General features: G+C 38.9%; 4 protein-coding genes, 1 long non-coding RNA gene, 55 other non-coding genes and 1 pseudogene across 61 annotated transcripts; 23 read left to right on the top strand and 38 right to left on the bottom strand.

Moving 5' to 3' along the window:
* Positions 1-282: 282 nt before the first annotated feature.
* LOC124207652 lies at positions 283-2,639 on the bottom strand (annotated as a pseudogene).
* Positions 2,640-3,618: 979 nt separating this feature from the next.
* On the top strand, positions 3,619-5,076 carry LOC124207595. 2 transcript variants are annotated; one of them, XM_046605141.1, is made up of 4 exons: positions 3,619-3,833; positions 3,903-4,207; positions 4,285-4,539; positions 4,603-5,076. In XM_046605141.1, the coding sequence occupies exons 2-4, from the start codon at positions 4,049-4,051 to the stop codon at positions 4,987-4,989; spliced, it is 801 nt and encodes a 266-aa protein (XP_046461097.1). In that variant the 5' UTR covers positions 3,619-3,833; positions 3,903-4,048; the 3' UTR covers positions 4,990-5,076. The 2 variants fall into 2 exon arrangements, with proteins under 2 accessions (XP_046461097.1, XP_046461096.1); XM_046605140.1 differs by having other exon boundaries at positions 3,668-3,833; positions 3,886-4,207; positions 4,603-5,064.
* Positions 5,077-6,165: 1,089 nt separating this feature from the next.
* LOC124207594 lies at positions 6,166-9,899 on the bottom strand. Its single transcript, XM_046605138.1, has 6 exons — positions 9,716-9,899; positions 9,442-9,575; positions 8,956-9,359; positions 7,308-8,878; positions 6,473-7,235; positions 6,166-6,397 (listed from the first exon to the last, which is right to left on the bottom strand). The coding sequence occupies exons 2-6, from the start codon at positions 9,568-9,570 to the stop codon at positions 6,229-6,231; spliced, it is 3,036 nt and encodes a 1,011-aa protein (XP_046461094.1). The 5' UTR covers positions 9,571-9,575; positions 9,716-9,899; the 3' UTR covers positions 6,166-6,228.
* A 3,422-nt stretch (positions 9,900-13,321) lies between these two features.
* Positions 13,322-32,627, top strand: LOC124207091. The gene is made up of 31 exons (XM_046604382.1): positions 13,322-13,841; positions 14,946-15,159; positions 15,535-15,605; positions 16,152-17,048; positions 17,166-17,457; positions 19,623-19,723; positions 20,547-20,747; positions 20,908-21,109; positions 21,414-21,572; positions 21,655-21,716; positions 21,809-21,924; positions 22,075-22,216; positions 22,341-22,457; positions 22,751-23,024; positions 23,142-23,356; positions 23,439-23,687; positions 23,791-24,195; positions 24,367-24,507; positions 24,582-24,803; positions 25,494-25,798; positions 26,311-26,539; positions 26,744-27,036; positions 27,196-27,759; positions 28,112-29,063; positions 29,187-29,785; positions 29,870-30,089; positions 30,147-30,341; positions 30,417-30,655; positions 30,736-30,768; positions 30,841-30,935; positions 31,016-32,627. Exons 1-31 carry the CDS (start codon positions 13,322-13,324, stop codon positions 31,263-31,265), a joined length of 8,574 nt encoding a protein of 2,857 aa, XP_046460338.1. The 3' UTR covers positions 31,266-32,627.
* Positions 32,628-68,010: 35,383 nt separating this feature from the next.
* On the top strand, positions 68,011-68,083 carry Trnav-uac. The gene has a single exon. It is a non-coding gene; the product is annotated as a tRNA-Val (tRNA).
* A 1,616-nt stretch (positions 68,084-69,699) lies between these two features.
* On the top strand, positions 69,700-69,772 carry Trnav-uac. Its single transcript has one exon. It is a non-coding gene; the product is annotated as a tRNA-Val (tRNA).
* Positions 69,773-71,383: 1,611 nt separating this feature from the next.
* Trnav-uac lies at positions 71,384-71,456 on the top strand. Its single transcript has one exon. It is a non-coding gene; the product is annotated as a tRNA-Val (tRNA).
* An 804-nt stretch (positions 71,457-72,260) lies between these two features.
* On the bottom strand, positions 72,261-72,332 carry Trnac-gca. The gene has a single exon. It is a non-coding gene; the product is annotated as a tRNA-Cys (tRNA).
* A 729-nt stretch (positions 72,333-73,061) lies between these two features.
* Positions 73,062-73,134, top strand: Trnav-uac. Its single transcript has one exon. It is a non-coding gene; the product is annotated as a tRNA-Val (tRNA).
* Positions 73,135-73,938: 804 nt separating this feature from the next.
* On the bottom strand, positions 73,939-74,010 carry Trnac-gca. The gene has a single exon. It is a non-coding gene; the product is annotated as a tRNA-Cys (tRNA).
* Positions 74,011-74,739: 729 nt separating this feature from the next.
* Trnav-uac lies at positions 74,740-74,812 on the top strand. The gene has a single exon. It is a non-coding gene; the product is annotated as a tRNA-Val (tRNA).
* Positions 74,813-76,358: 1,546 nt separating this feature from the next.
* On the bottom strand, positions 76,359-80,459 carry LOC124207651 (uncharacterized protein K02A2.6-like). The gene has a single exon (XM_046605222.1). It carries the CDS (start codon positions 80,457-80,459, stop codon positions 76,359-76,361), a length of 4,101 nt encoding a protein of 1,366 aa, XP_046461178.1.
* Positions 80,460-83,328: 2,869 nt separating this feature from the next.
* On the bottom strand, positions 83,329-83,400 carry Trnaa-ugc. The gene has a single exon. It is a non-coding gene; the product is annotated as a tRNA-Ala (tRNA).
* Positions 83,401-83,465: 65 nt separating this feature from the next.
* On the bottom strand, positions 83,466-83,537 carry Trnaa-cgc. The gene has a single exon. It is a non-coding gene; the product is annotated as a tRNA-Ala (tRNA).
* A 6,691-nt stretch (positions 83,538-90,228) lies between these two features.
* Positions 90,229-91,090, bottom strand: LOC124207097. Its single transcript, XR_006879749.1, has 3 exons — positions 90,816-91,090; positions 90,550-90,704; positions 90,229-90,461 (listed from the first exon to the last, which is right to left on the bottom strand). It is a non-coding gene; the product is annotated as an uncharacterized LOC124207097 (long non-coding RNA).
* Positions 91,091-97,460: 6,370 nt separating this feature from the next.
* Positions 97,461-97,532, bottom strand: Trnac-gca. Its single transcript has one exon. It is a non-coding gene; the product is annotated as a tRNA-Cys (tRNA).
* Positions 97,533-97,927: 395 nt separating this feature from the next.
* On the bottom strand, positions 97,928-97,999 carry Trnac-gca. The gene has a single exon. It is a non-coding gene; the product is annotated as a tRNA-Cys (tRNA).
* A 1,313-nt stretch (positions 98,000-99,312) lies between these two features.
* Positions 99,313-99,384, bottom strand: Trnac-gca. Its single transcript has one exon. It is a non-coding gene; the product is annotated as a tRNA-Cys (tRNA).
* Positions 99,385-99,779: 395 nt separating this feature from the next.
* Trnac-gca lies at positions 99,780-99,851 on the bottom strand. Its single transcript has one exon. It is a non-coding gene; the product is annotated as a tRNA-Cys (tRNA).
* Positions 99,852-100,114: 263 nt separating this feature from the next.
* Trnav-uac lies at positions 100,115-100,187 on the top strand. Its single transcript has one exon. It is a non-coding gene; the product is annotated as a tRNA-Val (tRNA).
* Positions 100,188-100,995: 808 nt separating this feature from the next.
* On the bottom strand, positions 100,996-101,067 carry Trnac-gca. Its single transcript has one exon. It is a non-coding gene; the product is annotated as a tRNA-Cys (tRNA).
* Positions 101,068-101,788: 721 nt separating this feature from the next.
* On the top strand, positions 101,789-101,861 carry Trnaa-ugc. Its single transcript has one exon. It is a non-coding gene; the product is annotated as a tRNA-Ala (tRNA).
* Positions 101,862-102,669: 808 nt separating this feature from the next.
* Positions 102,670-102,741, bottom strand: Trnac-gca. Its single transcript has one exon. It is a non-coding gene; the product is annotated as a tRNA-Cys (tRNA).
* A 730-nt stretch (positions 102,742-103,471) lies between these two features.
* On the top strand, positions 103,472-103,544 carry Trnav-uac. Its single transcript has one exon. It is a non-coding gene; the product is annotated as a tRNA-Val (tRNA).
* An 807-nt stretch (positions 103,545-104,351) lies between these two features.
* On the bottom strand, positions 104,352-104,423 carry Trnac-gca. The gene has a single exon. It is a non-coding gene; the product is annotated as a tRNA-Cys (tRNA).
* Positions 104,424-104,818: 395 nt separating this feature from the next.
* On the bottom strand, positions 104,819-104,890 carry Trnac-gca. Its single transcript has one exon. It is a non-coding gene; the product is annotated as a tRNA-Cys (tRNA).
* A 263-nt stretch (positions 104,891-105,153) lies between these two features.
* Positions 105,154-105,226, top strand: Trnav-uac. Its single transcript has one exon. It is a non-coding gene; the product is annotated as a tRNA-Val (tRNA).
* Positions 105,227-106,034: 808 nt separating this feature from the next.
* Positions 106,035-106,106, bottom strand: Trnac-gca. The gene has a single exon. It is a non-coding gene; the product is annotated as a tRNA-Cys (tRNA).
* A 395-nt stretch (positions 106,107-106,501) lies between these two features.
* Trnac-gca lies at positions 106,502-106,573 on the bottom strand. Its single transcript has one exon. It is a non-coding gene; the product is annotated as a tRNA-Cys (tRNA).
* Positions 106,574-106,836: 263 nt separating this feature from the next.
* On the top strand, positions 106,837-106,909 carry Trnav-uac. Its single transcript has one exon. It is a non-coding gene; the product is annotated as a tRNA-Val (tRNA).
* An 808-nt stretch (positions 106,910-107,717) lies between these two features.
* Positions 107,718-107,789, bottom strand: Trnac-gca. Its single transcript has one exon. It is a non-coding gene; the product is annotated as a tRNA-Cys (tRNA).
* Positions 107,790-108,184: 395 nt separating this feature from the next.
* Positions 108,185-108,256, bottom strand: Trnac-gca. The gene has a single exon. It is a non-coding gene; the product is annotated as a tRNA-Cys (tRNA).
* Positions 108,257-108,519: 263 nt separating this feature from the next.
* Positions 108,520-108,592, top strand: Trnav-uac. Its single transcript has one exon. It is a non-coding gene; the product is annotated as a tRNA-Val (tRNA).
* Positions 108,593-109,400: 808 nt separating this feature from the next.
* Trnac-gca lies at positions 109,401-109,472 on the bottom strand. Its single transcript has one exon. It is a non-coding gene; the product is annotated as a tRNA-Cys (tRNA).
* A 730-nt stretch (positions 109,473-110,202) lies between these two features.
* Positions 110,203-110,275, top strand: Trnav-uac. The gene has a single exon. It is a non-coding gene; the product is annotated as a tRNA-Val (tRNA).
* A 1,215-nt stretch (positions 110,276-111,490) lies between these two features.
* Positions 111,491-111,562, bottom strand: Trnac-gca. Its single transcript has one exon. It is a non-coding gene; the product is annotated as a tRNA-Cys (tRNA).
* A 397-nt stretch (positions 111,563-111,959) lies between these two features.
* Trnac-gca lies at positions 111,960-112,031 on the bottom strand. Its single transcript has one exon. It is a non-coding gene; the product is annotated as a tRNA-Cys (tRNA).
* Positions 112,032-112,294: 263 nt separating this feature from the next.
* Positions 112,295-112,367, top strand: Trnav-uac. The gene has a single exon. It is a non-coding gene; the product is annotated as a tRNA-Val (tRNA).
* Positions 112,368-113,571: 1,204 nt separating this feature from the next.
* On the bottom strand, positions 113,572-113,643 carry Trnac-gca. The gene has a single exon. It is a non-coding gene; the product is annotated as a tRNA-Cys (tRNA).
* A 395-nt stretch (positions 113,644-114,038) lies between these two features.
* Trnac-gca lies at positions 114,039-114,110 on the bottom strand. Its single transcript has one exon. It is a non-coding gene; the product is annotated as a tRNA-Cys (tRNA).
* A 263-nt stretch (positions 114,111-114,373) lies between these two features.
* Trnav-uac lies at positions 114,374-114,446 on the top strand. Its single transcript has one exon. It is a non-coding gene; the product is annotated as a tRNA-Val (tRNA).
* Positions 114,447-115,254: 808 nt separating this feature from the next.
* On the bottom strand, positions 115,255-115,326 carry Trnac-gca. The gene has a single exon. It is a non-coding gene; the product is annotated as a tRNA-Cys (tRNA).
* Positions 115,327-115,720: 394 nt separating this feature from the next.
* On the bottom strand, positions 115,721-115,792 carry Trnac-gca. The gene has a single exon. It is a non-coding gene; the product is annotated as a tRNA-Cys (tRNA).
* A 263-nt stretch (positions 115,793-116,055) lies between these two features.
* Trnav-uac lies at positions 116,056-116,128 on the top strand. The gene has a single exon. It is a non-coding gene; the product is annotated as a tRNA-Val (tRNA).
* Positions 116,129-116,936: 808 nt separating this feature from the next.
* On the bottom strand, positions 116,937-117,008 carry Trnac-gca. The gene has a single exon. It is a non-coding gene; the product is annotated as a tRNA-Cys (tRNA).
* A 394-nt stretch (positions 117,009-117,402) lies between these two features.
* Trnac-gca lies at positions 117,403-117,474 on the bottom strand. Its single transcript has one exon. It is a non-coding gene; the product is annotated as a tRNA-Cys (tRNA).
* A 263-nt stretch (positions 117,475-117,737) lies between these two features.
* Trnav-uac lies at positions 117,738-117,810 on the top strand. Its single transcript has one exon. It is a non-coding gene; the product is annotated as a tRNA-Val (tRNA).
* Positions 117,811-123,645: 5,835 nt separating this feature from the next.
* Positions 123,646-123,717, bottom strand: Trnac-gca. The gene has a single exon. It is a non-coding gene; the product is annotated as a tRNA-Cys (tRNA).
* Positions 123,718-124,112: 395 nt separating this feature from the next.
* Trnac-gca lies at positions 124,113-124,184 on the bottom strand. The gene has a single exon. It is a non-coding gene; the product is annotated as a tRNA-Cys (tRNA).
* Positions 124,185-124,447: 263 nt separating this feature from the next.
* On the top strand, positions 124,448-124,520 carry Trnav-uac. Its single transcript has one exon. It is a non-coding gene; the product is annotated as a tRNA-Val (tRNA).
* An 808-nt stretch (positions 124,521-125,328) lies between these two features.
* Trnac-gca lies at positions 125,329-125,400 on the bottom strand. Its single transcript has one exon. It is a non-coding gene; the product is annotated as a tRNA-Cys (tRNA).
* A 397-nt stretch (positions 125,401-125,797) lies between these two features.
* Positions 125,798-125,869, bottom strand: Trnac-gca. The gene has a single exon. It is a non-coding gene; the product is annotated as a tRNA-Cys (tRNA).
* Positions 125,870-126,132: 263 nt separating this feature from the next.
* On the top strand, positions 126,133-126,205 carry Trnav-uac. The gene has a single exon. It is a non-coding gene; the product is annotated as a tRNA-Val (tRNA).
* An 808-nt stretch (positions 126,206-127,013) lies between these two features.
* Trnac-gca lies at positions 127,014-127,085 on the bottom strand. The gene has a single exon. It is a non-coding gene; the product is annotated as a tRNA-Cys (tRNA).
* Positions 127,086-127,480: 395 nt separating this feature from the next.
* On the bottom strand, positions 127,481-127,552 carry Trnac-gca. The gene has a single exon. It is a non-coding gene; the product is annotated as a tRNA-Cys (tRNA).
* Positions 127,553-127,815: 263 nt separating this feature from the next.
* Positions 127,816-127,888, top strand: Trnav-uac. Its single transcript has one exon. It is a non-coding gene; the product is annotated as a tRNA-Val (tRNA).
* An 808-nt stretch (positions 127,889-128,696) lies between these two features.
* Trnac-gca lies at positions 128,697-128,768 on the bottom strand. Its single transcript has one exon. It is a non-coding gene; the product is annotated as a tRNA-Cys (tRNA).
* A 397-nt stretch (positions 128,769-129,165) lies between these two features.
* Trnac-gca lies at positions 129,166-129,237 on the bottom strand. Its single transcript has one exon. It is a non-coding gene; the product is annotated as a tRNA-Cys (tRNA).
* A 263-nt stretch (positions 129,238-129,500) lies between these two features.
* Trnav-uac lies at positions 129,501-129,573 on the top strand. The gene has a single exon. It is a non-coding gene; the product is annotated as a tRNA-Val (tRNA).
* Positions 129,574-130,381: 808 nt separating this feature from the next.
* On the bottom strand, positions 130,382-130,453 carry Trnac-gca. Its single transcript has one exon. It is a non-coding gene; the product is annotated as a tRNA-Cys (tRNA).
* A 732-nt stretch (positions 130,454-131,185) lies between these two features.
* On the top strand, positions 131,186-131,258 carry Trnav-uac. The gene has a single exon. It is a non-coding gene; the product is annotated as a tRNA-Val (tRNA).
* Positions 131,259-140,736: the final 9,478 nt, after the last annotated feature.

The raw sequence follows: 140,736 nt of genomic DNA, 5'->3' as shown, positions 1-140,736 counted from the left end.
TCGAAGATCTGCAAGAATTCGATCCTTTGTGCGTGTTCGAGTTTCCCGATAATCCCGATAATGTTTCATAGTTTCAACGGGGTTTTGTTAATAACTTTAATAACTGACGTTTATTCGTTTGTGAATGGCATTATCATTTTTGTCTTTGTGTTCGGAGGATTTTGTGTTATGAATAAGTTTTACGTTTTTTTTTTGTAGCGCGGGAGGATGATGTTTTTTTTGGTATTTTTAAAGATTTTTTTTTCGAAATGTATCAAAGAACAAAGACAATAGGTGGTTCTCTCATTTTTTTTATTCGGAGAAAAATTAAAAACAAGTTTGACTTTTTGTTAACGCGCACAGTTAGTTCGATTACAGATGTCCCTGTAGGCCTACAGGTCGGGATAAGGGGGAAATGTTGATTGGCAATGCAATTTCACGTTTTGCTTGGTCCGTACTACATCCACATGCTGGAGGGAGGGGGAAATGCAATTCTAGTCAAGAGCTACTATATTATATCTAACCCTTTCTCACACCGCTCTTCCTGTTACTTTGTGTTCAGAGATGATTTCAAGAGGGGAGGGACAACTTCAAGAGTTTTTTTTTATTGCCACTAGGGAATTAAACATTTTAAGTGCAAAGTCTCGTTTAAATCCCCACCGCAGTATGTGTTTCGACTCCCGCCATAAGCGTGAAAAATATAATGAAAGACTTGACGGCCGTGGACAAATTATTCTTTTGAGTCGGGGATGGCTGTGTTAAAAGGGACTTGTGAAATGCTCCTCCTTGCACGGCAGATCAGAGATGTGGTGGTGATGATGGTTGGTGACGGTTGGTGACATGAAATATGTGTTGGATATTGTGCTCGCAAGCTGACCATCATATAGCTAGAGAAAAACAGCGTCAAGTCTCGTGGAAATACAACAACCCCACACTCCTACTCCATCCTAATCCGATCCATCTTGATCCGTGATAACCAAGAGACAACTTACTGGGGAGCGAGGAAAAAGAAAAACTTCACGATGACTTTTAAACAAAGTACATGACTTTCTTGGTATCCGCGTAAACAGTGATAGCACGAGCCATGGCGCCTGGCGTGCGATCTTCGCTGCTGCCACTTTGATGAGAACCAGTTCTCCACTGTTTCAATAGAAATAAAAATTTTAGTAATTTTACCAGGCGTTGATTTGACGTTCAAAAATGTACCTGATGATGTAACTCTTAATGCAATCCTATAGCGATCCTTCCCTACTGCAAATATTAGAAATCAATAAAAGATTGATAAAATCGCGTTGCAAAAGACCGTCATGGCAATATTACCTGTCGTGCTCCTTCTCCACTAAGTGGTATATAAGCCGGCGCCGGAATGGAGACGGAGCGAGTACAGCGCACATAAGTCGGACGTAAGTATGACAAAGCTGGTAAGTTAAGCACTGCAATTCGTCAGCGTCAAAGTGGTTGTCATCCCACAGAACGTGATAGTGGCTAGGACGGCTAGTGCCCCGGATAATAAAGAAAAACCCTTTAAAACCACTGAAACAATGTTTAGCAAATGAATTATCTCACCTGAATGCCTTGATGCGAGGATGCGCGAGCACAAGTAAAAGTCGAACTCGGTTGGGTGTGTAATGTCCGCGTCGAGAATTGATTGAATTGACTTCTCAGTGCTGGTACCGACGGGAATGTTTCCAGTTTTACCAGATTGCTCTTTCTTGTCAGCATAGAAGAGCCTGGTGTGATGGCGCTTCTGAACCACGATGAACGTGATACCTGCTATGTATACGTAGTCAAGTTCTAATTTAATGCATGCCTGCCTCGCGGATAGCGGGGCAAATCATGTTGCAAAACCTACAGGAAATAAATGTCATTTATTCGAACTTTCTTTTTTAGAAAGTCAACGTTAGTTGAGTAGAATGTTGCTTACGGTGCTAAACTGGCCTTCACTGGCGCCATCATCGCGATACATGATAATTCGGTTGTGTTTGAACCTTGTAGTCTTGTAGAACAAGATCAATAATTCCCTGGGTGTGTGGGGGGAAAGAAATGTTTCATCAGTCTCAAACACACACAAACTCAATGTGCGAATTATCAAAATGTTAAATGTCTTACCGAACCATAGCACTGAGCTCTTGAATAACTTATTGGCGGTGTTGTTGGACGCGAACAGTTGCAGCATATCCGGAAGGATGAGCATCCATCGAGCCCACAACAGCTGTGATCGACGGCTTCTTGTTGTCACCAGCTGGAGGATGAGTTATATCGGCCCAAAAGAAGATGACGAGCTCATTGAACACCTAAGAAAACAACACACATGAGCATTTACGTGGGAAAAGTAGTTGATTTACGTTTTACCTAGGACGAATGGTGAAACAAGGATACTGTTAACACCACCAAGTTTAACGTTGATCTTCAGACACAAATTGGACAGAGTTTGAGGCGATGTTATGTTGACATTCTTTGCTTGTACGCACTGTGTGGCCATGCCAAGTACAGTATCGCCAACACGTTTGACTTCGGCTATGGAGATAACAATATTAAAAACCTTAATTTTTGTCGATGAACGACAAGTAGATTGTGCCAATGATAATACCATAAACAGGAGTTACTGGAGACCTTGGAAGGTTGCTGAGTTGAGGTAGCGGAACATGATCTGGCTCCATTTGATCGGGGCCAGTGGCATATATTTGCAGAAACAAGGTTGGCCTAAACAACAGGGACAGGAGTCAAGTGATTCCTCGGTCGATTCCGATACATTTTCTAACTGCACTTATTTGATGAAGAAAAGAGAGGCGCTCTATGAGAAACAACAACGGCAACAAAATAATCGTCGTATATACGTCGGGGTATAGATAACTAACCCCGTAGACATGCTAGCCGTCACGGCCGCGGGAGCTTTTAACTCTCGATCTACGACAATTGAATACATCTTCATGTTGCACAGATGAGAAAGTTAAAGGGGGGAGAGAGAGAGACAGACGAATAGGAAGATGAATAGAGAGGATCGTGATTTGTGTTCTTATGGCCCTTCGTTCTTTGACTTTTGTTTGTCCTCCTTGGTCCGAGAAACAATAAAAAATCAAACAATAAAAAATTAGAGAAGGAAAACACATTTCGAACTCGCAGGGGTAATAAATGCTTAACACTCGTCTCGGAAAAAAATATAAAAAGGTTTGAATTTTTTTAATAGAATCATGACGAAAAATAAACAAAAATTGAATGATACCTGCTAGGTGGCCGTGGGCGCTTAGCTCGGCGAGCGCGTGCTGCCCACTGCGGTGGCCGTGAGGTCCCCGTTTGAGTCTACCCCGTCCTAGTGTCGTCCCTAAAATTTGGACGTTCTAGTGTCGCATTCTAGTGACGCTTTTGAAAAGTCCTTGTGGTAATCCGTCCCATGTCTACATGCCGTATATTATTCAAGTGATTTGTAAAATAAATAGCACTAGTCGAGTGCTATTATTTTAGGGGGTCATTTGGCGTTCCGTAGCTAGCAGTTCCTCATAGATCCTCAGTTCTCGGAAATATATAAACTATTTCTCGCAGTGAAACCATGATCTATAAATAAGAGGTCTACGAACTGTCGTCTGCTAGACCCGATTTCGACGTTTCGTCTGCTAATTCTTGAAAATAAAAAATTGGGGCATCCGCTTGGTGCGCTGGCTGTACCGGTCAGTCATAACTTTCTCTCGAAGTCAGTAGGAGAATAGTGTTCGTGTTTTTAATAAGAAAAAAATGTTTTTTCTCGTTGAAAATTAGTGACAGGGTAGCATAAAGTTAAGCTTCACAGGAAAAGTGTATAAGTTATTTGGTTATTTATGTAAAAATAGTTAGTTTTTCGTTTTGTGTCGACGATACTGGTAAGAAAAAGTTAGATTTCGTGTTTAAATCACCACATTGCGTTGTAAACAGTTTTTTATTGCTTCCAGGACAAGGAAAATGCCAAATCGTTGCTTTGTGCCCAATTGCAATGCCGGATATCCAGGATTTAAACCTTGTAGTAAGGTAGCTTTTTTCGCTCCACCCAAAGATGAAGCTCTCTTCAAAGAATGGGAGCTGAACATTCCTCGCAAAGATGCAAATCTTAAAGCTTCATCAAGAGTGTGCTCAGGTCACTTCGAAGAAGATGATATTATCAAAGGCCGGTTGCTTAAAGGGAATGATGGCCAAGACATTTTCTATGCATGGAACAATTGGAGTCTTAAAGAAGGAGCCATCCCAAGAATTTTCCCAGGTTATAATTTTTTTGTTTTTCTAATTTGTTAAAATTAGTATCCTCCTTTTACACCAACTTCTCTTTATATTACATAGGCTGCCCGAGTTCTGAACAAGCCTAAATCAGCCAAAAGAAAGCTACCAAAAGGAAAGCAGACCGCCAACAAGAGGAATCGAACGGAATGTGACCAACTGGTTGAGCTTCGAGAACATAAAGATGACTTTTCAGAAAACTGGGAAGGAGTACCTGTTGATGATTCTTCTCTGAACGACCCATGGCTGTCATTTAAACCAGAAGACTGCCCAGTACCTCCAGGTTGGTTTTGGATTCAATCAAGTGATGTTCCTGAGGTACTGTGTGTTGTTATTCCTTATTAGTTGTTTTATGGTTGTCTAATTAAATATTATCACCAGGAGATTAATTGTGAAAACTGCCTAAATTCCCTAACTGCAGAAAAAAGTGAACTTCCTAGTGAATTCTACGCTGCGTATATTACCAAACTAAGGAGCAAAGGATTTCTACGCTTCGCTTCACTCGGTTTTTACTACACCATTTCCAAGGTGGAGAGGATCCTTCAGAAGCACTTACAATCACATCAAGCCTACATTAGGGATTCCTTCCAGCTAGTCATTAGCGAAGTTGTTGGTGATGGCCTCAATCTTCCCCCCATATGCTGTGAAGCGCATCGACATGAACAACTATCATTTCTCGTTTACGAATATGTTGTATTGCGCTATCACATAAAAGCCAAGCGCTTCAAAAATGATGCCTTCCAACAATTAAAAAGTAACCAACAATGAACAAAAACACCGAAAAATGTCCAAAATGGTTTCGTAATGTATAAAGAATGAATGATAAAATACATGACATTGATACATTCCGATAAATATCAAGTAGTTTTATTTATAATGTTAAATATAAGCGAAAAACCTTGCTTTCCCCATATCTCCGTGGAAAGTTATGACTGACAGGTACAGCCAGCGCACCAAGCGGATGCCCCAATTTTATTTTCAAGATTTAGCAGACAAAACTGCTAGCAGACGACAGTTCGTAGACCTCTTATTTATAGATCATGGTGAAACTATTATGTATCGATAGCAATGCATAAGCAAATGCAAATTCAATCGATAACATTCGTTCTGCCGATCGAAACCACTAGATGGCGCCGTGCACTCCGTGCAGTGCTTTGGAATGATTCAATTGATTCCTAAAATAAATGCAATAAATGCTTCCTAAATAAAAGAAAACTCGAGAGCTATTAATTTAGCGTTCATTAGCATCATTTGGCGTTCCATACGCGCCAGGACATTGCAGAAGACGTAGTTCTGGCGCGCCAGTTTTGAAACCAGGTTGGCCGGATAAGGGGTTCATTGGTTGTCTCTACCTAACGCTCAATACTTAAACTTCTTTCACAAATTTGGCCGTTTTCCTAATAATTATGCATCTTTCATTCTTTCCAATGATTCTTTTATTTATTATCAGTTCTTTTGTGGTTTATCAGTCAAACTGAAGAGTTGTATCTGCGAAGCTGTGCGGACAAAAAAAAAACGGAACTTAGGCTATGGCCTATGGGCGTGGATTCAGCATGGATAATTTAATTACGGTATTTTTCGCTTAAGAGTATAAAATCCCAGAAAGTGGGAAAATCCTACCAAAGTGTTGGGCTCTGAATTTAATCTTTCTTGTAACCCTAGGCACGTTGCAAAACGAGCTTATTTATTTGACTAATTGATTACTAGATGACGCGGCTTGCACGGCGCCCGTCAAGTAAAAAAAAAATAATAATGTTGAGCTTCCTACTCCTATTTTTCGTCAACATCTCCTCATTTCTCGGGTTACAGCCCTAAACCCATAATCAATGGCAGTAAAAGAGATAAATTTTTAGGCTAGAAAGTAAATTAGCAACCAAATACTAAGGACAACTGAAAAACCAATTCTTATTTAATTAACCATCTTCTTTCATTTAAAAGTAGCAGTGACTGTAAATTGATATTTATTATTGAAAAATCATAGTTTAAATGTATCTGTAACAATTTATCTTACATAAGACGACATTTTTCATTATCCTCAATTTCGGAACTCTCGTTGACATCGCCGTTTAATGATGGAGAATCCACATAGAGTGGAGAAAGGAAAGTTGTTAGCCAAGGACTGTCTTCTCCCAAGTAAAGGTTGTGCTTTTGCCAAGTAATCGGTAAAATCTTCAACCTAAGTAACAATAAAAAACCGAGCGTAAATATTTCCGCTCGAGTAACGCATGAATAGTAAAATACAATATATTACGAATTGAGTCTTAAAACGTAGCGGAATAATTCTAAACTTCCGGCCGATTCAGCTTCAATCGTCATAGTTTCCTGGGGTTTCAGAACAGGAAAAACTTGAGAGAAATTATTTCCAACTTTGAGATTGCTTGCTTCCTGCAGAGTTTCAAATTTTTTGGCAAGCTTGGTGTCAAAAGCAGAAATCATCAAAATCGGGCTTCCCTGTGGAGAGGTGCGAATCGGTTTATGCACTCGGAGGTACCAATCAGGATTTTCTACAGACGATCCTTTTTGAAAAATGCGTACGAAATTTGTGCGAGTTGCTTTGCGACTGATGAAACGTTGAAAAATGCCTCTGATGATGCAACGAACTTGATTCAATGGGGTTTTCTTCATTAGCGAAGGCGTCTGAACCTCGGAGAACTGGAACTGACACATAAGATGAACCATCGACGAGTTCATGCAAGAAGAAGATAAAGAGGGAAGGGATATTCCGCTGTCATGCTCCAACGTAACTTCTTTTTCCTCCCAGAGCTTCAGTCGGTCAGCATTCCATTTCGTATGCTCCCCTTGATATTCATGCGGCCATGGCTCAAGCAGAGCTTTCTTCATAACCAAATTAATAAAATGGTCTTTGAGGTGGAGCTTAGCGCGGATATCATCGACAAGGATTGGGTGGGGAAAAGTCATACTCAGAGGCTCCAAGTTATTCGGTTGACTAAGTGAAACGGTGACGTCGTGTGCAGACTCGCATGGCTTTCTCTGATTCGTCGACACGATCAGACCTAACAATTCAAAATGAAAAATGTCAGAGCATATTATTTCTTGCAGTCTTGCTATATTTAAGATGAACTTACCGGAGACGTTATCGCTACATGAAATATCTATTCTCAGCAGGTACTGATCTTCAAACTCGATACAATTTTTGACGACCATCTGGGGTGGTTGCACCGTAATAGAAGAAGCCGGAATGGCAGGCTTTTTAGCGGCAAACGGATAAGGTTCAAGAAACGGTTCAGTTTGCATATACCCGAGAGCTTGGAATACGTAATTCGGAAACCCATCCGCGAGATCCAGAAGGAAAGCAAGGTGGCTTTTTTCGAGACCATGATCCGGAACTAATAAAAACGAAATTGATACTTTTCTCTTTTCCTCCGGATTCCTCTTCATTTCAAACTGAAAGTTATCGATTATATGGTTTCCAGGACCAGACAGATCAAAATTGTCTCTAAATGCCATGGATTCGTTGAACACTGAACAAGGAATCAAAATAAGACGAAGTACTGGAGTCCCTTTAAGAATACGGAAGCATTTGTCGGCATGGGCTGTCAGCTTCAGAACTGGTTGACCATTCTTCCAGGCTTTTGTTGTTCTCTTCGATAAATCAAAAAAGCTGAACATACAATTTGTATCCTTTCGGTCTTCTTTGAACCAAGTGTCCCCTCCAACACGCTGAATCATCGAGCTAACTATATAGTCATACGTTAGCGGAGTGTACAAGTTCATACCACACTCATCTCCAGGTTGAGGCCCAAACATGCGGCGAGGGAATAAAATATCAAAACATTTGTCTGCTATTCGATCCAAACAACGATCCAGCAACGGCGAAGGAGCCAATGATACGTTCCGAAAGGAAGGTGCTTTCTTCCATCTTAAGTTCAGCGGAAAGGTTCTCTGACGTCGCAAGTTGAGGAGTGCTGAAGCTCCTAGTTCGACGTGATTATCCATTCGCACTCCATAGATGGTTGGGATCATGTTCAATGGGACGCAAAGAGATTCTTCGACGTATTTCTCCACTGTATCTCCTACATCCTTCCATTTCATAGCTTGAGTGAACAAAGTAGATTGTTGGTTATCGGATAATCTTCCAGTTGCAGCGTTGATAACGTTAGCTAATCCAGTTTGGTCGGGAAGACTGCAACAATCAATGACGTCAAACTGATGTGTGGTGGCGTAGCAGAACTCAAAGAAATCCTCCAAGTAGACAGAGATTTGGACTTTATCAATGCGACTTCGATAAGAAGTAATAAATTTCTTGAGTATTTTCTGACAAGATCGAACTAGCAAGTTGTCGTTTGCTGAAGTATCCAACTCTTCTCTAGCTAGTGGAAGGTAACCATCAAAAGGGGTTATTAAAAAATGAACTTCCCAACGATGAGTTATCGGGTCGAGCATGGTTGGATTCACACAAACAACGCTAGTTTCGCTTTGAAGCCTACAGTTGCCAGTTGAGAAATAACGAAGAACTTCATCTCGATTTTTCTGCATTGCAGAATTCGGCAATTCTTCAATACCTACAAAATTTTCGTCGTAAAAATCATCAGCGATCTTGTCTACAGCTTCATTAAAGAGTTCGATACTGTTCATCCCCAGCAGGGCACGAAATCCGCCAACCCAACCGTCATACTCTTTCCAGACAAATGTGGACCTGTTAACAAGCAAATCACTTTCAAATCTTTAACATTTTAAATGATACTATCTAAAATAAAAATAAATTTTCCTTACCTTTCTTTCCGGATTTTTTGCATAAATGATGTCAATTTTGATTCATCTCCAGAACAAGTGGTTAACCAAGAACTCCACACTTGTTTCAAACCTTGCCGCTGGCTTGTATCAGGAACAGAAACATTTTCTGGAAATTTTCCATCCAAGATATCCTTCAAAACAACCAGGAATCTTTTGGTAGTGACCTCAGGCCATTCAGCATTATACCAGATATCCCAAAGAAAGCTTAAATCCTCCTCTTTCTCAGGATTAAAACACCGATCTGATAGGATTTTCAGAATGATGATGTTTCGAGCCAAGATTGATGGATTATTGTCATTGAGGTAGATGTGAAATTGTGATGCATTTCCATTGGTTGTTGCCTGAAGTGTGTTTCTCAAGTCGCCACATCTAAGAAGCAGGATCTAGTCAATTAAAAGTTTGTTAAAATAACAAAATAAGACACAAGGGGCACAAAACAGTACATCATTATATATAGTAAATTACCTTGATGCCATTGTCACAACCAATTCCACAGCTTAAATTTTCCAATATGTTACGAAACCGAGTAATTCCAAAAGGATAATACAACTGGTTGTTTTCAACTATAGATCGACGCACTGGGGTTTTAAGCATTTTTTCTGCAATAAAAAAATTAGGAACTCATACAAGGACTGTCAAATACACGTCATCATCACAGAATCATCAAGTCTTATCTAATTAAGTAACACAGAATATTTAAATTCAAACTCATGATAATGAACAAGAAAACATCTACTACCTGAGATAAATTAACGTGTGATTCAATGGTGAAACGAATGATACGATATTATAACTTTTATAAGCACAAAGGTAACCGTAAAGTGGGTGAACTGAAACCGTACACGGTACACCATAGCCGACGGACCTGCTATGTACTAATTGCTAATTCCTTCTCGGCCCACGCTTTCGTTTTGACAGCACTCTCTCTACCTCTTTTTCCCAAGGTCGAATGGAGATCAGCGCATTCTAGCGTGAGAGCGAAGAACAACTTAAAAAAAAACAAAAAAAAAACATGCCGGTTATTTTGAATTTTCCGCCGCACCTATGTATCAACTATCAAAATATAAAATAATAACTTTTTCTTGGTTTCTTTAGATTTATAACATGTATTAGCAACATTTTTTGCTTGAATTCCGTTTATCAGAATTCAGAAATTCTAACCGCTGGGCTTCATTATTTCACGACGAGCCTTTTTTCACGCAAAAATCAATAAAAAAGATGAAAAACAAAATTTCCGATTTTAAAAAATATAAAAAGCAAGGTAACAAAATCTCTTTCGTGGCAAAGGTATAAATATAGTTTGTTAATTGCCACAAAATACTCGAGTAATTCTTAAGGTGTTAGATTTCACCTGAAAACCGATCGGTATAGCTACATAGGTAGCGCATTCGCCAATCACGCAGTAGATATATATTTTGATATTTCCAAAACTAACATAGCTAGACGATTGTGATTTTCGTCAATCAACGTAGCGCTAAATTTCGATAATGTCCATGTCCATCTATTTGTTTTATTTTTAAACACCTAGCGACGATTTTCGAAAAATCAAAAACCACGGTTTTGGTCTCTTTGAGTCGCGGACGGCTTGTTAATAACATCATTGCAAGTTTGCAACTGAAAATATATTGTCGGATGAAACAACTAGCTTAAACTGATGTTTACAGAGACGCGCAGACATATGATAAGGAGAAACCGCGAGAACCTACGTAATAATATTCTCCCTCTTATTCTCCCCCTCATTCTCTCTCTCGTTCTCTCGAGTCTTTATCTTACAGCATTGATATTTACTTTCGTATAAACTATCCCCCTTTTCGCTATAAAATTATCAGCTGACTGAGCTATCACATCTTTTTGCCTGATCCAGTGACCGAAGTGAGTTCCGCGAATCTGATTTTGTTCATTTCAATCACTCAATCTGATCATTGTTCGTTCAATTAACAGGTTTGGCAAGTTCCGTACCGGTGCAGGGACTACAGGCAAGTCAAAATTTAATGAATTCAGCAAAAAAAAAAAAAAAAAAGCCAGCAAACCATGCAAACCATCTTTCCACGAAACATACCAAAAAGTCTCGGATGCCGACAACCGCCGACAACCTATGGCGTTTTTCCTCCAATGGATTAAAATGAATTCTATGTAAATTTTTTAAAAGTTTAAAACTGATTGGCGATGGTTGCCGAGATTGCCGGGATTAATTATCTAAAGATGAACTGATTCATAATTTCCGTCTTTTCTCACTTTCGTACGCAAGGGTTTTAAAATACGCATAGGCATTAACCAAATAGTCAAAGCCACAATTGCTCTTGCGTTGCGTTGCGTATACTCGCTCAGATAGGTCTTATTTTCAATATAAATTCAAATATCAATTATATGATGATGAATTTGGATAATGAAATTTTATGGGATTTAAGGATTTAAATCCACTTTTAAATGGGATAAGTAAATACAATGACACAGCCACATTAATAATCGATAATGATACGACGCTATCTTATCCCCCTATTTAAGTAAACTTCAATTAAACTGTACATGTACATCTACTTTGGATCGCCTAATAGTCATATTACATAGAAAAGAAAAAATACATAAGTAACAAAAATTAATAGGCCTATCATTATATCATATTAAGAATTTTGCCGCTGTTGGCCTATAACCTTCATTGTTAGCTGCAACTGAAATTGATTAAGACCTTGAAAATATTCGTTTTGCTTATTCCTTCAATAATCTTTTGAAGTCCGAATAATTTAATTCTAATGCAAAATGTAAAAGACGGTTTTTTTGTAAGACCATTTAGACGTTGGAAACTTGAAGCTTGAAGGTAGGCCTATTGATTTTTTAAAATAAAAAATTGCGTGAAAGACGCGTTGTACTATTACTATATAGTAGCTGGTAGCTAGTTTTCCGCAGTTTTGCAAAATGTCCTGAGTTCCCGGAAAAGCCTGTTATGTTGTTCTATAGATGGCAGGGTTGGAACATTTTCAACACAACTTATTATAGTTAAAGTCTCCAAGCTACTCTACGAGCTACGACATATAGGTAAGAAACTAAGAATAGAAATAAGTATTTCAAGCTTAAAATTCACGAAATTTGTTTGTACGAAATCGATAGATTCGTAAAGGAGAATATCTAATGCTACCTGTAAAATACGCATGCATATATTGATCTTCGTATCTTTTTCTTTAAAATACAGGTACACAGTTGCCAAGTTTTCCTTAAAAAGTGCGTTACAATCGATCTCCGTTAAGCAGATCTGCTCTGCCAGCAAGCAGCAGCAAGTCTGCATGACGCATGCACTACTGTAAATTGAATGATGTACTCGCCCAAGGGCATTTAGGGTTCTCCGTTTTATTTAAAATTGTTCTTCATAATGTACTGAAATCTAATTAATGGCTTATCGCTATTTTTAAATCAATTTGAAAAGCACAAGACCGATCGAAAAAAAACTGTAATAATATTGACTGTGTATTTTCAACCCAACAGAGTTATCACCGCACTATTAAAACATGTCAATGGTTTCCACTATTATCAAACGTGCATATCAGATCCGCAAAAAATTGTATTTCTTTTAGTGCGATAAACTGTTTTCGTTGTGATGCAAATTGTTATTCAATTTTCCTGTCATTTAACCCCATTTTTCTAGCCAGTGGGTTTCCAAGAAAGCTGTAGGGCAAGTTAGATGTCTAGTGAATATATAGTTTAGTGAAACAATCAAAATATAAAATTTGTTTCGACATTGAAAAATTTCAAACTCCTGGCTTTTTCACAAAAATCTAAAATCTATTTCAATGAACTTAAATTTTATAAGAGAGACAATATGTAGCTACGCGTCGAATGGCTGAAGGAAATCTAGTATAATTAAAAATCGAAAAAAATCCTCTTAAGGAATTTAAAAGAAATCAAAGTAGTCTATCGTTTACGAATAATTCATTTTTCGTCAGCCAACGTAGAAACGGTAGTTCTTCAAAAAATTGTAGGCCCAAAAGAACGAGTAAAAATTCATGCTTGATGATTAAGTCATCGCATTGTTGACAAATTACTGACGTAAATATTTTACTTTTTGTCTCCAAGACTGTTATTTCTGAGCTTTTTTTTTGTTGCCTCCCCCCAACAGGTCGAATTGAAGATAGTAGGCTACACAATAAATGAGGTGCGTATGCAGCGTTTTGTACTATATGGCAGTCTGATGGCAGTTGTAGTATAAACCTGCTCGTACCCTATCCCTCTACAGCAAGACTGCAAGCGCTGCGGAAAGGATCTATAAAATGTACGCTGCCATCGACCCATCTGATGAAAGTTGCCCGTAGCTTGCCCGTAGCGCGCAGACTGGGTGAGCGAAGAGTAAGTTTTCATGCAGTTCAGTATTCCGCCAATCTTGGTCTACTATGGACGTGTTGATCAGGCGCTCCCAGTCCATGCATATTTCGTTGTCATGATTCGGAATTATTTTTTTATTTGCAATCGTCCCAAAAAATTTGGCTTCGAAGCGACAATGAAGGACAGTCTACGGCGACAGGTTGAATGGCTCTTACTGTTATCACTGAGCACACTACTCGTAGCAGTAACGGCGTCTGCGGTTCTTGTGGATAATGCAACAGTGTCTTTGTTGGAACAGAAAATCCGAGTCGAAGAAGAATCGGCTTCAAATTCAAAACCAACTGAATACCAACCGAGTGGTCAATTTGAAAGCCTTGAAACCCCTACAGCTACAAACTTGTTCGATGATTTGTGTCGTCTCCATGGCAACTTGCTGGACTCTTCCGTTACTTCTGGCCAGAATCAAATGGATAGAAGCAGCAGACATGGCATCGATATTCTTCATGAAATATTTGATCCATCATTTGGTCTCGTCCCATATGTCTCCTACACAAGTAAGAACTAAGAACTTCTATTCAATCATGAATAAGCTAACCTTAAATAACCTCTTTGCAAGAATTGGGGGCGTAGTTGACAAAGATTGTGTTTATATAGTGTAATATTAATTCAATTTTCTTTTTATTGATCGGTCAAATTACGAACAAACAAAATCGCGTGTCTCTTTGAAGGAGGTCAACACACCATTCTCTTTATGGTCAGGTTAATTTTAAAAGAATTTCGTAACCATATAGTAGTGTGGTTCGTAACCATATGTACTACAGTAAAGGTACCTGTTGAACTGGGCCATAAATTATATTTTATTTACTGAAAGCGAACTCGGTTGCCATGACAGTGTTCTGAATAAGACATAGGCTGCGTATGTGGCATTTTTCTACATTGAATATGGGCACGCCAGGACACGTAACGTTGCCATCGAAAGGCTTGTTTTACAGCCACTGGACACGAGAAAAGATACGGAATATTGGTCAGTGGTCACGAAGAAAATCATCTGGTTTCAGTTACATGTCTTGTTATAGTAGTCAGATTAAATATTAATCTTAGAATTGATGTCTGCTTGCTTGTATACGCATATACCGGCATATACATTATTTGCGCACACGTAGTGTAAGAATGTACCTACAGGTTTTTGGAAGCAGTTAGAGAGACAGAAATATTATATAATTTATACGATCTAAATTACATAATACGTGCTCTACCGTATCCATTTTGTTGCGCATACTTCAACTTCATCCGATAGTAAGGACTCTATCTGCATTCAAGCATCAGCTATTGTGTTTCAGTGTCCTTTCAAGCAGCGTCCCATGAGTGAATGGGGCATTGGTTGTTGCGCATCCAATCACAATTAATGATTAACCTATAGAACTCCCCGCAATCAATAGTATAGCGCCAGCGTAAAGCACCATCACGATACTTGCCCCCACTCAGTATCGATTCAGATAAGCAGGCAACATGTGCATTTGTTTTAAATCATGCAAAATGATTTTCAATAGTATAGTGTATCTTGAAAATAGCATATAGGATTGGTAAAATATTCATTTTTTTTTTCAAAACTGACTGTTGAAAAATGAAATTAACTGGAATTTTATTTAAAATTTAAGTTCAAATATCCCATGAGGAGGAGGAAGGTAACTACGTGTATGCATTGCATTCAAACATTGGAAAGCTCAGCAGCAACTCTCTCCAAGAAAACCCTTTTTGCGATTCTTGGAATGAGAGTTCTCGATATCAACTACTCCAGCTGACTTCCATGTCTACCAACCTTTCTTGGAGCATCAAGTCAATTCCAGAAGTTAAAACACATCTAACACTTCGGTAATTTCAATGTTCATTCGTTCACAATATTTCACTTCATTTTCTATGAATTTCGATTAATATTTCACTATAATAATGAAAAAAAAAATTCTAACCTGCAATTAATGTTAAGACAGGATTGGAGGGTGTATTAACATAAGATAGTGTGAGATAGGATTGGCCACATGATTTCACGACTGTAACTTATACCATTAACTTTGTCTCAGATAGAAACTGAACCGGCGAATTAAAATAGATATTGGGATAAAAGATTGGGAAAAAATCCTTCGATTGTTGGTTTAAAAAAATCTTGTATGAGTACTAATAAACAAAATAAAATTATCAATAGCTAAAAGAGAAAACTTTAAAATTACTTATTTTTGTATACTGGATTAGACTTGTAGCATATTCAGCAGAAACTCGTCAAGTCATCAGTCTTGCAATGATTAACCACACCATTATTCCAGGTAAGCTCGTATTAAATTTTATACATTTCTTCTCCCTTGCCAATTTGTTATATTTAATATTTATCATGCCAAAAAACATTATTTGAGGTACCGCTTAGGGTAAGAATAGAAAATTAGGGACAGTACAGAGAACACTAAAAACGGTCACATTCTAATAACTATATAAGGATTTCACCGTTATTGCTCCAAGGTTGTACTGTTTGCTCACTCATTTCTCAACTCATTCAACATTGGTATTGGATAAATTTAGAAAAATGTGAAAAGCAAATAACAGCAACATAGAGTATGCTGAATTAGAAAATTAAAAAATGGGTAAAATTGAAGAATTCGAGCAAAAAATAAATAATAAGAGTTACGTAATAAAAAAGAGAATAAGATACGTAAGAAACAGAAAATTGATATAACAAGGCTGAGTTGTCTCTGTCTCATTGTTGCCCCTGTTGTGAAAAGGGTGAAAAGCATCATGGTTCGCGGGTTGATCTTAATCTTATACAGCAACATTGCTATTCCATGCACGTCAATTATGTCTCTATTGTCAACCGACAGGCTGCTACTTGAAGTTGCACTCTACCCGTGGCGTAGTGTCAAGTTCACACCTTCCACCTCAGTTCGAGCGCATTACTAGCAGTCAAGAGCACTTGATGTCGCCACCTTTGGGGTGTTCATTGCTGCTCAAAATTCCTAGTGGATCTAGCTTTGAATTCACCTTACGCAAACTCAAACTATTGCGGCCACACTCACGCGAATGTCACGAAGACAGCCAGCTGCAATTAGCGACGTCGACAACTTGGGATCCGCACAAGATGATGACTGACACGAAACATTTTAATAGCTTGCACAGCTCGACTTGGCCAAATTTGGCTGAGAATCATCATTGGCAGGTGGTGCGCACCTTCTGCGGCAAAATACAGGATTACTCCAAGAGCCTTCGGACTTGGCACACTTTCGAGCCTTGGGTGTTGATTCGTTATCGAAGTAGCCAACGCGCCCACCATCACATTCACTCCAGCAATGGCATTAGTAATAGTTTCGTTCTGTTCAAGTTTAATATTTTTGGACCTTGCTTGAACGTATTACTGACGGAGCGTTCTAAAACTATCGAGTTCTCCGAATCGGATTTGTCTGCGAGTGTTCCCGAGTGCACTTTCCGTGTCCACGTGCCATACGGCTATCGGATTCATCTATCAGCTCACTTGACTAGCGATAATGCAATAGTTCCGTATGAGAATGAGGCAGTAGATCACCCAGCAGTAGGGAGGGCTGATGAGTCGGATGAAAATTCTCTATTCACGACAAACGGCGATTGCCAAATGACTGTGCAAGCCGAAGATATAACAGGTCATCAAACCAAATGTTTAAATCACCGCAATCCGACTGCTTCGTTCTCTTCACTAGCCAATTTCTTAAAATTTCAAGCGAAAATGCTTCAAGTCACCAGTCAAGGTAGGCCTACTCAAATTTGTGAAAAGTCCCCTGTAAAAAACTTTCGTTACATGCTGAAAGACAAATTGCGTGGTATTTTTCGTATTTTTATATCGGGCATGTTGGAAATCAAAACAGGTGAAGAGGAGTTGAAGCAATTCAGCAACAATTCCTATGGAAAAGCAGCTGTTATACCGGGTTCATCTGTACGATTGAGCGTTCGCTACTTTTCTGAAGCTGATCCACGATTGACGAATGGATGCGGTGAAGGAGTGCTAGCTGACGAAACAACGTGCATCTGGTTACATCCTGAGCCTTTAACGTGGCATGAGGCTGAAGCCAAGTGCAGTCAGATGGCTCCAAACGGTCATCTAGTCGCCATCACTAGCCCTGAAATCCAGAAAGTGGTTGACGCTGTTATAACCAAAAGGTAATTAATAAATAATCCCGTAAACGCCCGTAAATAATAACTGTTTCAAGTTATGTTATAAATATTTAAAGCGGAAGGCATTATAGGACGTCTTAGTATCTCATTTTATATTAAAAGGGAAGGGCGGAAACGTTTGTATTTCATCTGACACAAAATAAATGACATGAAAAATGCCGTAAAAATGTTAACTGGCTATACTAGTATATCCAGCCAGATCTATTTTTCGTGTAAAAAAGAAAGAAAACTTATATTTCCCATGCACCGTTTCGAAAGCAAAAGGTAAAACAAACACAACAAAAATAGAATGGCGATTAATACCTATATATTCTACATAGTGTTGGAAAACTTCAGCACGAATAATGCCATAACGCATACATGTTTTGATGCTGTGCGCACAGGCATTGTTGGCGGGTTTTATTGAGCCGCTAGGGTGGGGTGCATGTAATATCAATATCTTGCGTTTTGTGGGAAAGAGCGCAGGTGGCAGGGAAAGCTTCATATATTATAGTTGAGGCTATATAAACATCCCAGTCTCAGATGTACGAATATATCCAGCATGCATCATTCAAAATTAACGACCAGCTTTTCCAAAATAATAACTATGTGGGACACTGAACATTCGGTGTATACCAATCAGCATAATTTAGCGGTTTATAATCATAAAGGTTTTTCAAATGGGTGTTTTTATACTCTTCACCTTTTGCGACAGCAAACACCTTTGTTTGAACATGAAATTGTTATTTGAATACGTTTGAATATTTGTATTGAGCCCTTGCCTACGTTTTATGCGACTGGGTAAATGGCGCGTTTCTCTGCGTTACTTTCCAAAGAATTTTTTTTTCATTACGGGTTTTAGCATATAGGTATAGGCTATGGGAAATTGTAAGAATTCTTTGGTCTTTCCTTGTACGAAAATCCAGAATTGATATCGGCATTTCAAACATCTTTATATCTAATGCGTGAATAATGCGTGTCAATAATAGGAGCGGGTGCGGTATACTCTGAATAGAAATATACAGGCATGGCGTAAGGCCAATAGTTGCTATAGGCTGTTGCTATCAAGTTGTTATTATAGCCGAGTCGAATTATTAGCTTACCACATTGAACCAAGGGTTGAGGAAAGAGTGAAGGCAAAGGAGGGCATGCAGACGTAAATTGAGGGCAAATACTCGGGCGAATAATGCCAGCAAATGAGAGGAAAATCCTAAATTGGGTTCTATATATGCATAAATCCCTACTTTTTGAAACAAATTTTTCGATGCCCACCATTTCTGTGATTCTTAGATCTTGTCTTGTTTCATCTTGACTATAAAGACGAGAACTTGACAGTTGACAGGGGACAAATAACAGAGAGGGAAATACTGTACAACTCCAACTGTAATGACGAAACGACATTCAGGGCATGTAAGAAAAGGGCTCTTATAGGCCTACTCTTATACTCGTTGCGTTGTTTATTACCGGCCATCTGTTTACGTATGCATTTTGCAACAAGTCTATAGTCTTCACTGCAAGAACGCTCTCAAGTCTCAACACACTTGTGCAGAGGTCTTGGCACCAGCCATTCGAACTTTGACCTTTCCGTGTGCTAGACAGTCTCCCGAGTTGGCAGCGCCAGCGCTCTAATCGATAACGGTTGCAAGGGAATGGAGAAGAGCGAAAGTATAGGCTATTTGAGGCAACAGTTCTCTCAAGCGAATAAGAAGTTGCATTCAAATGCAATCAGATCAAAAGACAGGACGATGCGCCGGGAGTAGGTGCAATAGGTACACGTAATGAGCTCCACCCTGATAATTGATAAATGTCCTTCTGGATGATATATCGAGTTCTTGATTAAACAAGCTCTTGTTCACAACGTCGACGGCTTATTCCTTAAACCACCCTAACAACTTAGTTTATCAAAGAGCTCGTTTGATCTGATATAGCCGCTTTTTACTTTTGATACGGGACCGCCTCCTTAATTATCGAATCTAAATTCCTAGCCTTTAAAACGATAACAATCATGTTATAGGCCTAGTTGGTTTTAGTAAATTTCATGACACTATAACATTAGCGACGAATCAGTTGTACCTCTCCTATTTTACGTTACAAACTTAAAAAAACAAACAAACACAGTAAATGACGAAATAATAACATTAAAAAAAAAACTTTTCTTGTCTTTGTTGCAGTGCGGATTACGAACCCGAAAAAAGTTATTGGATTGGTGGGTCAGACCAAAAACAGGAAACAATCTTCGAATGGAGCAGTGGTGCAACGTTCAGCTATTCAAGTAAGATTACCAATTATGTAAAAGAGACGCTCTCATTCGGAGGAATTCACGTTTTCACGAATTCACGAAATTTCCTTCTTCCCAATCTCATGACAAATCCCAATCCAAATCCCAATCTCAAATGACATTTTTACGCCGTTTTTCCCGCCGTTTTGAAAGCAAAACAAATTTCTCGTTTGCCAAACCCGATATTCTGCCAAAAATCGAAAGATATCCTGATATCGTGACTGCTAAAAATTTCGCAAATAAAATATTGCTCTTGTCAATCGGCTTCAAAAATCGCGCAAATTTGCTCATCATAGCTAAAGCTCCAATTTCGATGCTTTGAGTTTAAGCAGATTAGTACTGTCATTCAGTCTGGAATTTTTCCTTAATTCTTAAATGAGTCTTTACAAGAGATTCAGAATTATTATAAATACAAAATAATTATAAAATTTGCAGTGTTATAAGTAATTCTCCGTAATTCTCTTTAGATCAATTAGTCTAAAGACGAATTATTTGTATCTTCATTAAAAAACTCTAAACAATGCCAGATTTATTGCATCAGTAATTTATTTAACCTGATCCTTTATAAATAGGATGAGCGCTAAATGACAGAGGAGTGACACAATAATGCTATTGGTTTGATCGGCTCGCAGATGTTAACAAATAAAATATAGGTCTACCTCTTGATCACGCGAAAAATAAATCATTTTTTTTAATGTTTACAAAATAAAAGAAGGATTAACATTTTAGCTCGCATTTAAGTCATCAAAACATTGAAAATTTTAAAGCAATTTTAAGGTAGTAAAGTATTTATTTCCTCATCCTATTTTCAATTCAGAGTGGTTTTCCGGTTGGCCTGTATATCAACTGTACAACGCTCAGCCTAGTGACGACGGCATCTCCAACCAAGATTGCGTCGAAATTCGCCAAAGTTTTGGACAACCGAGTCAAAGCGAAGCCCTAGCAAGCGGCTTTTATTGGAACGACCGAGATTGTTATGTTGCCAACCCCTTTGTTTGCCAGAAATCAAGGAATGACGGTAAGAATTTTCCCTTTCTTAAAAGTTGTCATTTGTATTGCGTAGACTAGGATTTTAAATTGTTCATGTACCTTTTACATTTACATAATTAACATTTATACGGTAATAATTGTTTAAAAAATGTGTCAAAATTGAATTATTTTTTGATCTCGACGTTCAGTTGGAATAGGTGACTTTAAAGAAACCATGAACTGCAATCGCACTGAAGAGTTAAACCGGCTACGAACATCGACTGTAGTTCAAAGTCCTTTCTTTCCCCGGCCCTATCCAAATGGCATCACTTGCATCACGGATTTAAGTGCACCGCTTGGTTTCAAAATTTTGCTCAATTTTGAATTTTTCGATTTGGAAGAGGAAGAAGAGTAAGTAGCAACCATGTTGAGTGAAGCACGGATTATAAATAATTTAGATAAGATACACGCGTGTAATTTAATGAAAACATTATTTGTGTAAACAGTGGTGAAACATATAAAATGATTAAGAATCAGAAGGAACTTCAAAGTTTTATTGAGAAATATTTAAAAATCAATCAGCTAAATATATTCACAGGGGTTTTTGCTCGAGGAAAATTTTGAATCTCCAAGATTTAGCACCTTTTCTCAATTTTTTCTTTTATGATGTCTTGAATTTATCATGAGTTTCTATGTATTTGATTTTCTTTTATAGTTGCAACTACGACGTTCTTGATCTGCAGAACCTGGATGAAATATTGATTTTCGATGAACGTAGAGATTCCAGTGCAACTCCTTGGCGGCGCTGTGGAAATTGGAATTCGCGTTTAAAGCTCTTGCAATGGAGGAGTAACGAGAATCAAGCCCGAATCATGTACGTGGAAACTTTTTCGACTGTTAGACTCTTAGATGTCTAGCTGTATTTTTAATCCCTGCATCAATTTGCCAAATAAAAGGTTTACTTCGGATAGTTCTTATAATACCAACGGTTTTCAACTGAAAGCAAGCATAGAACGAGGTACGCACATGAACTATTTGATGTTGTTGTCATTTTAATGATTATTGATAGGATTGCAAATGTACTATAACATTTTTGGTATATAAACGTAGCTGACTTAAACTGCCCTGAAGCCGGTTCCATTTTTCATCATGGCCGTTGTTATTTGATTGCACCGTACCCGGAAATTGGCTGGTTTGAAGCGGATAGAATGTGTAAGAGTATGCAGGTAAATTCTATTTCAAAATCATTTTCCATCAATCAGTACGAGACAGTACCGTCACATGGACTATATCTTTTTGCATAAGCAAATTTATCCTAGTCACCATACATGTGCTAAACACATTTCGTTTTTTTTTCTCTGCTTATACTCTCATAGGCTGAACTAGTACTGTCGGACAGCAACAGTGAAGAGATACATTTTCTAATTGATCAAATAAATTCCAACGAACAGTTAAATAATACTGCTTTCTATTGGACCGGGCAAACTAACCGATTCCAACTGAGCATTCCGCAATCAGGTACGCGAAAAGAATATTTTATTATGGTTGACTGATTATTTATCGATCGTGATACATTTTAGCATTATTTGACAATATTCGGTAAACTTGATTTTGCTGGAGTTAACTTTACTTATTTCATTAGCTGATGCCATCCAGAAATGCCCAGCGATTCATGTTTCATCTTCAGTTTTAAACACATATACGAATCTGGAACCATGTGCCACTCCCGGAGGATATGTGTGCGAAAAAATCGTTAAAAGTAATCATTAAAATTTCTCGCGTGAATTGCATGCGTGTCGAAGAAAATCTGACATAATACTATAGACTAAAGACCGCATTTCCACTTGAGTATTTCGAATCAAATAAGATATTAAAAGCCGCGTACTTTTTATTTTAATTGCTTTTTTCTTTTTCTTTGATAAAACGAAAACTGTTTCAATCAAGGAAAATTAAATCAATGCAATGCTTTAATTGTTATGCTTCTGAAATGTTTCATTAATTTTTTTATTCCAAATGTTCACTTGACAAATTATTTTATCATACTACTGCTAGGCAACCGTGGAATAGCACGAAATTCGTCAATCGAGTCCCATGAAGGCGAGGTCAAATCGCCCAATTTCCCGGCGCCTTATGGCGAGGACAATCACTTTCGGTTGCACATCAAGGCACCAAATAGCTCGTCTAACTCCGAGCGACTTGTGGTGCGCTTCAAGCAGATTGATATTGAGTTCCAGGAGAACTGCCTTTACGACTACATCGGACTGCAAAGTAGAGAAAATGGCCCTATGCAGAAGATTTGCGGCCATCACACCACCAATCTAGAGAGGTAAAACGGAAGTTTGAAAGCGGAAATTAAAATTTAGTGAACAGTAATCACCTACTTTTCCCTCGTACTTTAATTGTTGTTAACAAAAACGAAATCTTTCATATTATTTCATAAAAGACTGGATTACATCTCGGAAACGGCCGAAATCTGGATAACATTCCACTCGGATTTTTCTGTCTCGGGAGATGGGTTCCATGCCGTATGGTCAACAATGTCGCTAGCTGGTTGCCCACAAAAGACTTTTACCGAACCACAAGGCGAACTTTTCAGTCCTCATTATCCCTACTTCTTATTACCAAATTTGAACTGTACTTATAATATCGTGGCCCCAGGTAAATTTCATTGGTATATTATGGCATATATTGGTGGATGGTGATACTGATATCCATAACGCTTATTGTTTTGGATTGTTAGAAAGAACAAGGGTGTGGATCAAATTTCACGTTTTCGACATCGACTTAAACAACGGACGCCAGCTCTCTCCCTGCCGTGATGAGTACGTTCGCTTGGATTGGGGTTCCTCTAAATTCATCGTCTTGTGTGGATCACATAACTTGTCGAGGGACTCTCTGCAATGGATCTCCGACGGCAACCAGCTCAATGTACACCTGATGTCTCGCAACGGAAAGCAGGGTCGCGGTTTCCACGCCTCATACAAATTCAGTAGGGCCATTTCAATATCAATCTTCCTCTAGAATACAAATTGGAAATAATTCCATAGCGCAGTGGCATCAACTGATAGAGAATGTGTGTTCTCTCTCTATAGTGCCCGTTCCAACTACTTTGATCGACACTTTGTTCCTGGACACCGACGAGGAGCTAGAATTGATTCCATTCAATTATCCTCAGCCGACTCCCAATCAACTGCTCCAGCGAATCACATTAGTGACTCATCATGGGTCCTACCTTCGCCATAAAGCTGCCAGTTGGCTGACGCTGTGTGATTATCTAGCCTTCCGTCCATCGGTGAAGGCCGTGGTTGTTCTGAGGGACGTTTATAACAATAACACGGAGATTAAACTGTGTTATAGAAACGAGACAGTGGTTGATGCAACGCAGGAGTTAGGACCAGCTTTCTATGAATCAATGTTTCATACCTTAACCATTGAATACAGCACACACGCCGATATCAACTGGCCGGGAGTTCTCGGCCACGTCAAAGTATTGCAAGGTAAATGTCATTATAAACTTGAATACTATGGTCGTACGTCGTAATTATAGCTCATTTCGCAACATTATTAAACATTTAAAATTATTGCAAGAAACTCAATAATATCCAGAAATATTTCTTTAAAATTATGTTTATAATCCGGCTAAATAGAGACATGTAATTATATGTTAGATCCCAACTACGCTGAGAAAGTTTCTGTTATGCCCGACGACTCACCAGTGGAGTCTTGTGACCACACCCCTTGCCAGAACGAAGGTGTTTGCACTGCCGTTGACAATCAATATTATTGTCAGTGCCATGGGAATTGGAGAGGTACTGTACTGCTGCTTCTTTCTGTTTACACAAGTTAACTTTTGGTCATAAAATCTCTCTTTATACACCGCTAGGGCTGTTCTGCTCATTGACTTTGTGTCAGCTACCCTCTTCGTGCATCCATGGCATCTGTTCCACTCTCAACGGAACCCAGCGGTGTAGCTGCGATCCGGGATTCACGGGTCATTTGTGCGAATCTCGATTAGCCCCTTGCGATTTGGATCCCTGTGGCGATCGTGGCAAATGCGTTCCCTCTGCTGATGGTTTCATCTGTCAGTGCCATCCGTGGTGGCAAGGTATTTGGTGCATTTTTAAGGATTGCTGTAGCCACTGTAGCTTTGTTTCGTTTCTCCCCCCCCCCTAGTCTCATATACTCTCATCAACATGTTTTACGTGTTATTCGTCTTTGTTCTTAGTACACGCGAGCGCGTGTCTTTGTCTTGCAAAAACTCTTTTTTTATTTTTTTGCTCGTTTCTTTGACGCATGACTGCTCACGACTGCAACGTCTCTCAAGTATACCTTATACATGCTTCGTGCTTCATAGCACTCTACTACACGTTATATGTGCTTCGTGCTTCATGGCACTCAACATTCGTGTAATGATCCTGTCCTTCATGTCATCGTAGGAGTATTAGGTTTCCGTCGCCTCTCAAGTCTCAACCCTAGTTTCTCTTTTCAGTTTGCGTTACCTGCAGCAGTCTTACTCTTTGTCTTGTTCATTGTGCAGCTGCTGTGCAAGAACTTGTTTTCTTTATGCCACTTCATACTGTTATCGTTGTCGACATTGGCCATGCTCACAACCTCACCAACAAATTGCACAATTTAATTTTTTTCCAGGTATTTCTTCAAGTTTCCCCCCTTCGTTTGTCGTTTGAATGAAGGAGGAATGAAGCTTGTAAAAGAAAATTCTAAAGAAATCAAACTTTAAATTGCTACAGCACCTCACTATAGCACCTTTATGCTATCTATTTATTGTATATTTTAGGTCCTCGATGCGAGACCCGCTGGCTGCACCTTCCATACAAGCCACTTTCGCAGCGAATGCTAGAAGAACCTTTTTGGTTGGGTCTTATGACCATTGCAATTGTGCTTATAGTTATTGCGTTTGTTTGGTGCGCCAAGAGACATTTCGCTGAAAAATTCGAACGCTTCGTCAGCGAAGAGTTGGAAAGAGGAAAGTTGGTCGAGCCAGCTATGTTGGATTGGAGTCGAGGAAGACACTTATGTCACCAAATAAGCATGGATACCACTGCCATTAGCAGACCAGTCAGCCCTCAGAACTGTCTCAATGTAAGTTTTCAAAATAATAGCAATTATTTTGCCAACATTGCTGACAAACCCTAGGAAATTAAAACACTGCGCAAAAATATTACGAGATCAAGCATAGGAGTAGGTGAAATAACTAAAAATTTCGAAAAGGGGTTAGGGATATAAAATGAGAGATATTCTTTTTTTCACTTCTTCAATCTATTCACGGTATTTTCTTCATGATTTTAGTGATAGCCAATTCTAATCCAACACATTACTTTTTAATAAAAAAAAAAAAATTATTTTAAATATGCGAATAACCGCACTAAAATTTTTACCAATCTAATCAGCGTTTCCGAATCAAACCGTTTGGAATTTATCATTCGTGAACTTATCTATTATAAAAGGGGTAACGAGTATTTCAATAAAATTCAATAAAATGCATCTAAATGCTTTGCACACATAGTATATAAATCCATAAAAAATATTTTATTGTATAACATCCGTGACAACATGATTATTTTGCATTTTCTTAACTTCCTAATTTGAACAAGGTCCCGGGCCCGGAAGCCACGTCGGCTCAACGCCATTTCTTGGGATGGCCAACTTTTCGAAAACCATCGTTGCTGAGTATAACCTCGCTTATCAGCCCCAGTCAGAGTCACACGAGTGTTGCTGGCCCTAGCAGTGTAGGCAGCTGTTCCAAAAGAAGTGGTGTTTGCAATCGAGGGCAGCGCAGTGGCAGAACTTTTAGTCTGGACGATCTCTTTCGCTTACCGAAACGTAAGAAAATCAGCAAATTATGTATGTGTTAGGATATGATAAATGTTTAATTTATAATACAACATTGTCCAATTTAAAGAAGAGATGTATAAAAATGGGCGAAAACAGTGAGGGAATCTCGTAATTCGTGGTGGTTGATTTCATTCGCATATTAAAAGAAAAATTGATGTTCTAAATGAACTGAAGATTTTGAATTGATTGCAGGATCTCCATCCCCAAATAAACGAGGATCTGACAATGATGTGGCCAGTCAGCGACGTGATATTGAACGCCAACAGATTTTGCAGAGGCTTATTGCTTCCCAAGTTCCTAGCAGTAAGAGTATCCCAGGGCATCCTACCTCAAGCCCAGGAGAAACGGTGATGATGACACAGTTTGGGTTGCAGACCCATTCAAGCTTATTGACTGCTATTCAAGACACTTCAGATGCAGGTGGGATGGACGCCAATGTGGTAGCCCAATTCCAACTTCAACTCGATCTCAAAGCCGAGAAAAAGGTTGGTGGGTAATTTTAGACGATGAAAATCAATTACAAGCTTATTATTATTATTTACCTATAAATGTGCTGAGATAAGCGATTAAAAGTGAAAAGCTGCAAATTTGCTATTGACTTCATCGAATTAAATATATCCCTTACTTTTCATTTTGATGACTAGGTTACATTTGCTCGAATGATGGAAATGGTCAAGGCAGATATCACCAGTTCAGAGACAGAAACAAGTGCCGGCGAAGAGCAAAGCAAGTGTATTGAACTTGTTGATGACCGAATGATGCCTGACTCCATCGGTGCTGCTAATAAACGGAAACAGCGGAACTGGAACTCGCGCCGCTTCTGGCGTTCCAACAACAGCAACTCAAGTACTCAAGGAAGCGCCAGTGATCAAGATATTCAAGATAATTTACCGATGACTGAACATGTACCACCAAACGACTCGGTAAGTCGGACTAACATCGGAAAAGGTCATCGTCACTTGCGGCTGCCAAGTCGGACTGCGGCGACTAGCGGCAAACATGCTTCAAGCACAGAATCACTTCTGAGCATCATTCGCAACTTTTCGACTGCTAATCACAAGACACCATCAACCCCATCCAGTCCACAGATATCGGATTATGAAATTTCGTCCTCCTTCCCTACACCACTTTCAACGCCAGGATCGCCTGCTGGAAGTTTTGAAGCCATTCCGACGACGTCCAATCCTACCGACAACACCTCTATTCAGGTGATTACATTTCATCATTTAACTTAATTTACGAGCATAAATAATGAACTTCCTAAGGTAAATACAACCGTGTGGAACCCAAATTTTTTAGTCAAAAGATTTATCCCATACCAATATTATTGCTCATTCTTAACGTCGTTGTTTATTTTTAATGTTTTCCATCACACGGCATATGAAACGCGAAAATCTAGCGAAATGCGGAAAGATGAATGTCGCTTTCACACCAATGCACCCTGAGAAAAATGCATTATAAATTATAATAAGATTGTTATTTGCTCTTGAACTACGTTAGATTGGAGATTTACAAAAATTGAAGGCGCTTCTAATTGTTATTTTTATTTGTTGTATATAGGTGGCCGTTATTGATCCATCAGTTATGGCACATCGAAGCAATCGGTTGACCACGACGAGTTTCTGTACACCTCATATTACGTTAGAGATTCCTACCGGCAACTATGGGCAATTTCTTTCTCCTATTCACGAAGTTCCAACACCGTTGCCAAGCCCGGCACATACGCCTATTCCAAGCATGAGAAAAGCCGATCGATGTGGATCTTCAGACTCATCCCTCTCATCCGGGAGCTCGACGCTTCTTGAGCGAAAAAGGCCACTGTTACAGCAGCAAAGATGGAATTACAATAGCTCGGATGAATATCACAAAGGCAGTTTATCAGCACCGTCAATAGTAGTTGAAAATGTCACCAGCCATTCGGAAAATTCGGAACGTCAGAGCATTTCAATAGTGGTACCTTCGACTATTCAAATACTCATAGAGTCCGATTCTGCACAACCCTCGCCCGTTTCATCTACGGCAAACTCACCATTGCCGTCCCCAGCTAAGATTAAACCCCCACCGCTCCATATTGTCAATTCCAACTTTACCCGATTCGAGACGTTTCAGTCTAGTACGGGGAGCAATGAATTAAAATCAACACCTCCGTTTACGGTGCCACAATTGTGTGTGTCAGAAGCTTTCCTTGAAACAACGGACTTTGAGAATTTGAGCACAGTGTCCAATCAAGCGGGAAAAAAATGTAGTAGTTCTCAATGTAGTAGGTCGTTATCCAAACTCGAATGGGGGCAGGTCAGTTTAGGCTCGCCGCCTCTTCGGAAGCATCTTCCTGGAGATGCCACAGTTAATGTTGACGACAATTTTATCAACAACACGATTACAAGTATGCGCCGTGTTTATAAGGACACCTTGGACAAATCAAGTTCTTTGGAACTCCCTCATCCACCTCCAATAATCACCATCACAACAAACTTCTCCGAAGTCGAATCAGATTCAGACGCCGGAATGTTAGGAAAGTATTGTTTAGTTAAAATTTGTATTTTGAAAACTGGGTTGGATGTTATGGCTATTTATTTATTTATTTTTTTGTTTTTGGTAATACTAACAACCCAATAATTGTCGCTGTTTTTTTTAGGTCGGGGTGGTTCCAGCAATCAAAAAATGTGTTACCTGAGTCCATTCGTTTGTTACGGCGCAAGTCGGTCAGATATAGCTACCTCCGAATCCAATCTCAGCTCATCGGGATACAGTTCAATGGCTAGTCCCGGCGTGAGTCCGGCTTGCTCATCAAAAACACTTTGTATTTGGATGGAAGAAGAAGATATGGCAACATTAAATCGGACACACATGAGAAGAAAAGATCGAAGAGTTTTGCATCGATCCCTTTTGTCGCCAAGTCTTGAGTCGAGTTCACCTCCTTTGGATTCTCCTCCCGACCGATCTTCTGATTTAAGTATTTTGCATCGCAGTAACGTGAACAGAATTATTCATCATCCTGATCCTGGGAACAATGATCAATCGACAAATTTAATTAGCAAGTCGGATGGTATTCAAACTACCATTGGGAATGAGTCTCACGATGAAGGAATCGACGAGTTTCATGTATGCTGCAGCGCGATCGATAGAATTGACCAGAACTGTCCGATCGATTCAAAATTGCTTAATCTAACTCGAGTCCATAAAAGCTCTAGTTTAGATTCCAAATTGATGGGACAACGCAGAAATAATTTAAAAGTAAGTTTACTTCAGTAAAGAAATTTCTTATTGGCACATATTTCGGAACAAATCACAATTATTTTGACCATATTACATATTCAGGGTGACAGTTTAGATACCAAACTTCCCTCCCTACCTCCTGGAGCAATACCTTCCTTCCTTCTACAATCTCTTCAATTGCCAGAACTAATATCCTCCCGGACTTGTGGAGGACATAGCGGTAATAGCGATGAAATCAAAATGAAAGCGAGTCCAGTGTCATCAAGAAGTGAATCACCGCTAAGCGACGTTAAAAGCGCTGGTCTTGGACGTTTTTCTACCAGTAATTTAAAATGAATGTTGGAGTAAAACCATTAGATTAAACTTGATTTTACCACAGAATTCTACGGTATGTCGAGGAACGACATACCTTACACAGATTCAGATGGTCTCTATGATTACCCAAGTTCAGAAACAATTTTGCCACCAACAGGCATACACCGTCGTCACATGAGACATAAATGCGACAGACGACGCGAAAAAAAAGCTAGTTTCAAGAGCACTCGCTGGATAGATACCCATCGCGACTTATTAGGTAATTTGCCGACAGTTATATTTCCAGTGTCGTTTTAATTTTATTTTTATGTAATCAAAACTTTTTTGAAAAAAGACGGTGGAACGATTAAAAGATCTTTCCTAGATCCATGTGACCGGGGAGTTGGGCGACTAGTCAGTGCAAAACGCAAGTCTCGCGTTCGTGCACAAAGCAACATCGATTTTTGCGCTTCTTCATCCTCGAACGAAAGTTTGAGCTCATTTGATAAAAGGTCAAGGCACAAAAAGAGCCCTCAGATAATAAACTTAAGACGCGGATCGTCGCCTATCTGTGACGTGATCTTAACCATTCAAGTATGAATTATACTTTTCTACCCAGTGTTAAATATAATAAAATATTAATATTAAATTACCTAAAAAAATATCTTTTGCAGGCCGCTTCGTCGTTAGATGAATTGCAAAGTGAGGTATTCTGAACAAAAAAAAAGTAATAGGCCTAGTTGTAAAAAAAGAATAACTTCTTTCATTTTTTATGGAAGGTGGGCGACGAGAAACATGAAAATGAATCTGGTTCGGGTGGTACTTCAATAGAATTAAGGGCGTTTAAATTACCGATTCGAACTCGCCAAAACAGGTACGTAACTAGTGGTACGAGTTAAAAATTAATTTGACCATCATTGAAATAATTCTAAATTTATTGATTCCGACTTGTAGTACTTTCCGGTTTCCAGAAAGAAGGAGGCAAGAGAGTATACCGAAACGCAGAGATATGCCATCTGTAGGCCTACTTCGAAATTTTAAAGGACTAAAAAGAACTTGTTTGACATCGGATGGTGGGATCAATTTAAAACAACTAAGTTCGACGACAGATTCGTCGTATACTGAATCTGATCTATGCGATAGCAATGAATCATTGGCCAATTTAGGAGAAATAGAAGACTCAGTAGACTCTCCGCTTGTATGACAGCAAAAATTTAAACAAATCTTACATTTCTTATCAAAAATGAAATTCTCCCACGTTTTTTTCATTCCATATCATCTCCACACTCCACTCCAGTGGGAAGTGACAAATTACTTCTTACTTTTTCAGCTATAGCCGCCTTGTTTCTATTTAGTATATTCTGTTTTTTTTTTTCCACAGTATTATTTCATTTTTATATATCTCAATAACAGACCTCGCTAGATTGGTAGAAGCTATTCCCTACACGAATACATGATATGCTACTAATAAGTTACAAAACCGTATTTCATCCGTATTTCTACTCCCCTGCCAGAAAATCCATTTCTCAATCAAAACGAAACAAAAATTTTACTGTGTTGAATTGAGGTATTATACTAATATACTACGCATAGAAATAGTTAATTTGATGTTTGAAAATGATCATAATTTAAATTAATTGTTTTTAATAAAAAATAATTTGTCGTGTGTTTTTTTCCCTTTATTTGTTAATTTCCAATATATGAAATTTTCAAATAAAAAAATAGTGATGATAAACGAATGTTGAAGCACTTCCCCTTGGTGATTTTATTAATTGACAGAAAAATATTGTCCTAATCCAAATCAATCATGCAGTAGGTAACTAGGTGTTAAAAATCTTACAGTAGCCTATTCCGACAGTAGCCTATATTTTACTGTTCATTCTCTTTTAGTTTTATTGCTAGAATTATTTTTTTGTCCACAAAGTGATTTTTAGTTAATTCACTTTTATCTCGTTCCCACAAACTTTCTGATATTTGCTAGCAGTGACGTTTTTAATATAAAAAAAACTAAAAAGGAATGATAAGCTACTGAGTAATGTGAAAACATAGCCTGTGTGAAACTATGCTTTCAGCTTTCCTACAAAGATAAAAGATACTTAACCATTTAAGATTTTTCAGTAATTAGGCTACAGATGTTTAAAAAACAACTCTAAATTTCTTTTCCAAATTTTCGCAAACGTGAAATAGATTACTGGGAACGAGACAGTGGAACTCCTGTGTTTGTTAATCTCCTGTCTATTTAGATCTCCTGGACAATATTTCTCCCAGAATTTTTTTTCGTATTTCCAGGACAATAGAACTCCATTAAAATTAAAATTACTCTTAATTCTAGACAATAGATTCCCCCGAAAAATATTATTTAAAAAATATTAGACAGTAGTTTATTCGCTAAAAATTAAATTATAAATTATATCAAATTAATTGACAATAGATCTCCTAGACAATAGATCTCCCAGACAATACATCTCCTAGAGAGCTAGACATTAAAAAGAGTTCACTTGATTGTCAAAATTGTGTAATGTTACGTAGGTACGTAATAAAAAAGAGTCAACAGCAATGTAAATGAAAAAATTTAAACAGAAACATCAAGGCAAAAAAAATATTTGCACAGCTTCAATAGGGGTCCGGCAAACTGGACAGAGGGATCGTAGTGGAAGACGATTTGTGCAGCTATCGCAAAAAGGATGGCTACAATTAAGAACTCGATTAATGGGATTTATTAAACAAACTTTGCATTAAAGCGCAACAGCATTTGCCACCGGTTCACCTCGATCTCTTCGTGGTGGCCGTCCAACTGGGCGACGAGGAGCATCAGCCTCCGGTTCACCTTGATCTCTTCGTGGTGGCCGTCCAACTGGGTGAGGAGGAGCATCAGCCTCCGGTTCACCTCGAACTCTTCGTGGTGGCCGTCCAACTGAGCGACGAGGAGCATCAGCCTCCGGTTCACCTCGATCTCTTCGTTGTGGCCGTCCAACTGGGTGACGAGGAGCATCAGCCTCCGGATCACCTCGAACTCTTCGTGGTGGCCGTCCAACTGGGCGACGAGGAGCATCAGCCTCCGGTTCACCTCGATCTCTTCGTGGTGGCCGTCCAATTGGGCGACGAGGAGCATCAGCCTCCGGTTCAACTCGATCTCTTCGTGGTGGCCGTCCAACTGGGCGACGAGGAGCATCAGCCTCCGGTTCAACTCGATCTCTTCGTGGTGGCCGTCCAACTGGGCGACGAGGAGCATCAGCTTCCGGTTCACCTTGATCTCTTTGGAGTTCTCCGGCTCTTGTTCGAACCTGTTGCCTTCCATCGCCCTGCAAACGGGCCAATCTACGTTGTAGACGAGGTGCAGGTGCTTCCAGTTCATTTTCTGGCAAACCCTATTTATAAAACTAATTTAAGAAAGGAATACGAAAAAAACAAAACTGTACCTCGTCGTAAGGTTCAAAAGATACAGAAGACATCATCAAAAATTCGTAAATGGTTTTGACTAAGATCTCTGGCTCTTCCCAAAATTTGCTCATCCCGTACGATGTATCGATTTGGCGTTGGGCGACGAATTTTCCCACCACGACTAGCGACCAGAAAATCCCGCCTTGCAGTTTCCTCACATTCCTGCAAATGGTCTATAAAGGATTTGATTAATCAGGTGGCCACACACAAAATAGAACTATTTGATCAATTACATATAAAAGCCCAGAAATTTTGTCTGTGTCCATGACAACGGGCATTAAATCACCTATTCCAGTTTTCTACCTCGTTGTTTGTACGAGACTTATCACCGTTAACGCTGAAACGTGCTGGAGTCTGACGAACAAGCCAGTATCCTGCCCAGTATACATACAGACGTTGAACAGCATCTTGTATTTCTTGGCTTTCTATTGCAAGTCGGCCGCATTTTCTTGCTGAATTGCCTGAAAAACAAAGCAATCAACAAAAGGAAAGTTAAAACTAGCATTAAAAAATTACAAAACTGCTTGTACCATAAACCCGGCATATATTTGTTCTGCGGGTAAGAGGCCTAAGAAATTATCAATTTTATGATGCGTTTCACAACTGGACTTGTTCTATATAATCTAGCCAAAACCTCGTCACAGGCTCTTCTATAGATTGCCTGAAATACAAACAATTTTGATAAGATACAAACAAGAGTCAAATTTTGAAATATTAAAACTGACCTGCCCGTAATGAAACCAACACCCTCTGGCCTGTGCACCAGGAAATGCATTGTGTAGCGCCCTTAGTATGCCTTCTTCAAAATCTGATATCAGACGTTCCGCACAGTTACCTTCTCTGTCTGGATCTATTTCCTGAAGAGTATCGAGGATTTTCTCCATCACAGCATTGTAAAGATCCAGAGACTTTTCACTCATTAAAATGAAGGCAACTAGAAAGGACTTTTTGAAAAATGTTTGAAATGAAAAAAAAAGTCTTAGAAGTAATAAAACTAAAATTGTAAACTTTTTATATGCTTTAAAGTGGAGAGTAAATAGCTGGTAAAACAAGTTAGGCACAGTCTTAAATGTTCCATCTGCTTGAATTTGCTTTGTTGTTCGCAGTTGAGTAAGTAGAGTAATAGATAGGAAGATGAATGCCGTACCGGTTGCTGTGGAGACGCGAGCCTTAAAAAAGTCGGATGACCCGTCTAATGTTTTTCTTTTAAAACAGTAAGCAAAGATGAGCATAAGATCACGAGAGAAACTAAAATAAAATGTCATATTCACGAATAATGAGGATGTTCACGAATCAATTCTTCGGCCTCGTCAAAACTGGTTGGATTAGGTGGCTTCCGTTCTTGCTGAGCTCTATACATACGCTTTTCTAGGGCAGCATTATATCCAATGGAAACATCTGGAAAGCTAAAAAATTTGATATTGTTATGTTAAATTGAAGTAATTAGTCACAAAACAGTCAACATACTCTCGCAATATACGCTCCCATCCCTTTGTTTTCTCTCGCGCCAACGAAAAAACAAAGGGATGGGAGCGGAAAAAGGGGAATTCTACATTTTCGTTTTTTACTTCAAATGAAACTGAGAAATATCAATAAAAAAAATTGAAAATCAGACCTGATATAAAGCTAATGCAGGCCGATTTTTTTTAAAAAAGTCGCGTTTCCCTAGCCCTAGCCGTCTAACTGCAAAAAAAGGCCAAAGTGGCCTAATTTGCATAAGGTCCTCTCGGCATTCCAAAGACTTTTAGAACCGGCTAAAAGTACTTCAGGAAATGTAAAAAAAATCTGAAAAAAATCAGAGGTGTTTTCACTACCTCTACCTATGCACATACCAAATTCGAAAATATTTGGTTAAAAACTGTAGTACTTAGAGGACTGCAAAAACAGCGTTTTTGCATAAGGTCCTCTCGGGCTTCCAAAGACTTTTGGTAGGTACTGTACCTTTAAAAATACCCCAAGGAAATGACTCTATGAATTAATTTTTCGTGTTTTTTTCAATGCGCGTTATCTAAATATTTTTAAAACTCATTCAAACTTTCAGGATATTTTATAAAGACAAAATCGCACCCCAATCTCAAAGAGCAACCCGATCAAAAAAAAATCGAAAAATGAAACAGACTAGGGACACTAGTCCTATCCCGCCGTGTTATAGCTTTTCGCCTCGTTTTTTTTTACCATTTTTTTTTAATGGGAGGCAATCGATAGACAATTAAAAACTGATTTTAAGTCTCCAAAGTGCCCTTTAAGTACAGTACCTACCAACGAAATTGGTACAGTGTACCAATTTCGGTCGCTTTTAACACGGCGTCTTATGGCGCTAGGCGGCTTTATTTTTTATTTTTTTACGAGTAACCTGAGCCCCGTTCAAATCCGGGGAACTTTGGCCTAGCGTAAAGTCGGACCCTTTTTCTATTCGCTTTTCTGTAGCACGATCAGCCCATAATAGATTTTATCGTAGGAAATCTGCCCTGTCAGTACCTTACTTGAAGATTGCGTCATCAGGGCGATGCTTTAGACATCTGGTGGTGATGCAAATCTAGTTGTTGCGTCATCAAAGATTGCGTTATCACGGCGATGCTATAGACATCTGGTGGCGATTTTTTTGGGCATGTTTGGGCAGCGACTCGACTGACCAATCAGAGCGTGTTCGCATTGTGACATGGATAAGCTCCTCCCCCTTGTGACATGAATAAGTTCCTCCCCCAAAGTGTTCGTGACATTATCCGTGACATGAATAAGCTCCTCCCCCAAATGTCCGTGACATGAATAAGCTCCTCCCCCAAAAATGTTCGTGACATGAATAAGCTCCTCCCACAAAAGCTTGCTCTTTTATTATACAGTCGCGGCTGAAAGTTTCTATACGTGTAGCACAAAAATACGCCTTTTTACTGTGTATTGGCGGATGGTGTTAGCCTATGGTAGAGGTTGAGCTACCTTATTTAAAAAAAAAAGAAAAAAGTGAGACAAATACAATTAATTATTTATTTTTAAAATCGCTGTATAGGTAGGATTGGTTAGATGGGACATAGGTTGGAAATTGTAGCTAATAGGATCTATTCTTTGTGTAGGTAAAATTTTTTTCAATCTTTATCAATTACTATATCTGCCAATATTTAGATAAACAATATTTGGCAACTATAAATGTTCTTATGAATCATTTTTCAATGTGGCGTCGTAGCTCTACGAATCAGTGCTTGCATGTAACACTTAACTAACACAAATAAACGAGCGCTAGCAGGAATAGAGAACGATGCTACAAAAGTTGGAGCTAACGCAATAGACATTAGATCGATACTTTTTTAACACTTTTCTTTATTCGCATCACTTCATTAAGTTTAATTCTTAAGAAAATAGTATGAGTAAGAATTATTAATGAATAACAAGAATAAGAATTTTAATTGGCGTTTATTTTTGTTAGAATGACTGGTTTTCTACAATATCAATACAGGTCAATGCCTGAAATCCCAAATAAATATTGGTATTTTAAGTCTTTTGAAAATACAGGTAACGATATACAGTGTTATAAAAAGAACAGGGCGTAGAAACAAAATTTATATTTATATTTATATATTTGTGAAAAGAGAGTAAAGAAAAAATTACGAGCGACAAAAAATTGTTCTTTCCAACTGTTATCAATTTTACGGCAAAATAATAACTGCCGCTGTCGCCACCAGAGGCACTGCAAGCTACGGGCTGTTGCTACCAGCTGCCAACTTTCACAGAATATGGTTTGGGATAAAATCTGATATGTTACCTCACCTCCTCGGCGGGAAGAAATTGAAAGAATCAATTAAAACATTAAATGGGAAAATTCGCTTTGTTCATGGAAGAATATCTTGCCTAACCCCCAAGGAAATGACTACAGTTTGCAGTGCCTCAAATATGAATAAATGAAAATCTTATTGAAAATTGAAATAATAATACATTTCCTTTCACTAAAATTTAAGTTTCAAACAATACTAGTATTCCTCTACCGAAATGTCTCTATTTCCTAGTCCGTCTAGTTCCCTCTAGATTTCTTGTATATTTACTTCTGGAAATGACACGAAAAAACAAAATATCAAGTTGAATACTAATTTTGTTACATAAATATAAAGAAAAGAAAATATAATTAAAAATTGAAATAATAAAAAGTTTTTCTCATTCCAAGATTGGAACCACTAACATAGATGTGATTGAATTGTTTTAAGTTTGCGAAATATTATTTAATTAACTTCATTTTTCAACAGAAAAATAACTTTTTAATTAAAACTAAGAAATACCAAAAACAATCCTCGGTCATGCAAGTTTATCACATCGGTACACTCTTGTATGCGGTTCCACTTGGGCCACGCACAACTTACTTGATCCACCCGAAGCGCTTACCATTACACCCTAGGAGTGTAATATGATTTGTATTAAATTTTATTTTATTTCATCTAAATTAATTTTGAAAAAAAAAATTTGTGTTGGAAAAAAAGAGTTATTGGAATCAAATAAGCATATAGCTTTTTATTATTTATTCTTATATATTGTTCTAAATATCTATGAACTATTTAGTTGGCCTAAGTTTCACATCAATCCTGGTTGGAGCTTCTCAGTTGACTCGACTACCAAATCTAGATCCCCAGTTCAACATGAAATGAGATCATGCAAAGTTATCACGTACTCAGGTAATGCAACTTAATATTACATCACTGTTCAAAATGTATTTTTTTTCGACATTATGTATATGTTTATAATAGAGATATGGTAACGAAAAACGATAGCATTTATCGTTTCAAAATTTTCTGATATAAGTATTGCTAAAACTGTAATAATAAATTACGTAATAAGACATTTACGAGAAAGATATATTTTATGGCCGAAAAATGATATAATGTATTACAAAATGTGATACTTTTTTATGTCGAAATCAATGTGCGTATTAAAAACAATTTATTATAGTCAAATTTGGTATTAAAATGTACTATTTTCAGATATTTAAAAATGAAATCATATTCGTTAATATGAAATCTTTACTATTGATTTAAAAAAAACAGATATTGATACTTTTATTTAATGAAATAAAACATTTATTAAGTACCATTTCACAACAATCAAATATTACTTTAACTGTGACATAAATTCATAACCGTATTATCTTATCGAGAATCTTGAGTAGTTTAATAACCTGCCCTATAGAGCTTCCCCCAAATCACCAGAACAATAGCATCACAACCAAATTTATATTATAAAATGTTAAAATAGCTTAATGGTAGAGTAGTGGCCTGGCATTCTACAGATCCAAGGGTCGACTCTCAACTTCATCTTTTCTACTTTCTGAAATGGAAAGAAAGGAATGAATGATAAAAGAGGGGACCAGACTTTTCTTTTCTCCCTTTTCTTTCCTCGGGCACGATTTCTTCGAAAATCCAAAAGCACAACGTTATCGGGCGAGCCAAATAAAAATCTCCTGTTCAAGGCACCCCTTCACACTGCAACGCGCCGCTAAGGGGTCGGCTTGACCCATTCCTTTGGATCTTAATAAGGTCTATACTCAATAGCCGGAAAATTCTGTAATAAATATGCGTTATATTAATTTTTTTTTCGTTATGGGTTACATGCATCTATATTAACGGTAAAAGGGGATTTAAAATGTTTGTAAGAGAGATAATTAAAATATCATTTTTCAATAATTATGTTATACTATTTTAGGCATAACTATCGTTTTTTGAAAACAGATATTTAAAATGTCTTTCTGGCGGAAATCGGTTATAGAGATAAAAAATATCGAAAACCGATATTCTTTTTTAACACCGATCATGTCTTCTTTTTCATAAATGTTTTGTCGTGCAGAGGACAAAGTTTTGGTGGTAGTAAGAAATGCCATGATGAAAACTCCCATCGTTGTTCAAAAGGCAGTAGCCAAAAAGTCAGATCCCAAATCATCTGCAACTCAGAAATATGGCACTGGCCAGAAATCTACCTCTCCACCACCGAATCTAACTTGCCAGCTGAAAACTCATCAACAGGTAGTACCAATATTTTTCTTATTATTTACAACATCACACTCTAACCTGCTACAGAGTTACTAGGAAGACCATGAACATCTTCGACAAAGATATGGAGGGTTTAAGTGGCCAGTTTATCACCGGGGGAGATGAAGACAACCCTGATGAATCAGCTGACAGCAGCCTTCATCATGAAGATGACCGGAAAGGAAATTCAACTTCAGAATCAGAGGACGAAGATGTAATTCCTACTACTCCACCTTTTCATCTAGCGAAGAGAAAACGTGCTAATCATAGAATGTAAAATCAGTGGGCAACACAACATCCAAGTTATTTTTGCTGGAAAAACATCTACTCCAAGTAGCACAGAGATATCCCTTGGAGATCCAGGAGATGGATTGACAGACGAACTTGACGTCCAGTTTTATGTCCCTTGAGCATCCAGCGATAATCCAAATGTCACTTCGTATGACATAAAAATGAGATATCCACGAGACATCTATTTGGATATCCAACTGGATGTAAACTTAGACGTCTGAAGACATATAATTTTTAATTTCAAAAATAGTCTGGGAGCTAGGCGACAAAAAATGACAATGAATTAGCAAAAGGTTTAAGGTTAAAATATGGTTTGGGGATATGACACACACGAAAAGCCACGTCTGTCGACTGGCGGCCGGAGCGTTCAAGCGTGACGCGATCTTAAAGTCGGCGGGAACGGTAAAAAATCAACTTTGTTTAGAAAATCTGAACTATATCTTAAAAAATAGAGGAATTTCAACTTTATTTAATTTCCGACAGACAGACGTCATAATCTGGGGCATTGGGACCATCAGACGACGGTGTGTCAGAAATTTCACGAAATTTCAGTCAATTGTGTAAAGTCAATAAGCGCAAAATTTTAAAATAGAGAAATTTTGGGAGGAAATACGAGTTTTTAACTAAGTAAATGTGAACAGAAAATGCAGAACACTATTTTTTAAAATAAAATTAGGCATTTATTTTGTTTAACCGACCACTTTTTTATTATTTGGTTTGTGTTATTGGCAGCTAAATTTTTGGCGGTTCAAATTTCTCCCCAATATTTCCCGCTTTTTTCTGCTCCTCTTTCGTGAGAGCATACCGAACGTCACAGGAAAACCTTGACTAACAGACGTTATAGTTTTTCCCCTGTCTTCTACCAAACTATACATATAAATGGCTTTGGTCTGCCTATATCTAGTATCTATCTCAGCCGACGCGGTTGCAGCGTGAGTTGCAGCGACGAAATGGGATAAGATAAATCCTACCGTTCTTTATCCCTTTGAAGTCTGCGCAGCACAACAGCAAACTGTCGACAATACGATCTATAACGACGGTATAAATGTATCTCCCCCGATTCTCATTTTCTCTGTCTTTAAGCGGGTCTATAGCACCTGCGTTCGAGCCTGAGCTCATCACGTTTATGAGAGTTCCCTCTCCTCCCATGGGTTGGCTATTGAAATACCTTGGCCGCTGGTCGGTTGGTCGCTAAGAGTTTTCTTCTTTAACCCCCCCAAAATGAAACGAAGAAATTCCTTTTTAAATGATGAACTCGGAATTTTGATATTTATTTTATGTAGGCTACTACTACTGCACGGAAAATTATTGTATGTAGCAATTTGTGTACGGCGTGAATTTTTTTTTAAGTTGGCTGATGGATAGGTGGAAATGAGCGGAGAGATGGATGTGCTCACTCTATCGCAACAACCTGTTGATGCGCTGGTCCCACGGTAACGAGCGCATCTGCCTTTTCTGTTTTCATTTGGTTCAATAAAAAATAAACTGGCGAGAAAGATTCGTGAATAAATAAGTAAAATAGGGCAGTTTGAATGCCGTCAGCTACTCAGCTTGACTTGATGTCGTATAGAAGAAAAACAAGAAATTTGATAACGCGATCCGTAGGTCGGTCCATAGGATGTTATTTTATGATGCAGTTTCTTATCCCTATTTCATCTTAGATTTACGTCCACAGGACATCCATGAATGGTCGTTCCAAGAGATATCTCAGAGCAACGTCTAGATTACGTCCATTGGGACCTAGACGGAAATCCTATAATGTTCAGATATCCAATGGACATCCAGTAGATGGGCTGGGCTACCAGGGATAATAGTAAATTACAATAACCGATGATTTTTTTAGAACAATACAAATCACAGCAAGGAAAATGAGCAGCAAGAAAAATTTGTCACACCAAAAAGAAACAAGAAGTCAGTGGCAAAGAATTATGACTCTCAGATTCTTACTTCTTTGGTCGTCAACATGTTTGACACTCCCCCTCCCCACAAAAAACACAAAAAAAGAAAACCAAAAGCATTTGCTGGTAAATACAACATGATTGTAAGAATTATGTATTTATTTATTTTTATTTTCCGTTTAAGGATGACCGAACGACGGGGCCAGTTTATGCTGAGTTGCATAGCCGTTGTGAATACAAGTATAAAATCGATGAGCTTCAAAATCAAATCTGGTTCCTCAACGAGCAAATTCGAGATTCTACCGTTGAGCTAGAAATTGAGTGATATTGCAATCGCATATTATTCGAAAAGATGCTACTATTCTTCTTTTACAAGAAGAAATAAACTTCCTGAAATAATTGAATCTCCAGGCCTCGGCCAAAAAGTAAGTTTTCTCTTTAAAATTCTTCACACTTTATTGTTATCTTGACTATTTCGATCCTATTAGGTCTTAATGAAGGGTTGGCTCTAGTACACACAACTTTTGAAACCTTTAAAATTAGTCAAGTAAATGATCAACAATCACGTGTTCAGTTAGAAAGAAGTGAAAGTGGTAGAAGAACTAACCTAGTGAAGCTTCGCAAAGATTAAGAGACAACGATGCATCAAAATCCGTTAGCAACCGCAATTTCATATGGGAAAGCTGGTTAAAAAAAGGTGAGTTTTTTTAGGATTGTTTGTTTTATAAAGGATAACTCTAGTTGTTACATATTATACACAGGGACATGAGAAAAATGATAAAATATTATCATTGAAGCGCTGTGGGATAGGAAATTCATGTCAAAACACAGCCTAACCGGAAAGAAGGCACCCACTGATAAGACAAATAATCCAGCAAAACCTGCCTTTCTCAAGGAAGATGTCCAAGCAATTAAGAGTAAATCGACCATAAGAACGAACAATTTACAAAATTTTAAGGTTTATTTTTTCATTTCAGGTTTCATTGTGGAATTTTGGGGAACAAAACACAAGTTTGGCAATTGATCAATCCATGGTTCATCCTTGTATCACATCCAAACTACTAAGTTAACAGCATACGGCTCACAAGTTATGAGAGAAGTTGATCGTTGAGGATGCCGATAATGAAGTACAATCAGAATAAATCTGCGAACATTTCTACAAGATCCGTTCAAGACGACGTTTTTCTGTATACCCACTTTTGAGTTAAACAGATTTCACATTCTTTCCTTCCTCCATTTTTTTCTTTTTCTTCTACTTTTTTTCCATTTTCAACTTCTTTTTTTTCATTATTATTAGAAAGTGTATTGCGTCATGAAATCACAAACAAAACGTACACAACAAGCCCCTGCATGGATCCTTCAATAAAAAGGAATAAGATTATCTTTCAAGTTATTCCCTGCTGGTGAGATTTTCTTAACAGGCCATTTTCCCCTGCCGTTTCTGTCAAGCTTTGTAACATGATGATGTTAAATGGAACGCGATAGACTTCAGAAGTGGCCAAAACTATAATTGAACTTTGAAATTGCTCGTAATCTTATTTTGTTTATTTTAAATGTAAAAATGTGTGTGGTTTCGTTTAATCGAAGTCTTTCTTGTAACATGGACAAAAATTATTAAACCAAGGGTTTAATATAAATAACAAGGTTTTGTGTGAAAATATATTTTTTTTATTCTTTATTTAATATGGTCATAAAACCAATGAGTTTCAAGCTACCTTTATTCTAGAATTTAAAGCTTATAAGTTTCATGCTACTTAATGCATTAAAAACCTAAGATTTTAAGCAATTATGTTAATAGCTATTTAACCTATAAAAAAGCTAAAACTATCATAAAATTTCCAATGTGGAATTAAAAATTTTTAACTGAAAATTCCTAGCTAAATACCCCTAACTTCGTAGCTATTTCTAGTACAGAACTGGCTTAAAGTTTCGTACGGAGATCTTCAACGTTTACTGGGATGGTAAACTATTTGTCAAAATTCTGCAAAAATCGGTCGTCAGTTACTAAGTCGTTAGGAGACTTACTAAAAAGTGGAGTGGGCCAGGGACAGCGGAAGTGCTCAAATTTTTCAGTCCGTCAAGGATCTAGTGGGATCGACACCAGTTCTACGATTATTTGACACCGCTATGCCAGTGACAGTTTCAAGTTGACGCATTCCCTTTTGGAGTAAGAGCAGTCTTACTTGAAGCAGGCCAACCTCTTGAAATTTGCGTCATGGGCATCAACGAAGACGCAGCGCCGATACGCTCTAATAGAAAAAGAGTTGCTAGCGGTGCAATTCGGGATACAACATTTTCAACATTACGTGTATGGGAACCAAGTGATTGTCAAGACAGATCACAAGCCTCTCGTTGGTCTTCTTTATAAGCCAATAGGCTTATGTACACTGAGAATTCAGCGCCTGCGTCTGCATTTTCAGACCTATAGTAATAAGCTCCAGTATAAGCACAGGAAATAACTGTACTTGGCTGATACGTTAAGCAGAGCCCCGGAGCCACGGGAGTATTCTACTGATTTTTCACCGCGTTATGAAGAAGAACAGGTCCACGTGGTTGTCAACTATGCACTTTCGGGGTCAACAGTTAAAGACAATTATGCTGCAGCAACGACGGAAGATTCAACTCTGCAATTGGTGATCGGTTTAACAGAGAATGGTTGGCCCGTACACAAACAAGACTGTCCTGTCCCTTCAAAACAATTTTTGCCGGAGAGAGCGGATCTATCAACTGCAGGCGGCCTTCTCCTTCGCTGCCAACAGGTGGCTGTCCGTTTTCCTTTATGCAAGACATGCTGCAACAGATTCATGACGGTTATTTTGGAAAAATAATGTGTTTAGAGAGAGCTAAATCGGTTATCTATTGGCCAGGGTACACCAAACAAATCATAAATTTAGTTGCCGGTTACACCATCTGTCAGAAATGACGTCATAACAATCCGGCCCAATCACTCTATCCAACAGAAATTCCGGAATACCCCTTCCAGCGTGTCGTCACCGATTTTGTTCAGCTCGCTGGGAAGGATTATTTGTTGGCGGTGGATTACTTCAGCAAGTGTCCCTGCGTGGTTGAAATTGTTGATTTAAGTCAAGGATATTCTTACACAGATCATCACTTAATCAATTGTATTCATGAACGTACCTTAATAGATTGAATAATGAATACAATACTTGATAGTATAAGTTGGGAGAGATGTTGACACGTAGGTGGCAGAAAGTCAAGAGAGCTAGCTTCACACTTGTCACGTCAGAAGAAGGAAGAAGAGGTTGGTGCAACACATAGGGCTAAACAGTAAGAAAGAGTTAAGGTGTTACTAAACAGTAATACTTGAGGTTTGCCCATTTCAACACTTGATCTTTGATCCCGATTTCTTCTCTTAGCCAATTGAAGCGGGCGGCTGCCAAAGGTTTGGTTGGAATGTCGGCCAGTTGATTATTGGTATCAAAATACAAGATATTGATTTCTCCTCCTTCCTGTTGATCCCGAATGTAATGGTATTTGACGTCAATGTGCTTGTTGCGTTGGTGTGAATCCGGATTACGCACGAGACGGTTAGCACTCTGGTTATCGTAGAGTAAAGGAATGGGATTCGTTTCTTGCAGTCCTAATTCAGTAAGTAGTCGTTTAACCAGACAGCTTCTCGTGTTGATTCGCAGGCCGCAATGTACTCGGATTCGGTTGTTGAGAGACTTGTGCATTTCTGCCGCTTGCAGCCCAGGGCGACGGGTCCTCCGTGGAGTATGAAATACATATCCAGTGGTTGAGCGTCGTGTTTCAACATCTCCAGCATAGTCCGCATCTGTAAAGCCTGTAAGTGTACTACTGGAGCCTCCACTGAAACATAGACCGTGATTGCGGGTTACTGATCAATACGATAGGATTCGTTTGACTCCTTCCCAGTGGAAAGGTCTAGGGTTGTGACTGAATCTAGCGACTTAATTGGTTGCGAAAGCAATGTCTGGTCGAGTCGTAGACGTCAGGTACAGGAAGCAACCGACGGCTTCTTAGTAGGGGGTAGTTTGCATTGACAGTTCTTCTTCTTCGTTGGTTGGCGCCATAGCTGGTGTCAATCTTCCGCTCGGATCAGATGGAATAGTTTTTGGATGGCATGACTCCATTTTAAATTTGTTCAGGATTTTAGTTATGAAATATGATTGGGTGATTAAGATTTTGCGGTGTTCTCGTCTTCTAGTGATTTCGATCCCCACGAATCGATCTGCGGCCATTGTTCGCATGTCAAAGTGGTTCTTCAGATGTTCAAGAATGGTGTTGACTGTAGTTGGGTGGTTGCTGCATACCAATCCATCGTAGCATACCTATCCAGTATAGATGGCAACATACGTAATCTCCTCTTGTTGACGGCGGAAGTAGACACATGGATCGGTTGTACTGCGGGTCAAACCGAACTTCACCAGAAATTTGTTGAATTCTTGATTCCACATGCGCGGAGCCTGTTTAAGTCCATAGATCGACTTCTTCAGCAGACACACATTTTATTTGTTTTCGGGGTCGATGAAACCGTCTGGCTGCTCTAGATAAAGTTCTTCTTCTAGATGTCCATATAAGAAGGCCGTTTTAATATCCAGTTGGATAAGTTCGAGATCCAGCGCCGCAGCCATAGAGAGTATGACACGGAGGCAGTCGTAGGTTACTACTGGGGCATAAGTTTCTCCATAGTCGATTCCTTTGCGTTGGGTGTAGCCCTTGGCCACTAGTCGCGCCTTAAATCTTGGGGGCGCACCATTGAGACCTGGTTTCACTTAAAAGATCCACTGGCTTTTGATGGTTTTTTGTCCAGCTGGGAGCGGCATTAGGATCCATGTTCCGTTTTTGATGAGTGAGAGATATTCCTCTTTTATCGCTGACTTCCAAAGCGTTGCCTCCTCACATGAAATTGCCTCTTGGTAATTAAGTGGTTCAAATTGGTTGCCTAGTAGAGAAACTACAGACACCAACATTGCCTGTGAAACCTTCTTTTTTTCGTTGTACATTGCAACTCTAGCTGATCTGCGGTGTGGTACGTCGTAGTTTAGTTGAGTTTCGTTTTCTTTTGTTTCAGTGCTGCTTTTGATGACAGCTGGTGTTGGCTCGGTCGGGATTCTGATCAACGGTGGATTGTTGTCAGGACTGCTATTATTGTAGGTAGACGGGACCTCTTGAATAATTTCTGTTGGCTGTTCAGATGGAAACTCGACGTCTGGGACGATTGGAGTGGCCTGATCAATAGGGCTCGAGGTGAAAACGTCTGCTGGGCCAGTCTGTTGGTTTTCCTTTGATTGTTCTGTGTCTTCAGGTATCCACATAGGTATAGGATGTGGTTGTTCGTCGAATAAGACGTCACGGCTTATCTTTATTTTTTGTGTTAACGGGTTCTATCCACGATAGGCCTTTGATGTGTCACAATATCCCATAAAGATGCATTGAAGACTTTTGGCGTCTAGCTTCTGGCGGCTTGCGTCCGGAATGTGAATGTACATTTTTGATCCAAATATTCTCAAATGTGAGATGTCGGGCTTTCTTCCGTACCATGTCTCGTAAGGTGTGACACTTCCCGTTCGTGAGAGAATACTATTTATTGTGTACACGGCACAGTTCACGGCTTCAGCCCACAGCTTAAGCGGAATGCCTTTAGAGTGGAGGAGGCTTCTTGGGGGTTCCATGATGGTTCTGTTACTTCGCTCCGCTACGCCGTTTTGCTCTGGAGAGTGGGGAGCACTGGTTTCATGCTTGATACCTTTGATGGCCAGCCAGTCTGCAAAGGTTTTTCCAATGAATTCTCCTCCGTAGTCGGAGCGCAAAACTCGAACCTTCCTCTTCGTCTCATTTTCCACTCTGGCTACAAACGCTTGAAAGAGTGATTCAACTTCAGATTTATTTTTCATGAAGTGGGCTACTGTCCATCCGCTGAAATCATCCTTAAAGAGGACAAAGTATCGGGCACCGGCGGTTGTGACTATTTGCATGGGGCCACATACGTCCGAGTGTATAAGCTCTCCTATTTCTTTTGCTCGTACGTCCTTCTGGGAAAGGGGACCTGTGCATTTTCCCGTAAACGCAGCCTGGGCATGGTACTGAGGGAACCTCTCTGTCTGCCTCTAGATTGAGTCCGCTTACTAGTTGTTTGGACGCCATTTGCAGGATTGTTTTGTAGTTCACATGGACAAGGCGTTGGTGCCATGTCGACAATGATGTTAGTCGTGGTGTAGCTAGAAGTGACTCCTATTGACTTGGTTTGACAGTAAGGTCCATATGATAAAGTCCTTTTCCGATTAGTCGTCCTTTAAGTATTGTCTTGTTGTCGTAGCTGAGTATAACTTCGTCTTCAACAAAGTATGCTTCTATTCCACTTGTGGTTGCAGCAGCAATCGAGTACAGGTTTGCTATAAGTGTGGGTACGTAGAGTACTGTTTTTATAACAGTGAGGTGTACTGTACCATCAATTAGGGCGAATATTTCTACGTTTCTTGTCCCTAGGACAGACAAGCTGGTGCCACCAATGCCTTTCACACTCCGCGTACCAGGTTGAATTGGAGTGAAGTTGAATGAAAAGCCTCCTCTCATACCTCCTCTCCTCGTGAAGCTCCTCTTGCTCCACGTCTACTGGAGCCATTTGAAGAGAAATGGTTTTGTTGAGGGAAATTCGACGAGAACAAAGCTTGGATCAGGATCACCGTTGTTGTACATCTTCGTCATGCACTCTTCTTTAAAGAGTCTGGATGTGAGAAGAGTGATGGTTTTGTCTGCTTCAGCCACGTTGTCCCAGGCCGATATGAAGTGTCGGTAGCTGGGAGGGAGAGTACACGTTATTTTTGTCATAACTTGAAGATCCGACACTGGTGGATCTAAGTCACTGAGTGTGTTGGCCATGAACTCAACAGCTGTGATATGACTCATTATATCATGGTCTGGGATAAAAGAATGTTCCCGTAATTATATAATGGAAGATGCAAGATTGTGATTTTGTGAATACCTGGTTTGTACTTATAGTCAAAGAACTGTTTCTGGAGAAGATGTTTGTTCTCAGCAGCGCACTGTAAATGTTGGGAAGTAAGTCTGGTCCACATTTCGAATGCTGTTTTGCAGTTCAGCAGTGTGCGTTGGGGCTGTTTTTCGATAGTGGCTATGGGAAAGTTTCGAGCCAGCACATCCTTTTTCTTCCAGATCGTTATGGCTTCAGTGTAGTTGACCAAACCGTCTTCGTTCACTGCCTAAGATTAGAGACATGAGTTATCAACTCGTAGACTATTTTGTAAATGTGTAATTGCCTTACCTCATTTGGTATAGTTTCGCTTCCATCCACTATTGGGATTAGGTTGTGTTGTTCAAGCATCAGCCAGCAACCAAGCTTCCAAAGTGGGAAATCGCTTCCGTCAAATTTCACGATATGATTGATATCTTTTGAGATAGAAATTTCCATCTTGACTTAAATAGTGGGTTCGTGGACTGGGCCCATAACCTGTTGATTTAAGTCAAGGATATTCTTACACAGATCAACACTTAATCAATTGTATTCATGAACGTACCTTAATAGATTGAATAATGAATACAATACTTGATAGTATAAGTTGGGAGAGACGTTGACACGTAGGTGGCAGAAAGTCAAGAGAGCTAGCTTCACACTTGTCACGTCAGAAGAAGGAAGAAGAGGTTGGTGCAACACATAGGGCTAAACAGTAAGAAAGAGTTAAGGTGTTACTAAACAGTAATACTTGAGGTTTGCCCATTTCAACAGAAATATCGTTCACCACCAGCACACCTCACCTCAAGCCCGCGTTTTATCCAGAGTTGTAGGGAATGGCTGAACGTGCTGTTCAGACTGTCTAAAGTGCGTTCGTCAAGTGCATTGAGGATGGTCGTTCACTTCAGGACACCTTGCGTACCATTCCATCCACTCCATTGGAAAATGGTCTCCCGTCCCCTTCAGTTCTTTTGCAGTCCCGGGACCTACATGGGAGCTTGCCGTTTGTCACCGAGTCCCTCAAGCATCAAAACGTCTGAAGCGGGGATGTTGCTCAGGTTTTAGAAAAATTGGCTAATCAACGCGTGCGAGTGAAATTCGGAAAAAAGGAGGCTTTTGGGTTACATCTTAATTGTTTGTCAACAACCGAACTCCTACGTAAAAGCTCTTGATGACGGAATAGAGTTCCGGAGAAATCGCCGGGTGATTAATTGCAGTCGAATGGCTTATCTCCGCAACCCCAGTAGCGAACCAGCTACAACGGTGAAATTCCCCATGTCGACAATGATTTCGAAGGATGTCGGCACCTCGTTCGTTTTCCCGGCCCTTTCTCTGGCCGGATCGTCCAATAGCATTCGTCTATCGTATGTTGTTTATTGTCCTCCCCATCCAGTGCACGGCTAGCAGAAAAACATTTTAGAAGTAATTTCCACAAGTAGTAGCACACCTGTGAGTCAGCATTCTGAGGTTCCCTCAGTTGGAGTGTCGGCAAGTTTGGTAACCACCCCTGGATGCAGCGTTCCTCGGGACCCTTCTGGTGATCATGGTGGAAGCGAGAATGTAGCTGAAAATCCTGCCGAACCGACAGCCGATCTCGATTCTCTGTTCTCAGAGGAGTAAAGACTTGAATTGCAAAGTAGCTGGCCACTCTGTTTTATTTTATTTTTTAATTTTTATTCACCACTAACCTGTTCTAGTTTTTCTCATATGTATTGTCGCGCTGATTGTTTGTTTTGTTTTGAATATAAAAAAGTGGCGCTTGTGTGATTCAAATGGCGGATGTAATGTCAGTTGTTTCCTTTCGGATTTCCAAGGGTAAATTTTTGGGTAACAGTGATTGCAAAGCATTCTGTTGGTTACTGAAATGTTGCGTAATTTAGTCGTCGTAGGTGACTACAGAATGACGAATTAGCTGAGGCATTAAAACTTAACTAAATAGATAATAGGTTCAATCCTGGTGAAGGGTGGAGATTTCTATTAGTGTATGTTCCCGCATTCCACTAATACGCATTAAAACAATATGCTACCCTAGGTATCGCAATGAGAAATGTTAGGAAAATTGTGAAATTAGATCATTATAGGATCTAGACGTAGCAGTTAATGGTGCCGAAGTAACAACTCACGGCCACTGGGCTTTCCCAACGAGGAAATATCATTATTGCCACTTTTGCTTCCTTATTGCAACCTGAAGAAGGAGCAGGAGAACGAGAAGACACAGGAACAGAAGAGTTATCCGAACCCGCCATCCTTTCCTCACTATGTAATCGATGCGGATTTATCGCTGTTCCCCAGGGACAGCCCAGAGAACATGTGGTAAAAATTGATTAATCGATTTGGTTTGTTGTTTTATTTCCAAGACAAAAATTGGCGGTGATGTTGAATGTGTGTGCATTTGTGCAGGATTTTTGGGAGGTAGATACAAATTTACTTAACTCACAAATACGGTTGTCCAGACGGAAATTCTGGGCATTAACGTGCCCTAACTTCCTCGTTCGGTTAGGGAGTTTCTCCAGCTGGCAAGCGGAAGAAAAGAATTTGATGAGTATTAACTACATCCACAGTGGGGCGCCTAAATGATAAGTGGTGTAAGTAGTACATTATTGTGTAATCTGTTCTCCATTTTTCTTTGTTACAGAGTGTCTTACAAATATGCTGAGAATTTGCGGGCTGTCTTAAAGAAACTAGTGCCCGAGTACTAATACAAGTTGTGTGGTAGTACTCGTACCCAAGTTGTAAGTAGTATTATTCCTCAATCCACTGCAACTGCAATCTGCCTAACAAGGTTCCTTGGTTCGTCTTAGGCACAAAGGGATAACTGTGCTACCCCAGTTGTTGCTCGCTCAGCAATCCCATTCAACACCTTGATACAGTTGGTTGGAGAATACGTATTACTTTCCTGTCGGCTTTTCACTTTTCGATGAACTCGGGCACAAACTAGTCGGTTCCGTCAATTTTTCCCGAAAGGAGTGGGAGTTTTACAAGGAAAGGACATCCAACTGCGGCTGCGACTTGAAAGGTACATTTCGTGCCATTGAAAGCAAACTGAATATGTCATGGCGTCGAAAGTATTTGGTGAAATTCCGCGTTATAGGCAAATAGTGATTAGCATCGCCAATTCTCCATCTGATATTGGACTTACTGATAGACAGGTAACACGTGAGAAAAACTAGGATGGTGACATCGCAGTAGTTTCCTTGTACGGTTTATTCAATTTAACTTTCCATATTTCGACAAAATGCAGTGTTTCAGTGAGATCCATGAACGATTGGTTGCTGGTAATGGTAATAGCTGTACAACTTTAGGCTTAACTGCCGGAAAAGTGGTTTTTATTCTACGTTGTTTACTTTGTTATGCTGCTGCGTTGCCAGATAAAACGGCATAAGAAAACAGATCCCAAAGAGCTCTATAGCAGGCTATGAAATATGCTACGGACTTGTTAGAATGGAAAAAAATGGAATGGGAAAAATTTTACCTGGCAATTCAACTCCTGATACCAGTCGTTGGCTTGAAGCGGGAACGAATACACAGTGTATCATTGAAAAGAATTGAGAATGCAAAAATTGTATAGGGCTCTTTCGGATCTGTTTTCTTTTGCCGTTTTATCTGGCAACGCAGCATGGCTGTGCTGCTTGGTAACGCGAGAACGGGGAGAAGAGGGATAATTGGACGAATGCGGACGAATGGGAGGGAGGAGGGCGTACGAAAAAAAGGGGACCCCCGTTTCCTCTTCTCCCCAATTCGTCTCATTCTCCCTTTTCTCCCCATTCTCGTGCTACCAAGAAGCACAACCATGCTGCATTGTCAGATAAAATGGCAAAAGAAAACAGATCCAAAAGAGCCCCATACAGTACCAACACTAAGTTTGGAAACACGACAAGTATTTCCGCGCTTTTAACATGGCGGCTTACGGGCCAAAGTGTTCCCCTTTTTTTGCACAACAACACACATTTGGAGGAAGTGTTCTGTTGTTACTGTTACTGTTACTGTTATACCTTGATTTGTCGTATGAAGTGTTTTTTAATGAGTGAAGTGTTATATTTTGATACTATTAACAAATCACATTTTCTCTCTTAAGGTACGTGGCACGTGGTGAATCTGTCTCTCTCATGCACGAACAGAAACAAGGACAGGTTTTTATCAACCTATATGCTAAAGAGAAAGTGAAAAGGATGTGATGTTTTTGTTTTATTTATAAAAAAGGCAGCCAAATTGAGCCAAAAATTACTTAAGTTCTCGTAAATAGCCAATTTTTTAACTTGATTTGACAAGCGTATGGGAACGTTAGCCTAAACAAGTAGTATTATTTTGTCAATTTTCCCTTTTATCAGCCTCGCCACCTCCTCCCTAGCATTCTTCTCACACTCATTGACGCAACCCCAATGAGGTTTCGAATGAATCAGCCTAAACAATTAAATTATGAAAATGAACATAGAAAAAGTACATTCGCGACGCCAATAAAATTGTAAATAATTGCATTATTCCCTACGGAAATATATTCAAGTTCACCCAGTGAAGAATTGCTGTTAGTAAGTGAGTAAGGCTGGAAGCCGTATCCCTGTACGAACTGGTAAATCTGCCGTTTCAGAGTCTGAAGCTTCCTGAAAGGACAAAATAAAATTGTTGAATGTGATATCAATATCACTTGTAGCTTTTATTTGGGCACTCTGCTTTTGTAATTATCTCACTTAGGTTTCCATTTACTGGGTATGCTCCCTAGTAAACTCTTCAAAATCAGCTTCAAGTTTCTTGGAAATTCTTTGACCATAAACGAGTCTGTACAAGAAAGAGAGAGATCTTATATGCATTATTTTTGCAAAAGCGTGTGTTTTTCGGTCCCTTTCGGCCTTTAGGGGTAGAACTTAATCCCTTTTCCTTTTCCGCTCTTCCTCTTTTACCCCCTAGGTGAACAAAGGGGGCATTCTTCATAGCCCTTAACTACTAATTCAGGAAAAAACAAACGTTTTTTTTGCGAAAATACTAAATATAAGATGAATTAAATCTAGTAGAGAAACAACACACTTCTCCTTAATTAAATAAACAATGGAAATTAATATATCTTCTGTTGACTTGTGATACCGCGTTTAAAGATTTTCATCAGCCTTAGGAGGTATTGAATTTTAAAGATAGGAGGGTATCAATTCTTTTAGCTTAATTGTTTAATCTTAAACTAAATGTTGAAAAATCAATTAAATTTGATTGCTTATGAAAAACAAAAACAATTTGATAATACAACCAAAAATAGCCCGTAAAAACTAAATAAGAATATTATATTTTAAATTCTGAGATAACTGAGTCAAGAACTAAAAAAAATAAAATGGAAAATCAGACGTGAAAAATTGTTTGTGGAAATAATGAGAAAAGAACATTTTATTTTGTCCTATTTAATAAAATAATTGACCTAAATGGTGGGAAAATTTTGCACAGCAGTATTTCATGACTTTATAATTACACTGTTGAAATTTCGCCAAGATCGGAGACAAAGCTGAGATAACGATTGATGGTTGAGTTCAGCTGGATTGACCTAGAGAAATTGCCGCAAAAAGAAATTAACATTGAAAACGATGAAGATTTTGAACGAAGCTAAAAAAACACATGTCAATGTAATCGTATAGTTACATTTTAAAAGAACAGTAGGGTCCTTTGAAGACTTCAACATGCAAACGAACTTCAGAATGTTTCCTCAATTTATTGATCCAAATAACCAGTATGTGGATGTATAGATTCTGATAATTATCAAAAACTCTCTCAGAGAAAATGTAAAAATCTGTAATTCAGAGTTTTTCATTTTCAATTGATTTTTTTACACTATTTTTTAAAGGTTTTCTGTCAAAATATCTACTTTTTAATAGTGTGAAGGCAACAGGGAAACAATAGCATTAGATTGAAATGCGAAACGCATTTCTAAAAATAATAAACTTACATAGTTTTTTCATAAAAATCTAAATGAACGAAGCGCCATAAGGCGACGTGTTAAAACCGGGCGAAGTTTGTACAATGTGCTAAATTTTAAAAAATCAATCTATTTTAATTGGGATTGTTATTGAAAATTATATGCTGGCTACGTTCACCAGCTAACAAGAAGTGTCATTTGTCGACATGACAAAATCATTTTGACGGGAGCATGGCTTTCAAATGGGATGTACCAACATCAGGCCGAAACAAAACGTGTCCCACCTTTTTTCTTCTGAAAGGAAATTTTCCTCAACTAAGAGGAAACATTCTGTAAATTTGAACCAATTGTCCCTAATTCATTAGCACAATAGATGCAGCCATGCCAAATCTTGAAACTTACTGAGGGTAATTAACAACAAACTAGTGGAGGGCCATGACATGGAATGCATGAAGATGGAAGGATTTGTAAGTGCTGGATATGGCTCAAGGAATGATGCACCGAATATCTTAAAAGGAGTACCGGAAGGGAGAACTGAAAAAAGGCTTCATTGCTGGTAAAATAAATTCTTATGTATGTGGATCGATGAAGAGACTCACTGGGAGGTGCCTAATATTATCTGCTAATATTAGAATCTAAGAGATCAATATATCGGGTGGAATACAAGCAACTTTATGAAGATGTAACAGAAGTCTTTCAAAATTTAAAGACCTTTATGCATTCTCAGAACGGATCCCACATCAAAACTACCGAATTGACAATATGGCACCGAGACATGCAGTGCCACTGTCACAGAGTGGTTTGATTGATTTTGATAAATTTAAATGACAATTTTTTTTATTATTTTTTTATCATTACTGTTGGGAAAACGTGGCTCAATTGCGCGACTATAGAAAAGGAAAGTGGATACTGCTAACACGCCGGTGGTGTTATCCAAGAAATTGATGCTAATAACGAGGGACATGGGATCTGGTGTCACGGGAAAGGTCATCTAGGACAAGTATCAAATGTGGACATTCAACATAGCGTGTGCGTTTCATGCAAAAATTTTCTCACACTATTCAAAACAATGCGAGAAATTGGCTTTATTCTTTCGCATTTAACACATTTAAATAAATTTTTTATTTTCCCACGTGAAGAGATAGAGAGGGCCAAAGATGAAAAAAAACGTCAAAATGATGAAAACGAATTTTAAGTTCCAAAGAGAACCAAAGCTTCTCGTCCCATGTTGTCAAAAAAAGGACGGCCACGACCACAATCCAGGGGTGTTGTTGGAAATGTGTCAGACAAATTCCACGATTAAACGAAAGAACCGATAGCAAATGAAACAGAGAACATAATTATTTGTCATTTAACCCTGGAAATTACTGGAAATTCAAGTAACCTACCTTTCCAATCCTTGCATTGTAATATAGTAATGTAATGAGTTCTAGCTTCTTCACCAAATATCAAGTGTGCTTTTATCACAGGAGCAGACATTAAATCAGCTAATAGCAGCCCTATTTCCAAATATCCTCTTAACCAACGAATTGATAGTTCGCTGCTGTTTATCTTCTTAAAAAAAATACAATATAGTGCATGAAACACTTGGACTATCTAATTTTTCGGATTTCGGTTGAGATTGGCGAAAACTAGACGTCATCAGCCAGAAGAGCACCACTAATGTTTGTGTAAACTAGGATCATAATGGATGTTGAGAGTATCACATTTTGAAGACGGAAGAAAGTTAATGGACGAGAATATCCGTCCGCTATAGAGTCGTCAAAACAAACCCTTCTATCTATCCTTGAACCATTTCCGGTCGGCTTCACCACGAGTCCCTAACAGCCGAGATTGACAGTTTTCCGTCATATTCTGATTGCGTTTCGATTTGTTGGCGAATAATAAGCCGCTTTTACAGAACCGCTAATTAGTTCTATAAAAAAAATTGTGTTGCGAGTCTTAAAAATGTAGCCGTTTTTGCATGTTACGTATCCATTGTTCTATTTCTGAGGCAGTAGAAGAGTCATACATATTCTTGCAAATTTGCTATTATTATTTACCTTCCGTACTTTGTCTGTCCTTCATTCCCTCCTGTTTCTCAATTTTTGGCTGATCCTTTTTTTCTCCATACATTTTTCCTTTTGAGAATTTCCTCCGTTTTTATTTACTTCAGCAAGATTTCTAACTGTAAATTAATTGTATTTGGTTACTCATATTGTAAATTTATTAATTGCTTTTCCTTTCTTTTTTTGGACACGTAGACCTTGCTCATGGACATCCCCTTTTACCTGATCACATCCTTTTCTGCATTTTCCTCATTGACACCTTTATTCAGATACTTATTTATACCTTTGACAGGATTAATATTCTGATACCATACCAAACATAGACAACATACTTAACTTCAACTCCCCCTATGTCTCACCATGTTGAATTGCATTCTTTGCCACTCAGACAAAAAGATCTTTCCTTCTGACTCCCCCTTTTCTTCATTACCATCATACTCATTGACACCTTTACCCAAATTTCACATAGGGGATCCTATTAAAAAACCAATGACAGTGGACTCGGACTCCTAAAGTCACAGAGTGTGAACAGATAAGATAAAAGTTGGCTGATTTAATTAGCTGAAAATCGTCTTCTTCATAAGCCATTAAAAAAACTAGGCTTTTTTGTTGCGCAAGAAATTAGGGAAAAAGGAAGTTTAGGTAGGAAAAAATAAAAATAAAGAAATTCAAAAACACTCCTTTTGTTACTGATGTTTATTTGAAGGAAACGTTAACTGTGTAAGTCATTGTAGAAGGTTCCGTGAAAGCACTTTATCTTCAGTTGCATCGTCAGATTCAAAATTTGATAAGCATTAGAATTTACGGGGGAATCAGTCCTTTCATATATCGGGCTACATCACTTAGATAATCTTAGCTGAAGACTTGTCATCGTCAAAATAGAAACCACAAAATCAATCTTATATATACAGGAAACATAAAAAATCATGTTATACCATTTTCGGATTTTTGGAAATGCAGATTTTTTTACTCTGACCCCCTTGGTTACTCACCCCTTCTATGCCCTTAACGGCATATTTAAAAGCGCGCTCTAGGAATAAAAGGAAGGAGTAACGAGAAAATGGTGGGGGGGAAATTTGAAAAACAACGGAAATGATAAATTTTTAAAATGTTACAGTTTTCTTTGAGAAAGAAAAACCTCGGCAAAATTTAAAAAAGTTATTTATTATATCAATTAAAGTCCCAAATGTAAAAGGTGTAGTAAGCAGTTAGTAATATTCACTTGATAGAAATAATATAAAAAAAAATTTTAGAACACAATTTTTTAGAACACCATAAAATTTATTTTCCCTTTTAGATAAAATATGTACAGATCAATCGATTCTTCATGCCGAGTGCAATCTTTTTGATAAAGAAGAAACAAGGGCAAATTTATTCTTATTTTATGGTATAGCTGAGATGAAGAAAGGGGAAATTGAAGTAAACGAAGAAGTGGAAGAACAACAGGTAGACGGGGAAATAGACTCGATTAATTTGTTTCATAAATTAATCTTGAACTACAGTATTTTCAAAAAAGTTCCACTTAAGTCCCCAGTTGTATCACAGATATGTTGTATAACAGGTGCAGAACCAGCACCTCTATATCCTTTGCCGAAGCTAAAACCACGATTAAAGATGTACTCACTTTCTAATCTTGTTATTTAGCCTATGTCTTAGTTAACTGATTTCTGTTTTTTCTTGAACCTATATTCTTCGTAGTGGTATTACAATAAAGGACATAAACAAATTTACTATAAGGATAAACAAACAGTGTTTGGAACGTCAACGGGTGACTTTCTGTAAAATTTGACGTTTGAAGGCAAACGTCACAAATTCAATTGACGTTCCAAAGTCCAAACACTGTAAACAAAGTACAATAAGAAATGTCACATTGAACTTCTGGCTATTACAAACAACTTATTACACAATACCAAGAGGCACATCAGAGTGAGTTGTTTTCCATCGTACTCATATATGTTTAGAACATTATAATTTTTGTTCGTTCTAGACAATATACACTACCCACCTAACACAATTAAACTCTGCTTGAAAAAGAAAAAAACAAAGGAAAAAGTGAAGAAAAGATCTTATTCAGGCCAAATTCCCTGCCACTAGAAAGGTAAAAAATTGGATAGTTCTTGGAAATACAAGCAGATCAAAACACAAGAAGATTTAGATAAAGCTATTCTTAGTGAGTTTTTTCATACAAGTCATAGTCATAGTCGATGGCTATCAGCAGTTTTTCTTTACATATTACACATACATTGACCGTGAGCATAGAGCACACAAAAGAAATTCTCGATGGCAGGCGCGATGCTTTTGCTAGAGTGTTCGGAACTAACATCAAAGAAAAAGCCAGTAATAAAGTTACTATCGAAGATATTGAATTGGGAATTCTGCATCAGCTGCTACACTATTTCTACACAGGACAAGTTACCGCCGCCAAAATGGGAGCTATTGGTGCGGACCTGTGTATTGCTGCTAAAAAATACCAGATAATGAAACTAAAAACCAAGTGCGAAAATTATTTTTTGCGACACATGTTCCCCCATAACTGTGTTGTCTTTGTTCTTCACTTATCTGGTCTGAAAAATCCGACTGAACTTACTGTGAAAGCCGTAAAGTTCTTCCATCGTATTATTCGTCGTACATATTTAAAAAACAACAAACAATTTTCAGCCATAATTTTTTTAAACATGTAAGGCTCGTGTTCTCATAAACTTTCTGTTGTGTTCAAACATTTCATTTTTAAGGATAAAATTTTAAATATTTAACATACGAAGCTATTTGTGTCCATGAGGCTATCCGTGTTCATTAGGAAATCAGAAATCAACCACAGTATTGGTCAAATGGCAAACCGTGTCATATGTGGCTATCCGTGAGTGGAGGGTTCGGGAATTAAACGTTGTAACATTTGCTCTGAGTTGTCAAGTAAACTTTAATAAAATATAACTGTAAATAGCCCAATCTGCTAAGTAGAAAGTGTAAGGGAGTTGACGGGTTCATTTTATTAATGAAAGAAGCGGCCAGGTGGAGTCTTCTTCGGTAGATACCAAATCACGTGAACTTGGCGTTCCAATACAAGCAAACAAAAATGGTTCTACTTCCTTTCTTGAAATTACGGATCGAAAATCTGATTGTCTTAATCAGTATCATGTATTTAAAAATAAAAATAAATCCCAATTATGTTGACAAATTGTCACGACACCAAACTACCACCTTACTATTGCACACTACATTACATTACATTACTACAAGTTATTACATTAATTTATGAAAAGAAGTGCTCAAAACTAACGCGTTTTGCCATATTCCTTTAAAGAATATATTCCCCCTAACTCTTGCAGAGCAGAACAAAGGCTACCATATGGAAACGTTAATGAAATTGCCGCTGACAAAAAGACACATTTTTTACCCCATGGGTAGGTAAAGAGTAGATTTTGTCTGCTCTTTCCAACCCCAGGCTTTCTCATATCGTTAGTCCGCTTCTGCAAGGCTAGGCCAATCTCTGTTTTCTCTGCCAGAATCACCCTGTTTAACAAATTTTTTCTGTTGCCTTCTTTGGAGCTGAATTCTTTTTTTCTTGAGGGAAAAATTCGAGAGTCTCAATGCTTTAAGCGATAATGACAATTTTTTGCATTTTTCTCATATCTCACATTTCTTCTAAGTTTTGCATCCACCGATTGCGAGACCTGGCTTCAAACGATGAAAGCAGAACTAATGATTTAATGAAGAATGAAGCTTTTGCGGATCTGCCTACACTATTTCGTAAGGTGGGGCTCTCCAAACTGTTGGGCAATTTCTTATCTACTGCTAAATTGGGTGCCGTACTTCGAAACCAAATTTGTTATTTAGTTTCTCTATTGATGTGACGGGGACATCTAGTTCTTCGTAGATACCTTGGTATAAAGCACCAAATCTACCTTGAGCAAAAATTTGTTTCTATTGATCTTTATTTTTGAAAACAAATAAAACGATGCATTTCGTTAAACTTAGTCGCGTATGCAGATTGTGTTTCTTACGCGGATGAGCATGGCGCCACAAAAGGCCCAAAACTATTTTGGCCATAATGCTTTTGTAAATATTTTTACATGCATTCAGCAGTAAGAGTTCATATTTTAATGATGACTTTGTTTGGGAACCTCTTGTTGTCCACCGATTTACTAAATTTCATTAACTTAATTTAGTTCTCACCGTCCAGTTTTTTTTATTAAACAAAGCACGGACAAATGATGAAATATATGCACGTGGAATTTTGAGGGAATCAGATCAAAACAATTCCATTATCAGAGCAATTATCGTTGACCATCTATGTACCAAAAAGAACGAAATTCGATCAACCGTCAGTTAGTAAAGTTTGTTTTGATTGACCATTCGTTATTAGTTTTGTCGATTATATGTCGGATCCTTTAGTTCGAAAAAATCTTCTCTATCAAAGGTACTTGTTGCTTGATAAGGCATGCGAAAATTTGCATTCTTATAAGTCGTCGAAAGTTCAACTCACCCAAATTGATTTCTCTTTCAGATTGGATTTTAATTAATTCTTCTTAGAGATTCGGAAAGATGACCAGAAGTCTCCAAAAGCCGGTTTCACAGTCGTCGCCATATTTCTAGTCACTCTCCTAGTGCCCCAGCTATATCCCCAGATGCCAACTCATCACCCACAACATCAGCTTACAAACATTAAGGTCAGAAAACGGAGGCCAGCCCTTTCTTAGTGGATTTTTTTCCCCTAGGCAGGGACGCAGAGTGCTCCCCCGACCTCAGATAAAAGAAAAAAATCTTGTTGTGTATTTTTCTTGATTGTGGTTTTATTAAAGATTTATTAATTTTTGTTATTTTTATCAAAACGATTACAGTTTTTCGCGAGACTTACATCAACCGCGTAGTTATCTATTAATCGTGATTCCAGGGATGCATAGAATGTTGCTTCTTGCTTGGCATGGGCTTCATTTGTTGGAGCACAAAAAAATGAAATGGACCCACACATAACCATTTTAATCAATAATAAATGACCACGGCTGTAAAATTACAATGAAGACCGAATTTCCCTCCATATTCAGTGATAATATCATCCCCCGAGTCTTTTTATTTTTAAAGTTTAAACTTGAAAATTTCATCGACCTGAAAACAAACAACGCATAAAACGAAACATTTTCTTGTAAAGAAACAAAAGATAAAAAAATAAAATTACGTCTTACTTTTATGTCTTTTGACCATAAAGCCACGGCACTAATTTCTCGGGAATTTTCCTTCAAGTGAAAAGCGGTCAAGCGTAAAACACGGGAGAAATAAGCCTGACAAGGGAAACAATGTTAAGAAGAAAAAAACAAACAAATTTCATTACAATACATTTAAACTTACCATGTTAAAGTCGGGTTAAAATCCATAATTTTTAAAGGGGGACCTTACTATTGATGCTTACACTTGAGAGCCGACCTCGCCGCTTCATGAGCGAAGACATTTCCAAAAACAATACAAAGAAAATCAAAAATTCTAAACTGAACCAATTTGCCCTACGCTTTCGAGTAAAATGACTGGTTCGTTCTTCCCAACGAACACAAACGTTTCCTTTAAACATTTTAACGACTCGTTGACTTGATACTTTCCCTTCAAGTAATTCAAAAGTTTTTTTAAATCACGGCGTCCACGGCGTTACTGCAATTCACGGAATAAATTTTCAACTGATCAGAAATTTCCCTTCGGCAAGCCGAATCACAGGCATTGCGAAAACCTCTTCAGTTGGGTTCTCTCGCACTAAAATTCAGTTTCACACAAAATTCAATCATATGCAATGATTGTGGAATTGTTCTTTTCTTTATTATTAATGCTAGCCCATAACCTAGATTTGGGAATTGACGGAAAAAGAACATCTTTGAAACGGTTTTGCAAAATCCTACTATATCACACCCTCACCACCGATTCTAAATATGTCACACAATGATGCGATTGCAGTTATAGTCAAAGCGTTGGGCGTCTATGGTTTTTTTCCTTTCTCTGTACTGTTTTGGCAGCGTATATGTGTAAACTGCACACTATAAGGTGAAAAAACTATTTTAATTTCCTTTTTACCTAATCTCATTTCACCTAGTTTGGTTTCAATTGTTAGCGCGGTCATGGACTCCACATACGAAGTCTTTTTTTCGGACGAGGTCCAACAGCCAGCAATAATCGACTTAGATGGAGGAGCGGGAAGTTTAATGAAGAAACCTTTTTTCACAAAAAAATGTGAATTTTATCAACTCTTTTTTATTTATCTGTGAACCTGCTTCCGATGTCTCGGACAGAAATGAAATAAACTGTAATTTAGGTTACTGGTGAAAAAAACATATATTTGTCTTTTTTATTGAAGATTTCAAGATCAGAATAAACCGTTACGCCATCTTTGACAAAATCAAACATCAAACCTCACCATCATATATAGATTCAACGGCTCTCCCACCTCCATTAATGTTACATCATCAAGAGAACACATCGGATAAGGGTAAATACGACATCCTTGGATTCCAAAATATGCCTGAACCAGAATTGAATCCGTCTGACTTGAACCGACCTAACTAAGAACACGACCATCCCTTCTACCATACCCTAAGTTAAAGCATGATGGAAGAGATGAATGATGGACCCATAAAATAGGGATGTGGCCTGTGAAACGCTCAGGTTAAGCGAAAATAGATGTCTAGACAACTACTGTCGATGGCTTGCGGCATCATGACCCAGAAATCTCTGCTCGATGAAGGCCGTTGGCGGATTTCTCCATCCATTTATGAGATTTGGCAAATTTACAGAATGTTGATGCATTTCCGTCATCTAATATTTTAATGTGCCTCTCCCACGACCTGTTATTTCCTTTGAGTATAGTTCTATTCTCGTTTATTTCCATTTTATATAGGTAGGATTTGTCGTTTTGATGGAGAGTCGAGCGCCAAGTTTGGAAGCTTTCTGTGTGTTCAGTTTTGGTTCTGCACTTTTTGGTTCACTATGGTTTTGTGACCTTTGAGGGGATTTTTAGTCTTTGGAGCATATGTATTAAGGCATTTGTTATTGGAGTCATCGTTGCGGAGTAAAAGCTGTAGTAGACAGTGTTATATTCAAATCTTTCCCCATTAGATGATTTGGCGTTGCAGGCCTGGAAAGGGGTGGCCCAGCAAAGACAGTCCTAGTCTCGCTTATGCTCCCGTGTAATTTAGATATCCCATCTCATCAGGCGCAATACAGTGGCGTTTCTTTACGCATGTATCGTAAGACAGACATAACAAGGCGTAGTTGCTATAGATCTTTCCACTCCACCGACAGCTGGACGCAGCCAGCTGCCGCTGAACGCTGCCGCTGAACTGCCGCGAACCGCTGAACGCCAGCAGCCGCTTCGTTAGGATAAGAAAAACTCAACGACGGTGCTTGACTTCCGCAGCTGTGGAGAGACCCTTGCAAAGAGATAAAGAAACGTTTGTTCGTTGCCGTCAAGGCAAATGTGCCAAGTATTGCAGCAGCATGTTACAAACACCTAATTGGAATCACCACAAAGACTTCTGAAAATGAAACAAGTCGCAAAAATTTCTATGATTAAGATTTAGCCGATTATCGTCGAATTTGTTTATCCAAAAATATCACCTCCCCCTTTAGCCCGAGTTTTTAAAATTCATTGTTCCCTTTCAAAGGCATTTCTAAATTCATTGACGTTTTTTTGCGTTAGAACTATTTTCTTAACTTAATTCAAATATAATAAATCTGTTAAAATATTATGGAAAATATTTCAAAGTCTAATGAAACTTGACAAAATGTCGTTAATTGTGTATCCCCCTCCTAAAAAAATTAATTAAAAATTAATTAAAAGAAGAAAATGCTGATAGCAAATCGATTCACGCAATTCGTACCCAAAGTTTTTCTTCTAATAGTTAGTTCAGAAGATTTTTCAATTATTCTGATTATTCAATTTTGCTTGTAGATGACTTCCAATATCACGGATCGACTCCGTTGGACATAATCAGCTAAGACTTTAAATTGATGACAAGACGGCTTTTTTAGATTTAGTTGATTAACAATCACAGGAGAAAATCAGTTTGTATAGCTTTTTGCTGTTCTTTCTGCCAGAAAACCTTTTTTTCTTCAACTGGCGCTGTGACTGTGGCATGGGAAGCCGCTTCTAACTCCTGGTTCAGAACACCGTTGGGCCTGCGTCCGTCAGTTGACGCATATTCTTCTTCCTCTGCATCTAGCTCCAACAGGAAAAGCTTGGCGACGGTAAGATGGTGCATTACCAGTACGTCGAACGATGACCAGTACGTGGAAATTAGTCCCGTTGTTACAATGCACGTACTTCGGAGTGTCCCGCGCAACCTTGAAATTTTCAAAAACGGAGATGAACGTGTCCGCGTCGATAGCGAAGGCCATTTCCGATTGGACGGTGCAGGTTAGTCATGTGAATAAACAGCCCACCGCTTCACCACTCGTAAGAAAATCTTAACTTGGGGGGCTGAAATGGGGCTGAAATGGTCGACTCCGGTACAAGCGAAGGCAGGCAAGAATAAACGGTTTGACGGTAAAGCCGCCATAAGCGGCGCTGTTGCCTTTGCTGCAAACCACCGGAAGAGCGTGCAATAGTCGACAACTTTGCGGATAAGACGGTGGAGCTTGGCTATCCAAAATTCACAGTGCACTTTGGACAGCGTTCTCTAAGGTGATCTTCAATTCAAAGCTTAAAATAGGCGCTGTGTTAGACCGATGAGCCGGTAGTCTCCCAGCGTGATCTCGTCCTGGTATGGTTCTTCCGTTTCCAAATCCTTGGTGATTGGCTCTTTCTAATATTGAACTTAGTCCCACAGGGAACGCCTGACAGGTGACTGCTTCTTTTTCCCATTCACAACGATTTCTTTCACGGAATTGGTCGGCCAGCGCAGGATGGGCGCTACTATTAATGACCTGCTCCACGGAATAAATTTGGCTAGTAGAGCATCGACACCAAAAATGGCCTCTCTTGTGGCCCAGGCGAAGACGGTAGAAATCTGCTTAATTTATAGATCCGGAGCCGAGTCCAGCGGAGACTGCAAGTCAGGAAAGACTGGCCATAAATTCGGAGCATCCAACAGGAAAGCCGATTCAGTGAAGAAACGATTGCTTGTAGTCAATTCCGCCGCTGGCACTCCCCGGCCAGATTATGCAGCGTTGGTACGTAGAACCAATGAATGGAGACGAACGCTTCTAGAATCTCGCCAACTATAATAGCCATATATGGCATAAAACAGAGACGCTCCTAGTTGAAAACGCGCAGATTGTTGGTAGATTCGGTGAAAATCACGACACGGTGAATATTGAGGCGCAACTCCTTGATGATGGTAGTGGCCTTCCGAACGGACATTACATATGCACACAGCTTCAACTACGGCATTGACACATACTTTATCGCTGCCACCTTCGTTTTCAACATAACGAGCGCCACTTCCTCCGATCCTGGCCACTCTAACCGTAGATAGCCCCAAATAAGCGTCCGAATACATCATAAACTTGGTGGCTCCTAAGTTACTGTACTGGGGCAAACAATAGCAGCTTGGAATCCTAAGGTCGTTGTAGGCTAAAATTATAGCTGTTTTACCTCGTTTTTTTACACTGAGTGAAAGCTCACATTTTTAAACCTAATATGTTGATAGATCTACTGGTCCCTTTGGTTTTTCTCGACAACCCATAATTGGAAACTTTGCGTCTACCACAGTCTTTACGATGTGGGGGTAAAAGCCATCACCTATATCTAAATTTCGCCGTATCATTTGCTGGTAGTCTCTGAATCAACTAAAGGCCAAAAAATTAATAAGCATTATTCAAATTAACATGTTAATTTGAATCATCTAAGAAATTAAAAATTTTAACACGTACGTCATAATGTTGTTGTTGTATATGTAATTCATTTATTAGCATTAGCATTTCAGCGGGCAAGTTTTGAAATTATCACATCTTAAAGACAATAGGATCACTTAATTAGAAAACGTAAATTTGTTTTAAATAAAATATAACTTATTTTCAAATAAATATTTAAAAAAACATTATCATACACAAGAAGATAACTGGCATACATTCCATCACCATTGTAGCTTGTTTTAATAACAAAAGATGTACCAAAATGTGCCGTCAGAAACACGAATGATTTATGTCGATCTGTAAGCAAGTATTTTTGTCTCTCCAGCAATAATTTTTGATCTAATGAACACAAAATATGTAGTAAAATGCCTACAAATTAAATCATGCATCCATACAACACACAGCAATAAATCCATACATCATACATAAAAAAACATCTAGTGAAATGTCAACCAACACACAAAAAAATTTAAATTCTCAAAATCAAGAATATTTACAGAAAAGGGAATGGTCCTAGCACTGAAATGGTGGTCGTATAAAATAACACACGACCGGGGTTTTAAATTGTTCGCTGAGATAATCGTTCCTGGCTGGTTCTTTCTATATTGGGCGCAAATCTGCTACAGATACAGTAGTAATTCTATGGTGTGATTATTGTTTTGTCACTATATATTTGATGTAAATCATTAAATAAATGATATAAAAGTTTCCATTCAATCAGGAAAGCGTGCAGAAAACCTCAAGTTATTTCATTTAATGAATATGATCATATGAATCATGATCATCCGTCTTACAAGGGGGCAACCAGGTTTGAACTGAGGACATTTCGATCTGCAGTCGAATGCTCTACCACTGAGCTATACCCCCATAAATGTCCACATGAGTTTACCTTCCACATTCTGGATTGTAACGTATTAATTTTGCGAAAAAACCCTTAGCTTTTAATTTGTGTTTCACGCAGGATGCGCAAACAAAGAATCATTTGGTTAATTATTTAGTTTCTATCGAACAGGAGGCCAGTCAGATATTTCAGTTATTGAAGTGAAGAAACTGTGTGTTATTAAATAATACTTCTTGAACAGCTTTAACGCAGATCAGTTTCCATAAATTGATGAGAATTTCTTTCAAACTTTCAAAAGTCAGGCTGATACGTAGAAATATTTCGAGTGAGCTTATTTTTAAATTCAATAAACACATCAATGAAACAATTTAACTGAATTAACCCAATAATATTTCGTTCCTTATATTAGGTTCATCTTAACAGGCGGCATCCGGGGTTGAACCTGGGACATTTCGATCTGCAGTCAAATGCTCTACCACTGAGCTATACCCCCCCATATATTTATATTTTACCCCGTTATCCTGTTAGCTCTCCATTTTTATTAAGAGTAACTGACTCTGAAAAATCGATTGATTTTTTTTTTTAAATTGGATTTCTTTTCTCTGATATTTCTCAAAGCGAAATGTCGATAATTGATGCCTATTTTTCATCAAGGGGCTTCATTTGGTCAGCTATATCCTGATTATATCGTTGGGGGACATAAACATGTTATGTTGATTTTGGCGAAATAAATTTTTTGCCATCTTAATTAAGTTAATGTTTCCATAGTGTAGTGGTTATCACGTCGGCTTTACACGCTGAAGGTTCTCAGTTCGATCCTGGTTGGAAACAGTTAAACAATTTTAATCCTTGTATGGAATTGCATTCCTTGTTTTACTTTTGCGATAATAGCCAATATCTGGACTGATGTACTGCTGTGTAAAATGTGTAATGGAAGAAGAGCAGTAGGAATCTTACACGCTAACTAGCTAGTCTGTATACTTAAAAGGGTGCCACTACCAAGTTGTATTTGTTTGGCCATCCGTCTGGTGTCATTTAAACGAAAAGCAGTCAAAACTTGCGCTTTTTTAACGCAACAATAACCGCTGTAGTTTTGACTTGATTACTGCAAAGTGGTAATGTTACATCACTAGAGATAAGTTTACAACTATGCAGTCTATCATCCTAGCACGCATTACATAAAAAGTAAACAAATAAAATATAGCAATATAACTTTTATTTATCTTAGCAGTAAAACCTCATAACCACCGATGTAGTTATCACCATAGTGCGAGCGATAATCCATGTGCATTTTACCATGACATATTAGATATTATTGCATTACAACGTTGATTTGTAGGAGCCTGGCTACCTCAGTCGAAACAGCATGAGACTCTTAAGTATTGATTGCAATTGTACACACGACCGGGGTTTTACATTTTTCACTGAGATAATCGTACCTGGCTGGTTCTTTCTATATTGTGCGCAAATCTGCTACAGATACAGTAGTAATTCTAAGGTGTGATTATTGTTTTGTCACTATATATTTGATGTAAATCATTAAATAAATGATATAAAAGTTTCCATTCAATCAGGAAAGCGTGCAGAAAACCTTAAGTTATTTCATTTGATCATCTCAATCATGATCATCCGTCTTACAAGGGGGCGTCTTACAAGGTTTGCATTTGGGACATTTCGATCTGCAGTCGATTGCTCTACCACTGAGCTATACACACATAAATGTCCACATGAGTTTACTTTCGACATTCTGGATTGTAACGTATTAATTTTGCGAAAAAAATCCTTAGCTTTTAATTTGTGTTTCACACAGGATGCGCAAACAAAGAATCATTTGGTTAATTATTGAGTTTCTATCGAACAGGAGGCCAGTCAGATATTTCAGTTATTGAAGTGAAGAAACTGTGTGTTATTAAATAATACTTCTTGAACAGCTTTAACGCAGATCAGTTTCGATAAGTTGATGAGAATTTCTTTCAAACTTTCAAAAGTCAGGCTGATACGTAGAAATATTTCGAGTGAGCTTTTTTTTAAATTCAATAAATACATCAATGAAACAATTTAACTGAATAAACCCAATAATATTTCGTTCATTATATTAGGTTCAACTTATCAGGGGGCATCCGGGGTTGAACCGGGGACATTTCGATCTGCAGTCGAATGCTCTACCACTGAGATATACCCCCCATATATTTATATTTTACCCCGTATTTGTATTAGCCCTCCATTTTTATTAAGAGTAACTGACTCTGAAAAATCGATTGATCTTTTTTAAAAATTGGATTTCTTTTCTCTGATATTTCTCAAAGCGAAATGTCGATAATTGATGCCTATTTTTCATCAAGTGGCTTCATTTGGTCAGCTATATCCTGATTATATCATTGGGGGACATAAAACATGTTATGTTGATTTTGGCGAAATAAATGTGTTGCCATCTTTAGAAAGTTAATGTTTCCATAGTGTAGTGGTTATCACGTCGGCTTTACATGCTGAAGATCCTCAGTTCGATCCTGGTTGGAAACATTTAAACAATTTTAATCCTTATATGGAATTGCATTCTTTGTTTCACTTTTGCTATAATAGCCAATATCTGGACTGATGTACTGCTATGTAAAATGTGTAATGGAAGACGAGCGGTAGGAATCTTACACGCTAACTAGCTAGTCTGTATACTTAAAAGGGTGCCACTACCAAGTTGTATTTGTTTGGCCATCCGTCTGGTGTCATTTAAACGAAAAGCAGTCAAAACTTGCGCTTTTTTAACGCAACAATAACCGCTGTAGCTTTGACTTGATTACTGCAAAGTGGTAATGTTACATCACTAGAGATAAGTTTACAACTATGCAGTCTATCATCCTAGCACCCATTACATAAAAAGTAAACAAATAAAATATAGCAATATAACTTATGTGTATCTTAGCAGTAAAACCTCATAACCACCGATGTAGTTATCACCATAGTGCGAGCGATAATCCATGTGCATTTTACCATGACATATTAGATATTATTGCATTACAACGTTGATTTGTATGAGCCTGGCTACCTCAGTCGAAACAGCATGAGACTCTTAAGTATTGATTGCAATTGTACACACGACCGGGGTTTTACATTTTTCGCTGAGATAATCGTACCTAGCTGGTTCTTTCTATATTATGCGCAAATCAGTTACAGATACAGTAGTAATTCTATGGTGTGATTATTGTTTTGTCACTATATATTTGATGTAAATCATTAAATAAATGATATCAAAGTTTCCGTTCAATCAGGAAAGCGTGCAGAAAGTCTCAAGTTATTTCATTTGATCATCTCAATCATGATCATCCGTCTTACAAGGGGGCACCAGGTTTGACCTGGGGACATTTCGATCTGCAGTCGAATGCTCTACCACTGAGCTATACCCCCATAAATGTCCACATGAGTTTACCTTCGACATTCTGGATTGTAACGTATTAATTTTGCGAAAAACCCTTAGCTTTTAATTTGTGTTTCACACAGGATGCGCAAACAAAGAATCATTTGGTTAATAATTGAGTTTCTATCGAGCAGGAGGCCAGTCAGATATTTCAGTTATTGAAGTGAAGAAACTGTGTGTTATTTTAAAATAATACTTCTTGAACAGCTTTAACGAAGATCAGTTTCCATAAGTTGATGAGGATTTCTTTTAAACTTTCAAAAGTCAGGCTGATACGTAGAAATATTTCGAGTGAGCTTATTTTTAAATTCAATAAACACATCCATGAAACAATTTAACTGAATAAACCCAATAATATTTCGTTCCTTATATTAGGTTCAACTTAACAGGGGGCATCCGGGGTTGAACCGGGGACAATTCGATCTGCAGTCGAATGCTCTACCACTGAGCTAAACCCCCCATATATGTTTATTTTACCCCGTATTTTTATTAGCCCTCCATTTTTATTAAGAGTAACTGACTCTGAAAAATCGATTGATCTTTTTTAAAAATTGGATTTCTTTTCTCTGATATTTCTCAAAGCGAAATGTCGATAATTGATGCCTATTTTTCATCAAGTGGCTTCATTTGGTCAGCTATATCCTGATAATATCGTTGGGGGACATAAACATGTTATGTTGATTTTGGCGAAATAAAGTTGTTGTCATCTTTATAAAGTTAATGTTTCCATAGTGTAGTGGTTATTACGTCGGCTTTACACGCTGAAGGTCCTCAGTTCGATCCTGGGTGGAAACAATTAAACAATTTTAGTCCTTGTATGGAATTGCATTCTTTGTTTTACTTTTGCGATAATAGCCAATATCTGGACTGATGTACTGCTATGTAAAATGTGTAACGGAAGAAGAGCGGTAGGAATCTTACACGCTAACTAGCTAGTCTGTATACTTAAAAGGGTGCCACTACCAAGTTGTATTTGTTTGGCCATCCGCCTGGTGTCATTTAAACGAAAAGCAGTCAAAACTTGCGCTTTTTTAACGCAACAATAACCGCTGTAGCTTTGACTTGATTACTGCAAAGTGGTAATGTTACATCACTAGAGATAAGTTTACAACTATGCAGTCTATCATCCTAGAACGCATTACATAAAATGTAAAACAATAAAATATAGCAATATAACTTATGTGTATCTTAGCAGTAAAACCTCATAACCACCGATGTAGTTATCACTATAGTGCGAGCGATAATCCATATGCATTTTACCATGACATGTTAGATATTATTGCATTACAACGTTGATTTGTATGAGCCTGGCTACCTCAGTCGAAACAGCATGAGACTCTTAAGTATTGATTGCAATTGTACACACGACCGGGGTTTTACATAATTTCGCTGAGATAATCGTACCTGGCTGGTTCTTTCTATATTGTGCGCAAATCTGCTACAGATACAGTAGTAATTCTAAGGTGTGATTATTGTTTTGTCACTTTATATTTGATGTAAATCATTAAATAAATGATATCAAAGTTTCCATTCAATTAGGAAAACGTGCAGAAAACGTTATTTCATTTGATTATCTCAATCATGATCATCCGTCTTTTAAGGGGGCACCCAGGTTTGAACTGGGGACATTTCGATCTGCAGTCGAATGCTCTACCACTGAGCTATACCCCCATAAATGTCCACATGAGTTTACCTTCGACATTCCGGATTGTAACGTATTAATTTTGCGAAAAACCCTTAGCTTTTAATTTGTGTTTCACACCGGATGCGCAAACAAAGAATCATTTGGTTAATTATTGAGTTTCTATCGAACAGGAGGCCAGTCAGATATTTCAGTTATTGAAATGAAGAAACTGTGTGTTATTAAATAATACTTCTTGAACAGCTTTAACGCAGATCAGTTTCCATAAGTTGATGAGAATTTCTTTCAAACTTTCAAAAGTCAGGCTGATACGTAGAAATATTTCGAGTGAGCTTATTTTTAAATTCAATAAATACATCAATGAAACAATTTAACTGAATAATCCCAATAATATTTCGTTCCTTATATTATATTCAACTTAACAGGGGGCATCCGGGGTTGAACCGGGGACATTTCGATCTGCAGTCGAATGCTCTAGCACTGAGCTATACCCCCCATATATTTACATTTTACCCCGTATTTGTATTAGCCCTCCATTTTTATTAAGAGTAACTGACTCTGAAAAATCGATTGATCTTTTTTAAAAATTGGATTTCTTTTCTCTGATATTTCTCAAAGCGAAATATCGATTATTGATGCCTATTTTTCATCAAGTGGCTTCATTTGGTCAGCTATATCCTGATAATATCGTTGGGGGACATAAACATGTTATGTTGATATTGGCGAAATAAATTTGTTGCCATCTTTATAAAGTTAATGTTTCCATAGTGTAGTGGTTATCACGTCGGCTTTACACGCTGAAGGTCCTCAGTTCGATCCTGGGTGGAAACAATTAAACAATTTTAGTCCTTGTATTGAATTGCATTCTTTGTTTTACTTTTGCGATAATAGCCAATATCTGGACTGATGTACTGCTATGTAAAATGTGTAACGGAAGAAGAGCGGTAGGAATCTAACACGCTAACTAGCTAGTCTGTATACTTAAAAGGGTGCCACTACCAAGTTGTATTTGTTTGGCCATCCGTCTGGTGTCATTTAAACGAAAAGCAGTCAAAACGTGCGCTTTTTTAACGCAACAATAACCGCTGTAGCTTTGACTTGATTACTGCAAAGTGGTAATGTTACATCACTAGAGATAAGTTTACAACTATGCAGTCTATCATCCTAGAACGCATTACATAAAATGTAAAACAATAAAATATAGCAATATAACTTATGTGTATCTTAGCAGTAAAACCTCATAACCACCGATGTAGTTATCACTATAGTGCGAGCGATAATCCATATGCATTTTACCATGACATGTTAGATATTATTGCATTACAACGTTGATTTGTATGAGCCTGGCTACCTCAGTCGAAACAGCATGAGACTCTTAAGTATTGATTGCAATTGTACACACGACCGGGGTTTTACATAATTTCGCTGAGATAATCGTACCTGGCTGGTTCTTTCTATATTGTGCGCAAATCTGCTACAGATACAGTAGTAATTCTAAGGTGTGATTATTGTTTTGTCACTTTATATTTGATGTAAATCATTAAATAAATGATATCAAAGTTTCCATTCAATTAGGAAAACGTGCAGAAAACGTTATTTCATTTGATTATCTCAATCATGATCATCCGTCTTTTAAGGGGGCACCCAGGTTTGAACTGGGGACATTTCGATCTGCAGTCGAATGCTCTACCACTGAGCTATACCCCCATAAATGTCCACATGAGTTTACCTTCGACATTCCGGATTGTAACGTATTAATTTTGCGAAAAACCCTTAGCTTTTAATTTGTGTTTCACACCGGATGCGCAAACAAAGAATCATTTGGTTAATTATTGAGTTTCTATCGAACAGGAGGCCAGTCAGATATTTCAGTTATTGAAATGAAGAAACTGTGTGTTATTAAATAATACTTCTTGAACAGCTTTAACGCAGATCAGTTTCCATAAGTTGATGAGAATTTCTTTCAAACTTTCAAAAGTCAGGCTGATACGTAGAAATATTTCGAGTGAGCTTATTTTTAAATTCAATAAATACATCAATGAAACAATTTAACTGAATAATCCCAATAATATTTCGTTCCTTATATTATATTCAACTTAACAGGGGGCATCCGGGGTTGAACCGGGGACATTTCGATCTGCAGTCGAATGCTCTAGCACTGAGCTATACCCCCCATATATTTACATTTTACCCCGTATTTGTATTAGCCCTCCATTTTTATTAAGAGTAACTGACTCTGAAAAATCGATTGATCTTTTTTAAAAATTGGATTTCTTTTCTCTGATATTTCTCAAAGCGAAATATCGATTATTGATGCCTATTTTTCATCAAGTGGCTTCATTTGGTCAGCTATATCCTGATAATATCGTTGGGGGACATAAACATGTTATGTTGATATTGGCGAAATAAATTTGTTGCCATCTTTATAAAGTTAATGTTTCCATAGTGTAGTGGTTATCACGTCGGCTTTACACGCTGAAGGTCCTCAGTTCGATCCTGGGTGGAAACAATTAAACAATTTTAGTCCTTGTATTGAATTGCATTCTTTGTTTTACTTTTGCGATAATAGCCAATATCTGGACTGATGTACTGCTATGTAAAATGTGTAACGGAAGAAGAGCGGTAGGAATCTAACACGCTAACTAGCTAGTCTGTATACTTAAAAGGGTGCCACTACCAAGTTGTATTTGTTTGGCCATCCGTCTGGTGTCATTTAAACGAAAAGCAGTCAAAACGTGCGCTTTTTTAACGCAACAATAACCGCTGTAGTTTTGACTTGATTACTGCAAAGTGGTAATGTTACATCACTAGAGATTAGTTTACAACTATGCAGTCTATCATCCTAGAACGCATTACATAAAATGTAAAACAATAAAATATAGCAATATAACTTATGTGTATCTTAGCAGTAAAACCTCATAACCACCGATGTAGTTATCATAGGAGGCCAGTGCGAGCGAAAATCCATGTGCATTTTACCATGACATGTTAGATATTATTGCATTACAACGTTGATTTGTATGAGCCTGGCTACCTCAGTCGAAACAGCATGAGACTCTTAAGTATTGATTGCAATTGTACACACGACCGGGGTTTTACATGTTTCGCTGAGATAATCGTACCTGGCTGGTTCTTTCTATATTGTGCGCAAATCTGCTACAGATACAGTAGTAATTCTATGGTGTGATTATTGTTTTGTCACTTTATATTTGATGTTAATCATTAAATAAATGATATAAAAGTTTCCATTCAATCAGGAAAGCGTGCAGAAATCTTCAAGTTATTTCATTTGATCATCTCAATCATGATCATCCGTCTTACAACGGGGCACCCAGGTTTGAACTGGGGACATTTTGATCTGCAGTCGAATGCTCTACCACTGAGCTATACCCCCATAAATGTCCACATGAGTTTACTCTCGACATTCTGGATTGTAACGTATTAATTTTGCGAAAAAACCCTTAGCTTTTAATTTGAATTTCACTCAGGATGCGCAAACAAAGAATCATTTCGTTAATTATTGAGTTTCTATCGAACAGGAGGTCAGTCAGATATTTCAGTTGTTGAAGTGAAGAAACTATGTGTTATTAAATAATACTTCTTGAACAGCTTTTAACGCAGATCAGTTTCCATAAGTTGATGAAAATTTCTTTCAAACTGGAATGAAGTGAAACGATGAGAGAATTGAGAGGAGAGAAACAGGATGTATTCGCTCGTCAACGTACTAGGTCCAACTGCCGTCTCTATGCTGCAAGGGGAGGGGAGCGACATTGCCAAGTCATTCCATGTCTTTTTCTCCAAGGGACAAATCACGAAACAGACAAACAAACAATGAAGTTACAAGAGATGATCAGGGGGGGGGGGAAACGAAAACCAAAAAGAAACATGTGATGACACAAAAGCAGAAGACGGCTGAAGGGGAAGTGATGGAAAGAGAAAGGAACAATAAGAAAATGAATGGACGAATAATGAGCCAAAGCAGGGGACTAATGAACACGAAATGAATGAATGAAATAATATTCCGTTAAGAACACTAGTTCACCAGCGTATGGGAATTACGGTTTCTTGGCCGCGAGACGCGTCGAGCGACGAGGACCGGCCGGTGATGTGTCAGCGGGAGCAGCGGGAACAGGAGGGGCTGCTGTCGTCGGAGAAGAAGATGAAACCGAAGGATGGACACTATTTTGCGCCGGAGACGGGCTATGAGGCACGGCCGTAGGGGAATGCAAACGAAGAAAACGTCGATTACGACGGAAAAGCCGACCAGCGGGGGTCTTTACCAAGTAGTCCCTGAATGCGCCAACTTCCACGATGACTCCCGGAGTTGTCCAGCGTTTGGAACGGTGATGCTGAATGACGACGTTATCACCGACGCGAAGGGCGGGAAGTGGGCGTGTGGTGCGGTTGTAATGGAATGTACGGAGTTCTTTGGCGCGGAGTGCGCGTTTTTCGAGAATTCCGGCAGCCTTCTGCCATTCAGGCGCAAACGAACGACGATGAGCCGGGATTAGGTCACGAGTGGGTCGGTTAAAGACCACCTGAGAAGGGGATGCGCCTCCAGCAATGGGAGCATTACGGAAGAGGAGGAGGCCCTTTCCAAACTTGTCCAGGTCAAAGGAACCTGAGGTCCAGGATCCAGCAATGAGTTTTTTCATTGATTTCACGGCAGCTTCCGCATAACCGTTAGACTTGGGATGATGAGGAGAAGACCGGCCGTGAGAGATGTCCCATTCTCGAAGGAAAGTTAGATACTCATCCGACTTGAACTGCGGGCCACCGTCTGACCAAAGCTTGATAGGAGCGCCTGCTCCACAAGTGAAGAAGGAGCGGAGGGCGTCGATGATTCGGCGTGTCGATGTGTTGGTGTCTGGAAAGGGGTACACCTGGGGCCAACCACTGAACTGGTCGGCAACAATCAAAAAATCGCGACCGCGAAAAGTGCCAAGGTCGGCAAAGATAAATTCGAACGGACGGGATGCCGGTTCGTGTGGAAGAAGGGGCTCCGACGGGTTGGAAGGGAGAAGCTCGGAGCATGTTGGGCAAGACTTGACGGCCATAACGATGTCATTGTCTATGGACGGCCAATACACCGATTGACGGGCGCGCTGACGAATCTTCGTTGCTCCCTGGTGCATCTGAAGGAGCCGCCGGAGAACTTCTTGACGTAAGGAAACCGGGATGACAACACGAGGGCCGACAAGGATGAGGTCCCCATCAATATAAAGTTGACTGCGGACCTGCCAGAACGGACGGAGATCTAAAGGAAGGTTGCATTTATCGTTAGGAAAACCTTGTAGAATGGTGTGACGGAGAGAAATCAGCACAGGATCGACGGCCGATGCAGCAGATACTGATGATAGCAAAATATCAGGATTGTTGGAGCTTGAACCTTCCATCACATCCATCAGGTGAACATGCTCGGAAGCAGAATGGGGGCCTTCTGCAATTTCATCGGTTGGAGAAGGCTGATCAACAGGAGAACGGGATAACGCGTCGGCCATTACGTTATTTCTTCCAGGAACCCACGACGCGACGAAAGAATATCGCTGCATGGAAAGGCGAAGGCGCAAAATCCGGGGATTGTCTAGCTTGTCTAGAAAGTAATCGTTTAGAATGGGGATCAAGGGGCGGTGATCCGTATAGAGATTAAACGATGGAAGTCCCTCAAGAAATTGCCGGCATTTCCGCATCGCCCATGCCGCAGCCAAACACTCCAGTTCAATCATGGCGTAGCGGGACTCGGCGTCCGACAGGAAGCGGGATCCAGCTTGGACGACATTCCAACTGCCATTGGTCTGCTGCTGACGGAGGATGAAGCCTAATCCGCGCAGACGAGAAGCATCAACATGGAGGGACGTCGGGTGAGCCGGGTTGTAAAACGCCAATTTGGAAACGGACGACGAAGATAAGGCGGCCCGGGCAGCCTGAAAGTCCGTTTCGTGTTGTTGAGTCCATTCCCATACAAAATCCTTTCGTAAGAGGGGAGCCAGGGGGCGAAGAAGGGTTGCCAATTCGTCTGAAAAGTTACCAACTTGTTGACAGAGGCCGTGAAAGGCCCGCATCTCTGAAACGCATGTTGGCTTCGGGAACTCACGAATGGCCTTGAGAAGATCCGGATTGGGCAGGAAACCACTCTCACTGACGACGTAGCCGCCAAACAACACGGAGGGTTGAGCAAAAACAATTTTTTTCACGTTGATGGCTATTTGATGTTCCGCCGCGAGATGAAATAAACGCCGTACGAGACTAACGTGTTCGTCCCAAGTGGCAGAAAAGACCAGAACGTCTTCGACTACACGCCGGCAGTTCGGGAAATCATCAAAAATGTCGGCAAGACGCCGACCGTAGTCGTCACCGGCGAGAGAAACACCAAAAGGCAGGCGAAGGTATTTGTAGCGGCCATACGGAGTTGAAATGGTCGTCATGAGGCTGGACTCGTCGTCAAGTTCCACTTGATGATAGCCTTTGAGAGCGTCGATGACAGTGAAGAATTTCATGCCCGGAGGGATCGTGCGGACCGCCTGAAAGGGTGTCGGGGCCTCGAAAACCGGACGGATGATGCATCGGTTGAGAGAAGTGAAATCACCGCAGATCCTGATTTCGCCGTCCGCTTTTGGAACAATCACTATGGGATGGACCCACGCCGTCGGTTCAGATACTTTGGCGATGACCTGCTGGTTCTCCAATGAATCTAACTCGCGTTTGACCTTCGGCATCAGCGGAACGGAAATAGGGCGTGAACCACGGATGGATGAGGGGACAGCATCGTCCTTGAGCTGGAAGTGGCAGGGTGCGCCGCGCATGGGTCGGCAAACACCGTCGAATATTGAAGGCACCTCCTTCATCAACTCACTCAATGTCGATTGGATATCTGGCAACTTTGGAACATCCGATGGGGAAGTGGTAATAGCCGCCAATACACAAGCGTGAGGGTATTGGGCGGGGAGCATTCCAAGTTTTTTCTGCGTCGCTTTCGAGATGACCGGTTGCTGTAGATCTTGAAGAACGTGGATTGAAGTGACGACCGGACCACCGGAACTGGCGGCCCAAACAAACGATGCCGGAAACTGGCCCAGTGACACTATTGGAGCTCCTGTAGCAGTGATTGCCTTGGGCCCATGAGAAGATAACGGGATGTCTTTGAACTGACACCGGTATAAACAAGCCGGAATGGCATCGATGGACGCTCCAGTATCCGGAAGCATCTGAATGAATGACTCTTCAACGCTGCAGGCAGGGGTGACACTGAGCCGGACCATGTCGTTGTGAAGGATGGACTGAATCAAAATACTGCCGGCCGTCTCGGGTTTCGGGGACGAATTACCTTGAGTGCACACGGACTGGAAATGACCCGACTTGTGGCACGTATGACATTCCTTCCCGAACGCAGGGCACTCCTCTTTAGCATGACGTGAAGCTGATCCGCAGTTCCAGCAACCATACGGATGACAACCGGGCGGATGCCAACGAACAGATGGTTTACCGCGGTACTGACTTTTCGGAGGCGGGGCCTGTTTGTCGTTGAGGCGCTTTCCTGTAGAAGACTTGATTTGATTCACCGGTGCTGTGGCGCCCTGCTTCATGTTGGACGACTGTTGACGCGTAGCCTCTGCCGTGCGGATAATGTTGATGGCTTTATCCAGTGTCAGCTTAGCGCCGAGCTCCAAAAGCTTGCGACGCACTTCGTCGTCAGAAACACCGAAAACGATTTGTCCCAACAGACGTGTGTTCTGGCAGGCAGCACAGCAATCCTTTTCGAACTCGCACTTGCGAGCAATATCTCGAAGGTCGCCGAGCCAATTTTCGACTGACTCGGAATCACGCTGAACACGAGACGCAAACTGCTGGCGCCAAACATGACAATTTCGGCCAGCGTTGCACCGCTCCTGCAGTTTCTTGATAATGACGTCAGCATCCACCAAGTCGGTTTCGGATAGACCCATTGTCAACACCGCCTTCAGTGTCGCATTCGAGAGACAGGACAGGAGAATGTTTGCAATGTATTCCTTGCGTTCACCCTGAGGCAGCGCCGTGTTGATGGTGGAGAGGGAGAGAAATATCTTCCACTGCTGATGCCATATCTCGAAGTTGTCTTTGAATTCTTCTAAGTCCAGATGGGGTGGCGTGCCATACGGTTTGAATGGTTTGGGAGGCATCGCGACACCACGGGAAATGAATCACCAACAAGATGGGGGGCAATGACAAACGAGGGAGACCGGATGAAAAAGAATGAACTAAGCGAATTGAATTGAATGAACAAAGTGAAGTGAATTGAATGAAGTATTTGAACGGGGCTGAATGAAAGAATTGAATGAAAATGAGTGGCTAGTACGGCGAGGGGTATATGACTGGTGGGCGAGAGAAAACAAAAAAAATGAAATATTGAAAAGTGAAAATGAAATGACGGAAGGGAAACGTTGAAAATGAAATCGACGGAAATGTAGGGTATCCGACTGATGGGCGAAAGAAAAAACAGAAAAAAAATGAAAGATGTGAATGTGAAAATGAAAGGACGAAAATGAAACAAATGTGCCGAACGTTGACGGTGAAAGAAAGAATGGCGGGCACGCAACATGTGGGCCCTCTTCAAGAATGAAATGGGGTGTGAATTTAACGGACAATCGATGCACGAAAACGCAAAAAAAAAAAAATGGGGGAAAATGACATCAATGAATTCGAACGAGGATGAAACTATGGCAAGGGATGCCGGCGATAAAGAACGATAGAAAATGGATCGGTGTAAGGGAGAAACACACTCAAAGCCAAAATGGCGGCCTCCACAAGACCACGCCGGGACAAAGCCAGGGGGAAAATTCACAAGAAACGAGTTGAAAATGTCCTCACAGTCACACACTACCGGAACTGAATGAGAGTCAGGGAATAAGTTCGGGAATTCACTAAGAATATATCAACTGCGCCATGGAATGAAGTGAAACGATGAGAGAATTGAGAGGAGAGAAACAGGATGTATTCGCTCGTCAACGTACTAGGTCCAACTGCCGTCTCTATGCTGCAAGGGGAGGGGAGCGACATTGCCAAGTCATTCCACAAACTTTCAAAAGTCAGGCTGATACATAGAAATATTTGGAGTGAGCTTATTTTTAAAAATTCAATAAATACATCAATGAAACAATTTAACTGACTAAACCCAATAATATTTCGTTAGGTTTTGGTTCAACTTAACAGGAGGCATCCGGGGTTGAACCGGGGACATTTCGATCTGCAGTCGAATGCTCTACCAATGAGCTATACCCCCCATATATTTATATTTTACCCCGTATTTCTATTATCCCTCCATTTTTATCCCTGAGGTATATTTATATACGAAGGTCCTTAACAATATAGGGTGTGGGGTATAGGAGGTAGGGTAGTAGTAGCTAGAAGTGAAATTCAGAGGGTTTAATGTCCATTTAGTTATCCTTTATACGTTTCTTCCCTGAATGACCAATCGTCACCAAATTTTGTACATAATTCTGTAAAAATTTTATACATGTCGTAACGGGGTTTTCATTTGTGTTTATTACTGTTTTAGAAATTTAATTTGCGTATTTGTTACCTAGCTGGTTGCCGAATCCTAGTTAGTAAATTCGCTTTTTTTGCGTAACCTTCCAACTGTAGTGCATGCTCAGCAGTGTAAACAAAAAGAAAACAAGTTTGGATCTTCCCTAGCAAGACGAGTTTTCTGCTATGGGAGTGGAGAGTATTAATTATTTGATTTGGTTTTTATATTCGATTTCGATTTAGTCTTTATTCTTCTTTTTACTTTGTATTTTCCCACTCTTATTTTTTTAACCCTTTTTGTTTTATTGTTACCTCTTTTTGTTTACTATTTTTTATCTTGATTTTAATAAATTTGGTTGTCCAAGTAAAATTTCTATGCCTCCTTTTTTAACAGTTAGTCATCAACCAAGAAGTTGAGGAACATTTTAAAAATGTTAGATTATATTCATTTTGCAGCTCTGGGTCAACTCTCCCTTCTTCTTCTGTCCTCTCCTCGGTCATCAAGATCTTCTTGCGGTCGTGAAGAGTTACCACCGATCTTCCACTTCCATTTACCTCCGAAAGCTTATTAAGACGAATTTTTCGAAAATTACAAGCTTTGTTTTCCTTTCCGACTTGATCGAGATTCGAACCGCGAACCATGCGAATGGCAGCCTGGGTTGATGACCATTAGACCATCATTTACCATCATTAGACCATCACCGTTATATTATTGCAAGGGAAAAAATGGGTATGATGGTAGCTCGCTATCTATTAGCCAAGACTCATGTAATGCAACATTTGACCGCATGATATAATTGTATTGTTACTATAGTAATAAGTGTTACTTTAACTTAATCATGAAGTGCGACGTGGGGTTGCGGGGCGAAGCCTCCGCCACACCTAAGTCGCACCACTCATAATATTGACAGATTATTAGTCAATTAGTTAATAAGAATTTAATCATTTAAGAGAATAAAGGGAAACAGAATTTTCCAAACATAATAGTATGTATACTATTTACTTTCTACTATTTAACCTTGATTTTCTGTCTCTTTAACGTTTAAAAAAATTCTCGAAGGACATTACCGAAGGAATCTTGTTTGAATTAGAATCTTAAATCTGGCGCCTTAACCACTCGGCAATCTTGACATTGTTAACGCAATGGCTACTTATATTGCAATGTGGCGTAAACTAGGTGTATTAAGAAGAGCACACAATTGTAACTATGACAGGGCAAAATATCAATAATTAGTGGCAATTGTATGCTTTTCTGTTCAATTTTCGAGGATCATGGCAGGTTAAATCGACAGTGCCACAACCGAATGGCCGTCAGAAAATACCGCTGGGACGACAAAAGCCGGTTTCTACCAGTAGAAGAAAAAGAAGGATAAGAAAGATTATGCCCTATCGTTTTGCAAGTACTTGTTTGATCACTGGGTATTTACACTTTTCACGAGATATTCGTAAGAATGTGGAATGTAGTTTCATTCTGTTGGCAGACCTAACAATGGTCTTTTTTTCAAAATGAAAGTGATTAATGTATGGAGTTGCGGAGGATTGAACTCCGGACTTTTCGCATGCAAAACAAACACTCTACCACTGAGTTACAACCCCTTAAATCTAAACTACCAGTTTGTTTGTGATACTTTCTTTTTACCACTCGATTATTTTCACTACCTTGGAGTTGCGGAGGATTGAACTCCGGTATTCTCACATGCGAAGCGAGCACTCTACCTCTGAGTCACAACCCCTTAACTTATGCTCGTTTGCTTTAAGTGACTGTTGTAACAGATGGTTACGGGGGGTTAAGACGATTAATTAGAGATGACGATTCGTTGGAAGGATGCTCTTTGTATTAGAGTACTAACAGTGACTGCACATACAATAATACTGGAGATACAAAGGTATACGAATGCGTGAAGATCTCCGATGGAGTTGCACTTATATACCTACGGTTATAACTGGGCAGCTTTCTAATATAAGCCTGAGGTCTTATAGCCTAGTCATGTGATGTTATTATAATGTCGTTAGGAATACATTAGCAATCAGTCCCAAGGCTGAACTCGTTCTTGATGCTAATCGCCTTATGGCGATTGCTCCCATTACACTCCTTCCCTTTTTAAAGAAGAATCGAATTTATATGAAAGGAAAGATTGATTACATTTTTTTTTTAATTTGCCCAAATTTTAATCTTAAACCCGAAGAATTGTAGTATTTTCAACTGTAAATATTCTAAGTATATGAAAGCGTTATTCGTAGGGTTGATCTTCTTGGTCCGTTTCGTGTTCGTTATCCATTTCTCGAACTTTCCTTTTCGTCCACGCAGCTTTAGGCTCAGGTTTTTATCTGCTGTCCATGGTAGTTTCTTCGTAGATGTAGAAAGTTTTTCCAATAGGTTATAATTTTGCATCAGCTAATGGTTGTTATTCTTCCGTTCGTTTGCGATTTACTTTGATTTAACCGTTCGGTAAATAATGTCAACATGTTTATTTTTTTTGTATCTTTCGTTTAGGTTTAATATAGCGTTCCTTTGTTTTGGAGAGATTATAAGTACACTGCAACTGTTCTTTTCGTCTTCTATATGGCATACCCGTGAGTCTAAAGAAACAACTATGTCGTTCTGCTCGAAGAATTAATTTTCAGCAAACGGTTGTAATAGTGTTTCATTCTTTCAAGATTCAAGTGTAATCACTGGTATTTCTTTCCGCGAACATAATTGTTTCGTCTCAAGGATGTGTAAAGACAATGTTTAGTTGGCATGCACCACAATCGTTACAAGAGTCCTTAAATTTGTAATCTCGAAGATTTTATGCTTCTGGAGTAGAAATAAAGGTTGAAATCTTGTACTGGAATGCGGAGCTTGGTAGTACGACGAAATCACGTAATTTTTTAGTTGATCACCCCATTAAATAGGATTGTTGTGCACATATGGTCGAAGCATTTAAATCCGGTAACTTTGTTTTGATCAGAATATCATATCATTATTCATTAAATCGTTTATCCGTATCTTGTAAACGATTAGTAGGCACCATGGTAGGCCAGAAGTATTTCTTTTGTAGTTCACCTGGACTACCGTCTTGCCTTCTGTCGGCAAAACCTCAATTCATTCCAAACATTGAATGTACTCGATTTTTGTAGTCATATTTTATTCACAAGCCGCCTTTCCGAATTGATCTTGCTTATGATACTTGAAACTTAACACAGCGCAGCAGGGTAGGTAGTTTAACACTATAACGAATGCCGGGATCCAGCAAAAGGCACACAATTTTGATGCAGCATTCTGGGCCGGGAGATACGTCATATGTTTTTCGAGGCATACCCAACCGAGTGGTCTCTGAAATTTAGACTTGACTCATTGCTGTTTCTTCAGTCCGTACTTTTCTTTACGTTTCTTGAGTCTTTTCCCGACTCCTTGTTTTCTCTGGAGTTCACAACTGACTCCTTGTTTTCTATGGAGTTCAAAACTTACTCCATGTTTTCTCTGGAGTTTAAAACTTAACTCATGTTTTCTCTGGAGTTCAAAACTTAACTCCTCGTGGATGCATCCGTGGTTTTCCTAAGGTAACGACAGTTAAATGCCGCTGTAGCACGTCTGCTCCTTAGTTCCCCGTATCCACGACACTTTGCTTTGGTTCTTGTGAGCTGGGTGAGTGCGTGGATTTATATGTTGGTGGATTGGTAAATAGCTTCTGTAGTTTGTTACGGACGTATTAGCTTCGACTCCTCCTTAGGATACGATATGTCCTAAAACGTTTTTGGTACTTCTTCTTTTTAGAAACGATACTTGTCGGCATTTTAATATTTACACATAGGCCTGTTGTAGAAGGGTAAAACGTTCTCCAGGTGAAAAATGTGAAATAGTTGTGCTGAGTTAAAACATTCTTAATTTGCTGCTGTTTTTTCTTGATGAAGTGCGGAATCGTCTGTCCTTATCGGTTTCGTTCATACAGGAAGACGTACGGAATGGTAAGTTAGAACGCAATACGTGACGTTTTCTTTGTTAGTTCAAACGAGATAGTCGATTGGGTCGGAAAAATAAGAGAATTCAATGACAGTAGTAAAGTAAAAAATTTTTGAATGGTAAAAATGATCGAATTACAAGGTTAGTTAAAGTTTTTGAGTGTTGAATCTACATTTGTGTACTACGAAGATGGAAAATTTTTAGAAATGTGATTTGATTTTTAAAAATATTGGTGGATCGAATGATTTGGTTTTCAATAACCAGTTTGAATGGTCTGGTGAATTTTCAGTACACATGAAAATTACTTCAAATTTACTTTTGGGGTTGAGTATTGATTTGAGGACTTAAAATGATGTTTTCGACATGTTGAATTTTGAATAATGAAGGTATGTTTTAAAATTTTACTGTTTTTGAGTGTATCGTAGATGGTAATGGTAGTGATGAGTGTGATATGATATGTGGAAAATCTTGAAGAGATTGTTGGATCGTATGGCAAGGTCGCCAATTGTAACAGATGGTTACGGGGGGTTAAGATGATTAATTAGAGATGACGATTCGTTGGTAGGATGCACTTTGTATTAGAGTACTAACAGTGACTGCACATACAATAATACTGGAGATACAAAGGTATACGAATGCGTGAAGATCTCTGATGGAGTTGCACTTATATACCTACGGTTATAACTGGGCAGCTTTCTAATATAAGCCTGAGGTCTTATAGCCTAGTCATGTGATGTTATTATAATGTCGTTAGGAATACATTAGCAATCAGTCCCAAGGATGAACTCGTTCTTGATGCTAATCGCCTTACGGCGATAGCTCCCATTACACTGTTAACGATTGCGACACGTACGTATTTTCAATGGAGAAGAAGATTTATAGTGAAAAAGAATAAAACTTGAAAGGAAGGTTTTGTCAAGAGTGGGGTCAGCACCCACGCCTTCTTCGAAGACTAGAATGCCAATTAACGGATATCACAAGATTACCTATTAATCTATTATTTGAATTAGAATCTTAAGTCTGGCGCCTTAACCACTCGGCAATCTTGACATTGTTAACGCAATGGCTACTTATATTGCAATGTGGCGTTAACTAGGTGTATTGAGAAGAGCACACAATTGTAACTATGACAGGGCAAAATATCAATAATTAATGGCAATTGTATGCTTTTCTGTTCAATTTTCGAGGATCATGGCAGGTTTAATCGACAGTGCCACAACCGAATGGCCGTCAGAAAATACCGCTGGGACGACAAAAGCCGGTTTCTACCAGTAGAAGAAAAAGAAGGATAAGAAAGATTATGCCCTATCGTTTTGCAAGTACTTGTTTGATCACTGGGTATTTACACTTTTCACGAGATATTCGTAAGAATGTGGAATGTAGTTTCATTCTGTTGGCAGACCTAACAATGGTCTTTTTTTCAAAATGAAAGTGATTAATGTATGGAGTTGCGGAGGATTGAACTCCGGACTTTTCGCATGCAAAACAAACACTCTACCACTGAGTTACAACCACTTAAATCTAGAATACCAGTATGCTTCTGATACTTGCTTTTTACCACTCGATTATTTTCACTACCTTGGAGTTGCGGAGGATTGAACTCCGGTCTTCTCACATGCGAAGCGAGCATTCTACCTCTGAGTCACATTCCCTTAACTTATGCTCGTTTGCTTTAAATGACTGTTAACGATTGCGACACGTACGCGTTTTCAACGGAGAAGAAGATTTAGAGTGAAAAAGAATAAAACTTGAAAGGAAGGTTTTGTCAAGAGTGGGGTTCGCACCCACGCCTTCTTCGAAGACTAGAATGCCAAGTAACGGATATCACAAGATTACCTATTAATCTATTATCCCTGAGGTATATTTTTCCCTGAGGTATATTTATACGAAGGTCCTTAACAATATAGGGTGTGGGGTATAGGAGGTAGGGTAGTAGTAGCTAGTAGTGAAATTCAGAGGGTTTAATGTCCATTTTGTAATCCTTTATACGTTTCTTCCCTGAATGACCAATCTTCACCAAATTTTGTACATAATTCTGACAAAATTTGATACATTGCGTAACGGGGTTTTCATTTGTTTTTATTACTGTTTTAGAAATTTAATTTGCGTATTTGTTACCTAGCTGGTTGCCGAATCCTAGTTAGTGAATTCGCTTTTTTGCGTAACCTTCCAACTGTCAGTGCATGCTCAGTGTAAACAAAAAGAAAAAAAAGTTTGGATTTTCCCTAGCAAGACAAGTTTTCTGCTATGGGAGTGGAGAGTATTAATTATTTGATTTGGTTTTTATGTTCGATTTCGATTTCGTCTTTATTCTTCTTTTTACTTTGTATTTTCCCACTCTTATTTTTTTAACCCTTTTTGTTTGATTATTACCTCTTTTTGTTTACTATTTTTTATCTTGATTTTAGCCAGTCCGGCCCAAGCCACGGCACCGTCAAGACGTACTTTCTCTCGCTCCAGATACAATAGTGCTTTCATCCAGCCGGCGCGAACCTAGAATCCCGCCCAACCTCCTGTAAAAAAAAAAAAAAAAAAAAAAAAAAAAAAAATCGAAAACTTAAAGTTAGAAATTGAACCCCTCCTCTCAAGTAACTGCGCTTAAGAAAGTGGTGTGTGCCGTATCCGACCCTATCTTCGGCATCGAAGTGTCAACCAAGTGGGAAATTCCCCCCATACCACCCTCTTTTTCATCTGAGTAACGTGGCCATCTGGCTCCAAACCACCAAGCTGCCGCGCCGTAGCAACAGTAAACCCAGCAGGGCCCGTCAAGCTGCCGGTCACAATCAACGCCGAGAGTCAGCAGGCGAGCAACGGGAGCGTGAACGGCAGGCAATAAGGGCGCTGTTGATTGAAGAAAGAAGAGAAGAGGAAAGAAGGCGACTGATTGAAGAACGAACGCGTGAGGCGCAGCGAATCTACCAAGAATTGAAAAAAATCGGCTAGCCACAGGGAAACAACAACTACACAGGGCGGAAAATCAAATCGAAGAGCAAGAAGAATTCATCCTGCAGCTTGCGATCGAACCATCCGAAGAATACGGTAATATCAATTAGTCCTAGGCTTCGGCTGGTTGGGCTGTTGATACCCGTCAGTTGGCAACTAGTCCTAGGCTTCGGCCGGTTGGGCTGTTGCTAAATTCACACCCCGAAGCACCCAGTCCTAGGTTTCGACCAGTTGGGCTGGTGCAAATCATAAAGAAAGCCGCGAATACATACCCCATCCAGAACTTAAATTCCCGTCCCCCCAGGTGACGCCCCCCCAAGTCCAAAATGGCGTCGACCAGCACCGAATCAACCATCGTACCAATATTCATCAAGAGAGAAGACGGAAAATCATTTAGGCAAATGAAATCGAAAGAAATCGCGGAAATAGTGAATGAATTGGAAGAAGAACTAGGACTCTTCGAAAAAGGAGGAGTCTCAATCGCCACAGGGGGTGACCTATTCATCAGACCAGCCACTAAAGATCAGCAATTAAAACTCCTAAAGATAAACTATGTGCACAAAGGAAAGATTATGGTCACCTGCAAACTTCCAAACGTAGCAAGCGGATCCAGGGTAACCATCCACCAGGTCCCACTAGGCGATACCGATGAAGAAACTTACCACGCGCTCCAAGACAGAGGCTACAAAATAGTGTCAGTGTATCGATTCAAATCCCAGATAGGCTTAGGTAAAGCACCTACTCCAACAGTGGCCCTCGAATTCGAAGAAAATGCACCAAGTGAAATAACCCTAAACGGAATGATGTTCAAGACAAGGCCATACATCCCTGGCCCACCAAGGTGCTCAAAAAAGTGTCAAAGACTGGGCCACACAAGCAACCACTGTAGGGAAGAGGAAAGATGCAACAACTGTGGCTCACACCACGAAGACATGACAAACTGCCAAGCCCCTGCTCGGTGCATCAACTGTGAGGGCAAACACCCAGCCAGCTCGCCGTCATGCCCAAAATTCCTAAGGATGAAGCAGGCAACCAGACCAACAACGACTGCACAAGGTAGATCACCCCTTGCCCACCCCAATAAACATCTTAGCTATAGCCAGGCATTGGGTGAGCCTTCGCCTCCCATCAATCACGAAACAGAAATCCTGAAAGGGAAAGTTGAGGCCTTACAAACAGACCTCGCCGGAATTAAAGCCGAACTTGCTAAGGTGAAAACTCTGGAAGCTAAAGTAGGAAAACTGGACACAACGGTAAACCATGTCCGGGACTCACTTGCCACGCTCGAAAAAGGCCAACAAACATCGAACTCCAAACTAGACAGGCTTGTCTCGCTACTGGCCAAGCTCCTTCCGGATACAGACACCGAGGACATGGACACAAGCCAACCAGAAGAGACAAGACCAGTAGCCACTGGCACAAGACCGGCCGTCACAAATAGCGCAAGAAGTGAACCTGCACCTGATCCAGCAACCAAAAAACTTAGAAGCGGCCCAAGCACCCTACAAACAACCAAAAAATGATGAACCTTAAACTAATTCAATACAACGCAAGAAGTCTCACAAAGTCTAATTTAATAGAATTCAAAGCACATTTGCACCTTCACAAACCCCACATAGTCACACTATGCGAAATGTTCTGGAGAGATTCATTCAGCGTAAAATTCAAACAATACTATGCAGTAAATAAAAATCGCGTAGGCCAGGTAGGAGGAGGCGTGGCAATATTAATTCACAAATCCCTCCAGTTCAAACAACTTCAGCTGCCAGACCTGCAAACAATCGAATCAATAGGGGTATCAATATCCACAGAAAACAACGGCAGAAATGAAATGTTAGACATCATATCAATCTACATACCAAATGGCCAGGCGTGCGACGAGGATGAATTGACCCAATTGCATAGATTGACCAGCAACAACACCATATTCTGCGGCGACTACAACGCAAGACATGGCCTATGGGACACAAGAAGCACCCATCCCAACCGCAGCGGAAGAATATTAGCCAACCTCCTAGAAAAAGAAAACAATATTATGTTAGCCACTCCACCCAACCTCGGCACAAGACAATGCCCCAGCACACTAAAATTCACCACAATAGACCTCGCAATAATGTCCCCTCACCTAGCCGCCACAGCAGAATTGAAACGAGGACCCTTTGTAGGCAGCGACCACCTCCCAATTCACATCCAATTAGTTACCAAACCAATGCAATCTTCAAATCGACCACCCAGCTGGAACTTCAGCGAAGCCAACTGGGAAAACTGGAACACGAGCATAAGGCAAACCATCGAATTGACGGATTTTCATAGAACAGGAGACCCCTCACGCAAGTATCAAATATTCATTAGTGCCCTCCACTCAGCAAACACAGCAAACAATATTAAAATGAAAAAAAAACATCCAATCAAATGAAAGCGGAACCACAAAGGGCGTGGTGGACCAAAGAATGCAAAAAGGCAGTAGCCCAATCAAGAAAAACAAGAAATGCATGCGATCCTGCAAGAGGGGGAGTCTCATGTGAATCAAAAAAAGCAGTATGGAGAGAAAAAGAAATTCAAAAAAAGAAAACCATCATCAAAGCAAAAGAAGAAACACTGAATAAACACATCAACAGCCTAAACCCCAAAAGCTCCCCAACAAAAACCTGGGCCTTCACAAAAGCCTGGACAAGAGGAACAACTCCTCCCGACCTCTTCTCTTCCCCCATAAAAGACCCCAAAACACGCCTTCTAACTACCGACTTTAAAGAAAAAGCCAGAATACTAGCATGCCAATATGACCACAGCGACGGAATCCTCCCCGATAACCCAAGATTCGAGCAGTACATCAGGAAGCAAGAATCAAAAACGGACTCAAACGGCCTAAACACACCAATCACAGAACGAGAGCTAAAGTACGGCATGGGAAACCTGAAAAGCAACGCAATGGGTCAAGACAAAGTGCATAATCTAATGCTTAAAAACCTATCAGAAGACAACAAGAAGTACCTACTAGACCTCCTGAATTGCATGCTCGAATCAGCCAATGTCCCAGAGGACTGGAAGAAAGCAACAATAATCCCGATTAGAAAACCCGAAAAACCAGCAGAAGAACCCGAATCTTATCGACCAATATCACTAACCTCCTGTCTAGGCAAAGTAATGGAGAGAATCATCAATAGAAGAATGGTGTGGCTACTGGAAAGCAAAGGCCTAAGGCTAAAAACACAGTCAGGATTCAGGAAAGGAAGAAGTACCATGGACAACATCATCGGGCTAGAGCACTATATCAGAAAAGGATTCAACAAAATAAACCCTATGAACACCTACGCAGTATTCCTAGACATCTCAAAGGCTTTTGACACTACCTGGATACAAGGCCTACTGTACAAACTAAGCGCAAAAGGAATAACTGGAAAAACACTAGCATGGTTAAAAAACTTCCTGACAAACAGAACATTCAATGTCCAGATAGGACAGACCGTCTCAGAGGACCGAGAGCTCAAAATCGGTGTCCCACAAGGATCCCCCCTTAGCCCGCTACTCTTCTCAGTCATGCTAGATGACCTGCCCATTATCAAGGAACCAGGAGAAACCCTGCTATTCGCCGACGACATAGAATGCCATATACTCGCTGAAAATGGACGAGACGCGGAAGTTAAACTAACCCGATACCTGGATGAAGTCACGGCATGGGCCATAAAATGGCGATTCAAGTTCTCCGCCCCCAAATCCAGTCTCATAAACTTCACAAGACAAAAAAAGAAGCAAATAAACTCCCTCCTATTCATAACCGGTTCAAAAATCCCGGAAGTGAAGGAAATAAAGCACCTGGGAGTGTACTTCGACCATGGACTACGCTGGACACGGCAAACGGAAGCCGTGATCCAAAAAACATCGAAATTCAAAAACCTCTTCAAGATACTAACTAACACAAAACACGGGCCGAGCATTGACTCACTAGTAATTATGTACAAAGCACTCGTACGGAGCAGAATAGACTACGGAATCATGGTTGCAGGAACATCAAGCCAAAACAGACAAAAGAAGATCGAAGCCATTCAAAATGGCATAATGAGAATCATCTTAGGGGCACCCCAATCAACGCCCATTAAAGAAATGCTTCTTGAACTAGACCTCCAACCAATAACCACGAGGAAAAGCTGGTTATCCGGACGATACCTCATTAGAGTCGACAAGCAACCCAACCACCCGATGCACCAACCATGCTACAACCTCAGAAGAAAGCCAGTAAATTGGAAGGAGCACAACACACCCGCCCTAAAGCTAGCAACAGCACACACTATCTTGGCCGACCTAAACCTGTATGAAGAAGCGAAGGCTCACGAATCCCGGCGCAACCAACCCCCACCATGGACCGAAATGCCAATCACCCTAGACTACCTGCAAATTGGAAAGAAAGAAGCTCTCGCTAACCAGACGAAAGCCAGGGCGCTCTTTCAAGAATATAAGGCCCAGACAGAAAACGGAACAGAAGCGTACACGGATGGATCACTGAATAAAGAAACAAAAAATACGACCTATGCAGTAGTACTCCCAACGTTAAACATCGAAGAAGCTGGTACACTCACTGAGGGTTCATGCATCCTTACGGCAGAAGCCTACGGAATCCACAGGGCAATGGAAATAGTGTACAATCTCCCTCAAGACATCCAGGAACTAATCGTCTATACTGACTCCAAGTCAGTAGCATCACCTGAAAATGAAAACACCACGTCATTCACGACATAATCCAAACGGCACTTAACCTCAAAAGTTCAGGCACCAAAACCAGGATCTGTTGGATCCCAAGCCATGTTGGCATCCCGGGGAATGAGAGAGCAGACACCATAGCTTCACAAGAAAGCTCATCCAACGAATCCACAAACAGATCAAATAACCCATTATCAATCTCCGAGCAAACAGCCATCTACAAGCACTACCTGAAAAGAACAAACATGGAAGAATTAAAAACGGGCCACGAGAAAGAAAATATCCACAGAAGAACACAAACCGGATCCCTCAAATGGCACCAGCACAAGTCTAGGAAGATAACACAAATACTCTTCAGGCTGAGAACCGGACACAACAGACTAAAGGCACAGATGGCCAGACTGATGCCACAAGAAAACCCAAACTGCCTTGAGTGCGAAGAGCCAGAAACAACTGAACATGCCCTCTTACACTGCACCGCCCTGGAAATGGAGAGATTAGAATTAACGCAATACTTCAGAGAAAAGAACCTCAATCTAAACTTACCGACGTGCTGCCCAGATAGCACAGTGCAGTCCCATATACGACCCAAACACGTCACTTTGAGACGTCTGAGATGTACTTGGCACATAGCAGATTCCCAAGTTTACATTCCTAGGACGTCTTTTACGTATGGCCAATGTCCGCTTCGCCGAGATCTCATAGCGGTCTTTATCCCGTCCCATTGGATGGACTTAAGACGTGCTTGGGACGGAAAAAGGATCTCAAGAAGTCATTAATAATAAATATTTTTCTGGACTCTGAATTTCGTTCCTTTTTTCTTTACTCTTCTTTCCTCATGAATGTTTGCTGTGCCGACATTTTTTCACGAACGCTGATCCGGATATCCGGACATCAAGTTTATTTGTCAGAGTATGCAAAGGGTTACCGGAACACACTACATAAATCGACTTCATATTAACAGCATAGTTGATGAAATAAGGAACCTGAACTGGGGATCGAACCCGGATCGTCGTGGTGGGAAGCCAATACTATGCAGATGAGCCACGAATTCATATCTACATTCTTTAAGATAAAGGTAATAGTGAGATTTTAGAATCAAACTTTGCCGCGAAAAAACAAAGACAGTTTCTCCGAAATTTTCTAAGTGTGGAGAAGGAGCCAAAAAATAAAAACGGGACGCATCAGAGACTTCTACGAGAGGGAGTAAAAAATGAAGCATCTGACAAGATGAAAATGAGTAACGTGTTCAAATAAGGGCTCGCAATTTGACATCTTAGAGATTCCCCTGTGCCCACCGCACCATCCGCACGGCTTTGGTCCCGCCTTGGGACAAGAATTCCTATCTGGGTGGGCCTCAACATCGAACTAGATCACCGCACCCAATTCGAGATTCAGCATCACTTGGTCAGATACATCAAAAACTCAAGACTCATAAACCGAATCTAAAGAAGGCAAATCATCATAAACAAACAAGTACACAACAATTATAATTTCAAAACATACCTGAAGGCACCCGCCAACGCAGAAAGCACACAAAAATTAGGAAAATCCAGCAAAGCAAGCTAACTAATGGCGTCTCCTCCTGACAACTCGCCAAAAAACCACAAGACAAAGGAAAAAGAACCGAGAAGAAGGTGGGGGCTAAAGGGCTACCCTTTGCCCAGCATCTGAAGACAAATCTGGCCACCAGATGTCCTCCTCGGAGCCCCATCAAACATCAAAAAAATAAAAATAAAATAAAATCTTGATTTTAATAAATTTGGTTGTCCAAGTAAAATTTCTATGCCTCCTTTTTTAACAGTTAGTCATCAACCAAGAAGTTGAGGAACATTTTAAAATGTTAGATTATATTCATTTTGAAGCTCTGGGATTGACAGATTATTAGTCAATTAGTTAATAAGAATCAAATCATTTAAGAGAATAAAGGGAAACATAATTTTCCAAACATAAAAGTATGTATACTATTTACTTTCTACTATTTAACCTTGATTTTCTGTCTCTTTAACGTTTAAAAAAATTCCCGAAGGACATTACCGAAGGAATCTTGTTAATCTATTATCCCTGAGGTATATTTATATACGAAGGTCCTTAACAATATAGGGTGTGGGGTATAGGGGGTAGTCTAGTAGTAGCTAGTAGTGAAATTCAGATGGTTTAATGTCCATTTAGTTATCCTTTATACGTTTCTTCCCTGAATGACCAATCGTCACCAAATTTTGTACATAATTCTTTAAAAATTTGATACATGTCGTAACGGGGTTTTCATTTGTGTTTATTACTGTTTTAGACATTTAATTTGCGTATTTGTTACCTTAGCTGGTTGCCGAATCCTAGTTAGTGAATTCGCTTTTTTTGCGTAACCTTCCAACTGTCAGTGCATGCTCAGCAGTGTAAACAAAAAGAAAAAAAAGTTTGGATCTTCCCTAGCAAGACGAGTTTTCTGCTATGGTAGTAGAGAGTATTAATTATTTGATTTGGTTTTTATGTTCGATTTCGATTTCGTCTTTATTCTTCTTTTTACTTTGTATTTTCCCACTCTTATTTTTTTAACCCTTTTTGTTTTATTATTACCTCTTTTTGTTTACTATTTTTTATCTTGATTTTAATAAATTTGGTTGTCCAAGTAAAATTTCTATGCCTCCTTTTTTAACAGTTAATCATCAACCAAGAAGTTGAGGAACATTAAAAAAAAATATTAGATTATATTCATTTTGAAGCTCTGGGTCATCTCTCCCTTCTTCTTCTGTCCTCTTCTCGGTCATCAAGATCTTCTTGCGGTCGTGAAGGGTTACCACCGATCTTCCACTTCCATTTACCTCCGAAAGCTTATTAAGATGAATTTTTCAAAAATTACAAACTTAGTTTTCCTTTCCGACTTGATCGAGATTCGAACCGCGAACCATGCGAATGGCAGCCTGGGCTGACGACCATTAGACCATCATTCATATATTGTTGGAAGGGAAAAAATGGGTATGATGGTAGCTCGCTATCTATTAGCCAAGACTCATGTAATGCAACATTTTACCGCATGATATAATTGTATTGTTACTATAGTAATAAGTGTTACTTTAACTTAATCTAAACATGAAGTGTGACGTGGGGTTGCAAGGCGAAGCCTCCGCCACATCTAAGTCGCACCACTTATAACATTGACAGATTATTAGTCAATTAGTTAATAAGAATTAAATCATTTAAGAAAATAAAGGGAAACAGAATTTTCGAAACATAATAGTATGTAAACTATTTACTTTCTACTATTGAAACAATTAAACAATTTTAATCCTTGTATGGAATTGCATTCCTTGTTTTACTTTTGCGATAATAGCCAATATCTGGACTGATGTACTGCTATGTAAAATGTGTAATGGAAGAAGAGCGGTAGGAATCTTACACGCTAACTAGCTAGTATGTATACTTAAAAGGGTGCCACTACCAAGTTGTATTTGTTTGGCAATCCGTCTGGTGTCATTTAAACGAAAAGCAGTCAGAATTTGCGCTTTTTTAACGCAACAATAACCGCTGTAGTTTTGACTTGATTACTGCAAAGTGGTAATGTTACATCACTAGAGATAAGTTTACAACTATGCAGTCTATCATCCTAGAACGCATTACATAAAAAGTAAAAAAATAAAATATAGCAATATAATTATGTGTATCTTAGCAGTAAAACCTCATAACCACCGATGTAGTTATCACCATAGTGCGAGCGATAATCCATGTGCATTTTACCATGACATGTTAGATATTATTGCATTACAACGTTGATTTGTAGAAGCCTGGCTACCTCAGTCGAAACAGCATGAGACTCTTAAGTATTGATTGCAATTGTACACACGACCGGGGTTTTACATTTTTCGCTGAGATAATCGTACCTGGCTTGTTCTTTCTATATTGTGCGCAAATCTGCTACAGATACAGTAGTAATTCTATGGTGTGATTATTGTTTTGTCACTATATATTTGATGTAAATCATTAAATAAATGATATAAAAGTTTCCATTCAATCAGGAAAGCGTGCAGAAAACCTTAAGTTGTTTCAATTGATCATCTCAATCATGATCATCCGTCTTTAAAGGGAGCACCCAGGTTTGAACTGGGGACATTTCGATCTGCAGTCGAATGCTCTACCACTGAGCTATACCCCCATAAATGTCCACATGAGTTTACCTTTGACATTCTGGATTGTAACGTATTAATTTTGCGAAAAACCCTTAGCTTTTAATTTGTGTTTCACACAGGATGCGCAAAAAAGAATCATTTGGTTAATTATTGAGTTTCTATCGAACAGGAGGCCAGTCAGATATTTCATTTATTGAAGAGAAGAAACTGTGTGTTATTATTAAATAATACTTCTTGAACAGCTTTAACGCAGATCAGTTTCCATAAGTTGATGAGAATTTCTTTCAAACTTTCAAAGTCAGGCTGATACGTAGAAATATTTCGAGTGAGCTAATTTTTAAATTCAATAAACACATCAATGAAACAATTTAACTGAATAAACCCAATAATATTTCGTTCCTTATATTAGGTTTAACTTAACAGGGGGCATCCGGGGTTGAACCGGGGACATTTCGATCTGCAGTCGAATGCTCTACCACTGAGCTATACCCCCCATATATATTTATATTTTACCCCGTATTTCTATTAGCCCTCCATTTTTATTAAGAGTAACTGACTCTGAAAAATCGATTGATCTTTTTTAAAAATTGGATTTCTTTTCTCTGATATTTCTCGAAGCGAAATGTCGATAATTGATGCCTATTTTTCATCAAGTGGCTTCATTTGGTCAGCTATATCCTGATTATATCGTTGGGGGACATAAACATGTTATGTTGATTTTGGCGAAATAAATTTGTTGCCATCTTTATATAGTTAATGTTTTCATAGTGTAGTGGTTATCACGTCGGCTTTACACGCTGAAGGTCCTTTAGTTTATTAGTGTCGTTTCTATACGCCCCTTAAGTAAAAAAGGAAGCAGAGCGCCAGTGGTGTATAGAAACGACACTAATTTTCCGGCCTACGCCAGCTGATAGAGGTTGTAAACCCTAAATGAACTCTTCTGTAGTCTCTTATTTTAGCAACTGGGGAAATTAATAAATCTGGGAAAATTCGAAAATAATTCATATCATCATGAAAAACTGACAGTAAATTTATGAAAGGGTATAGTATACACGGTTTGAAAATAAAAATTCCTTCTAGAAAATTAATTATATAAAAAGCAATATGAAAAGCCCATTTGCGCCATAAGACAACACGGCCGCCGTCGGAGTGATCCGATACTTTGTGCGCCACTTTTCTAGGCATAAAAAATAGGGGAAAAAATCTGAAAAAAATTCAGACAATAGAAAAGACGTAAAATGACATAAATCCCAAGTTTGGTGAATTTATGTCATTTTTTCGATTTTTGCCACCCGAAAAACCCAAATGAAAAATACACGCCGCCTTATGGAACGGCGCGGGGTGATCCCATACTTATGGAGGGGACTGTAGCAATATAACTTATGTGTATATTAGCAGTAAAACCTCATAACCACCGATGTAGTTATCACCATAGTGCGAGCGATAATCCATGTGCATTTTACCATGACATATTAGATACTATTGCATTACAACGTTGATTTGTATGAGTCTGGCTACCTCAGTCGAAACAGCATGAGACTCTTAAGTATTGATTGCAATTGTACACACGACCGGGGTTTTACATTTTTCGCTGAGATAATCGTACCTGGCTGGTTTTTTCTATATTGTGCGCAAATCTGCTACAGATACAGTAGTAATTCTATGGTGTGATTATTGTTTTGTCACTATATATTTGATGTAAATCATTAAATAAATGATATAAAAGTTTCCATTCAATCAGGAAAGCGTGCAGAAATCTTCAAGTTATTTCATTTGATCATCTAAATCATGATCATCCGTCTTACAAGGGGGCACCCAGGTTTGAACTGGGGACATTTCGATCTGCAGTCGAATGCTCTACCACTGAGCTATACCCCCATAAATGTCCACATGAGTTTACCTTTGACATTCTGGATTGTAACGTAATAATTTTGCGAAAAACCCTTAGCTTTTAATTTGTGTTTCACACAGGATGCGCAAACAAAGAATCATTTGGTTAATTATTGAGTTTCTATCGAACAGGAGGCCAGTCAGATATTTCAGTTATTGAAGTGAAGAAACTGTGTGTTATTAAATAATACTTCTTGAACAGCTTTTAACGCAGATCAGTTTCCAGAAGTTGATGAGAATTTCTTTCAAACTTTCAAAAGTCAGGCTGATACGTAGAAATATTTCGAGTGAGCTTATTTTTAAATTCAATAAACACATCAATGAAACAATTTAACTGAATAAACCCAATAATATTTCGTTCCTTATATTAGGTTTAACTTAACAGGGGGCATCCGGGGTTGAACCGGGGACATTTCGATCTGCAGTCGAATACTCTACCACTGAGCTATACCCCCCATATATTTATATTTTACCCCGTATTTCTATTAGCCCTCCATTTTTATTAAGAGTAACTGACTCTGAAAAATCGATTGATCTTTTTTAAAAATTGGATTTCTTTTCTCTGATATTTCTCGAAGCGAAATGTCGATAATTGATGCCTATTTTTCATCAAGTGGCTTCATTTGGTCAGCTATATCCTGATTATATCGTTGGGGGACATAAACATGTTATGTTGATTTTGGCGAAATAAATTTGTTGCCATCTTTATAAAGTTAATGTTCCCATAGTGTAGTGGTTATCACGTCGGCTCTACACGCTGAAGGTCCTCAGTTCGATCCTGGGTGGAAACAATTAAACAATTTTAATCCTTGTATGGAGTTGCATTCCTTGTTTTACTTTTGCGATAATAGCCAATATCTGGACTGATGTACTGCTATGTAAAATGTGTAATGGAAGAAGAGCGGTAGGAATCTTACACGCTAACTAGCTAGTCTGTATACTTAAAAGGGTGCCACTACCAAGTTGTATTTGTTTGGCTATCCGTCTGGTGTCATTTAAACGAAAAGCAGTCAAAACTTGCGCTTTTTTAACGCAACAATAACCGCTGTAGTTTTGACTTGATTACTGCAAAGTGGTAATGTTACATCACTAGAGATAAGTTTACAACTATGCAGTCTATCATCCTAGAACGCATTACATAAAAAGTAAAAAAATAAAATATAGCAATATAACTTATGTGTATATTAGCAGTAAAACCTCATAACCACCGATGTAGTTATCACCAAAGTGCGAGCGATAATCCATGTGCATTTTACCATGACATATTAGATACTATTGCATTACAACGTTGATTTGTATGAGTCTGGCTACCTCAGTCGAAACAGCATGAGACTCTTAAGTATTGATTGCAATTGTACACACGACCGGGGTTTTACATTTTTCGCTGAGATAATCGTACCTGGCTGGTTTTTTCTATATTGTGCGCAAATCTGCTACAGATACAGTAGTAATTCTATGGTGTGATTATTGTTTTGTCACTATATATTTGATGTAAATCATTAAATAAATGATATAAAAGTTTCCATTCAATCAGGAAAGCGTGCAGAAAACTTCAAGTTATTTCATTTGATCATCTAAATCATGATCATCCGTCTTACAAGGGGGCACCCAGGTTTGAACTGGGGACATTTCGATCTGCAGTCGAATGCTCTACCACTGAGCTATACCCCCATAAATGTCCACATGAGTTTACCTTTGACATTCTGGATTGTAACGTAATAATTTTGCGAAAAACCCTTAGCTTTTAATTTGTGTTTCACACAGGATGCGCAAACAAAGAATCATTTGGTTAATTATTGAGTTTCTATCGAACAGGAGGCCAGTCAGATATTTCAGTTATTGAAGTGAAGAAACTGTGTGTTATTAAATAATACTTCTTGAACAGCTTTTAACGCAGATCAGTTTCCAGAAGTTGATGAGAATTTCTTTCAAACTTTCAAAAGTCAGGCTGATACGTAGAAATATTTCGAGTGAGCTTATTTTTAAATTCAATAAACACATCAATGAAACAATTTAACTGAATAAACCCAATAATATTTCGTTCCTTATATTAGGTTTAACTTAACAGGGGGCATCCGGGGTTGAAACGGGGACATTTCGATCTGCAGTCGAATGCTCTACCACTGAGCCATATATTTATATTTTACCCCGTATTTCTATTAGCCCTCCATTTTTATTAAGAGTAACTGACTCTGAAAAATCGATTGATCTTTTTTAAAAATTTGATTTCTTTTCTCTGATATTTCTCGAAGCGAAATGTCGATAATTGATGCCTATTTTTCATCAAGTGGCTTCATTTGGTCAGCTATATCCTGATTATATCGTTGGGGGACATAAACATGTTATGTTGATTTTGGCGAAATAAATTTGTTGCCATCTTTATAAAGTTAATGTTTCCATAGTGTAGTGGTTATCACGTCGGCTTTGCACGCTGAAGGCCCTCAGTTCGATCCTGGGTGGAAGCAATTAAACAATTTTAATCCTTGTATGGAATTGCATTCCTTGTTTTACTTTTGCGATAATAGCCAATATCTGGACTGATGTACTGCTATGTAAAATGTGTAATGGAAGAAGAGCGGTAGGAATCTTACACGCTAACTAGCTAGTCTGTATACTTAAAAGGGTGCCACTACCAAGTTGTATTTGTTTGGCTATCCGTCTGGTGTCATTTAAATGAAAAGCTGTCAAAACTTGCGCTTTTTTAACGCAACAATAACCGCTGTAGTTTTGACTTGATTACTGCAAAGTGGTAATGTTACATCAATAGAGATAAGTTTACAACTATGCAGTCTATCATCCTAGAACGCATTACATAAAAAGTAAAAAAATAAAATATAGCAATATAACTTATGTGTATCTTAGCAGTAAAACCTCATAACCACCGATGTAGTTATCACCATAGTGCGAGCGATAATCCATGTGCATTTTACCATGACATATTAGATACTATTGCATTACAACGTTGATTTGTATGAGTCTGGCTACCTCAGTCGAAAAAGCATGAGACTCTTAAGTATTGATTGCAATTGTACACACGACCGGGGTTTTACATTTTTCGCTGAGATAATCGTACCTGGCTGGTTCTTTCTATATTGTGCGCAAATCTGCTACAGATACAGTAGTAATTCTATGGTGTGATTATTGTTTTGTCACTATATATTTGATGTACATCATTAAATAAATTATATAAAAGTTTCCATTCAATCAGGAAAGCGTGCAGAAAACCTTAAGTTGTTTCAATTGATCATCTCAATCATGATCATCCGTCTTAAAAGGGAGCACCCAGGTTTGAACTGGGGACTTTTCGATCTGCAGTCGAATGCTCTACCACTGAGCTATACCCCCATAAATGTCCACATGAGTTTACCTTTGACATTCTGGATTGTAACGTATTAATTTAGCGAAAAACCCTTAGCTTTTAATTTGTGTTTCACACAGGATGCGCAAACAAAGAATCATTTGGTTAATTATTGAGTTTCTATCGAACAGGAGGCCAGTCAGATATTTCAGTTATTGAAGTGAAGAAACTGTGTGTTATTAAATAATACTTCTTGAACAGCTTTTAACGCAGATCAGTTTCCAGAAGTTGATGAGAATTTCTTTCAAACTTTCAAAAGTCAGGCTGATACGTAGAAATATTTCGAGTGAGCTTATTTTTAAATTCAATAAACACATCAAAGAAACAATTTAACTGAATAAACCCAATAATATTTCGTTCCTTATATTAGGTTTAACTTAACAGAGGGCATCCGGGGTTGAACCGGGGACATTTCGATATGCAGTCGAATGCTCTACCACTGAGCTATACCCCCCATATATTTATATTTTACCCCGTATTTCTATTAGCCCTCCATTTTTATTAAGAGTAACTGACTCTGAAAAATCGATTGATCTTTTTTAAAAATTGGATTTCTTTTCTCTGATATTTCTCGAAGCGAAATGTCGATAATTGATGCCTATTTTTCATCAAGTGGCTTCATTTGGTCAGCTATATCCTGATTATATCGTTGGGGGACATAAACATGTTATGTTGATTTTGGCGAAATAAATTTGTTGCCATCTTTATAAAGTTATTGTTTCCATAGTGTAGTGGTTATCACGTCGGCTTTACACGCTGAAGGTCCTCAGTTCGATCCTGGGTGGAAACAATTAAACAATTTTAATCCTTGTATGGAATTGCATTCCTTGTTTTACTTTTGCGATAATAGCCAATATCTGGACTGATGTACTGCTATGTAAAATGTGTAATGGAAGAAGAGCGGTAGGAATCTTACACGCTAACTAGCTAGTCTGTATACTTAAAAGGGTGCCACTACCAAGTTGTATTTGTTTGGCTATCCGTCTGGTGTCATTTAAACGAAAAGCAGTCAAAACTTGCGCTTTTTTAACGCAACAATAACCGCTGTAGTTTTGACTTGATTACTGCAAAGTGGTAATGTTACATCACTAGAGATAAGTTTACAACTATGCAGTCTATCATCCTAGAACGCATTACATAAAAAGTAAAAAAATCAAATATAGCAATATAACTTATGTGTATATTAGCAGTAAAACCTCATAACCACCGATGTAGTTATCACCATAGTGCGAGCGATAATCCATGTGCATTTTACCATGACATATTAGATACTATTGCATTACAACGTTGATTTGTATGAGTCTGGCTACCTCAGTCGAAACAGCATGAGACTCTTAAGTATTGATTGCAATTGTACACACGACCGGGGTTTTACATTTTTCGCTGAGATAATCGTACCTGGCTTTTTTTTCTATATAGTGCGCAAATCTGCTACAGATACAGTAGTAATTCTATGGTGTGATTATTGTTTTGTCACTATATATTTTATGTAAATCATTAAATAAATGATATAAAAGTTTCCATTCAATCAGGAAAGCGTGCAGAAAACTTCAAGTTATTTCATTTGATCATCTAAATCATGATCATCCGTCTTACAAGGGGGCACCCAGGTTTGAACTGGGGACATTTCGATCTGCAGTCGAATGCTCTACCACTGAGCTATACCCCCATAAATGTCCACATGAGTTTACCTTTGACATTCTGGATTGTAACGTAATAATTTTGCGAAAAACCCTTAGCTTTTAATTTGTGTTTCACACAGGATGCGCAAACAAAGAATCATTTGGTTAATTATTGAGTTTCTATCGAACAGGAGGCCAGTCAGATATTTCAGTTATTGAAGTGAAGAAACTGTGTGTTATTAAATAATACTTCTTGAACAGCTTTTAACGCAGATCAGTTTCCAGAAAATGATGAGAATTTCTTTCAAACTTTCAAAAGTCAGGCTGATACGTAGAAATATTTCGAGTGAGCTTATTTTTAAATTCAATAAACACATCAATGAAACAATTTAACTGAATAAACCCAATAATATTTCGTTCCTTATATTAGGTTTAACTTAACAGGGGGCATCCGGGGTTGAACCGGGGACATTTCGATCTGCAGTCGAATGCTCTACCACTGAGCTATACCCCCCATATATTAATATTTTACCCCGTATTTCTATTAGCCCTCCATTTTTATTAAGAGTAACTGACTCTGAAAAATCGATTGATCTTTTTTAAAAATTGGATTTCTTTTCTCTGATATTTCTCGAAGCGAAATGTCGATAATTGATGCCTATTTTTCATCAAGTGGCTTCATTTGGTCAGCTATATCCTGATTATATCGTTGGGGGACATAAACATGTTATGTTGATTTTGGCGAAATAAATTTGTTGCCATCTTTAGAAAGTTAATGTTTCCATAGTGTAGTGGTTATCACGTCGGCTCTACACGCTGAAGGTCCTCAGTTCGATCCTGGGTGGAAACAATTAAACAATTTTAATCCTTGTATGGAATTGCATTCCTTGTTTTACTTTTGCGATAATAGCCAATATCTGGACTGATGTACTGCTATGTAAAATGTGTAATGGAAGAAGAGCGGTAGGAATCTTACACGCTAACTAGCTAGTCTGTATACTTAAAAGGGTGCCACTACCAAGTTGTATTTGTTTGGCTATCCGTCTGGTGTCATTTAAACGAAAAGCAGTCAAAACTTCCGCTTTTTTAACGCAACAATAACCGCTGTAGTTTTGACTTGATTACTGCAAAGTGGTAATGTTACATCACTAGAGATAAGTTTACAACTATGCAGTCTATCATCCTAGAACGCATTACATAAAAAGTAAAAAAATAAAATATAGCAATATAACTTATGTGTATCTTAGCAGTAAAACCTCATAACCACCGATGTAGTTATCACCATAGTGCGAGCGATAATCCATGTGCATTTTACCATGACATGTTAGATATTATTGCATTACAACGTTGATTTGTAGGAGCCTGGCTACCTCAGTCGAAACAGCATGAGACTCTTAAGTATTGATTGCAATTGTACACACGACCGGGGTTTTACATTTTTCGCTGAGATAATCGTACCTGGCTGGTTTTTTCTATATTGTGCGCAAATCTGCTACAGATACAGTAGTAATTCTATGGTGTGATTATTGTTTTGTCACTATATATTTGATGTAAATCATTAAATAAATGATATAAAAGTTTCCATTCAATCAGGAAAGCGTGCAGAAAACCTCAAGTTATTTCATTTGATCATCTCAATTATGATCATCCGTCTTACAAGAGGGCACCCAGGTTTGATCTGGGGACATTTCGATCTGCAGTCGAATGCTCTACCACTGAGCTATACCCCCATAAATGTCCACATGAGTTTACCTTTGACATTCTGGATTGTAACAAATTAATTTTGCGAAAAACCCTTAGCTTTTAATTTGTGTTTCACACAGGATGCGCAAACAAAGAATCATTTGGTTAATTATTGAGTTTCTATCGAACAGGAGGCCAGTCAGATATTTCAGTTATTGAAGTGAAGAAACTGTGTGTTATTAAATAATACTTCTTGAACAGCTTTTAACGCAGATCAGTTTCCAGAAGTTGATGAGAATTTCTTTCAAACTTTCAAAAGTCAGGCTGATACGTAGAAATATTTCGAGTGAGCTTATTTTTAAATTCAATAAACACATCAATGAAACAATTTAACTGAATAAACCCAATAATATTTCGTTCCTTATATTAGGTTTAACTTAACAGGGGGCATCCGGGGTTGAACCGGGGACATTTCGATCTGCAGTCGAATGCTCTACCACTGAGCTATACCCCCCATATATTTATATTTTACCCCGTATTTCTATTAGCCCTCCATTTTTATTAAGAGTAACTGACTCTGAAAAATCGATTGATCTTTTTTAAAAATTGGATTTCTTTTCTCTGATATTTCTCGAAGCGAAATGTCGATAATTGATGCCTATTTTTCATCAAGTGGCTTCATTTGGTCAGCTATATCCTGATTATATCGTTGGGGGACATAAACATGTTATGTTGATTTTGGCGAAATAAATTTGTTGCCATCTTTAGAAAGTTAATGTTTCCATAGTGTAGTGGTTATCACGTCGGCTCTACACGCTGAAGGTCCTCAGTTCGATCCTGGGTGGAAACAATTAAACAATTTTAATCCTTGTATGGAATTGCATTCCTTGTTTTACTTTTGCGATAATAGCCAATATCTGGACTGATGTACTGCTATGTAAAATGTGTAATGGAAGAAGAGCGGTAGGAATCTTACACGCTAACTAGCTAGTCTGTATACTTAAAAGGGTGCCACTACAAAGTTGTATTTGTTTGGCTATCCGTCTGGTGTCATTTAAACGAAAAGCAGTCAAAACTTCCGCTTTTTTAACGCAACAATAACCGCTGTAGTTTTGACTTGATTACTGCAAAGTGGTAATGTTACATCACTAGAGATTAGTTTACAACTATGCAGTCTATCATCCTAGAACGCATTACAAAAAAAGTAAAAAAATAAAATATAGCAATATAACTTATGTGTATCTTAGCAGTAAAACCTCATAACCACCGATGTAGTTATCACCATAGTGCGAGCGATAATCCATGTGCATTTTACCATGACATATTAGATATTTTGGCATTACAACGTTGATTTGTATGAGTCTGGCTACCTCAGCCGAAACAGCATGAGACTCTTAAGTATTGATTGCAATTGTACACACGACCGGGGTTTTACATTTTTCGCTGAGATAATCGTACCTGGCTGGTTCTTTCTATATTGTGCGCAAATCTGCTACAGATACAGTAGTAATTCTATGGTGTGATTATTGTTTTGTCACTATATATTCGATGTAAATCATTAAATAAATGATATAAAAGTTTCCATTCAATCAGGAAAGCGTGCAGAAAACTTCAAGTTATTTCATTTGATCATCTAAATCATGATCATCCGTCTTACAAGGGGGCACCCAGGTTTGAACTGGGGACATTTCGATCTGCAGTCGAATGCTCTACCACTGAGCTATACCCCCATAAATGTCCACATGAGTTTACCTTTGACATTCTGGATTGTAACGTAATAATTTTGCGAAAAACCCTTAGCTTTTAATTTGTGTTTCACACAGGATGCGCAAACAAAGAATCATTTGGTTAATTATTGAGTTTCTATCGAACAGGAGGCCAGTCAGATATTTCAGTTATTGAAGTGAAGAAACTGTGTGTTATTAAATAATACTTCTTGAACAGCTTTTAACGCAGATCAGTTTCCAGAAGTTGATGAGAATTTCTTTCAAACTTTCAAAAGTCAGGCTGATACGTAGAAATATTTCGAGTGAGCTTATTTTTAAATTCAATAAACACATCAATGAAACAATTTAACTGAATAAACCCAATAATATTTCGTTCCTTATATTTGGTTTAACTTAACAGGGGGCATCCGGGGTTGAACCGGGGACATTTCGATCTGCAGTCGAATGCTCTACCACTGAGCTATACCCCCCATATATTTATATTTTACCCCGTATTTCTATTAGCCCTCCATTTTTATTAAGAGTAACTGACTCTGAAAAATCGATTGATCTTTTTTAAAAATTGGATTTCTTTTCTCTGATATTTCTCGAAGTGAAATGTCGATAATTGATGCCTATTTTTCATCAAGTGGCTTCATTTGGTCAGCTATATCCTGATTATATCGTTGGGGGACATAAACATGTTATGTTGATTTTGGCGAAATAAATTTGTTGCCATCTTTATAAAGTTAATGTTTCCATAGTGTAGTGGTTATCACGTCGGCTTTACACGCTGAAGGTCCTCAGTTCGATCCTGGGTGGAAACAATTAAACAATTTTAATCCTTGTATGGAATTGCATTCCTTGTTTTACTTTTGCGATAATAGCCAATATCTGGACTGATGTACTGCTATGTAAAATGTGTAATGGAAGAAGAGCGGTAGGAATCTTACACGCTAACTAGCTAGTCTGTATACTTAAAAGGGTGCCACTACCAAGTTGTATTTGTTTGGCTATCCGTCTGGTGTCATTTAAACGAAAAGCAGTCAAAACTTCCGCTTTTTTAACGCAACAATAACCGCTGTAGTTTTGACTTGATTACTGCAAAGTGGTAATGTTACATCACTAGAGATAAGTTTACAACTATGCAGTCTATCATCCTAGAACGCATTACATAAAAAGTAAAAAAATAAAATATAGCAATATAACTTATGTGTATATTAGCAGTAAAACCTCATAACCACCGATGTAGTTATCACCATAGTGCGAGCGATAATCCATGTGCATTTTACCATGACATATTAGATACTATTGCATTACAACGTTGATTTGTATGAGTCTGGCTACCTCAGTCGAAACAGCATGAGACTCTTAAGTATTGATTGCAATTGTACACACGACCGGGGTTTTACATTTTTCGCTGAGATAATCGTACCTGGCTGGTTTTTTCTATATTGTGCGCAAATCTGCTACAGATACAGTAGTAATTCTATGGTGTGATTATTGTTTTGTCACTATATATTTGATGTAAATCATTAAATAAATGATATAAAAGTTTCCATTCAATCAGGAAAGCGTGCAGAAAACTTCAAGTTATTTCATTTGATCATCTCAATCATGATCATCCGTCTTACAAGGGGGCACCCAGGTTTGAACTGGGGACATTTCGATCTGCAGTCGAATGCTCTACCACTGAGCTATACCCCCATAAATGTCCACATGAGTTTACCTTTGACATTCTGGATTGTAACGTAATAATTTTGCGAAAAACCCTTAGCTTTTAATTTGTGTTTCACACAGGATGCGCAAACAAAGAATCATTTGGTTAATTATTGAGTTTCTATCGAACAGGAGGCCAGTCAGATATTTCAGTTATTGAAGTGAAGAAACTGTGTGTTATTAAATAATACTTCTTGAACAGCTTTTAACGCAGATCAGTTTCCAGAAGTTGATGAGAATTTCTTTCAAACTTTCAAAAGTCAGGCTGATACGTAGAAATATTTCGAGTGAGCTTATTTTTAAATTCAATAAACACATCAATGAAACAATTTAACTGAATAAACCCAACAATATTTCGTTCCTTATATTAGGTTTAACTTAACAGGGGGCATCCGGGGTTGAACCGGGGACATTTCGATCTGCAGTCGAATGCTCTACCAGTGAGCTATACCACCCATATATTAATATTTTACCCCGTATTTCTATTAGCCCTCCATTTTTATTAAGAGTAACTGACTCTGAAAAATCGATTGATCTTTTTTAAAAATTGGATTTCTTTTCTCTGATATTTCTCGAAGCGAAATGTCGATAATTGATGCCTATTTTTCATCAAGTGGCTTCATTTGGTCAGCTATATCCTGATTATATCGTTGGGGGACAAAAACATGTTATGTTGATTTTGGCGAAATAAATTTGTTGCCATCTTTAGAAAGTTAATGTTTCCATAGTGTAGTGGTTATCACGTCGGCCTTACACGCTGAAGGTCCTCAGTTCGATCCTGGGTGGAAACAATTAAACAATTTTAATCCTTGTATGGAATTGCATTCCTTGTTTTACTTTTGCGATAATAGCCAATATCTGGACTGATGTACTGCTATGTAAAATGTGTAATGGAAGAAGAGCGGTAGGAATCTTACACGCTAACTAGCTAGTCTGTATACTTAAAAGGGTGCCACTACCAAGTTGTATTTGTTTGGCTATCCGTCTGGTGTCATTTAAACGAAAAGCAGTCAAAACTTGCGCTTTTTTAACGCAACAATAACCGCTGTAGTTTTGACTTGATTACTGCAAAGTGGTAATGTTACATCACTAGAGATAAGTTTACAACTATGCAGTCTATCATCCTAGAACGCATTACATAAAAAGTAAAAAAATAAAATATAGCAATATAACTTATGTGTATATTAGCAGTAAAACCTCATAACCACCGATGTAGTTATCACCATAGTGCGAGCGATAATCCATTTTGCGATAATAGCCAATATCTGGACTGATGTACTGCTATGTAAAATGTGTAATGGAAGAAGAGCGGTAGGAATCTTACACGCTAACTAGCTAGTCTGTATACTTAAAAGGGTGCCACTACCAAGTTGTATTTGTTTGGCTATCCGTCTGGTGTCATTTAAACGAAAAGCAGTCAAAACTTGCGCTTTTTTAACGCAACAATAACCGCTGTAGTTTTGACTTGATTACTGCAAAGTGGTAATGTTACATCACTAGAGATAAGTTTACAACTATGCAGTCTATCATCCTAGCACGCATTACATAAAAAGTAAACAAATAAAATATAGCAATATAACTTTTATTTATCTTAGCAGTAAAACCTCATAACCACCGATGTAGTTATCACCATAGTGCGAGCGATAATCCATGTGCATTTTACCATGACATATTAGATACTATTGCATTACAACGTTGATTTGTATGAGTCTGGCTACCTCAGTCGAAACAGCATGAGACTCTTAAGTATTGATTGCAATTGTACACACGACCGGGGTTTTACATTTTTCGCTGAGATAATCGTACCTGGCTTTTTTTTTCTATATTGTGCGCAAATCTGCTACAGATACAGTAGTAATTCTATGGTGTGATTATTGTTTTGTCACTATATATTTGATGTAAATCATTAAATAAATGATATAAAAGTTTCCATTCAATCAGGAAAGCGTGCAGAAAACTTCAAATTATTTCATTTGATCATCTAAATCATGATCATCCGTCTTACAAGGGGGCACCCAGGTTTGAACTGGGGACATTTCGATCTGCAGTCGAATGCTCTACCACTGAGCTATACCCCCATAAATGTCCACATGAGTTTACCTTTGACATTCTGGATTGTAACGTAATAATTTTGCGAAAAACCCTTAGCTTTTAATTTGTGTTTCACACAGGATGCGCAAACAAAGAATCATTTGGTTAATTATTGAGTTTCTATCGAACAGGAGGCCAGTCAGATATTTCAGTTATTGAAGTGAAGAAACTGTGTGTTATTAAATAATACTTCTTGAACAGCTTTTAACGCAGATCAGTTTCCATAAGTTGATGAGAATTTCTTTCAAACTTTCAAAAGTCAGGCTGATACGTAGAAATATTTCGAGTGAGCTTATTTTTAAATTCAATAAACACATCAATGAAACAATTTAACTGAATAAACCCAATAATATTTCGTTCCTTATATATTAGGTTTAACTTAACAGGGGGCATCCGGGGTTGAACCGGGGACATTTCGATCTGCAGTCGAATGCTCTACCACTGAGCTATACCCCCCATATATTTATATTTTACCCCGTATTTCTATTAGCCCTCCATTTTTATTAAGAGTAACTGACTCTGAAAAATCGATTGATCTTTTTTAAAAATTTGATTTCTTTTCTCTGATATTTCTCGAAGCGAAATGTCGATAATTGATGCCTATTTTTCATCAAGTGGCTTCATTTGGTCAGCTATATCCTGATTATATCGTTGGGGGACATAAACATGTTATGTTGATTTTGGCGAAATAAATTTGTTGCCATCTTTATAAAGTTAATGTTTCCATAGTGTAGTGGTTATCACGTCGGCTTTACACGCTGAAGGTCCTCAGTTCGATCCTGGGTGGAAACAATTAAACAATTTTAATCCTTGTATGGAATTGCATTCCTTGTTTTACTTTTGCGATAATAGCCAATATCTGGACTGATGTACTGCTATGTAAAATGTGTAATGGAAGAAGAGCGGTAGGAATCTTACACGCTAACTAGCTAGTCTGTATACTTAAAAGGGTGCCACTACCATTTGGCTATCCGTCTGGTGTCATTTAAACGAAAAGCAGTCAAAACTTGCGCTTTTTTAACGCAACAATAACCGCTGTAGTTTTGACTTGATTACTGCAAAGTGGTAATGTTACATCACTAGAGATAAGTTTACAACTATGCAGTCTATCATCCTAGAACGCATTACATAAAAAGTAAAAAAATAAAATATAGCAATATAACTTATGTATATATTAGCAGTAAAACCTCATAACCACCGATGTAGTTATCACCATAGTGCGAGCGATAATCCATTTTGCGATAATAGCCAATATCTGGACTGATGTACTGCTATGTAAAATGTGTAATGGAAGAAGAGCGGTAGGAATCTTACACGCTAACTAGCTAGTCTGTATACTTAAAAGGGTGCCACTACCAAGTTGTATTTGTTTGGCTATCCGTCTGGTGTCATTTAAACGAAAAGCAGTCAAAACTTGCGCTTTTTTAACGCAACAATAACCGCTGTAGTTTTGACTTGATTACTGCAAAGTGGTAATGTTACATCACTAGAGATAAGTTTACAACTATGCAGTCTATCATCCTAGAACGCATTACATAAAAAGTAAAAAAATAAAATATAGCAATATAACTTATGTGTATATTAGCAGTAAAACCTCATAACCACCGATGTAGTTATCACCATAGTGCGAGCGATAATCCATGTGCATTTTACCATGACATATTAGATACTATTGCATTACAATGTTGATTTGTATGAGTCTGGCTACCTCAGTCGAAACAGCATGAGACTCTTAAGTATTGATTGCAATTGTACACACGACCGGGGTTTTACATTTTTCGCTGAGATAATCGTACCTGGCTGGTTCTTTCTATATTGTGCGCAAATCTGCTACAGATACAGTAGTAATTCTATGGTGTGATTATTGTTTTGTCACTATATATTTTATGTAAATCATTAAATAAATGATATAAAAGTTTCCATTCAATCAGGAAAGCGTGCAGAAAACTTCAAGTTATTTCATTTGATCATCTCAATCATGATCATCCGTCTTACAAGGAGGCACCCAGGTTTGAACTGGGGACATTTCGATCTGCAGTCGAATGCTCTACCACTGAGCTATACCCCCATAAATGTCCACATGAGTTTACCTTTGACATTCTGGATTGTAACGTAATAATTTTGCGAAAAACCCTTAGCTTTTAATTTGTGTTTCACACAGGATGCACAAACAAAGAATCATTTGGTTAATTATTGAGTTTCTATCGAACAGGAGGCCAGTCAGATATTTCAGTTATTGAAGTGAAGAAACTGTGTGTTATTAAATAATACTTCTTGAACAGCTTTTAACGCAGATCAGTTTCCAGAAGTTGATGAGAATTTCTTTCAAACTTTCAAAAGTCAGGCTGATACGTAGAAATATTTCGAGTGAGCTTATTTTTAAATTCAATAAACACATCAATGAAACAATTTAACTGAATAAACCCAATAATATTTCGTTCCTTATATTAGGTTTAACTTAACAGGGGGCATCCGGGGTTGAACCGGGGACATTTCGATCTGCAGTCGAATGCTCTACCACTGAGCTATACCCCCCATATATTTATATTTTACCCCGTATTTCTATTAGCCCTCCATTTTTATTAAGAGTAACTGACTCTGAAAAATCGATTGATCTTTTTTAAAAATTGGATTTCTTTTCTCTGATATTTCTCGAAGCGAAATGTCGATAATTGATGCCTATTTTTCATCAAGTGGCTTCATTTGGTCAGCTATATCCTGATTATATCGTTGGGGGACATAAACATGTTATGTTGATTTTGGCGAAATAAATTTGTTGCCATCTTTATAAAATTAATGTTTCCATAGTGTAGTGGTTATCACGTCGGCTTTACACGCTGAAGGTCCTCAGTTCGATCCTGGGTGGAAACAATTAAACAATTTTAATCCTTGTATGGAATTGCATTCCTTGTTTTACTTTTGCGATAATAGCCAATATCTGGACTGATGTACTGCTATGTAAAATGTGTAATGGAAGAAGAGCGGTAGGAATCTTACACGCTAACTAGCTAGTCTGTATACTTAAAAGGGTGCCACTACCAAGTTGTATTTGTTTGGCTATCCGTCTGGTGTCATTTAAACGAAAAGCAGTCAAAACTTCCGCTTTTTTAACGCAACAATAACCGCTGTAGTTTTGACTTGATTACTGCAAAGTGGTAATGTTACATCGCTAGAGATAAGTTTACAACTATGCAGTCTATCATCCTAGAACGCATTACATAAAAAGTAAAAAAATAAAATATAGCAATATAACTTATGTGTATCTTAGCAGTAAAACCTCATAACCACCGATGTAGTTATCACCATAGTGCGAGCGATAATCCATGTGCATTTTACCATGACATGTTAGATATTATTGCATTACAACGTTGATTTGTAGGAGCCTGGCTACCTCAGTCGAAACAGCATGAGACTCTTAAGTATTGATTGCAATTGTACACACGACCGAGGTTTTACATTTTTCGCTGAGATAATCGTATCTGGCTGGTTCTTTCTATATTGTGCGCAAATCTGCTACAGATACAGTAGTAATTCTATGGTGTGATTATTGTTTTGTCACTATATATTTGATGTAAATCATTAAATAAATGATATAAAAGTTTCCATTCAATCAGGAAAGCGTGCAGAAAACCTCAAGTTATTTCATTTGATCATCTCAATTATGATCATCCGTCTTACAAGGTGGCACCCAGGTTTGAACTAGGGACATTTCGATCTGCAGTCGAATGCTCTACCACTGAGCTATACCCCCATAAATGTCCACATGAGTTAACCTTTGACATTCTGGATTGTAACGTATAAATTTTGCAAAAAACCCTTAGCTTTTAATTTGTGTTTCACACAGGATGCGCAAACAAAGAATCATTTGGTTAATTATTGAGTTTCTATCGAACAGGAGGCCAGTCAGATATTTCAGTTATTGAAGTGAAGAAACTGTGTGTTATTAAATAATACTTCTTGAACAGCTTTTAACGCAGATCAGTTTCCAGAAGTTGATGAGAATTTCTTTCAAACTTCAAAAGTCAGGCTGATACGTAGAAATATATCGAGTGAGCTTATTTTTAAATTCAATAAACACATCAATGAAACAATTTAACTGAATAAACCCAATAGTATTTCGTTCCTTATATTAGGTTTAACTTAACAGGGGGCATCCGGGGTTGAACCGGGGACATTTCGATCTGCAGTCGAATGCTCTACCACTGAGCTATACCCCCTATATATTTATATTTTACCCCGTATTTCTATTAGCCCTCCATTTTTATTAAGAGTAACTGACTCTGAAAAATCGATTGATCTTTTTTAAAAATTGGATTTCTTTTCTCTGATATTTCTCGAAGCGAAATGTCGATAATTGATGCCTATTTTTCATCAAGTGGCTTCATTTGGTCAGCTATATCCTGATTATATCGTTGGGGGACATAAACATGTTATGTTGATTTTGGCGAAATAAATTTGTTGCCATCTTTAGAAAGTTAATGTTTCCATAGTGTAGTGGTTATCACGTCGGCTCTACACGCTGAAGGTCCTCAGTTCGATTCTTGGTGGAAACAATTAAACAATTTTAATCCTTGTATGGAATTGCATTCCTTGTTTTACTTTTGCGATAATAGCCAATATCTGGACTGATGTACTGCTATGTAAAATGTGTAATGGAAGAAGAGCGGTAGGAATCTTACACGCTAACTAGCTAGTCTGTATACTTAAAAGGGTGCCACTACCAAGTTGTATTTGTTTGGCTATCCGTCTGGTGTCATTTAAACGAAAAGCAGTCAAAACTTCCGCTTTTTTAACGCAACAATAACCGCTGTAGTTTTGACTTGATTACTGCAAAGTGGTAATGTTACATCGCTAGAGATAAGTTTACAACTATGCAGTCTATCATCCTAGAACGCATTACATAAAAAGTAAAAAAATAAAATATAGCAATATAACTTATGTGTATCTTAGCAGTAAAACCTCATAACCACCGATGTAGTTATCACCATAGTGCGAGCGATAATCCATGTGCATTTTACCATGACATGTTAGATATTATTGCATTACAACGTTGATTTGTAGGAGCCTGGCTACCTCAGTCGAAACAGCATGAGACTCTTAAGTATTGATTGCAATTGTACACACGACCGAGGTTTTACATTTTTCGCTGAGATAATCGTATCTGGCTGGTTCTTTCTATATTGTGCGCAAATCTGCTACAGATACAGTAGTAATTCTATGGTGTGATTATTGTTTTGTCACTATATATTTGATGTAAATCATTAAATAAATGATATAAAAGTTTCCATTCAATCAGGAAAGCGTGCAGAAAACCTCAAGTTATTTCATTTGATCATCTCAATTATGATCATCCGTCTTACAAGGTGGCACCCAGGTTTGAACTAGGGACATTTCGATCTGCAGTCGAATGCTCTACCACTGAGCTATACCCCCATAAATGTCCACATGAGTTAACCTTTGACATTCTGGATTGTAACGTATAAATTTTGCAAAAAACCCTTAGCTTTTAATTTGTGTTTCACACAGGATGCGCAAACAAAGAATCATTTGGTTAATTATTGAGTTTCTATCGAACAGGAGGCCAGTCAGATATTTCAGTTATTGAAGTGAAGAAACTGTGTGTTATTAAATAATACTTCTTGAACAGCTTTTAACGCAGATCAGTTTCCAGAAGTTGATGAGAATTTCTTTCAAACTTCAAAAGTCAGGCTGATACGTAGAAATATATCGAGTGAGCTTATTTTTAAATTCAATAAACACATCAATGAAACAATTTAACTGAATAAACCCAATAGTATTTCGTTCCTTATATTAGGTTTAACTTAACAGGGGGCATCCGGGGTTGAACCGGGGACATTTCGATCTGCAGTCGAATGCTCTACCACTGAGCTATACCCCCTATATATTTATATTTTACCCCGTATTTCTATTAGCCCTCCATTTTTATTAAGAGTAACTGACTCTGAAAAATCGATTGATCTTTTTTTAAAATTTGATTTCTTTTCTCTGATATTTCTCGAAGCGAAATGTCGATAATTGATGCCTATTTTTCATCAAGTGGCTTCATTTGGTCAGCTATATCCTGATTATATCGTTGGGGGACATAAACATGTTATGTTGATTTTGGCGAAATAAATTTGTTGCCATCTTTAGAAAGTTAATGTTTCCATAGTGTAGTGGTTATCACGTCGGCTCTACACGCTGAAGGTCCTCAGTTCGATTCTTGGTGGAAACAATTAAACAATTTTAATCCTTGTATGGAATTGCATTCCTTGTTTTACTTTTGCGATAATAGCCAATATCTGGACTGATGTACTGCTATGTAAAATGTGTAATGGAAGAAGAGCGGTAGGAATCTTACACGCTAACGGAAGCCGGAGATATAGGACCGGTCGAAATAGGCCCCGACGAAATAGGCCCGGCAAATAGGACCGGTCGAAATAGGACCCTACGAAATAGGCCCACTTTTAAAATATTTTTAAAGCGGTCCTATTTCTCCGTCAAAGTGGGCCTATTTCTCCCAATTATTTCTAAGTTCCATAAGGTACTCTGAAATATTTTCAAAAAATATTCGACCTTCTCCACAGAGCGAGAAGGCGGAATATTCAACGAAGGATCCGCCACCGCTTATATTCATTGCCGTAGCTCAAACCACGATGAGTGAATTCACACATTGCCGTTTCGTTTTTCACATGTTAGGTAGCTGATTTCCGTCTTTATTTTTTTATGAACGTATTCCCCTTGATCTTAACTGTAAAATTCATTTTTTACAAACGTCGTTTTCACTTATTAACTATCGCTAATTTAAAAAAATGAACAAATTTTCGTGTTTTCTTCGCCATTTATTTGTTCCGTAGCTCGATCCCCCCTTCAGCGGCTCAGCCTTGAACGCGTCTCTCCCCTTCAGCGGCTCAGCCTTGAACGCGTCTATCCCCCCTCTACCTATGCCAGTACTCAGGTGAAGTAGGAAATGAACATGTTTGATGAAATAAATCTTACGGATTGATTTCAAACATATCCATAACAATTTCATGTTTTTTTTAAAGCAACAAACGCATATCACTTTTAAGTTTCTTGTTTTATGGGGCTGACGCGAGGTGCTGCTCAAGCCGGCCAGAAGGGTGGTCGAGCGGGGGAGGCTGCACGCACTCATGGGAGAGGGGTGAGTGAAGGGGGGTTTACCTGGGCCATACCATACAGTCCCATCTTTTCCCTTCTACGTACATGTCAACGGATGGTCTAGTGGTTAGCAACTCGGGGTAATAATCTTAAGTGCCGGTGTTCGAATCTCGGCCATGTCGATTAAGATTTTTATTTACAAAATATTTTAGAAAAATTAATAGCTCAACAGCATAAAGCGGTGTGGAACTATCCTGGCGAAATTGATCGTTTTTTGTTTTTTTAATTGATGATATATACATTAATTGATTTAATATACAGCACGAAAAGGAAATTTCTATTATAGTCTGGGAGCTGGGCCCCCAAAAAATGATTTTTGTTTAGCAAAAGGTTTGAGGCTAAAATGTGGTTAGGGGGGGTATGACACACACGAAAAGCCATGTCTGTCGACTGGCGGCCGGGGCGTTCAAGCGTGACGCGATCCCGAAGTCGGCGGGAATGGTAAAAAAAATGACTTTTGTTTAGCAAGCCCAAATTTTTGTAGGAAGCAAGCTAACATTATGTCGATCAATAATCCCGGTAGACAGACGTCGATATCTGAGCCCTTGGGGGCAACAGACGTCGGTGTGTAACGGCTTTTCACGAACTGTCAGTCGTTATTTGATACTGGCAACGCTGTTTCGGATACCGGCAATACTGTATCCAAGGCGCTTATTTTGAAATAACTGGCGTTTCTTGGGGAATATAATGACTAGGAATTCATTAAAACTGGTTATTTAACACTTATAACGACTTATAAATCAATTCAGTAATTGAATTATAAGTTTAATTAATAATTAGCTGCCAAGGCAGCATAAAAACAATATGGTGGCAGCTTTTTTAACGTCCAACGACGGACCGATCAGACTCTATCCTCACTCCGTCGACCGAAATGATCTTTTTTATAATTTTTTTTTTATCTGGAGACGTCCACATAGTCGCTGGGAATAAATATCTAAAGATTATAAGGGAAACCTCTTTTTTTTTCAATATATATCCCGACCGGATCTCTGCTGTGCTACTGTAATATTATGGCCGGGCTCATTTTGTCCGTCTCTCTGAATTCTCAAAGCTCGCAAAATAGGAAAGAGGAGGAGGACTACATGCTGGTCTATTGGTAAGTTGGCAATTGGAAGGGACAAGCGGACCGACAGTGTGGTACTAAACGAGTTGATGTGTCATCGTTCTTAATTGTCAGATTTGCGAGTGGCGCGCGATCAAATCAGACCGGAAACGGGTGCCAAAGGTTGCAAACGCTTATTTTGTTGCAGCATCCATCTAATAACAATAATCCAACCAGCAACGTTGGCTGGCTGGCTCTTCTTTTTTTTATTATTGCGCAAGGTATTATTACTACTAGACACATCGACAAGGGATATAGGGAAAAAGAGATAAGATAGATCGAATAATTTAAAAAATGAAATGGTTATTTTTTATTGGCCCCCGAGAAAATACAAACCGGTCGAATTGACCGACGACTCTGAAGGGAATCGTCTCTGAAAGGAATTATTCTCGGCGGAATTTCCTGTACAGCCTTTCTTTCTTCATTCTGTTTCTTTCTAATATCATCTGATGGGGTTCGATCTCGTGTTCTCTCAGCGCCAAAAAATCCGCGATATAAATTTCCTGCCAATTGTTGTTGCTATTGCGCATAGTCCAGTTGACGACGAGCGCAACAGCTGCTGGTGGGTCGTTCACTCGTTCCTAGCATTGGCCGGGACTGGATTTTATACGATCCCGTTCCCGCCGTCACCGCTGCGGACGCCCCTGATAACGCCTCACACTTTCCCAGACGGTTAGCAGTCCCATCGTCATCGTCTCAATGGCCGTGACAAGAAATGACAGCATCACAAAAAAAAGCGGGTTGAATGAAAAACATCGAACAAATAAAAAGAAAAGCACACATAAACACAAACGCACGCACGGCAGACAGCGCAAATCTTCTCCTTTTTCTTGTTTGTTAGATACGTGTCGATTGGCACCGGATCGGATCACAGTCGTCGTCTCTTGGATGCTGCCGGATGTGATAGACAAGTCCAGCAACCGCCAGAACTTAAGAGTGAAACGAGATGGGGCAGCAGCATACCAACTGTCCTCTCTGACCAATGCGCATCTGTTCCAAGGCATCAGCTGGCCTTTTTTCTTTCGCCGTTCAGAATACAAACCAAAAATTCCGGCGTGAAATAAAAAAAAACTGCAAACGTAAACCGAACGTAAACCTCAGCACCTAGTCACTTTCGAACCCTAGAACCCACGACAGCAATTGAATATGGAATTCCCTTGGCACTCAATCACACTTGCACTTGCTCACACAGCATCAGTTACACACACACACACAGAGCAGATAAAGAGGGCGAGAAATAAATGAGGGATAATTAAGTTAAATAATTGTTTCGTTTGGGATATGATGAGAAATTGACTATTTACAGAGACACTCTGGCGATGCAAACTGACGGGAATTGGTGATGCCGGACAAAGGGGAAAATTCTTTTTCGACATTTTCTTGTGTGCGCGTGTGAAGAGAGAGAAAACGAAAATGGGAGATCATTTCGGTCGACGGAGTGAGGATAGAGTCTGATCGGTCCGTCGTTGGACGTTAAAAAAGCTGCCACCATATTGTTTTTATGCTGCCTTGGCAGCTAATTATTAATTAAACTTATAATTCAATTACTGAATTGATTTATAAGTCGTTATAAGTGTTAAATAACCAGTTTTAATGAATTCCTAGTCATTATATTCCCCAAGAAACGCCAGTTATTTCAAAATAAGCGCCTTGGATACAGTATTGCCGGTATCCGAAACAGCGTTGCCAGTATCAAATAACGACTGACAGTTCGTGAAAAGCCGTTACACACCGACGTCTGTTGCCCCCAAGGGCTCAGATATCGACGTCTGTCTACCGGGATTATTGATCGACATAATGTTAGCTTGCTTCCTACAAAAATTTGGGCTTGCTAAACAAAAGTCATTTTTTTTACCATTCCCGCCGACTTCGGGATCGCGTCACGCTTGAACGCCCCGGCCGCCAGTCGACAGACATGGCTTTTCGTGTGTGTCATACCCCCCCTAACCACATTTTAGCCTCAAACCTTTTGCTAAACAAAAATCATTTTTTGGGGGCCCAGCTCCCAGACTATAATAGAAATTTCCTTTTCGTGCTGTATATTAAATCAATTAATGTATATATCATCAATTAAAAAAACAAAAAACGATCAATTTCGCCAGGATAGTTCCACACCGCTTTATGCTGTTGAGCTATTAATTTTTCTAAAATATTTTGTAAATAAAAATCTTAATCGACATGGCCGAGATTCGAACACCGGCACTTAAGATTATTACCCCGAGTTGCTAACCACTAGACCATCCGTTGACATGTACGTAGAAGGGAAAAGATGGGACTGTATGGTATGGCCCAGGTAAACCCCCCTTCACTCACCCCTCTCCCATGAGTGCGTGCAGCCTCCCCCGCTCGACCACCCTTCTGGCCGGCTTGAGCAGCACCTCGCGTCAGCCCCATAAAACAAGAAACTTAAAAGTGATATGCGTTTGTTGCTTTAAAAAAAACATGAAATTGTTATGGATATGTTTGAAATCAATCCGTAAGATTTATTTCATCAAACATGTTCATTTCCTACTTCACCTGAGTACTGGCATAGGTAGAGGGGGGATAGACGCGTTCAAGGCTGAGCCGCTGAAGGGGAGAGACGCGTTCAAGGCTGAGCCGCTGAAGGGGGGATCGAGCTACGGAACAAATAAATGGCGAAGAAAACACGAAAATTTGTTCATTTTTTTAAATTAGCGATAGTTAATAAGTGAAAACGACGTTTGTAAAAAATGAATTTTACAGTTAAGATCAAGGGGAATACGTTCATAAAAAAATAAAGACGGAAATCAGCTACCTAACATGTGAAAAACGAAACGGCAATGTGTGAATTCACTCATCGTGGTTTGAGCTACGGCAATGAATATAAGCGGTGGCGGATCCTTCGTTGAATATTCCGCCTTCTCGCTCATGTGGAGAAGGTCGAATATTTTTTGAAAATATTTCAGAGTACCTTATGGAACTTAGAAATAATTGGGAGAAATAGGCCCACTTTGACGGAGAAATAGGACCGCTTTAAAAATATTTTAAAAGTGGGCCTATTTCGTAGGGTCCTATTTCGACCGGTCCTATTTGCCGGGCCTATTTCGTCGGGGCCTATTTCGACCGGTCCTATATCTCCGCCAATCACGCTAACTAGCTAGTCTGTATACTTAAAAGGGTGCCACTACCAAGTTGTATTTGTTTGGCTATCCGTCTGGTGTCATTTAAACGAAAAGCAGTCAAAACTTCCGCTTTTTTAACGCAACAATAACCGCTGTAGTTTTGACTTGATTACTGCAAAGTGGTAATGTTACATCACTAGAGATAAGTTTACAACTATGCAGTCTATCATCCTAGAACGCATTACATAAAAAGTAAAAAAATAAAATATAGCAATATAACATATGTGTATCTTAGCAGTAAAACCTCATAACCACCGATGTAGTTATCACCATAGTGCGAGCGATAATCCATGTGCATTTTACCATGACATGTTAGATATTATTGCATTACAACGTTGATTTGTAGGAGCCTGGCTACCTCAGTCGAAACAGCATGAGACTCTTAAGTATTGATTGCAATTGTACACACGACCGGGGTTTTACATTTTTCGCTGAGATAATCGTACCTGGCTGGTTTTTTCTATATTGTGCGCAAATCTGCTACAGATACAGTAGTAATTCTATGGTGTGATTATTGTTTTGTCACTATATATTTGATGTAAATCATTAAATAAATGATATAAAAGTTTCCATTCAATCAGGAAAGCGTGCAGAAAACCTCAAGTTATTTCATTTGATCATCTCAATTATGATCATCCGTCTTACAAGAGGGCACCCAGGTTTGATCTGGGGACATTTCGATCTGCAGTCGAATGCTCTACCACTGAGCTATACCCCCATAAATGTCCACATGAGTTTACCTTTGACATTCTGGATTGTAACAAATTAATTTTGCGAAAAACCCTTAGCTTTTAATTTGTGTTTCACACAGGATGCGCAAACAAAGAATCATTTGGTTAATTATTGAGTTTCTATCGAACAGGAGGCCAGTCAGATATTTCAGTTATTGAAGTGAAGAAACTGTGTGTTATTAAATAATACTTCTTGAACAGCTTTTAACGCAGATCAGTTTCCAGAAGTTGATGAGAATTTCTTTCAAACTTTCAAAAGTCAGGCTGATACGTAGAAATATTTCGAGTGAGCTTATTTTTAAATTCAATAAACACATCAATGAAACAATTTAACTGAATAAACCCAATAATATTTCGTTCCTTATATTAGGTTTAACTTAACAGGGGGCATCCGGGGTTGAACCGGGGACATTTCGATCTGCAGTCGAATGCTCTACCACTGAGCTATACCCCCCATATATTTATATTTTACCCCGTATTTCTATTAGCCCTCCATTTTTATTAAGAGTAACTGACTCTGAAAAATCGATTGATCTTTTTTAAAAATTGGATTTCTTTTCTCTGATATTTCTCGAAGCGAAATGTCGATAATTGATGCCTATTTTTCATCAAGTGGCTTCATTTGGTCAGCTATATCCTGATTATATCGTTGGGGGACATAAACATGTTATGTTGATTTTGGCGAAATAAATTTGTTGCCATCTTTAGAAAGTTAATGTTTCCATAGTGTAGTGGTTATCACGTCGGCTCTACACGCTGAAGGTCCTCAGTTCGATCCTGGGTGGAAACAATTAAACAATTTTAATCCTTGTATGGAATTGCATTCCTTGTTTTACTTTTGCGATAATAGCCAATATCTGGACTGATGTACTGCTATGTAAAATGTGTAATGGAAGAAGAGCGGTAGGAATCTTACACGCTAACTAGCTAGTCTGTATACTTAAAAGGGTGCCCCTACCAAGTTGTATTTGTTTGGCTATCCGTCTGGTGTCATTTAAACGAAAAGCAGTCAAAACTTCCGCTTTTTTAACGCAACAATAACCGCTGTAGTTTTGACTTGATTACTGCAAAGTGGTAATGTTACATCACTAGAGATTAGTTTACAACTATGCAGTCTATCATCCTAGAACGCATTACAAAAAAAGTAAAAAAATAAAATATAGCAATATAACTTATGTGTATCTTAGCAGTAAAACCTCATAACCACCGATGTAGTTATCACCATAGTGCGAGCGATAATCCATGTGCATTTTACCATGACATATTAGATATTTTTGCATTACAACGTTGATTTGTATGAGTCTGGCTACCTCAGCCGAAACAGCATGAGACTCTTAAGTATTGATTGCAATTGTACACACGACCGGGGTTTTACATTTTTCGCTGAGATAATCGTACCTGGCTGGTTCTTTCTATATTGTGCGCAAATCTGCTACAAATACAGTAGTAATTCTATGGTGTGATTATTGTTTTGTCACTATATATTCGATGTAAATCATTAAATAAATGATATAAAAGTTTCCATTCAATCAGGAAAGCGTGCAGAAAACCTCAAATTATTTCATTTAATCATCTCAATCATGATCATCCGTCTTACAAGGGGGCACCCAGGTTTGAACTGGGGACATTTCGATCTGCAGTCGAATGTTCTACCACTGAGCTATACCCCCATAAATGTCCACATGAGTTTACCTTTGACATTCTGGATTGTAACGTATTAATTTTGCGAAAAACCCTTAGCTTTTAATTTGTGTTTCACACAGGATGCGCAAACAAAGAATCATTTGGTTAATTATTGAGTACCTATCGAACAGGAGGCCAGTCAGATATTTCAGTTATTGAAGTGAAGAAACTGTGTGTTATTATTAAATAATACTTCTTGAACAGCTTTAACGCAGATCAGTTTCCATAAGTTGATGAGAATTTCTTTCAAACTTTCAAAAGTCAGGCTGATACGTAGAAATATTTCGAGTGAGCTTAATTTAAAATTCAATAAACACATCAATGAAACAATTTAACTGAATAAACCCAATAATATTTCGTTCCTTATATTAGGTTTAACTTAACAGGGGGCATCCGGGGTTGAACCGGGGACATTCCGATCTGCAGTCGAATGCTCTACCACTGAGCTATACCCCCCATATATTTATATTTTACCCCGTATTTCTATTAGCCCTCCATTTTTATTAAGAGTAACTGACTCTGAAAAATCGATTGATCTTTTTTAAAAATTGGATTTCTTTTCTCTGATATTTCTCGAAGCGAAATGTCGATAATTGATGCCTATTTTTCATCAAGTGGCTTCATTTGGTCAGCTATATCCTGATTATATCGTTGGGGGACATAAACATGTTATGTTGATTTTGGCGAAATAAATTTGTTGCCATCTTTAGAAAGTTAATGTTTCCATAGTGTAGTGGTTATCACGTCGGCTCTACACGCTGAAGGTCCTCAGTTCGATCCTGGGTGGAAACAATTAAACAATTTTAATCCTTGTATGGAATTGCATTCCTTGTTTTACTTTTGCGATAATAGCCAATATCTGGACTGATGTACTGCTATGTAAAATGTGTAATGGAAGAAGAGCGGTAGGAATCTTACACGCTAACTAGCTAGTCTGTATACTTAAAAGGGTGCCCCTACCAAGTTGTATTTGTTTGGCTATCCGTCTGGTGTCATTTAAACGAAAAGCAGTCAAAACTTCCGCTTTTTTAACGCAACAATAACCGCTGTAGTTTTGACTTGATTACTGCAAAGTGGTAATGTTACATCACTAGAGATTAGTTTACAACTATGCAGTCTATCATCCTAGAACGCATTACAAAAAAAGTAAAAAAATAAAATATAGCAATATAACTTATGTGTATCTTAGCAGTAAAACCTCATAACCACCGATGTAATTATCACCATAGTGCGAGCGATAATCCATGTGCATTTTACCATGACATATTAGATATTTTTGCATTACAACGTTGATTTGTATGAGTCTGGCTACCTCAGCCGAAACAGCATGAGACTCTTAAGTATTGATTGCAATTGTACACACGACCGGGGTTTTACATTTTTCGCTGAGATAATCGTACCTGGCTGGTTCTTTCTATATTGTGCGCAAATCTGCTACAGATACAGTAGTAATTCTATGGTGTGATTATTGTTTTGTCACTATATATTTGATGTAAATCATTAAATAAATGATATAAAAGTTTCCATTCAATCAGGAAAGCGTGCAGAAAACCTCAAGTTATTTCATTTGATCATCTCAATTATGATCATCCGTCTTACAAGAGGGCACCCAGGTTTGATCTGGGGACATTTCGATCTGCAGTCGAATGCTCTACCACTGAGCTATACCCCCATAAATGTCCACATGAGTTTACCTTTGACATTCTGGATTGTAACAAATTAATTTTGCGAAAAACCCTTAGCTTTTAATTTGTGTTTCACACAGGATGCGCAAACAAAGAATCATTTGGTTAATTATTGAGTTTCTATCGAACAGGAGGCCAGTCAGATATTTCAGTTATTGAAGTGAAGAAACTGTGTGTTATTAAATAATACTTCTTGAACAGCTTTTAACGCAGATCAGTTTCCAGAAGTTGATGAGAATTTCTTTCAAACTTTCAAAAGTCAGGCTGATACGTAGAAATATTTCGAGTGAGCTTATTTTTAAATTCAATAAACACATCAATGAAACAATTTAACTGAATAAACCCAATAATATTTCGTTCCTTATATTAGGTTTAACTTAACAGGGGGCATCCGGGGTTGAACCGGGGACATTTCGATCTGCAGTCGAATGCTCTACCACTGAGCTATACCCCCCATATATTTATATTTTACCCCGTATTTCTATTAGCCCTCCATTTTTATTAAGAGTAACTGACTCTGAAAAATCGATTGATCTTTTTTAAAAATTGGATTTCTTTTCTCTGATATTTCTCGAAGCGAAATGTCGATAATTGATGCCTATTTTTCATCAAGTGGCTTCATTTGGTCAGCTATATCCTGATTATATCGTTGGGGGACATAAACATGTTATGTTGATTTTGGCGAAATAAATTTGTTGCCATCTTTAGAAAGTTAATGTTTCCATAGTGTAGTGGTTATCACGTCGGCTCTACACGCTGAAGGTCCTCAGTTCGATCCTGGGTGGAAACAATTAAACAATTTTAATCCTTGTATGGAATTGCATTCCTTGTTTTACTTTTGCGATAATAGCCAATATCTGGACTGATGTACTGCTATGTAAAATGTGTAATGGAAGAAGAGCGGTAGGAATCTTACACGCTAACTAGCTAGTCTGTATACTTAAAAGGGTGCCCCTACCAAGTTGTATTTGTTTGGCTATCCGTCTGGTGTCATTTAAACGAAAAGCAGTCAAAACTTCCGCTTTTTTAACGCAACAATAACCGCTGTAGTTTTGACTTGATTACTGCAAAGTGGTAATGTTACATCACTAGAGATTAGTTTACAACTATGCAGTCTATCATCCTAGAACGCATTACAAAAAAAGTAAAAAAATAAAATATAGCAATATAACTTATGTGTATCTTAGCAGTAAAACCTCATAACCACCGATGTAGTTATCACCATAGTGCGAGCGATAATCCATGTGCATTTTACCATGACATATTAGATATTTTTGCATTACAACGTTGATTTGTATGAGTCTGGCTACCTCAGCCGAAACAGCATGAGACTCTTAAGTATTGATTGCAATTGTACACACGACCGGGGTTTTACATTTTTCGCTGAGATAATCGTACCTGGCTGGTTCTTTCTATATTGTGCGCAAATCTGCTACAAATACAGTAGTAATTCTATGGTGTGATTATTGTTTTGTCACTATATATTCGATGTAAATCATTAAATAAATGATATAAAAGTTTCCATTCAATCAGGAAAGCGTGCAGAAAACCTCAAATTATTTCATTTAATCATCTCAATCATGATCATCCGTCTTACAAGGGGGCACCCAGGTTTGAACTGGGGACATTTCGATCTGCAGTCGAATGTTCTACCACTGAGCTATACCCCCATAAATGTCCACATGAGTTTACCTTTGACATTCTGGATTGTAACGTATTAATTTTGCGAAAAACCCTTAGCTTTTAATTTGTGTTTCACACAGGATGCGCAAACAAAGAATCATTTGGTTAATTATTGAGTACCTATCGAACAGGAGGCCAGTCAGATATTTCAGTTATTGAAGTGAAGAAACTGTGTGTTATTATTAAATAATACTTCTTGAACAGCTTTAACGCAGATCAGTTTCCAGAAGTTGATGAGAATTTCTTTCAAACTTTCAAAAGTCAGGCTGATACGTAGAAATATTTCGAGTGAGCTTAATTTAAAATTCAATAAACACATCAATGAAACAATTTAACTGAATAAACCCAATAATATTTCGTTCCTTATATTAGGTTTAACTTAACAGGGGGCATCCGGGGTTGAACCGGGGACATTTCGATCTGCAGTCGAATGCTCTACCACTGAGCTATACCCCCCATATATTTATATTTTACCCCGTATTTCTAATAGCCCTCCATTTTTATTAAGAGTAACTGACTCTGAAAAATCGATTGATCTTTTTTAAAAATTGGATTTCTTTTCTCTGATATTTCTCGAAGCGAAATGTCGATAATTGATGCCTATTTTTCATCAAGTGGCTTCATTTGGTCAGCTATATCCTGATTATATCGTTGGGGGACATAAACATGTTATGTTGATTTTGGCGAAATAAATTTGTTGCCATCTTTAGAAAGTTAATGTTTCCATAGTGTAGTGGTTATCACGTCGGCTTTACACGCTGAAGGTCCTCAGTTCGATCCTGGGTGGAAACAATTAAACAATTTTAATCCTTGTATGGAATTGCATTCCTTGTTTTACTTTTGCGATAATAGCCAATATCTGGACTGATGTACTGCTATGTAAAATGTGTAATGGAAGAAGAGCGGTAGGAATCTTACACGCTAACTAGCTAGTCTGTATACTTAAAAGGGTGCCCCTACCAAGTTGTATTTGTTTGGCTATCCGTCTGGTGTCATTTAAACGAAAAGCAGTCAAAACTTCCGCTTTTTTAACGCAACAATAACCGCTGTAGTTTTGACTTGATTACTGCAAAGTGGTAATGTTACATCACTAGAGATTAGTTTACAACTATGCAGTCTATCATCCTAGAACGCATTACAAAAAAAGTAAAAAAATAAAATATAGCAATATAACTTATGTGTATCTTAGCAGTAAAACCTCATAACCACCGATGTAGTTATCACCATAGTGCGAGCGATAATCCATGTGCATTTTACCATGACATATTAGATATTTTTGCATTACAACGTTGATTTGTATGAGTCTGGCTACCTCAGCCGAAACAGCATGAGACTCTTAAGTATTGATTGCAATTGTACACACGACCGGGGTTTTACATTTTTCGCTGAGATAATCGTACCTGGCTGGTTCTTTCTATATTGTGCGCAAATCTGCTACAAATACAGTAGTAATTCTATGGTGTGATTATTGTTTTGTCACTATATATTCGATGTAAATCATTAAATAAATGATATAAAAGTTTCCATTCAATCAGGAAAGCGTGCAGAAAACCTCAAATTATTTCATTTAATCATCTCAATCATGATCATCCGTCTTACAAGGGGGCACCCAGGTTTGAACTGGGGACATTTCGATCTGCAGTCGAATGTTCTACCACTGAGCTATACCCCCATAAATGTCCACATGAGTTTACCTTTGACATTCTGGATTGTAACGTATTAATTTTGCGAAAAACCCTTAGCTTTTAATTTGTGTTTCACACAGGATGCGCAAACAAAGAATCATTTGGTTAATTATTGAGTACCTATCGAACAGGAGGCCAGTCAGATATTTCAGTTATTGAAGTGAAGAAAGTGTGTGTTATTATTAAATAATACTTCTTGAACAGCTTTAACGCAGATCAGTTTCCATAAGTTGATGAGAATTTCTTTCAAACTTTCAAAAGTCAGGCTGATACGTAGAAATATTTCGAGTGAGCTTAATTTAAAATTCAATAAACACATCAATGATACAATTTAACTGAATAAACCCAATAATATTTCGTTCCTTATATTAGGTTTAACTTAACAGGGGGCATCCAGGGTTGAACCGGGGACATTTCGATCTGCAGTCGAATGCTCTACCACTGAGCTATACCCCCCATATATTTATATTTTACCCCGTATTTCTATTAGCCCTCCCTTTTTATTCAGAGTAACTGACTCTGAAAAATCGATTGATCTTTTTTAAAAATTGGATTTCTTTTCTCTGATATTTCTCGAAGCGAAATGTCGATAATTGATGCCTATTTTTCATCAAGTGGCTTCATTTGGTCAGCTATATCCTGATTATATCGTTGGGGGACATAAACATGTTATGTTGATTTTGGCGAAATAAATTTGTTGCCATCTTTATAAAGTTAATGCTTCCATAGTGTAGTGGTTATCACGTCGGTTTTACACGCTGAAGGCCCTCAGTTCGATCCTGGGTGGAAACAATTAAACAATTTTAATCCTTGTATGGAATTGCATTCCTTGTTTTACTTTTGCGATAATAGCCAATATCTGGACTGATGTACTGCTATGTAAAATGTGTAATGGAATGTGGGATGTGGGGTGATGTGGACTAGAGCGTCAACGCTCTGGAAAAAGGCAATGAGGCTCTGGTTTCGATCCCCAGCTGAACCCGTCAAACAAATTGTTAGTCGCGCCTGTAATGGCAGCACAGCACAGATTCTTGATAATAGTGTCAAGAATCATGACGTTAAATATACTATGATGTATAATACATCTCGATAAACTGAAGCGCCTTTGATCATGTTATGGAAAAGGCGCTATATAAATGTAATACATAACATAACATAACATAATGGAAGAAGAGCGGTAGGAATCTTACACGCTAACTAGCTAGTCTGTATACTTAAAAGGGTGCCACTAACAAGTTGTATTTGTTTGGCCATCCGTCTGGTGTCATTTAAACGAAAAGCAGTCAAAACTTGCGCTTTTTTAACGCAACAATAACCGCTGTAGTTTTGACTTGATTACTGCAAAGTGGTAATGTTACATCACTAGAGATAAGTTTACAACTATGCAGTCTATCATCCTAGAACGCATTACATAAAAAGTAAAAAAATAAAATATAGCAATATAACTTATGTGTATCTTAGCAGTAAAACCTCATAACCACCGATGTAGTTATCACCATAGTGCGAGCGATAATCCATGTGCATTTTACCATGACATATTAGATATTATTGCATTACAACGTTGATTTTTATGAGCCTGGCTACCTCAGTCGAAACAGCATGAGACTCTTAAGTATTGATTGCAATTGTACACACGACCGGGGTTTTACATTTTTCGCTGAGATAATCGTACCTGGCTGGTTCTTTCTATATTGTGCGCAAATCTGCTACAGATACAGTAGTAATTCTATGGTGTGATTATTGTTTTGTCACTATATATTCGATGTAAATCATTAAATAAATGATATCAAAATTTCCATTCAATCAGGAAAGCGTGCAGAAAACCTCAAGTTATTTCATTTTGTCATCCCAACCATGAACATCCGTTTGACAAAGGGGGCACCCAGGTTTGAACTGTGGACATTTTGATCTGCAGTCGAATGCTCCGCAGTCGCATGCTCTACCACTGAGCTATACCCCCATAAAAGTATACATGAGTTTACCTTCGACATTCTGGATTGTAACGTATAATTTTGAGAAAAAACCCTTAGCTTTTAATTTGTGTTTACACTGGATGCGCAAACAAATAATCATTGGGTAATTATTGAGTTTTTGTTTTACAGGAGGCCAGTCAGATATTTCAGTTTTAAGTCAAGAAACTGTGTGTTATTAAATAATACTTCTTGAACAGCTTTAACGCAGATCATTTTCGATAAGTAGATGAGAATTTCTTTCAAACTTTCAAAAGTTTAGTTGGAAGTTTCAAACTTTCAAAAGTCAGGCTGATACGTAGAAATGTTTCGAGTGAGCTGATACTTATATTCAATAAACACATCAATGAAACAATTTAACTTAATAAACCCAACAAGATTCCTTCGCTAATGTCCTTCGGGAATTTTTTTAAACGTTAAAGAAACAGAAAATTAAGGTTAAATAGTAGATAGTAAATAGTATACATACTATTATTTTTTTCGAAAATTCTGTTTCCCTTTATTCTCTTAAATGATTTGATTCTTATTAACTAATTGACTAATAATCTGTCAATATTATGAGTGGTGCGACTTAGGTGTGGCGGAGGCTTCGCCCCGCCACCCCACGTCGCACTTCATGTTTAGATTAAGTTAAAGTAACACTTATTACTATAGTAACAATACAATTATATCATGCAGTCACATTTTGCATTACATGAGTCTTGGCTAATAGATAGCGAGCTACCATCATACCCATTTTTTCCCTTCCAATAGTATAATTAAGATGGTCTAATGGTCATCAACCCAGGCTGCCACTCGCATGGTTCGGGGTTCGAGTCTCGATCAAGTCGGAAAGGAAAACTAAGCTTGTAATTTCTGAAAAATTCCTCTTAATAAGCTTTCGGAGGTAAATGGAAGTGGAAGATCGGTGGTAACTCTTCACGACCGCAAGAAGATCTTGATGACCGAGGAGAGGACAGAGGAAGAAGGGAGAGATGACCCAGAGCTTCAAAATGAATATAATCTAACATTTTAAAAATATTCCTCAACTTCTTGGTTGATGACTAACTGTTAAAAAAGGAGGCATAAAAATTTTACTTGGACAACCAAATTTATTAAAATCAAGATAAAAAATAGTAAACAAATAATAAAACAAAAAGGGTTAAAAAAATAAGAGTGGGAAAATACCAAGTAAAAAGAAGAATAAAGACGAAATCGAAATCGAACATAACAACCAAATCAAATAATTAATACTCTCCTGTCTCCACTCCCATAGCAGAAAACTTGTCTTGCTAGGGAAGATCCAAACTTTTTTTTTCTTTTTGCTTACTTTGCTGAGCATGCACTGACAGTTGGAAGGTTACGCAAAAAAAGCGAATTCACTAACTAGGATTCGGCAACCAGCTAGGTAACAAATACGCAAATTAAATTTCTAAAACAGTAATAAAAACAAATGAAAAAATCGTTCCGCAATGTATCAAATTTTGACAGAATTATGTACAAAATTTGGTGACGATTGGTCATTCAGGGAAGAAACGTATAAAGGAATACAAAATGGACATTAAACCCTCTGAATTTCACTACTAGCTACTACTACCCTACCCCCTATACCCCACACCCTATATTGTTAAGGAACTTCGTATATAAATATACCTCAGGGATAAACCTTGTCTCTTGTCGTCTGCTATTACGATCTAGACGTGTGTTTTTTTAGCTCCCACATATTGTATCACAGTTTCGTGCATATACTGTCTACCTACCTTATTTCGGATTTATCCTGTTACGGGAAACCTGCTGCTCATGGTGAAATACTTTTTAATTTTTCTCGTTTGTGACGATGTCTTTATCAATAAGTCCAGCCACCAACAAGAGTCAGAGCGATGGTGGCGACATCTCTGTATCAGATTCGGCACCTAAGCCTAAAAAACACAACTTGTCACTTCGGCGACCACCAGACTACAACATCTGCTACCAGACAATGCAAAGGTTGCAATAAAGAATTCAGCCCGAACATCAGCAAGCAGTCTTATTGCTCCAACCCATGCTACCAGAAAAATAGACCAAAGAAGCCACCAAGTGCCGAAACTTTCGGCAATCCCATCAACGGCGCTGGCAAGCGAAACCACGACGCTCTTTCACCTGTAGCCAGTCTGGATCTGCTGGAAGAGTCATCCAACAAGAAAGCCAAAGCTGACTTCGACTCAGTTTTGGCCGACCATGATCTTACCCAGCTCGATAACCTCGACAAAGATGCCATGGCTTCTAAGCTGGAATCCCTGCTAAGCTTTGTTCACCAGCAAAACGACCTGGTCAAACATCTTGAAGCCACTGTTGCTAATCTCAAGACCGAGATGGAGCATAACAAGCATGCTTTTGCCGATGTTATTGCTTAGTCTTACAACGCCCAACCCAGGATTGCTTCACCGTTTCAACCTATCCTGGGCATGCATCCAGCAAGCAAGCCATCTTACGCATCCGCCACTCGCGGCCAACCTTGCCCAGTACTTATAGCCAACTATGCAGACGGGGCCAAACCAGCAGACCGCGTCTCTATAGCCACTGTGGACCAGTTTCTGGGAGCCGGCTCGGATGGGCCAGTTCCGCAGCGTGTGAGACAGAAGGATGACAAGCTATACATAACCCTGAAGAATCCAGCCGACTACGAGAGGGCCAAATCAATCATGGATTAGAAGCCAGATTGTACAAGTATGTTCAAATCTGTAACCGAATCTAATGTCCTGTAACCTGCAGTTGCCCTTTTTGTTAACCTGAGCTACTTGCCTAACTTAAAAGAGGAGTTGATGTATCGGAATGATGAGCTTAAGGACAAGGTTCACTCTTGCCGCCAGATTTTTACTCAGCCGGGCACAAATACTGGCCACGTAAAGTTTTTCTTTACCTGTCGGGCCACTCGTGACAACCTTTTGTTTCGGGGCAGCGTGGACATTTTTAACACAGAGCTACGTGTGGTGGAATTCGACCTAAATAAACAGAGAGGTACGGCGCTGCTTCAATTGCCAAGGGTATGGTCATGCTCAGGCCTGCTGTAGGGATACATCTGCCCGTTGTGGCAAATGTAGTGGCTCCCACCGTAGGAGAGACTGCAAATCGGATGTAAAAATGCGCGTCCTACTCGGGTCTCCATCACGCTGGTGATAAACTATGCCCAGTCCAAATGAAGGCCGTGACCAGATACCGCGCCACTCTCGAACGCAGATAATGTTACACAAATTTCTCAACTCCAATCTAAAGCTCTCTCCCGCCAATTATTTTAAATGCATGCAATTTAATCTTCGCCAATCGAAGGCAGCGGCTGCTAACCTCGCCCAGGTCATATGTGAAAACGAGCTTTACGTTATACTGATCCAAGAACCCTACGCTACTAATTCAAATTTCAAACTCACCTGTCATTTCTGACATCCCACCCGGATACATCGCTTTTCACAGTTTGAATGATTCTAATGCGTATGGCGCTGCCATAATTGTAAAGCTCGAGCTTGCGTCTTCTTGTCGTACGACCTCCATACCTGGCTGCATTCATGTTTCGGGTTTCGACATTGGATCCTTTAGTTTTTTGTCTCCATATTTGCGCCCATCAAATGACGATATCTCCTCCCTATTTCATTCTGCTTTCCAACATCTTGTCTCCCCCTTCACAGTAATTTCCATGGACTCTAATGCTAAGAACCTTCTTTGGAACAGCCCTACTACAGACGCCAAAGGGGTCTAGCTCGAATGCTTAGTTCACAGTGAGAACCTAAATATCATTTACTGTAATACATCCGACCTGGACTTCACACCGGGTGGGACCTCGTTTCTTGATGTGACCCTGACTGGCGACAAAGTTGTGGTTTCACGCTGGTTCTTTCCTTCTATACCTTCGCTCTCAGATCATCCTTACATTTACTTTGAAATTTCACGCGCTTGTCATGCCTCTCGTTTAAAAAAATGCACTTGTACTCCCAGAGTCCCGACAATCGCCAGGATCAATCTAGCAAAATGCAGTGCCCAACTCTCAGTAGAACTCAAATCTTTCCCTCTCCCGCTGTCTCCTTCTAAAAGGGACATTGATTCGCTTATTACTCACGTCTTCTCTTTAATCTCTGTCTCTGCGTGCAACTCCAAAAGCGATAATTCCCCCTTTACCACATCGCCGCTGCATGCCATTGTGGTCCAAATAACTTTGTGCTCTGAGAAACAACACCAGACGGGCCTTCAAGTACTGGACCGTTCAGAAATCGCTGGCCAATAGGGTTCTCTACACTGAACAAAAAGCGAGCTACCAACGCGAGCTGCGCAGGGCAAAGAGGCGATCATTGGATCAGTTTTTGGCAGATGAACTGGACAGTTAGAAAATGTGTTTTTTTTTACTCTGAGAACTTTGTACGGCAAATCTGCTGCCATTCCACTTCCATCTGAAATGACCATTGATGGCACCATCACGGCCGACCCACCAGCTATGCTGAAAGGTTGTGCTGATCACCTTTTCCCTGCTGAATCTACCTCTCTCCCTATGCATCTCTACTAGTTGAACACTTTAACGACGAGTCTAATCTCCATTTGTGCTCTCCAGATTTTTGCAATCTCTTCCTCTGCTTGCTTCCGTTTTTGCGACTCTTCCATCTTTTTCAAGGCTTCTTGCCTCTGTTCTTCAATTTTTGCGTCTTGAATTCTCTTTAGCTTCTCATCTACTTCCTTTTTCCCTTTCTCCAGCTCTTGCTGCTGTTCCCTCAATAATTTTTCTTCTTCTATTATTTCTCTTTGTTTTTCTTCTTCGTTTTTTTTCTTCATTTCTTGAGTCTTCCTCTGCTTTGCTTTTCCGACTATTTTCCTCTTCCTCCTTCTCTTCTATTAGGCGGCTTACATCTGTAAAGATTCTGCTAGGCGACATTGTACGTTTTAGGGAAACTTGTTGATGAAACAAGCCCTCCCCTCGTAAACCGAGACGTACAGATGCCATCAGCAGCCCCCCTCGCATCTGCGAGCGGAGACCACCGCCGGGATGGCGCAGATAAAAATCAAGTGGCCGCAATAGGCGCAGAATAAGAAGTTTCCCCCTCGCTGTGACAAACCTCCCAAGGTTGAGCAGCTATGTTAACTTTAACTTCCTCCTTCTTTTAAACTCATAAAAGTAGAGTTAGAAAGCCACTGCCTAGAGTGACCTAGAAAAACAAGTGCGCGCATTGACCCCTAGTTTCCCACGTAGACGCGTATGAAAATAGATGCCAACCCCCAGCATCCGACTAGTTAATAAATAGGCTGACAAAATAGAAAACGGGCAGTCTTTTGTCAGTTTCTGTGCTAAGTTGTTGCCGCTGCTCTTCCAGCCGTGGCGTCCCCTCCTCATAGCGTCCTTCTGGTAGATCGTCATTTTTACTCTTCTTCGCCCTCGAGTAATTTCCACGTCTGTTGACTGTCCATAACATCATGTGTCAATTAAGGTAATACAACGAGTTCTCAACTATTAATATTAGTTCTTCTTTTTATATATATTAGTATTTCTCTTTATGCGCAGAGTTTTCCTCTTATGGGAGAACTCTGACATTGGTGGCAGCGATCTATCCAACTCGCGTGCTTTTCTTTTCTCTTTTTTTTTGCATGCTTCTTGACTTGTTTTTTTTTGTATGTGTTGCAATTTTTGGCTCTAGCAACCCCTGTGTGGTTGTTCCGAATGCACAAGAATCACCAGTTCTTGGGGTCATTCGAAGACACTGTTGATAGGTTTAGCGTCCGTACCCGGAACACGGCGTGGACCTTGCAGTGGGATAGGGATTGTTTCGACGGAAGTGACTGTCTTTCGGTTGCTTCCGCTTGATTCGGTCAAAAACTTTCTCAATGGCGCTGCCGGCGGGAAAGCATCTTTAACCTCCCTCCCATTACACATACGGGGATTAATGTGCCACACACACACGTTGGATGGCAGTTTTTTTTTTTTTACAAGACTGCTCTGCCTTTTTTATGTCTCATGTATATTTGTGCTGCGTTTCTTTTTCCGTCACACGTCGCTACTGGTTTTTTCTCGGTGTGTTCCATTCATTGTTACATTTTTTTCTCCGTCGTTTTTTTCTTCTAATTCGCATTATTTCCGATATCCATTTGGAGACTTACCGCGAACACTTTTGACGCATTGATTTGAGTATTTTTTTTGTTTTTTTTCCCCAATATCGAACATTGCGGGATTCGTTTTCTGATTTTTTTTTAGTTGCCGTTTTTTCCCTCACAGCCTGAATTTTTCCGTGACTGTGACGCCACTGCGTTACGCGCGTTGCTCTCGCTCGAATGCGCGCGCCATCTAGGCTTCAGAAAGCTAAACGTACACGAATGGAAAGCGCGTTGCCGGGTGAGCAGAAAGGGAAATTGGGAAAGCGGGGTTTTTTCAGTAAGTTGGGGAAGTCGCTTTTAAATCCTTTTTCCCCTAAATCGACCGACCAGAACGAGCAACAGGCTGACGACTTTTATTCCGACGACGAGGAATCAAATATTGACACGATAGCAGACACCGAGCCCCCATTTCAGGACGAGCTTTCGTTTGAGGAGGCCCGCGTTGCATTTTCAAGGAAGGGGAAGAGTGCTCTGAACGCGCCTCGACCAATCCGCAACCTAGTCGGCGATTCAACTACCTGGCGACAGGACGAGTGGCCCAACACCGCCGGCAGATCCTTACCTCGGACCCCTGTGGGTCAACCTCGCCTTTACCCAGACTTGAGTGCCGTTGAAGAAACGGTCGAGCCACCGGCAGACGATCAGCTCGTAGAACCAGGCCCGAGTATTCCCATCACGCGTGGTCGACCTCGTCGCGTCACAGGTGTGCAACCGGTTCGCGCCAGTGCCCGCCTGAAGGCACGGGCTGCACAGACTCTTCCGCCAGCTGAAGCAGCGGTCGTTAACGAGGATTATCTCGATCTCGTTGACGCAGCCGCGTCGTCGGACGAGGACGACGACTTCGGCAGTACCAAGTCCCATATTGACCCCGGACCCGACGAGGGTAACGCGGACATTGAAGCACGCGTTGACGCAGAATTGAAAGGGATTGAGACAGTCGCCCCTACGACGGGCCGACAACCGCAGTCCGCTCTTAAGTATTCGTCGACGCCATTAGGCAAGCCCCAGAATTTGTATACAACCCCTGGCCAGCAAACAGTCAAGTTAAACGTTCCTCCTTCTCCTTGGGACGTCGCCACCCCAGCCCTCCCTAACCAAAAGGAGCCACACACTCTTCCGTCAACCCACGTCGACAACCGTAAAACGACGGCCGGCCGACGGCCGGGCCCTCCCGGCAACTCAATTCATCAAACCCTTTTCGTCAAGCCATCCAAATACCACAGACTCTTCCAGTTTTGCTGCCAAATACCAACCCTTTTCAACAAACCATTAAAGCAGAGCCTCCCAATCCACCTACACGAGTGATGGCGTCACAGAGCCCATATGAGGTCCTGTACCGATACCTTCGGGGAAAAGGGGCGTCTCGTGAAGATGCGGCGTCGGAAGCTAAAGCTGCTTTAGGGCCGCCTAAGGCGACCCCGGCCCCTTGTGTCGTTCCGCCTCCCGTAGCCGTCGACCAACCGGTTGACTGCCCGGCCGTCTCCCATCAGAGCTATTATAATAGTCAAAAGCTGTTGCAGAACCAGCAGCAACAAACAATAGCTCTTTTAGCTCAGGTACCCGCTTTTAGTGGGACAGGGTCGGGAAAATTTGAGGACTGGATTCAACATTTTGAACGGGTTGTAAACACCGCCGACTTTGAAGAGGGTAGAAAGATAAAGCTTTTGGGTTCCAAGCTCTTTGGGGCCGCGGGGGACTGTATCACCACCTTCTTGCTTAACTATCCAAAAGAAGCACAATCTTTCGTTAAAGTAAAACAAAATCTCCACGAGCGTTTTCACGGGGGAGATAATAGAAAAATGTACTTTACGGAGTTTAAGAACTGTATTCGTAACTCGGGGGAGTCCATTAGAGATTATGCATGTCGGTTGCAGAAACTCTATTCGTTCGCCTATCCGGCAGAAGTAGGGACACCGGTCGACCCAGCTGTTCTTCGCCTACGTGAAACAATGTTGATGGACGGGTTCCTCGGAGGGTTGAAGCCCAACCTTCGCGAGCGAATGAGTTTTAAAGACTACAAGAACCTGAACGATCTCATTAAAGCAACGGAAAAATGTGCGGCCGTTTTGAGCGAGGCGAAATTAGAGAAACGAAGTGTAGAGTTTGTCAATGCCATCTCGGCTAACGCCAATGCCCGGGAAATTAGGGAAACAAAAAATGAAATAACAGAATTAAAATCAGTCATTGAGCAACTCACGCAGCAACTGTCGACAACCATG

Source organism: Daphnia pulex, chromosome 11 (genome assembly GCF_021134715.1).
Source record: "Daphnia pulex isolate KAP4 chromosome 11, ASM2113471v1".
NCBI lineage: Eukaryota > Metazoa > Arthropoda > Branchiopoda > Diplostraca > Daphniidae > Daphnia > Daphnia pulex.
Note: the sequence above shows the minus strand (reverse complement) of the source record. Positions and strands in the feature narration are given on the sequence as shown.

Bases quoted from the DNA above. Each gene is read 5' to 3' on its own strand.
- LOC124207595 (XM_046605141.1), top strand. From the start codon at position 4,049: ATGCAAATCTTAAAGCTTCATCAAGAGTGTGCTCAGGTCACTTCGAAG. The intron at 4,208-4,284 runs GTTATAATTTTT...TATATTACATAG, and splicing joins CATCCCAAGAATTTTCCCAG to GCTGCCCGAGTTCTGAACAA. The intron at 4,540-4,602 runs GTACTGTGTGTT...TATTATCACCAG, and splicing joins AATCAAGTGATGTTCCTGAG to GAGATTAATTGTGAAAACTG.
- LOC124207594 (XM_046605138.1), bottom strand. From the start codon at position 9,570: ATGCTTAAAACCCCAGTGCGTCGATCTATAGTTGAAAACAACCAGTTG. The intron at 8,879-8,955 runs GTAAGGAAAATT...GCTTGTTAACAG, and splicing joins CAAAAAATCCGGAAAGAAAG to GTCCACATTTGTCTGGAAAG. The intron at 7,236-7,307 runs GTAAGTTCATCT...TTGAATTGTTAG, and splicing joins ATGTAGCGATAACGTCTCCG to GTCTGATCGTGTCGACGAAT.
- LOC124207091 (XM_046604382.1), top strand. From the start codon at position 13,322: ATGCAGTTCAGTATTCCGCCAATCTTGGTCTACTATGGACGTGTTGAT. The intron at 21,925-22,074 runs GTAAATTCTATT...ATACTCTCATAG, and splicing joins GAATGTGTAAGAGTATGCAG to GCTGAACTAGTACTGTCGGA. The intron at 23,688-23,790 runs GTAGGGCCATTT...CTCTCTCTATAG, and splicing joins CCACGCCTCATACAAATTCA to TGCCCGTTCCAACTACTTTG.
- LOC124207651 (XM_046605222.1), bottom strand. From the start codon at position 80,459: ATGCCTCCCAAACCATTCAAACCGTATGGCACGCCACCCCATCTGGAC.